The sequence below is a fragment of the Cupressus sempervirens genome, chromosome 1, assembly GCF_028749045.1.
Source record: "Cupressus sempervirens isolate cs-2001-9-10 chromosome 1, ASM2874904v1, whole genome shotgun sequence".
Lineage (NCBI taxonomy): Eukaryota > Viridiplantae > Streptophyta > Pinopsida > Cupressales > Cupressaceae > Cupressus > Cupressus sempervirens.
Genome location: NC_143118.1, coordinates 849795450 through 849939628, shown reverse-complemented (window position 1 = coordinate 849939628; position 144179 = coordinate 849795450). Strand labels below are relative to the sequence as shown.

The window sequence follows — 144179 nt, the reverse complement described above, 5'->3', positions numbered from 1 at the left end:
CGAGCTCCGAGATATGCCCTATCAAAGATCGCAACCCTATGGCATTTAGTGACCCTTGGGGACATTCTGGATTGGCGTGCCTGAGAATGTTCGAGCACTGAAGGGGATAGGACAAGGTTGGGGATAGGGTTTACCCGACCACTCGGAGCTAACGAAGCAGACAGTTTGATCCCATGATGAAAGGTGAGAGAGATTTGGCAGTTGGCAACTTTGTACTAGCCCACACTGCAAGTTTCAACATCACCCGAGATGGCATTGTAAAATAAAAATGGAGTTTTATCTCCAAAAAGTGAGAGAGGTTATTGTAGGTCTCCACAACATGGTCCTATAGGAATTGGAATTGTATCCATACCTTGCACGAGCTCCGAGATATGCCCCATCAAAGATCATAGCCCTATGGCATTTAGTGACCCTTGGGGACATTCTGGATTGGCATGCCTGAGAACGTTTGAGCACTGAAGGGGATAGGAAGAGGTTGGGGATAGGGTTTACCCAGCCATGTAGAGCTAATGGAGCAAACAGTTTGATCCCACGAGGAAAGGTGAGAGAGATTTGGCAGTTGGCAACTTTGTACTAGCCGACATCGCAAGTTTCATCATCACCCGAGATGGCGTCATAAAATGAAAACGGAGTGTGATCTCAAAAAAGTGAGAGAGTTTATTGTAGGTCTCCAAAAAGAGTGTCTAAAAATGTAAAAATAGTAGGGGGTCCTTTGTATGGTTTGGGAGTTTGACCGTTAAAACTAGAAATTGTCCTAGTAGTAAGTGCTGGTAACAGTTTTGAAATTTGATTGTTGAGTGTTGAGAAACCTCAAGTTTGGGATTTTTCTTGTTGGTTTGAGTCTATAATAACAATTTCCATCTGAAAAGTTGAGTGTTGAAACCATTTAAGAAGTATTTGTATAGTTTTCCCTAAAATTTGAGTGCATAAAAAGGGGTATGTGATTGCTCCCAAGGTGGATTTAGTGTTTTCTCCAAACAAGAGTTGCATTTTATGTTTGAAGTCATCTAATATAACCAAAGTGAAGGCGTTTGAACCATTTTGGGGTTCTGGAGATGTTGCAAAGTAAGAGTTCTAGAAAGCCCTAGGGTAAAGGGGCTAGAAAGGAGGGTTTTGTAAAAACCATTGTAAAGTTGATCATGAGACCAAAAAAATAGAAGAATCCTTGCATTTGAGTCGTGTCTTAATACTTTTTTGGGTCATGGGAGTTCCAAAAGTCAAGGGATTGTGAGTTGCTTTGTAAATGGCCTCAAACTAGGCCTAGTTGGCAGACTGAAATAGCCAGTTTTGAGTGATATTTTACAAAACAAGTGTAGTTGGTTTTGGAGTATATTTTAGAGTGAGGAAAAGGGTATTTTAATTACCCAATATTTTAGGAAGTTCTGTGGAAAATTTTGGAGAAAACAAAAAATTAGTGACTGGCAAGGGCTAGTTGGAACAAGCCTAGAAGAGGCAAAATTGAGAAAGTGTAAGAGATGAGTTGCTGAGAGTGTGCAAGGAGTTGGAACATGTTAGATGAGATGTTTTGAGATGATCAAAGGTGTTGAGGCCATGATATGATGCCAAGGATGAGTTTTGGTACTTGCATAGGGTGTTCCAACCAAGCTACAAATGCATAGGATTGGACATTGTAATGTACTTGCAAATTATGGTTCTAATGCCGACAAAATAGAACTCACACCAAACTTGGAAATTTAACTTATCTTTAATGTCAATGACTAAGTTCAATATAGAGGGCCTACATTCATAGAAGGACAAACAAAATAAAAGGTTGAAGAAGTCATTATCCCATTATAATCTCAGCCAAAAGCTGAAAAGGTTATGGATTCAAGAATCAAGAAGAAGACTTGTCATGGCACCTATGTGGAGCATCTTATCAAATGGAAGGATCAACCAAAATCTGAAGTAACATGGATAGATGAGAGTGATTTTGGAAAGAAAGGTATTCCTACAAAATTCCTTCAGATTTATCCACCATGAGTTCTTTGTCACATGGGGAGAATGGTGCAAGAGCACCTAGTGAGTTTGAAAAGTTTGGCCTAATTGGGGCTCTAGACCTAGTAGGTCAAGTAAGAAAGAAAAGGACATCTATGATTTGGGTTGGTTAGTGGAGTCTTGTGATGATTAGGAGAGTTTGGAAATATCAAGTTGAGGACCATATAATAACCCTAGATATTGCATTGGGGTTTGTGCTCAATTTTTCCTAGTAGAGAGAAAATGCCTTCATTTGAATATTGGGGTGATTGAAGTTGACATAGTCAATTGGTGTTCATAGATCCTAGGGAAGTTGACATAGTCAATTATGATCTCAAGGCTTGCATGGCAGTCCAAGTACATGGATGGATGATGAAATAATTATTCTTGAATTGGCTAGACCACTTTGTAAGAACAATTCCATGTGGGGTGTTTCTCTCAAAAAGGTGTCTTCTAGTATTTGATGATCATGGAATCCATATGACATGGAAAATAATTGATAAAGAAAAGAAGTTGAGCATAGATTGTGTGTCACTTGTAGCATATACCATCTATAGGTGTCAATCATTGGATGTTAGTTTTTGCTCACCATTAAAATCTTACTTAAAACATATTTGGAATGTGTGGTTGGTTAGGAACCCTCAAATCAATATTGGTCGTGAGGAGTTAGGAATGTTATCCAGCAAAGCCTCCAATTTGGCACTTACACCCGATAATATAATGAGTGGTTTCCATAGGATAGGGATATGGTCTTTGAATAGGGAGGTTTTAGTGAATGATATAGGCCCAAGAAAGTGCTTCATTGTTGATGAGGATGGAAAATAGGGATCTAAACCACAACCCACAAGTAGTGGATCAGAAGAAACAACTACTGTAGATGATGCAAATATTGATGAGTTGTAAAGTGAGGGGGAGGAAATCACTATTGAATTCTTCCTAAAAATCAATGGCTTATTAGATGAACCAATTAACACTTTGTTGAGGAGTTATAGACAAAATATGAAGGGACTAGGTACAATTGCACCTAAAAATACCCAACTAGAAAACCTAAACCAGCCAGTGGACTATTATAGGAGATAAAACCTTGAGCATACAACAAACATTGATATTAGATTAAGCTTGCTAATGCAAGATTCACAACCAGATTTGTTGTAGGGGGTTGTCACAAACCTTGGGTAACCAAATACTTGTGGGGATGAAAATGTTTCCCTTTTAATTCCATCCCCACCACATGTTGACCCCAAGGACGTCATCTAATGCTTTGCAAATGGTGGCAACCATGATGAAATAAATAGTTAACAATTTTTTGATACCCAAGCCCAAAATGACTATGATGGAGATGTTGATTTTATACGTTACATGCCACTAGACAGAAAACAACATAGCGGTTTACCCAGTAGATTCCTATAGCTACCAAAGAAAAGGATACAAAATTCTAAGGAACAAGAGAGACTAAGAAGTTATTTGAGGCTAATGCACTTTACATGAAGGAGAAGATCAGGGATAGGAAAGATGGGAGAGAGGAAAAGATTGCAAGAAATGAGATCTTAGATGCTATAGAGAGGGGAAAATGAGTTGCGGAGAAGGTTGCACTAAAGGAATAGAAGAGGAAAGAAAGAGAGGATAATCTAAATGTTTGAAAGAGATATAGACCAAATATTGGAGGTGCACCTTCAACAACTATAGAAATTATATTTACAACACTAGTGGAAGGAGATGTAATTGCACTAGCCCTAGAATCAATTAGTATGCCCAACATACCTCTTCTCCCATAGCATAAATCACATTCTGATATGTTCAATGCTCTAATCCCTATATTAGGAAATATTCTTACTTAATAAGTGTAACCCCGAGCATTGTCACCATAGTTGGCAACAAATGGTGAGAGTCCCAATCAACTAGTGAAAAAAATGAATAAGTTGATGGAGTTGAATCCTACATTACACACATCTCCTAGTAGTGGACAGGAGGGTGTTGGGATTGGGAGCATAGCACCTATTCCCTTTCCCAGTTTTATGGACAATTGATGGGAACTCAAGTAGATGGGTGAAATTCCAATTTTTTTGAAGCGATAAAGTTTTGTGATGTATTTAGAATATCTAAGGTAGACTTATTTTTTATGTGAACTAAACCATTCTTACATTACTATTTAAATGTATTTGTATTGTTATAATAGTTTGATTGTTGGTCATGGTGTACTACTAGCATACCTAAAATTTTAATTAATTTTTTTGGTAAATTAAGTCGAGAGATATCTAATTTAAAATATGTAAAGTTTAGAAATATAAATAGTTCATCATAGAGATATTATAGAATTAATTTATTTTAAATAATAGAAATAATCATAACAAATAGATAGAAATAAAAAATAATAATTTTATATAAAAAGTTTTAATTTATTTTAAATAATTAAATAATAGAAACATCGTAGAATTAATAATTCAGTATACTCATAACAAATAGAAACTAAACAATCCCAAATTCAAACATACGAAGGTCCAACTAGAATAATGACTTTAAATAACCAAATACCAAAGCCAAACAAAGGAAATGGGACTTTTACCTTAAATGAATAAATTACATGAAGAAGGGTGGCTGGCTGTTTGGAAATCTACTTATTTTTCTTCTCTCCCTCCTGTCATCCAAGAGAACATGCAATGAAAGAAAAATATCATCACAATAAGAAAATATGAAAAATATTGTTCTAGCTTTAAAAAAATTGGAGACATCAAAACATAAAATCTAGATTCTAAACAAATCAAAACATAAAATCTATGATTTAAACTAAATCTCATCACTTACGCATCATAACAATACGGTCCACCTTAGTCATGTGGACAGTCTTTGGGAAGAGGTTGCAACAATGTATTTGGATCCAGTTGATCACTCTTTCCCTCTCTCCCTCTCTCTATATTCAATCTAATGAGCCAACTAGATCTGCTCGACATTTTAATGTCTCAAGTATTGCCTCATGGTCTGACTCATGAACTTTCCAAAGATTCTTATTATGTGGTTTTCCACCATATTTTATCAAGTGGACATTTGATGCGACAACAAGATTTGAATAATGAAGAATCTTCCTCTCTGTTTGCCAATCCTCAAATAACCACAAGTTAGGGTTCTTCATAGAATATCGTCTAAGCCATGTGCCGGTTACAACCACTGCACCGACATGGTACTCTAAACCTTCACCATCTATAACCGAGTGATCCAATTTTTGTTTGGCTTGAACACAACGACACAAATAATAATATGTCCCTTCTTCATTGTCTTCAGGTGCAATAACAGCAAAAACATGGCCTGTTGTGACAAATGTACAAAATGCGGTCATTAATTTAGAAAATACTTGCGTAAAAGTTATAAAGTTACATATTGAAATTACAAAGATATATAAATATATATATTACCAGGTTGCACTAGATCAGACAAGCGGTCAAAGTCAATAGACGATTCCATCTGTACCATTTCTAGTGCTTGTGGGGGACGATAGGTGTCAATTGGGTCCAAAACCCGTATATCCCATTTTTCCACCCATTCAGTCGACTCACAGTCATCCCAATTTTCCTCTGCACATGATGGACAATAGAATGCCATTTTTCGTGTGTGGATACTCCATGAACCTGCATCAGAGCTTCTAAAAGAGTGCAACTCATTGGATCCTGTTAGTGTGCAACAATCCTAATATGGTGCAATGTTAGTATTATCTATCAACCAAAAAAATCTACGAACCGTAGACTCACCTTCCTTACCCGGACCCATTGTAGTGTTACACCACTGGATGATGGATTTTGCATCTGTCAATATTGCTCCATCTTTTTACTTTAGTTCTTCACAAGCTAAGGCTCTTTTGATGCATGCACCTACACCATCGTGCTCTCTCTTTCCATGACCAGCCTCTCTGAAATTCCACATGTATTGAATTCTACACAACTTGTGCATCCTGTTCAACCAATAGAACATCTGTGCATTCTTGAATTGAGATGCACAATTGTCTGACCAAATAATGTGATGACGATATGTGATGCCCCTGTTAGCCAAATCTCCATAAAATAGTTGAAAACAACCATGTACAAACTCCGTAGAATGTGATCGATCATCGGTGATGTAAAAATGGTACTCCCTCAAAATCTTCTTGTCATCCTCTGTACTTGTAAGTGAATGCATGAATGTTATGTGAACAAATATGGAAACCTGTTGAGAAGTATAATACTTTTCTTGCACCTCATTGTGTGGTTGTAGTGTGTAGTTCTCTACGAAATCTATAACCAAAACAATGGTATCCAGTGGAAACGTATCCTTGCACAACTTGAATTGCAAATCCAGCCATCGAGCTCTATGGATATGCCTTGCATACTCGTAAATAATGTTTTCACGAAAAATCTTCATGAACTCATACACTGGAATCTTTTCAATGACTAAATCACATCTTTTACCATGTTTCCCATCTTTTAGAGCATATGTCACTGTCTTAAATTTTTCGTAATCTACTATTTCATTTCCAATTGCATGTGTACTATCCATATGTTGACAAGTTGATAAAAGTTGCAAAGAACCACAAAATAAGCACGTACCATCCAAGCATGATGTCTTGTAAAATTGTTGGTCGTCCCTTATTTCACATAAAATGTTGGATATGAATTCTCTTGAAGATCTTGGTGGCTCATTTATGTCACAATCCTGCAAAACAAACTGAGAATGCAAAATTACGCATATATGCCTAAAAAAATCAAAATGGTTAGAAAATTCAATATGTATCCTACAACAACAAGTTGTGCATGTGTGATTTATCTTCACATAAAAAGGTTTACCCATCTCAAAAAATCTTTGACTTATTCGAATTTGAGGATACATACCAATAAATTTTGCAAAAAATTGTGTCTGAGTTGTGTCCAAAAAATGTTTCCCATGTGGCTCGCGATTTTGGCTACCAATCCTCCTTCTTACAACATCTCTTTGATTAGGGGAAACACGTGTGTTATTTTTCCAAAAATCTTCGATCAATGATTTCAAGGCTTCACTAATTTCTTTATCCTTTCGTGGTAGTCTACCGCTAAATGTCCATAACTCATTTTTTGTTGGATCTTCCAATCTCTCATGCCTTAGCATGGCTCTCCTTAGAGTACCTCTACCAATCAATCAAATATTTTGGTCTTCTAAAATGAATTCTAGAAGGTGTTATAATCTCTTCAATTCTCTCAACATTTTGAACATCAACATAAGGTTTAGTGTATTGCGTACCTTGAACCGAAGATGATGTGCCTTGGCAATAAGATGCAAAAGATGGAATATCACCTACTTGATGTGTTGATGTTGTGCCTTCAACATGACATGATGGAGTGTGTATATCGTCAGATCTACAAATCGGTGTCTCTTCTACATGAGAGGACGATATGACTTCAACATTGGAAGATGGTTTAGCGGATGATATGACTCCAAAATTAGAAGATGGTGTAGCTTCACAATTCAATTGTCTTCTTGAGCATAACAGTCTCATTCGTTCTTTTTGTCTTTCCAATTCTTCCTCTTTGTTTCTTGGTATCGGTGGTTCTTGATCCTCTTCGAAAGTCAATTCTTCATTATTGCTTTGCAATTTTCTTTGCTCATGTAGTAATTTCATTTTATCTCTTTTAATTGCCAAATCTCTCTCCCTATCTTAATTTATTTGATTTTTTGGCTTCTTCCTTGGCATGATGATGATTTCTACATGTCAAATTATTCAAACATTTGAATTACTTAAAATTTGTAAATTACAAATTATTCAAATACATATAAAAATTATGATTATTTGAATGAATACACAATATATATATATAATGACTTGTCAAATTTCTAACCATTTCGAAATAACATTTCATTGAAACATACAAATTTCAATGAATTCACTATATATTAAATAACATGTCAAATTATAATCAAATTTGTATCTATATATCAACAAACAATATTTAAAATAGATTGCACTAACCTTTTCTATACAAGGAATATTCAAAAAGTCTTCAAATCGTGTATCCAATGATTGAATTTGGTGTTCGCTAGCTTCCAAAAGTGTTTGCCACCTTGAAATAGTGTTTGGTAGCTTGAAATAGTGTTTGCCACCTTGAAAGAGTGTTTTCTATGTTGAAACCCACGATTTTTGTCAAGATAACAGAGTGTAGAACAGAACAAAAGCAGAGAATGAATGAAACGGGCCCCAAAGTTGCTTTTTGACCATTTTTAGGTGATTTCACATAATGTGTACACGCTATAGTGCATACACACTATAGTGTGTACGCACTATGTGAGAACACATCAATCTCCACCCTCCCTACTCTCTCTCTCTCCCTACTCTCTCTCTTCCTACTCTCTCTCCCCTCTCCCATCCCCTACACACACTCTCTCTCCCCTCTCCCATCCTTTACTCTCTCTCGTTCTCCCTCTCCCACTGCCTACTCTCTCTATCTCTCTCACCCTCTCTCCTCTCCCATCCCCTACTCTTTAGATCTCTCACACACACTCCCATCCTCCCTCTCCCACTTCTTACTCTCTCTCTCTCTCTCTCCCATCCCCTAAACTCTCTCTTTTATAGATACACACTCCCATCCCCCTCTCTCTCTCCTCTCCCATCCCCTACTCTCTAGTCTCTCTCTCCCATCCCCTACTCTCTCTCACACACTCTCTCCCATCCCCTACTCTCACTCTCTCTCTCTCTCCCATCCCATTCTCTCTCTCTGCCACCTCCTACTCTCTCTCACACTCTCTCCCATCCCCTACTCTCTCTTACACAAACTCCCATCTGCCCCTCTCTCCCATCCGCTACTCTCTCTCTCTCTCTCTCTCCCCTCTCCCACCACCTACTATCTCTCTCTCTCCCCCTCTCTACTCTCTCTCCCATCCCCTACTCTTACTCTCTCTCTCTCCAATCCCCAACTCTCTCTCACACTCTCTCTCCCATCCCCAACTCTCTCTCACACTCTCTCTCATCCTTTCACTCTGTCTCTCTCATCTCGTACTCTCTCTCTTTGCCACCTCCTACTCTCTCACACACTCTTTCCCATCCTTTCACTCTATGTCTCCCATCTCGTGCTCTCTCTTTGCCACCCCCTACTCTCTCTCACACTCTCACACTCTCTCCCATCCCCTACTCTCTCTCTTTCATAGACACACACACACACACACACACACACTCCCATCCCCCCTCTCTCTTCTCTCCCATCCCCTACTCTCTATATTTGTCACATGCACTCCTATCCCCCTCTCTCTATCTCCCTCTCCCTACTCTCTCACACTCTCTCCCATCCCCTACTCTCTCTCTCTCACTCTCTCTCATCCCCTACTCTCACTCTCTCTCTCCCCCATCCCATTCTCTCTCTCTACCACCTCCTACTCTCTCTCACACTCTCCCATCCCCTACTCTCTCTTACACACACTGCCATCCGCCCCTCTCTCCCATCCGCTACTCTCTCTCTCTCTCTTGGGCTACTCTCTCTCCCCTCTCCCATCCCCTAAACTCTCTCTTTTGCAGATACACACTCCCATCCTCCTCTCTCTCTCCCCTCTCCCATCCCTTACTCTCTAGATCGATCACACACACTCCCATCCCTCTCTCTCCTCCTCTCCCACTCCCTCTCCCACCACCTACTATCTCTCTCTCTCTCAAGTTCTCTCTCTCCTTCTCTACTCTCTCTCTCTCTCCCATCCCCTACTCTTACTCTCTCTCTCTCCATTCCCCAACTCTCTCTCACACTCTCTCCCATCCCCTACTCTCTCTGACACTCTCTCTCATCCTTTCACTCTATCTCTCTCATCTCATATTCTCTCTCTCTGCCACCTCCTACTCTCTCTCACACTCTTTCCCATCCTTTCACTCTATCTCTCCCATCTTGTACTCTCTATTTGCCACCCCCTACTCTCTCTCACACTCTCACACTCTCTCCTATCCCCTACTCTCTCTCTTTCATAGACACACACACACACACACACACACACACACACACACAATCACTCACACTCCCATCCCCCCTCTCTCTTCTCTCCCATCCCCTACTCTCTAGATTTGTCACATGCACTCCCATCCCTCTCTCTCCTCCTCTCCCACTCCCTCTCTCAGGTCACCTACTATCTCTCTCTCTTAAGTTCTCTCTCTCTCCCTCTCTACTCTCTCTATCCCATCCCCTACTCTTACTCTCTCTTTCTCTCTCCCATTCCCAACTCTCTCTCACACTCTCTCCCATCCCCTACTCTCTCTCACACTCTCTCCCATCCTTTCACTCTATCTCTCCCATCCCATACTCTCTCTCTCTCTGGTGCCCCCTACTCTCTCTCTCTCACTCTCTCCCATCCTTTCACTCTATCTCTCCCATCCTTTCACTCTGTCTCTCCCATCCCGTACTCTGTCTCTGCCACCCCCTACTCTCTCTCACACTCTCACACTCTCTCCCATCCCCTACTCTCTCTCTTTCATAGACACACACACTCTTATCCCCCCACTCTCTTCTATCCCATCCCCTACTCTCTACATCTGTCATGCACACTCCCATCCCCGCTATCTCACTCCCTCTCCCTCTCCTACCGCCTACTAGATCTCTCTCTCTCAAGTTCTCTCTCTCCCTCTCTACTCTCTCTCTCTCTCTCTCCCATCCCATCCCTTACTCTCACTCTCTCTCTCTCCCATCCCCTACTCTCTCTCACACTCCCATCCCCTAATCTCACTCTCTCTCCCATCCCGTACGAGCTCTCTCCGCCACCACCTACTCTCTCTCACACTCTCACACTCTCTCCCATCCCCTACTCTATCTCTCTTACACACATTCCCATTCCCCCTCTCTCTCTCTCCCTCTCCCACTCCCTCTCCCACTTCCTACTTTCTCTCCCCCATCCCCTACTCTCTCTCTCCCCTCTCCCATCCCCTACTCTCTCTCTTTCATAGACACACACTCCCATCCCCCCCCCTCTCTCTCCTCTCCCATCCCCTACTCTCTAGATTTGTCACACACACTCCCATCTCCCCTCTCTCTCCCTCTCCCACTCCCTCTTACACCACCTACTATCTCTCTCTCTCTCAAGTACTCTCTTTCCCTCTTTACTTTCTCTCTCCCATCCCCTACTCTCACTCCCTCTCTTCCATCCCCTACTCTCTCTCACACTCTCTCACATCCCCTACTCTCTCTCTCTCTCTCACCCCCATCCTATACAAGATATCTCTACCACCCCCTACTCTCTCTCAAACACTCACACTCTCTCCCATCCCCTACTCTATCTCTCTTATACACATTCCCATTCCCCCCCCTCTCTCTCTCTCTCACTCCCTCTCCCATTGCCTACTCTCTCCCATCCCCAACTCTATCTCTCTTACACACTTCCATTCCCCCTCTCTCTCCCTCCCACTCCCTCTCCCATCACCTACTATCTCTCTCTCTCTCACTCTCTCCCTCTCTCTCCCATCCCCTAATCTCTCTCTCTCACACTCTCACACTCTCTCCCATGCCCTACTTTCTCTCTTACACACACTTCCATCCCCCCTCTCTCTCTCTCTCCCACTCCCTCTGCCATTGCCTAATCTCTTTCTCTTCCGTCCACCCTCTCTCTCCCTATCCCACTCCCTCTGCCATTGCCTACTCTCTTTCTATCCCATCCCCTACTCTCTCTATCTCTCTCTCCCCTCTCTCATTCCCTGCTCTCTCTCTTTCACACACACCCATCCCCCCTCTCTCCTCTCCCATCCTCTACTTTTTCTCTCACTCGCTCTCCCTCTCCCACTGCCTACTCTCACTCTCTCTCACTCTCTCTCTAACTCTCACTCTCTCCCTCTCTACTCTCTCTCTGCTACCCCCTACCCTCTCTCACATTTTCACTCTTTCTCTCTTACACACATTTCCATCCCCCCTCTCTCTCTCCCTCTCCCACTCCCTCTCCCATCGCCTACTCTCTCTTCCATCCCCTACTCTCTCTTCCATCCCCTACTCTCTCTCAAGCTACTCTATCTTCCCCCTCTCCCATTACTTACTCTCTCTCTTTCACACACATGCACTCCCATCCTCCTCTCTCTTTCTCTTCCTCTCCCACCACCTACTCTCTCTCCCCCATCCCCTACTCTCAATCTCTCTCTCCCAACTTGTACTCTCTCTCACACTTCCTCTCTCTCCCATCCCGTAATTTTAATCTCTCTCCCCCATCCCGTACTCTCTCTTTGCCACCTCTACTCTCTCTCTCACACTTCCTCTCTCTTGCATCTTGTACTCTCTTTGCCACCCCTACTCTCTCACATTTCCTCTATCTCCCATCCTATACTCTCTTTGCCACCCCTACTCTTTCTCACTTCCTCTCTCCCCTCTCCCATCCCCTACTTTCTCTCTATCTCTCTCACACACACAAATAGCCATTCCCTCGCTCCACCCCCCTAGCTCTCTCTTGGTTTTGGTTTGCAATTTAGGTCTCAATAGTGCGTGCGCACTACCTCGAATTCAATAGCGTTTTAATAGCACGTGCGCGCTATAGGGCGCATGCGCTATTCAAAGCTTTGCATTAAAACCAAGCATAAGGCTTGGTTTTTCCTTGGAGATCCAACCCAAAGGTTTGGATTTTATAAACAGGTCTGAGATGTGTTTTCCAACAAACATACAAAAAATGATTAATTTTTCTTGTGTGCTCCCCTTCAAGATTCCTCGTGGTTGGGTATCGATAAGATCAGGTTACATAACATTATAGATCTTTGTGTTAGCTATCTAACCATATAATTTATTTTAAATTTGAACTATTTTAAGTCTTTCATCTATAATTTCTTTTGAATGTATGTTCATTTTTTGTCAAAAACCACCATGTACTAATTGGGCTGTAGATTTTAGCTCATTCATCGAATTTTGTAACAACTTAGTTTTTTAGAAACTAGACTCCATTCTACACACTTTGAAAAAAAGAAGTTTTGATTTTAGATTAGTTTTCAATCATTTCTAGGGGGAGCACACAAATGTTTCATGTTTTTTGGATGGGTCTAATTAAAAAATTCATTAAAAAAAAATAAACATTATAAAATTACCCAAAAAATCTGGGATAAACTAAATAGTGTTAGGTAACTTTTGACTAGAGCGATTAAAGAATTTCAAAAAAAAAGTTAAAATTTTAGGGGGCCCACACTTTGTACTATGTTATGTTTTTTTGGAATAAATAGTACCACTTTCTGTGGGCCCCTTTTTTGAGGACCTAAAACTAAACCATTTTGAAAAAAAATTAGTAGTTTAGAAACTAGATTCAAAGGACTATGACTTTTGTTTTTGTCATATCTTAAAATTTTGAGCTTAACCATCTTTAAATTCTTGTTGAAGTCTAGAATTTTTTGATTTCAGGAAAAAGGTGTCCACTTATACCCCCCTTTTGGCACCACAACTTTGTGCACTTACCCATATATATAATGTGTAAAGTATATTGAATATATATGTATGGGGGAGCATCATATTGTATACATATACAAATATTCAAATAAACATCCCTTACAAAAGAAATTTTGAAAAATCTCAAAAAAAGAGTATGTGACTAAGTTGAAGACACAAGATGAAGACTTAAGATTGTTTGGAACATTTTGAGAATCCAGTTTTGATTGATAAGTGTTTTTGTCACTAATGCCAAATGGGGAGATTGTTGAAATTTTATTCAAGTTTTTTTATTAGTGACACACACACTTATTCATATGGTTAATATCTACCAAGCATATTGTATAGTTAAAAGTGCTTACCAAGTAATTTAGACCCTACCAAGTTCTACAGTTGCTATCGAGTACCAAGAACAGTATTCAGTTTATGCTGAGCAGTTTCTACTAGGTTGGTGATTATCAGTGTAAACCAAGCTTCATAGTGTTTACTGAGTTTCTCAGGGAAAATTCAATTCTTTAGTACTTACCAAGTTCACAAATTCAGCAATGTGAATCCAATGTTGACCGACACATATAGTATCAACCAAGTGATTCAGTTTATACCAAGCTCATAGTGATAGCATTGACCAAGATATGCATTGTGAATCAAGTGATTCACTTTATATGCCAAGTTTCATAGTGTTCATTGAGTCACCAGTGCAGACTGAGTTTAGACTACTTGGAAGTGATTAGTATGAATTGAGCTTCTAGGTGATGTAATCAGATTTAGGTGTCTATATTTTGCCCCTCTTTGAAATAGTCTTGGGACAACACTTTTTACAAGAAGTTCAAATATAAATGATGCAAAGAAGATTTTTAAAGCAACATATTTTCCCTAGTCTTTTGTAGAAGAAGAGAGAATGGGCTATGTGATGCCCTCAAGAAGGCAGTAGGGAGAGAAAACAAGGCTTGGTGAATTTTTTAAAAGTTACAATAAGCCAATGTGAGCAAGAGGATGCAGAAGGATGAAAAAGGACTAAAATAATGTTAAAATGAAAATAAAATTGCAAAAATAACAAAGCTGGAGGAAAAGGGGGTCACTAGAGGGGTCATAGAGAGAAATAGGGCACCATAGGGGGTCTATAAGTGGGTCTAGGAGGGCTAAAAATTGTTATTTTCTCTCATACCTACATCAAGATATTGCTTTTTTGAGCTCTGATTTAGATGACATGATCATTGCATAGGGATGATGAAAGCATCAAGTGGATGTAATACAACAAGTACGGGCATGGGGGACGATGGACCTCTAAAAGGCCATTGTTTTAAGATCTTTTAATCATTTTTTTAAGTAGTTATCTTGTAGAAATAGTTGACTTTATGGTTTTAAGCATACAAACTTATGTTTTTATGTATATGTTATATAAATGTTAAGACATGAAGTAGAAGGATGGAAAGTTCAAATATGTTATAATTTCTTGAATCTATGGACAAAAATGCTATGATGAAGTAATGTTACATGATGATAAATGTTTCCTCACTCATGCTATGTCTTGGATAGTTTTCCTCCTATACCCATAGGATTTGCAAGAGTGGTAATTTGAACTTTACATGTTTTCTAATATTGATGGTGAAATAAATATATGTATGTGTAAGGTGTGTCTGCATTGAATGTTTCTCAAGTGCTTTCCATGGATATTCAACGGTTGACACCTCAACATTAAATTTAGAGCCAATCAGATTGCTAAATCATCACGAGTGGACCAAGTTATTATATGCTTTCTGTTGGAACAACACACAAACGTAGATTCCACAACTTGTTACATTCTTGAAGGATTTAATCTTAATTAATATTGATTATGTTTCAAACTTTATAAGTCTGAAATTGATCCTCACTAATGGAGTGATTGCAGTGTAAGGAAGTAGTTGTAGTTTTCTTTAAATAACAAAAGTTGTAGCTTTAAGCACAATTTTTAGAAAAGAAAAAGAATAGGAAGTTGATTTTCATAGTATTAGAGTGTGATATTATTTTTAAGTATAATCTTTCACCATGAATGAATAGAATGAGTAGTTCAAGCTCATTTCTTTTATCTTGATATGGTTTTCTAGTTCACTCATCCAAGGGGGCCTACTTGGTGAGTGAACTGTTCCATTAGAATAAATTTCATTTCCTTGTTTGTTTCCTTGCAAGATAGAATTATGTTGCTTCTACAACCATTGATAATAGAATCAATGAACTATTCTTGCAACATAGGTGAATAGATAAGTTTACTATTGCAACATTACTTTAAAGATTTAAGTTAAGTTGTTGTTTTAGTTGCTAGCATAGAATTCCTTCAACATTTCCTTCACTTTAGTTGTAATGACTTGAAGGACAATTAGAACATAGACTTTGCAGTCATCCTCTCAAGTTTACGCTCTTGAGTTGACATATTAAATGAAGCCATTGTATTATTTTAAGTAAAACACATGATGATGGCTCTGTTAGAATTATTTAGAATAACCGAGAGAGGGGGGGGTGAATTAGTTATCCAAGGTCCAATGATGTCCAATAAAACTTTTTCTTCTAATCCTTAATGACACATAACTGAAATTATCATGCATGCAATTGAACATTAAACAATCATGAAAAGTAAACATGCATCACACCATAACACTAAGGATTTTGATGACCCAGAAACCCTCCAAGAATAAGAAGGTAAAACTGGGGTGGGGATGATTCCCACTAAATAACTGCGCAATTGATTTCAACCACTTTTGATGGTCTGCCCTATTAAAGGCTTTACATATTGTAAGATATGACCCTATTAAAGGATTTAAGAACATTCAACTTAGAATGTCACCCTATTAATGGATTTACATAGAGCTGTTAGACTCACCCAAGTCCATGTGATTTTTAGTCACCTTCTCAAAAGAATCTTTCATCCCTCTCTAAGGATCTCCTATCCTCCTATGAAGGATCTCTTATCCTTCTCCTAAGGATCTCTTTATCTTTCTCCTGAGGATCTGTTTGTCCTTCTCCTAGGGATCTCTTTATCCTTTTCCTGAGGCTTATCAACCTAGCTATTAAGCTAACCTAGCAATGTAGGGTTTCAATATCTAATACAATGGTAAGAAAGTATTAGAAGGGTTTTTGACCTGATACAGATTGCAACCCTAACTATTTAGATTTCAAATCACTCTTCAGTTCTCTTCTTTGATTGGCTTTCCTCTTTTGCAGTGCTGACAGCTTGTTCACCCTTCAAGATCTATCACCTTGAGTTCTTTCACTCATATATGCCAATGCATTCTATGGTCACTTGATCAACTCAGAGTCTTGATACTCTGTTCTTACTCCTCTTGGCTTCTTCGCATGATCACACTTATGACTAATTCCCTCTCATGCATGCACATTTGATCTCTGACATGTAACTCCTTATATAGAAGTTCTGTTCTGTATTTCCTACTCAAATATTTTGAGAAAAAGACATTGTTTTCCCTCCAATTTTCTTCTTTTAGAAACTTCATTAGCATTCACCTTGAATTGATTTTCATTGTTTACATAAAATTCTCTAACATCTACTCATCATCCTTATCATCCAACTAATTCACAAATTTTGATGTAACAACCTTACCGCTACTGATTTGGTGAATCTTTGACTTTAACAAATAATGTAGCAATTTGACATCATTGATTTACCAATGCTCGGCTCCTTCTGTGTTTCTCGACTTCTATTGTTATTTTATTGGCACTCGACACCTATAGTATTTCTACTTTCCTCAGCACTTGAATATTACTCAGTACTGAAATATCACTCAGCTCCTATATCTTGCTCAGCACTTGAAGTCACTCAGTACTTGATCTTCACTCGACACCTGAAGGCTACTCTGCACCTTAAGATCACTCGACACATACTAAAATTGAACTTTCTTAGCTTCAACTGAGAATCTGCTCAGCTCTAACTAGCTAGCTCGACTCTCTCCAATGAACTTAGTTAATTCTTAAATCTTTGATGTGTCTTAGTGTGTCCATCCTCTGTGAGTATGTCATCAATACACTATTTCATCAATGGCTTAGCTGATCCTTATACTCCATTACAACATTATAACTTCAACCTTTCTCTAGGTACTCCAGATACATCTTATTGATTGCCACCTCCTTATCAATCAACCAATTGATAGTAATTGGATTACTAAAGAAATTATCATTCCTACAAGTAGCAAGTTTGACATCAATGACAAAACAATGATTGAAACATTCTTTACCAATTCTATTTCTCTTCATTCATGATCTTTTCAATCATTTCCAACAATCTCCCTCTTTGGCATTGATGGCAAACCAAACTGATCAAATAATTAAGCTAATCAACTTAGTTACCACCAAAATTACATACGTTTTCTACTTGGTATATAACTCCTTCTTTTCCTGATACAAACTAAATCCTTTGTTCTCCTTCTCCCTTTGGACTGCTACATCCTTACTTTGTATTCCTGATCCTTCATAGTTGTTTGCTGATTCTTATCTCTTCTGAATCTCCCTCTTTCATATACATCTCTCATATATATATCTCCCTCTTACTTTGTATTGATCAATTTCTCATATACCTCCCTCTTTGACATAAATGTCAAAGATGTAGCATCTTCAACATGCTAAATATAAGCTTTGCATCTTATTTTTTCTCCCTCTATCACCATGCTTGTCACTGATTTAGAAGTTTTGTACCTATTGTCATCCTCTAGATTATTCTTCTAATATTTCAATGAGCTACTTCTGTTGATGCAGGGCAGTTTCTCTATTGCTTTAGATGGCTTGAGTTAGGGGCATTACCCCTAACTTGCCTCTAAGATATTCATAAGCATCTTTGGGCAATTGTTTGGTGAAGATATCTGCAGTTTGTTCCATTGTGTGAATGTACTCCATCTTCACTTGTTTGTCTTCCACCAATTCTCTAAAATAGTGATACTTGATTGCAATATGCTTAGGTTTTGCATGCATTACTGGTTTCTTGGATATGTTTATAGCACTTGTATTGTCACAATACAGTATCACAGGTTTGGGTACCTCTTCTTTCATTCCTTTCAATAGATGTTTAATTCACACAATGTTTGTGCAATTGACTACTAGTGCTACATATTCTACTTCTGCAGTGGACTGAGATGTGCATGTTTGTTTCTTGCTAGTCCAAGTAACTAACCTCTTACCTAAGAATAATGCTCCTCCACTTGTTCTTTTCCTGTCATCAATATTGCCTCCCCAATCTACATCTGTGTATGCATTGAGCTCAAACTTTTCATTCTTTCTGTAATATAGGCCAAAATCATCAGTTCCTTTGAGATACCTCATTATCCTTTTTACTTCCATGAGATGATTTTCTATGGGATTAGTAGAGAATCTAGCCACTATTTCGACTGCTAGTCCTATATTGGGTCTGCTATGTACAACATATTGTAGTTTTCCAATCATGGATTTGTACAATGTTTGATTGACTTCAGCTGATTCATCATTTTTGGATAGCTTATGTCCTATTTCCATTGGTGTGTTGACAAGTTTGGAATCTTCTAATCCAAACTTCTTGAGTATTTCCTTGATGTATTTTGATTGAGTCGCAAATATACCATGTTTTAGTTGATGTACTTGCAATCCTACAAAGAACTTGATCTCTCCAAACATAGACATCTCAAACTCATGTTTCATTTTGTCAGCAAAACTTTTGCAAAGTACTTCCTTTCCTCCAAAAACTATGTCATCCGCAAATATTTTATATACAAGAATATCCTTACCTTCTTCTGATTTGATGTACATGTTGATGTTATCATCAGTTCTTTCAAATCCTATTTGCACTAGATACTTGTGAAGTCTCTCATACCAAGCTCTAGGGGCTTGCTTTAATCCATATAGAGCCTTGTGTAATTTGCATACCTTATTTTTGTTCTTTTCATCAATAAAGCCTTTCGGTTTCTCTATGTAACTTCCTCTTCAAGTATACCATTCAAAAATGTGGACTTAACACCCATTTGATAGACTTTAAGTCCTTTGAAGGCTACATATGCTAGTAAGGTCCTTACTCCTTCCATTCTGGCAACTGGAGCAAAAGTTTCTCCATAGTCTAGTCCTTCTTCTTGTGCATACCCTTTACAAACTCGTCTTGCCTTGTTTCTCGTGATTTCACCATTCTCATCTAACTTGTTTCTAAACACTCACTTGGTTCCAATTACATTCTTGTCAGCTAGTCTTTAGACTAAGGTGCATGTCTTATTCTTCTTAATTTGTTCTATTTCTTCTTTCATGGCATTGTACCAGTCATATTCTATTATGGCTTCACTTACTGTTCTAGGTTCCATTTTGTTGAGCAAACATGTTTCACTTCTGAGTCTATTCCTTGTCATTGGTCCTGCTTCTTTGTTTCTAATAATTTGATCTGCAAGATGATGTCTTTTCACATACTTTTCCAGTACTGGTTCTTTTCTTGTTTGCATGTTGTCTCTTTCAGAATCTGATCTCTCATGCATATTTTTATCAAGTATTTGTTAATTTTCTTCTTTTTGGCAGTATTCAGAATCTAAATGAACATTTTTTGCATTCTGCAACTCAACTTCTGAATGTGTTTTCTATTCGGCATTCATTGTCTGGGACTTGGCAGATGCTAGATTTTGTTGTTGATTGTCATTCTGAGTTGCAATTTCACCATTATTAGGTATACCTTCATAAAAGTAGACAAAGGTTTTGTATTCTTCTGGTTTCTTGATGTCTTCAATACTTTGAACTTCTGCAACCTCATGAAACTTCATATTTGTGCTTTCCACTACTTTGTTAATGTTCACATTCAAACACTTATAAGCTTTACTTCTAGTAGAATAACCAAGAAATGTGCCTTCCTCACTTTTTGCATCAAACTTTCCATTTCTAGATTCTTTATATATATAGCATTTGCATCCAAATATTTTGAAATGTTTTACATTAGATGAATGCCCATTCCATAATTCAAAAGGTGTTGCATTTGTACCTTTCTTAACTTGAACTTTGTTGAGTGTGTAGACTGCAGTACTTACAGCTTCTCTCCAGTACCTGAGTGCAACATTTTTCTCCATCATTAAGGTCATAGCATAGTCAAAAAGTGATCTATTCCTTCTCTCTACTATACCATTCTGAGGTGGAGTCCTAGGTGCTGATGTCTACCTTTTGATTCCTCTTTCATTGCAAAACTCTTCAAAGTCTCTTGATGTGAATTCTCCTCCTCTATTAGATCTAAGACATTTTAGGCTCTTTCTAGTCTCTTTCTCTACTCTAGCCAAGTACCATTTGAACATTTGAAATGCATCTAATTTTAGTTTCAAGAATATGACTGTCATCATCCTTGAATAGCCATCTACAAATAGCATTATGTGTCTGTCACCTTTGTAGCTTTGTACTTCAATAGGACCACACAAGTCAGTATGAACTAACTCTAATACTTCATTAGAGGTATAAACCTTGCTCTTGAAAGTTGACTTGGTCATCTTCCCTAGTTGGAATTGTTTGCACATGGTGTTATCAGGTTTCTTCAACTTTGGTAGACCTCTGACTTTCTTCATCTTGCTGATGCTTATCAAATTGTCAAAATTTACATGGCATAGCCTCTTGTACCATAACCATACATCATCAGTTTGAAAAATGAGACGAGAAGCATCTTCCATGTCAAGGTAAAAAAAATTACTCCTAGTCTGATCACCTTTTCCTATTAGACTTCCTTGAGAATCATAAATTTTGGCAATTCCATTTCCAAATTCAACCTTGTATCCTATGTTGCTTAACTGTGAGACACTTAAGAAGTTATAATTGAAGCCTTAAACATAGTATGCATTATCACATGATATCTTTTCAGTATGCTTAATACTACCTTTCCCTTTGATCTGACATGGTGCATTGTTACCAAATCTAACACTATTTCCTTCATATTGAGTAAAGGTAATGAACTTACTTTTGTCTCCAGTCATGTGATGAGAGCATCCACTATCTATGATCCATCTATCATTCTTGTTCATGTAGGTTACTAGGGCAGTTGCTTCATCTTCATCTGATTCATCTTTCATAGCCACATAGATTACTTCATCGTCATTCTCGTCTGAGTCTTCTTCAACAATGTAGCATCTTTTGCCTTTACCTTTGTAGTCCTTGTTGTCCTCTTTCTTGTTCTTGATGTTGCCTCCATCCTTGTAATTCTTCTTTTGTGTGCATCTAGTTGCAATGTGACCAACTTCATTACAATTAAAATAAATGATTGGTAGCTTACCTTTGAATTTGCCTTTTCCTCTATGAAATCTTCTTGCTAGTAATGCCTCCAATTGATCTAAACCATCTTCATCAGTGCTACTGTCACTGGATACATAGTTTCCTTTTCCATTCTTTTTCTTTGTTTGCACCTCATCATTGTCATTTATTGTCATCTTGGCTTTGAATGCAGATTCAAAGTTTGCTGGCTTGTAGTTTTCAAAGTTGGATAGCTCAAAGGCAGTAAGTCTTCCAATTATTCCTTCAAATGACAATGCATTTCCTGGTACACATCTTAGCTCCTGGATGGTTGATACTCTTATAGCATAGATAGGAAGCAAAGTTCTCAAGTATTTGCTACATATTGTTTCTTCTCCTAACTATCCTCCTAGACTTCTTATGGCACTTACTACTTCCTTCATCCTTGCACCATATTTAGCAGCATTCTCTCCTTCTTCCATTTTCATATCATTAAACTTCCCTCTTAGGCTCTCTCTTGTGGCTCTCTTGGCATTGTCATATCCTCCATAGATTCTTGATAATATTTCCCACATCTAATGTGTAGTACCACATCATTTGATGTCATAATACTCAGCATAGCTTAGTGCTAAAGCAATATCTAACATTGCTTGATTGTGCTCCTTCTTCTTGCTCATGTCATCTACAATGAGGGGTCCTACAGGATCTACATGATCAACTGTGATTGAGGTCTGTGCATAGTCTCTTATTGATCTGAGGTGTACCTTCATAAGACTTTTCCATGTAACAAAGTTGTCTTTGTTTAGCTTGGTAAGTTCTCTCTTGGACATCTTGATCTTTCTGCTACTAGTACCTTGAAATAAATCAGCAGTGATGTCCAAGGTCCAATGATGTCCAATAAAACTTTTTCTTCTAATCCTTAATGAAACATAACTGAAATTATCATGCATGCAATTGAACATTAAACAATCATGAAAAGTAAACATGCATCACACCATAACACTAAGGATTTTGATGACCCAAAAACCCTCCAAGAATAAGAAGGTAAAACTGGGGTGGGGATGATGCCCACTGAATAACACTGCAATTGATTTCAACCACTTCTAATGGCCTACCCTGTTAAAAGCTTTACACATTGTAAGATGTGACCCTGTTAAAGGATTTAAGAACATTCAACTTAGAATGTCACCTTATTAAATGATTTACATAGAGCTATTAGGCTCACCCAAGTCCATGGGATTTTCAGTCACCTTCTCAAAAGAATCTTGTATCCCTCTCTAAGGATCTCCTATCCTCCTATGAAGGATCTCTTATCCTTCTCCTAAGCATCTCTTTATCTTTCTCCTAAGGATCTCTTTGTCCTTCTCCTAGGGATCTCTTTATCCTTTTCCTAAGGCTTATCAACCTAGCTGTTAAGCTAACCTAGCAATGTAGGGTTTCAATATCTAATACAATGGTAAGAAAGTATTAGAAGGGTTTTTGACCTGATACAGATTGCAACCCTAACTATGCAGATTTCAAATCACTTTTCAATTCTCTTCTTTGCTTGGCTTTCCTCCTTTGTAGTGCTGACAGCATGTTCACCCTTCAAGATCTGTCACCTTGAGTTCTTTCACTCATTATGCCAATGCATTCTATGGTCACTTGATCAACTCAGAGTCTTGATACTCTATTCTTACTCCTCTTGGCTTCTTTGCATGATCATACTTATGACTAATTCCCTCTCATGCATGTGCATTTGATCTCTGACCTATAACTCCTTATATAGAAGTTATGTTCTTGATTTCCTACTCAAATCTTTTGAGAAAATGACATTTTTTTTCCCTCCAATTTGCTTCTTCTAGAAATTTCATTAGCATTCTCCTTGTATAGGTTTGCATGGTTTACATTAAATTCTGTGACATCTACTCATCATCCTTATCATCCAACTAATTCACAAATTTTGACGTAACAACCTTATCGTTGTTGATCTGGCAAATCTTTAAATTCAACAAATAATGCAACAACTCGACATCATTGATTTACTGATGCTTGGCTCCTTCTGTGTTACTCAGCTTCTATTGTTATTTTATTAGTGCTCAACACTTGAATATTACTTGGTACTAAAATATCAGTCATCTCCTGTATCTTGCTTAGCACTTGAAGTGACTTGGAACTTGATCTTCACTCAGCACCTGAAGCCTACTTAGCACCTGAAGATCACTCGACACATACTAAAATTTAACTTGCTTGGCTTTAACTGACAATTTGCTCATCTCTAACTAGCTAGCTTGGCTCTCTCCAATGAACTTACTTAATCGTTACATCTTTGATTTGTCTCAGTGTGTCCATCCTCTATGAGTATGTCATCAATACATTATTTCATCAATGACTTAGCTGATCCTTATACTCCATTACAACATCATAGGTTTCCATTTCTCTTCATTCATGATCTTTTAAATCATTTCAAACAGGCTCACCATTGAATCACTATGAAAGGATGTCCAATAATTTGTTATTTAGGTATCAAGCTAACCAACCATTTTTTGCACTGTTGTTAGGGAGGTGTCAATCTAGTTCAACCCTAAAGTCATTTTCTTAGTTTAAATTTTGCATTATTTTGCATGCATAAAAGAATAAACCTCCTTGGCAGATTTCTTCCCCATAATATTTAGGAAGACATTTTTATTCCTAAGCCTAAAGAACCTCTAAGAGAGAACAAAGAAGAAGAACCTTTCAAAAATCCATTTGCTCTTACTCAAGAATGAATACCCTCATCCTATGAAAAATCCTTGCATTTGAATGATCTCTTTGCTAAACCTGGATACTAAGATAATTCACTTGCCCTTGTTATGTATCAACCACCACTACCAGATCCTCCTCCAAGAAAGGCTTATCCCTAGCCTACATTTCCTTTTCCTATCCCTCCTTAGCAAGGTAACCAAAACTTGTATTACATGCGTTCTGCTACACTCCCCAAGTTCTATTGCCTAATTACTCAAAACCCTAAAATCTTCCTCATTGAGTTTGATATCCTTTGCAAAATTTGATTGTAAAATTGATGCTCACAAGCTAAATTCATTCCCATCAACCTTAAAGGAAGTTTCTCTAAGATGGTTCAGGGGGTTGGGTGCCAACACTGTAGTAGATTGGCCTGCAATGAGCAACTTGTTTCTCACAAAGTACAAAGAATATTGTCGGGGCTAAGATTTGAAAGGGGATGACATTTTACTCCTTTTGAGCTCATCTATGGTAGGTCAGTTCTAATGCCTATATATTTTGAATATAAAACATTGAGGACCACTTTGGAGCCTGGTATGGAACTCACTATTACACAACACAACTAAATCTTGAGTTTAAATGGTCTTGATGAATGGTACAAATCTGCATTAAACAATACCAAACTCATCCAGCATCAATAGAAACAATAAAATGATAAGTTTATCAAAGATAAAATGTTTGTTGTAGGATATTGGGCCCTTCTTTATGATTCCAAGTATTAGTAGAATCTAAGAAAGTTTCAAACTCACTAGTTAGGATCGTATGAAATTGTTGCGGTATTTCCAAGTGGAGCGGTCTAGTTGTATACTATTGATCTTGTTCAATTCAAGTTTCTTTTCAATGTGAATTTCCTCAAGATCTAAAACAACCAATAAGTCATGAGAAGTTCCTATAGTAGTTTTAGCACAGTGAAGATATACTCATTCTTGTAGCCAAGCAATCTAGATCTTCTACCTTAACTGTTGCCAACTCTTGATTCCATTCAATATTTTCATAATAAACATTTTATTCTTGAAAGTACTTTCTAGACCTTGCATTTCATCTCACCATCTCTATTTACCATCCTTCCATCCCATCCCATCACTCCATCACTTCTAATAATACTTTTTGAAACACTTTCCTACAATGCCTCCTAGGTACGTGCCACATACTCTTCCATATATTTTATTTTACTCACACTTTATTAGAAATTTGTGTTTTTTAAACTTGTTACTCTTGCATACCTTGGCCTAGTGGGACCCATGCCTATACTTAGTTGGGGGGCTGGAATATTCATTTTTCAAAAATTTCAAATCACATGTTAACTTTAAAAGCTATTATCTTATGAGATGACTACTGTCACATATTAATGACTTTTCCTTCTATGATTGTGTCATTAAGGGAGTTAAGCACATTAAAGTTGAGATTAATTTTCAATGATAATTGGCATTGTGTTTGAGGTGTGAGAAATTATGAGACCAGATGTAAGGAAGGATAACATGAAGATTGTGTGCATTAAAAATCTTTATGGATCACAAAGTGATAGTACACCATTTTCTCTGTCCAATTCCATAATATTGAAAATTTTATTAACTTTCCATTATTGAAATCTAAAAATCACATGATTTTTCCAAAATTATATTGTGAATAAAAATGGGTGGAGGTCTCTAGAGGTATGAACCAATCGATCATAGGGTTTTGTTAGGTGATGCAACCAGTTGTGAGATGTTTCAGATAAGAGGATAGTTAGATTACTGCCTCAGTCTTAAGTGATTTGATGAGGAGGTTTCTCTTCAATTTCTAAGCACCTTGAAGGATGGCTTTACAATGGTTAAGGGCCTCAGAATTGAATTTATAGAAGTTGTGGTAGCCAAAGTCATTGGGTTACCCTAGGAAGGATAAAATTGGGCAAAAGATTTTGACCTACGTCTACCTAGGGCATAGTTTAGTGTGCATCTTAACCCCCCATTAGACATTGACAAGAAGCAGCGTATCTCCAAATTATCATTTCCTTTAGAGTTTATCCACCTAGCAACATTTATCATCTAATACTTCACTTGAGAAGGTCATTAAAAATACCTACATGCCCAACATTTCAAGATTTTGGCTCATCTGTGACATGATTATCAACAGTTAAATCTTCCTAATTTTCTGTTTAGCATTGTTAAGAAATAAGATTATTTAGTACAATCATAAAAGGATTAGTTTGTCTCCCATCATTTCTATATAAAATTAGTTATGGAAAGAGAATTGAACAAATAATCAATTGGGACATGGGAAGAGTTTTTGCAGTTAAAAGAGGTAGAGCCTAGATTGGTTGCCCTAGAGGCCAAGGGGTTAGATAAAGGGAAAGGACATCTACTGGTTTTTACAAGGTTATTTCAAGGACTAAAAATGTTCCTTAAGCATCTTCCTCCAGTTTTAGACCAAATAAAAAGAGAATTTATAAAGTTGATGCCTCCATTTCTAGCAAAAAGAAAAGCAAAAATAAAGAAGTTGATAGTGCCCCTAAGACCCCATCGTCTGTTAAGACTAGCTCTACTATTATAGAAGACAAAGATAAAGTTGTGGGACCTAAAGAAGAGAAATTAAAACAAAAACCTAATGAGGAAAGTAATGTTATTGAAACCTTGCACTCGCAAGAAGAGGAAGCTTCAGAAAAATATCCTAAAAAACCTACTATAGAAATGTTTGCAAGCAAGAGGAAATGAAATAATTCTCCATGCTTGTCTACACCCCCTATGAGATGAAGTGTGAGGCTTTCTACAAGAAATAATATTACTAAAGCCTATATCACAATGGTTAACCTAGAATCTTCTGAGGTTGAGAAGGACTCCTCTTTGGAGGGAAAATCGCAACAAAACATAACCAATGATAATTAGTGCAATAACTAGAAATTGCAACCCAAAGTTGACCTTAGTGTTAACTATGTGCTTGTTGATAATGATAAGGAGTCTAATGATCCTAAAGCATTTGAGGAATTTGAAGAAAGCCTCATTATGTAGGATATTGGTGAGAATCTAGAAGACCTTCCTTCTGGGGTCTATCTAGAATTTAGGCAAGAAATTGTTGAGGAAGTAATGGAAAATCTCAATCAAGATGGACTAGATACATTGGCCACAACAACAGCTAAATCTAGTAAGGAAGAGAATGCAGTGACAACAATTTTCATAAGTGAAGGAGAATTCTCCACACCACAAAGTGTCAACAAAATTCCTAATTTGATCTCTAAATGGATGGACATTTTTAACTAGGAACCATTGCCACCACCCAATCTATCTAAACCTTTGTCTGTAGAAATCAATTTGTTTCAATAATTGTTAGGGGAAAGAGATCAATGGAAGCTTGAAAAAGAAAAATTGAAACATGTTATTAATGAATAGAGCTATCAATTGGAACATAGCTTAGACAATAATAGTGTTTTAAAAAGGAGGATTGAACAAGTTATAGGATTGATTCTTGAACTAATGGAATGTAGATCACCATCACCAGTGTATGCATTGTTCCTCAAAGAGTAGCTTGTGAATTTCAAATTGACTAGAATTATGGAAGGGCTTAATCCCTCCATTTAAAATGCACACGAGTTTTATGATGCATTCCAATCTATTGTAATGGATTTAAAGAATTTATTGTGTGAATTATATCTCCATAATTTGGCAGTGCCTAATGAGACAGAGTGGATGTAGAATGAGATAAGTAGGGAACATCAAGTTTTACCTTACAAGAAAAATGAAATGATAGTTCCTTTTCTCATGAGATTGGATTTCTATTCTAGGTAACCCTATTGGAGCAGGTAAAGTATGCACAATTAGAGAACAAGCTTTTACAGATTGGGAACAACATTCCTCTTGAGATGTTGAGATATATAATGTTGCTTCAAGACAAAGGTAGACACAAATGCCACATGACATAAAGATAAGAGAAGCCCACTCTCCTCAAAATTTAACTATTTCTACTAATATAATTCCATGGTATATTAATTTGGGAAGGAATTGGTGCAAATATTGGCTTCCGTGTAAGTATCAGCCCCCTAGTCTCCTATGGCCATTGCTAGTAGTAGATGACAATGCAGAGGATCATGATATGAAAGTAGAAGTTTGGTGATGGAGAAGGCTCAAGGAAAATTATGGGTACTTTGACTATGTTAAGAATGAGCCAGGGGAGACGATAACCAGTGATTGGAGAGTTAGGGCTATAGTAAAAAATGTCATGGTTGTTGGGGACCAACAATAGCTTAGTTGGGGGGATTGATGGGTCTCTAAAACACCATTTTTTTAAGATCCTTTTATCTTATTTTTAAGTAGCTATCTTGCAAAAATAATTTTTGCTTTATGGTTTTAAGCAGATGAGCTTGTGTTTTTTTATGTATATGTTATATATATATATAAAGACATGAAGTAGAAGGATGGATAGTTCAAATATGCTATAATGAAGTAATGTTGCATACTAATAAATGTTTCCTCATTTATGCTATGTTGGGTAGTTTTCCTCTTGTAGCCACAGGATTTGCAAGAGTGGTAATTTGAATTTTACAACTATTCTAATATTGATGATGAAATAAATATATATATATGTGGAAGTTGTGTGCACATTGAATGTTTTTCAAGTACTTTCCATGGATATTTAGGGGTCAACACCTTAGCATTAAAGTTAGAGCCAACCAGATTGTTGAACCATCACGAGTGGAGAAAGTTATTATATGCTCTTTGTTGGAACAATGCATGAATGTAGCTTCCACAACTTGCTACATTCCTAGAGGATTTAATCTTGATTAATGTTGATTATATTTCAAACTTTATGAGTCTGTAATTGATCATCATTAATGGAATGATTGTAGAGTTAGGAAGTAGTTGCACTTTCCTTTAAATAACAATTGTTGTAGCTTTAAGCACAGTTTTTGGAAAAAAAACAATAAAAATTTGATTTTCATAGCAGTACGGTGTGATACTATTTTTAAGTGCAATCTTTTGCCATAAATGAATAGAATGAGCAGTTCAAGTTTATTTCTTTTATCTTGATTTTCTTTTTTGTTCACTCATCGAAGGGCACCCACTTGCTAAGTGAAATGTTCCATTAGAATAGATTTCATGTCCTTGTTTTTTTGCTTGCAAGATAGAATTTTGTTGCTTCTATAGCCATTGATAACAAACTCAATAAACTATTCCTCCAACATACATGAATAGATAGGTTTATTGTTGTAACATTACTTTAAAGCTTTGATTTAAGTTTAGCATAGAATTCCTTCAGTATTTTCTTCACTTTAGTTGTAATGACTTGAAGGAGAATTAGAGCATAGACTTTGTACTTATCCTCTCAATTGTACACTTCTGCGTTGACAAATCAAATGAAGTTAGTGTACAATTTTAAGTAAAATAGATGATGTTTTCTAACCATGTAATCACTGTGAAAGGATGTCCAATCCTTTGTTACTAAGGTAATAAACTGACTAACTATGGGAAACCAGACTGATCGGTAGGTGCTAAAAAAATTACTTTGTAATTTTTGAATTTTATTTAGTAAAGTTCTTGAATTTTAGAAAACACATTCCCATAGGCATGGATCTAATGGGATTGCAGTCAAGATCAATAAGACAATGATCTCGCAAAAAGGTCTAGAGGGAAGGGTTAAAAAAGGGGTCAAAAACCATTTTTGCAAGAATGCAAATTTGGTTGGCAGTTATGGCAAGAACATGATTTTGGGTAGAATATTCTACAAGATGACAATCTAGAATGTGGGAATGTAGTCTCGCAAGATAGGGAGATTTAGGAAAGAGTCAACATGGGAATGAGGAAAAATTCATTAGCATAGGGAAAGGATAGGATGCATTTCCGCAATAATTTGTAGCTACAAAAATGTGAGGATTTAGGTTGGGAAGAAAGAACATGGGTGAGGGTTGGGTGGGATTAGAAAATTTCAAGGAGTGATCCCACTAAAAACTATAGTAGTAGGAATGGAAGGAGAAAGATAGGTTGCGAGAACACAACAAAAAACTAAGGTACTAAGTGGATGAGAAAAGAAAGGGTGATGAAACATAGATAGATAGTTTTGGTAAGAGGAATAAAGTATTGACATGAGTATCAATTTTCTTGATGTAGTAGTCACTGGATGTCTTGGTGTCACGAGAGTGATGTGTTGTAGTGTTTTGCATTGGGGATCAATTTACACTAGTAGATTGGGGATCAATGCCATTGGGTTGGGATATCTGGCTAGATTAAGCTATACACAGACCTATATGGTGATGGTGGTAGCATTATGCGAGTGCTGGCTCAGTGAGATTGAGACATTTCATCCATTAACAAATAAGATGGTGGTGACTTTGGAGGATGTATAAAAGATCTTTTGTTTACTAGTGCAATGTATGTCAGTGATGGTGACTAGGGATATCATAAGAGAGGTGGCTTTGTGGTGACTAGTTGGGCTTAGAGTTGAGTTCCATAATTGGATGGGCCAGTTTGTTTTAGACAAGCATTTGGATCTGGTGGCTATCGATCAGAGGACCTATTTCTATGTATGTGGGCTAGTGTCAAGGTATATTTCCCTAGGCATAGGTGGTACATGTGTTACTTTGGTTTTGATATCAACAATCATGCAGATCATGGATGATGGAGTCCTAGTAGCATGGGTCTCACTGATGTTGGTCAACTTATATTAGGATCTTCATTGAATAGTAAACCAAGGTGTAGGGCACCATGAGAGGAGGAGTGTAGGCTTCCCTACTTTATTATAGGTGTGGGTGTGGGAGCAATTTGTGGCTTTCAAGATGATTGAACATAGGGATAGGTAGCCAGAGAAGCCTATGATTTATAGCTAGGGTGATCCTCTCACCTATCACCATATAGAAGAGGTTGACTACTAGCGAGTCTAGTTGGACAAAATTCAAGCAATCATATGGTGGCCATATATGGGTCTCAAGTTGTGGACTAAGGAAAGGTAGTAGCTACCTTATACCATTTCTCCTTACTTCATTTTTGGTTGATGGGAGTATATGGCAAAGTAGTATGGGCCGTAAGGGTGCTACAATAGTTTGGTTGGTCGTAGGTTGCACTAGGAGAGGCTGTTTGGCATCAAAGGGTTACAAGTGACTTTGTGACCCTATATGGGCTAGCTCTAAAGAGGGAGGGATTGCTACAAGCATAGAGAGACCTAGCACTACAGGATTGGGATTTTTTTGGCATGGAAATAGATGTGGGCTTCACATAGGAGTACATGAATGGTTTTGACCATGCGAGGCTAGTAAGCTGAGTATAAGTGACGAGAGAAATATTAGTGGTAGGGGAGATCACCCAAGTAGTGAGGTGGGATAGATATGAAGCAAGGGTCTTGAGATAGTGCTAATATTCTATGGTACAGTGGGAGGCACCACAGAGGTAGAGGCAGTGGGAGGTAGAGGAGGAGGGGAGATAGGATGATGCAAGGTTACAACTAGAGAGAGGAGAGAGTAGATAGGGGGAGAGCAGAAGACCATAGGGAGAGATAGGAGAGGGGGCCCAAGGGCTAGTGGGTGGAGGGGGAGGATCATCATCAAGGGTAGGGGATGATGGATTAGCGAGGAGATACACATCCCTACAATAGGCACATAAGGCCACTAGCCAACTATTATAGGATATACAGTATGAGAAAGACCAACTTATAGTGGGGTGGGATCAGTTCTGACATGAGCATAATATACCTGAGGGATAGGTAGACTGAGTAGAGGTTAGGCTAGCGACATTAATGATGGAGGCAAGATAGTTAGAGTGGAGACTGGATGTGATGGAGAGGGAGAGGAAGAGGCTATAGGGGAGATTTGACATGGGATAGGAAGAGAGAGATTGGTTGGTGATGGAGGTGGTGACCATGCAAGCATAGATTGTGGTTGGGAGAGGGGTGGAGGTGGAAAATTTGAGAGCTTAGGTGGCTATGGGGAGTGGTTTAGAGGTGCTAAGATTGTTGAGGAGGGAGGAAAATGACTTTCAGTAGAGAGCAGGATTTTATAGAGGGAGGTATCATGCAATGGTGCCAATAGATCAAACTAAGCACTATGAGAAACTGGCATGGTTAGGTATAGCAATCATGCATACATGCATGCAATGTGGGGGAGAGAGTGGATGGAGTATTGGGGACTCACAGAGGACTAGTGGGTCTCAATGCATAGGATAGAGCTAGAGGCAAGATAGCAGTTTAGGTGAGAGCAGGGATGAGGTGGAGAGCTCAGGTATGGGAGGAGGATAGATGAGGCTAGTAGTAGTAGTGAAGGGTGCATAGAGGGACCCTTATGAGTTTTATGGTGAGGATGTGATGGATGAGGATGAGGAGGAGTAGTGATATGCTACATTTTCTGATGATGTACAATATTTTGGATATATCAAGTCCTTATTTTCTCCCAAGATCCTACATAGCCAAGTTTTTCTTCATCATTTTCCACCATGTTTCGATCTTCCTTGGATTCGGTCCTTCCTCCAAAATTGAGCTCAGTTTTTATCCCAATCTGAGCCTAAGCATTCATTCATATTCATCCTTTAACCCTACCCAAATCATCATCAACACATGATGTCACAACTCTATTATGATGAGTTTCATCACCCAACCTATTCTTTCACTCCATCCTATTCCAATAATGATAAAGTTCTTATTGACTGTGAGGGGAATATTGAAAGCGTTTGAGATATTCCTTGAAACATCTTCAAAAATCATCATGATTCCATGCATAACCACTAGTACTCCTTATCATACCTTTGACAAGGGAAATCTATTATTGTTTGTATCCACAAATCCTTCCTATATTGTGCTCAAATGTTCTCTGCATATGCCAGTCATGGATCCATCTTCCTCCACCTTCATATTCCAATCTCCACCCTTCTAGAGATATGATACTAGCTACATCCCTAGTCCAAACCCACCATCTCAATATGCTCCAAACCACTTTGCAAATCCTCCAACCAATCCTACTTGTACAATACATCACCTTAATCCCCTTACTCTTCCCAATCCAACACACATGTCTCCAAGGAGTTTTACAAGGAAATCAAAAGAAAATTCATCTCCCACACCCATCATTCCTCTTCCATCATTCCATTGCTACCATCCCTATTTCATAAACCTCACATATCAATCCCCTTCCATCTCCTACCTTCCATCCATCGAATCCCTCCAAATCCCATCCACATCTCCTCTTCCTAGCATTACCAAAATCCCATGAAATGACCCTAATGAGTCCATCCCCCATCAACTCATCCCCATTGAAGAACCTCCCACCCATCCATCTATTTCACTAAAATAAACCATTCATGCATCTCCTATCACACCGCCCACTCCAATCCAATCCTATCAAGATCTTGTCTAAAATTATGTTGAAATATCCCATGACACAAAAGAAGATTCCACCATCCTACTTATTCCCCTACATGATCTCCTTTTACCAATCACTCCATCCAAAGAGTAGTCACTATCCCCTCCATATCCAAATCCTACAATTATACATACTCCATTTTGAGAGCTATTATCCTCCCTGCATACAAATTAAGATTCTCTCCTCTCATCCCTCTGCTTCATGATCCTACATACCCTATAATCTGTGGTAATATATCTATAGAAGGAGACCTCACTACCATATTTAAAGTTCCCATCCATCTTATTCCACATCTATTTTTGGTCCTTATCCTACTACTTCTTTCCATCCCTCCATTTTGGGTTGCTATATCCCTTATCTAAATCATCCACCCTTTCCATCCATTTTGGGTCCTTATATACCTAATACAAATCATTTATCTCCTCCATCTATTTTGGGACCTACTCCTTCCTACCTTCCATCTATTTTATGTCCTCATCCTTCATTCCCTCCATCTATTTTGAACCATTATATACATTCATATCCTACTTTCCAATCCATCACTCCATACCTTCATATTCACAAGCTAGATTATTAAAGTAACTCATCCTTGAATTCCTTGCAACCTTTGACCTCTATCTTTCCATCCACAATCATGCCACATCCTCCATGCTCTTGTTCCCATACATTGTCTAATAAACGAAAATTGGATGCCAAAATTAAAAGGTATAAATCCAAAAATCCACAAAAATCCAAGCATCAACATGTCCCCCTCTAAGTTATGTGTTCAAGAAGAGAAGCATTTGATCCAAACAAAAGAAAAATACAAAAGGCCATAAAGGCCCAAGATTAAAAAAGTCAAAAATCATGTGGATACCTAGGATGCTCATAAAATAAATGTATCTCAAAAAAAAATATCAATTGGCATCTATTCCCACTACTCAAGAATCCTCATCCATTCATAATTTATCCAAATCTCCATATATGCATCCTTCATCCACCCAATCCACTTTTAGTCCCTATGCTTCTTATCCTACATTTCTAATCCTCCATCTTCCAACTTTACTTTTTGTCGTTATATTTCTCCTACACCATTTTCTCTATAATCTTGTTCAAAACCATCTTTCCTGCTACTTCATCACCTTTCAAGGTGTGTGCCAATGATGATCTTTTCATTTTCCTCATCCTTTTACCTACAAGTCTTATGTCTTCCCATCCATTATTTGTCAACTCCCACCCTTCCTACCAAAATCTCTTAGTAAAAATCCACCAAAAAATAAAAAGAAAAATATGCAAAGAAAAATAAAGCATCGATTGGTGAAAACTCAACAATTCAAGTGCCTTGGACAAGTGATGAGCCTCTAAAAGGCCATTATTTTGAGATCCTTTTTATCTTGTTTTTAGACAATTATCATGTTGAAACTTTTATGACTCTATGGTTTTAAGTAAATGAACTTATGTTATTTATAAATATGTTATCTATATGTTAAGACATGAAGTTGAAGAATAGATAGCTCAGATATGCTATAATTGCTTAAATCTATGGACTTTATGGTATAATCAAGGAATGTTGCATGTTGATAAATGTTTCCTCATCTATGTTATGTTTGGCTAGATTCCTTCCTGTAGCCATAGGATTTGCAAAGAATGATCATTTGAACATAATATCTTTTCTAACATTGATGATGAAATGAATATATGTATGTGGAATTTATATACATTCAATGTTTTGTAGGTACTTGCCGCACGTATTCAAAATCAACACTTTAGTGCTTAGTCAAAGTCAAATAGATTATTGAATCACCACAGCAACCATATTATTGTGTGATATCTATTATGATAGCACACAAATATAGCTCCCTCAACTTATTATATTCTTGGAGGAGTTAATATCTGTTAATGATATTTCTATTGCGAACTTTATGAATTTTTAATTGGTCCTCATTGATGGAATGATCGTAGAAGTAGGAAGTTGTTGTAGTTTTCCTTTAATTAATGCCCATTGTAGATTTGAAAGAAGTTTTTGGAAAGAAAGAGATAGAATAGATTGATCTTCATAATAGCAAAGTCTGATCTTATTTTTAATCAGATGTAATCTCTTACCATGAATGAATAGAATACAAAGTTCAAGTTTACATCTTTTGTCTTGATTGTATTTTCTGTTCATTCATCCAAGGGGCCCCACTTGGTGAGTGAACTACTCTATTAGAATAGATTTCATTTCCTTTGGTTTTTTCTTTGCAAATTAGAATTTAGTTGTTCCTACAGTCATTGATAACAAAATCAATGAACTATTCCTATAGTGTATGTGCATAGATAGATTTACTATTTGTAGCATTACTTTAAGCTCTAAGATAAGATGTCATTTTAGTTCCAAGCTTAAGTCTCCTTCAGCATTTTCTTTTGTTTTAATTATAATGACTTAAAGAGGAATTAGATCATATACTTTGTAGCCACTCTCTCAAGCTTATGCTGCTCCCAAGTTGACAAAATAAAATGAAATCAATATGTTGTTCTTAGGAAAACACATGATTCTATCTAAATCAAGGATTCACTTTGAAAGGATGTCCAATCCTTTGTTACTAAGGTATTAGTTTGACTGACCATTTTTTGTGCTTTTTCTAGGGAAGGTGTCAATCTAATTCAACCTTGAACTCATTATGTTAGTTTAGATTTTGCATGCATAGAGGAAGAGACGTCCTAGGGATATTTCTTCCCCATAATATTCAGGAAGACATTTTTAATTTGGAACCCAAAGAACTTCACAATGAGAATGAAAAAGAACCTTTTGAAAATCCATTCATGGCTGCTCAAGAATGAATACCCTCATCCTTTGATGAATCCTTGCATTTGAATGATTTCTATGTTGAACCTAAATACCAAGATAATCCACTTGCCCTTGTTATCTATTGACCACCACTACTAATACCTCCTCTAGAAATGTCTCAGCCTTAACTGACATTTCCTTTTCCTATCCCTCCTTAGTAGGGTAACCAAAATTTGAAGAACATACCTACTGCCACACTTCCCAAGTTTTATGGCCTTATCACTGAAGACCCTAAAAACTTTCTCTTTGAGTTCGACATACTTTGTAGAAGCTATGACTATATAAATGATGCCCACAAACTAAATTTGTTTCATTCTACCCTAAAAGAAGCTACTCTAAGATTGTTCATGGGGTTGGGTGTGAATGTCGTAATAGATTGGCCTGCAATGAGCAACTTGTTTCTCAAAAAATAAAGAATACTATAGGGGTCAAGATTTGAACGGGGAAGGAATTTTCAAAATGTCCCAAAAGGATGATGAAACCTTGAAAGATTATGTCTCTTGATTCATGTTCAACCTACATTATAATATACAACATCAATTGAATGAGGAATCAAAGAAGCATCTTTTGCTAATAGGTGTAAATGATGGAAGCATTGAAGCTTTAGATCTTATGACAGGAGGAGATATCACTCAAAAGACTTGGACTGATATACGAAATATATGCTTGAATTATTCTAGAGCAATTGTAAAGAAAGGTAGGGGACTTAGAGATCTACCACATAAGTCCAATGGCAATTCAGGAGTATCCAAGATGGAATTATCCAATTTTCTATTAAATTTGAAGAAAGACATAATTAATGATGTAGCCACTCAGCTAGACACTATACAAGCTATAAGGAAGAAAGATAAAGTTGATGCCATGTTGACTGAATAATGTCCACATCGCAAGAAAAAGAAGAGGCATTGTAGATGCAAGTCTATTGTAAAGGTGGAGACATAACCAATGCCTACAAAGTTCAAAGCCACTGATGAAAATGGAGAGGTGCTTTGTGTTGCTCATTGAAGGCCATGGTCTTAAAGCCAAGGTAGCCATGAGATCATATTCAAAATAATAGTAATAATAATAGTTGGCAACAACCTTAGCAGGGTTGGCAACAACCTCAACAAGGTTGGCAACAACCTAAGTAGAGTTGGCAACAATCTCAGTAGGGTTGGCAACAACCTCAACAAGGTTGGCAACAACCTAAGTAGGATTGGAAACAACCTCAACAAGGTTGGTAGCAACCTTCGTAGGCTTGGAAACAACCACAACAAGGTTGGCAGAAATCTTACCAGGGTTGGCAACAAACTTAGAATTGGAATACCCAACCTAGTTCGCAAAACTTATTACCATCACCTCAAAAACAAGCTTTAATGTCTCCTATACCCAGTAATACTCCTCCCAAGTACACCCAACTACCAATTCATCCTAATCCTAATATAAACAATACTAAATAGAAGGATCAACAATAAAGTTGTGCCATCTCATTGAATGATATTCACTTTAGGTTAGGCACCACACTTCCTACACCGTAAAAGCCTATAATAAATGAAGTTGAATATCCTCCAACTAATCATAGAGATGAGTAAAATTAGCAAATATCTCATGTAGCCAAAGAAACTCCATTTCCCCATAGGTTTATGGAACAAAGTCAACCCATCAAGAACCATGAAATCATTGATTTTCTTAATCAGCTAAAGTAGATGATAGTAAAAATACTATTACTGGATGCTATTAAGGAAATCTTGTCTCTACTAAAGCTATTAAGGAATCATGCATTAAGAAGCCAAGAAGGAAGAAGAAATATATAAAAAATATTCATCTCTTAGGATAGTTGTCTAACTTAATGCTAGAAAAATTAATTGTACCTAAATACTTTGACCATGGGAATCTAGTAGTTACAGTCACTATCCATGGGATCCACATTCAAAATGCTTTAGTTGACCTAGGAGCATCTATAAATGTCATGAAAAAGGAGGTATTGTCTTGACTGCATATCATTGGTCTTAGAGAGACACTCACCATACTTTAGCTTGTTGAGAACTCTACCATTGAGCCAGATGGGATGATAGAAGATGTCATAGTCACCTTAAACTCTTGGGAGTATCTAGTTGATTTTGTTGTTCTCTCCCCAAAGGCTAATATGGGAGGATATACTTTTATTTTAGGAAGACTATGGTTGGCCACTAGAGATGCCTATATAGCTTGAAAATTTGGAAAGATGACAATATCCAATGGTATTCATACCAAAAACCTGACTTTATAGTCCCCTGCTCAACCATTGTTACTTGATGACCAAGTAATCTGGCTAGACTTGCGTGATGATGATCTAGAAGTCAATTCCATCCATCAGTTCAGGATGATAGGTAGAGAATCATTTATAATTACTTGAGAAGAAGATGAAATAATTTCATTTATTATTCTTAATGAATATGGAATAGAATATCAAGTTTGTCCTCAAGCTGAATGTATCTTAGAGACCATATTATCATCCTTGACTTCACCACATCATTTAGAAGCTTCATAGTTTTTCCACTCATTATTACCTCATGAGATATATTATTCTCCTATTGCCCAGTTATTCATCACAAATAAGGTTATTAAGATATAAGTTGGTCTAGGCAAAGAATTGAATATAAGCAATGCTTTATCACCCTCCCAACAAAAGATCATGTTGCAATTATTGTAGGAGAATCAAAGAGCATTTGCTTGTGATTACATGGACATGAAAGGACTCTACATATCTTATGCTATGCACTGACAATATTTACATCAATCCTAACTTCAAACCTATTCAATAGCCTCAAAGGAGAGTTAACCTTATTTTAAAAGATATAGTTAAGAATGGATTGTAGAAACTACTAGTTTTGGTTTTATATACCCTATCTTTGATAGCCAATGGGTCTCATCCCTAGTTATAATACCTACCAAGGGAGAAAAATAGCAAGTTTGTGTAGATTATATGGAGCTCAATTCAGCCACTAAGAAAGACCACTTCCCCTTGCCATTCATAGACCAAATCCTTGGCAACATAGCTAACAAAAAGTATTTTTTTTTCCTAGATGGTTTCAATGGTTACATTCAGATATAAATAGCCCTCAAAGATCAAGAAAAAATAAATTTTACTTGCTCATAGGAAATGTTTGCCTACTCAGTTTTTCCTTTTGGCTTGTGCAATACCCCAGTCACATTTCAATGAGTTGTCATCGGTATCTTTTCAAATATCTTTGCTGACTATATGGAGATCTACATGAATGAATTTACTATTTATGGTGCTACTTTTGAGGAAGAAAAAGAAAATTTAGAAATGGTACTCAAAAAATGTCAAGATTATAACCTTTCCTTAAATAGTGAAAAATGTTTCATGATGATGGAGGAAGGTGTAGTGTTAGGCTATTTCATCTCATCTAAGGGAATCAAAGTAGATCCAACAAAGATTGAAGTCATTAGTACCTTGCCTATGCTAGAGAAGCATGAGGATGTATGTATTTTTTTGGGACATGCTAGATATTATAAAAGATTCATTAAAAACTTCAGTCGGCTTGCAATACCCTTCTATAACTTGCTCAAAAAGGATTCTAAATTTCCTTGGGATTATGATTGTGTTACATCTTTCCTAAAGCTTGAGAAAGTTATTACCACAATGCTTTTTCTAAGAGGACCCAATTGGGCATTGCCTTTTCACATTCATATAGATACCTCAAACTATGACATTATTGTCATGCTAGGACAAAAGATAGGCTTAGTTGAACATGTTATTTATTTCATCCGTAATTAGTTGCAAGGTGTAGAGTTTAACTCAACAATCATTGAAAAGGAATTACTCATAGTCATCTATGCCCTCAATAAATTTAGGCACTATATTACTGACTATGAAATATTTGTCCATACTGACCATTCTACTATAAAATATTTGGTGAACAAGCCTATAATATTAGGAAGGTTGGCACGATGGTTGTTAGTTATGCAAGAATTTGATATCACTATAGTAGATAAACCTAGAAAGGTCAATGTGGTAGCTAACTTTCTCTCTCAATTACATGTCCTTGATGATCCTACAACCATTAATGACAGTTTTCCAATGAGTATTTTTTTCTATTGTTAGCACAAAATCCATGGTATACAGACATTACTAAGTACCTCACCATAGGTAAAATGTCATTTCACTTCTCTATGAAAGAAAGAAATCTACTAGAAGAAAAGAGCTTTAACTACTCATGGATTGTTGGATTTATCTTCTACACTAGACCTGATCAAGTCATGCATCAGTGTCTAAGAGAAGATGAGACATATAATAACTTAAAGGCATGTCATGATGAACCATGTGAAGGTCACCTTTCAGCCAATAGAAAAGCTTTCAACATCTTAACAACTGGGTATTATTGGCCAAGTTTGCACAAGGATGCAACCAGATATACAAAGAAATGTGACCAGTGTCAATGAATGGGAAGACCCAATAAATTAGATGAAATGGATCTATAGCTTCAAGTAGTTATGACTATACTATTGATTGTGTGCTTATTGATAATGATAAGGAGTCTAGTGAGTTTGAAGTATCTGAGGAGTTTGAGCAAAATCCTAATATGCAAGATATTGGTGAAAATTCTACAAAGTTCCCTTCAGAGGACTATTTAGAATTTAGACCCAAAATTGTTAAGTAAAAGAAAAACTCAATCAAGATGGGTTAAACAAATTAGCTATAGTAGCTACTAAATCCAATAGGGAAAAAAATGTGGTGACCATAGTTGTCATAAGGATAAGAGAACACTCTGCACCATAGAGTGTCAACAAAACTCCCCATTTGGCAGCTAAATGGATAGACCTCTTTGATCAAGAACCATTTCCACAACCCAATTTGTCCACACCTTCGTTCAAAGGTATTAATTTGTTTCAATGATTTTTATAGGAGAGAGCTCAATGGAAATTGGAGAAATAAAAATTAAAACATGTTATTAATGAGCAGAGCTACTAGTTGAAATAGAGTTTAGCTCGTAATGAAGTTTTGAAAACAAGAATTGAATAGATTACAGGATTGATTCCTAAATTAATGGAATGTAGATCACCATCAGTAGTATATGCCTTGTTTCTTAAAGAGAAATTTGAAAATTTAAAATTGATTAGAATTGTGGAAGGTTTTAATCCCTCTATTTCTACCCCGCATGAGTTTTTGATGCATTTCAATATATTCCCATGGCTTTGAAAAATTTATTGTGTGAGTTGTATATCCATAATCTGGTAGTACCTAATGACATAGAGTGGAATTCACTCTTGTATGTAGGGGATGTGCAGTTGAGAGTAGTAATGTCATGGATACAAAATGAGATAACCAGAGAACATCAAGTTGCACCTTATAAGGAAAGTGAAATGATAGCACCATTGTTCATGAGACCAGAGGTTCAACATTCTACACAGACATATCTAGATTGGATTTTCATTCTAGGCAATCCTACAGGATCTAGTAAGATGTGTTTAGTTAGAGAATGAGTGTTTATAGACTAGGAACAACACTTATCTCAAGATGTTGAGACAACAATTGTTGCCTCAAGGAAATGATGGATTAGGATGCCACAAGATTTTAAAATAAGAGAAACCCATTCTCCACAACACTTGAATCTTGCCACAATTAAAATTCTATGGTATATTGACTTTAGGAGAAATTAGTACAAACATTGGTTGCCATTAAGGTATCAACCCCCTATTCTCTTGCAACCACTACTAGCAGCAAATGATAATGCAAAAGGTCATCATATGATAACCAAACTATAGCACTGGAAAAGGCTCAAGGGGAATTATGGATACTTTGACTATGTGTAGAACGAACCAAGGGAAAGGACACCTAGTGACTGGAGAGTGCAAGCCCAGATTAGGAACTTCCTAATTGCTGGGGACTAGTAATAGATCATCTAGGGGGAATAATGAGCCTCTAAAAGGCCATTACTTTGATATCCTTTTTATCTTGTTTTTAGAAAACTATCATGCAGAAACTTTTATGACTCTATGGTTTTAAGTAAATGAACTTGTGTTTTTATAAATATGTTATCTATATGTTAAGACATGAAGTTAAAGAATAGATGGTTTAGATATGCTATATTTTCTTGAATCTATGGACTTCTATGTTATAATAAAGGAATGGTGCATGGTGATAAATGTTTCCTCATTGATGTTATGTTTGGGTAGATTTCTTACTATAGCCAGAGGATTTGCAAAGAGTGCTAGTTTGAAAATTATACTGTTTCTAACATTGATGATGAAATAAATATATGTATGTGGAAGTTGTATGAATTCAATGTTTTTTAGGTACCTGCCATGCATATTCAAAGTCAACACTTTAGTGCTAAGTCAAAGTTGACTAGATTATTGAATCACCACAATAAGAAAATTATTGTACAATTTCTATTATGGTAACACATGAATATAGCTCCCTAATCCTACTATATTCTTGGAGGATTTAATCATGGTGAATGATATTTCTATTGCAAACTTTATGAATTTGTAACTGGTCTTCATTGATGGAGTGATTGTAGAAGTAGGAAGTTGTTTTAGATTTCCTTTAAATAATTCCCACTGTAGCTTTGAAAAAAGTTTTTGGGAAGGAAGAGATAAAAAAGATTGATTTTCATAATAGTAGCATGTGATCTTATTTTTTATCAGATGTAATCTCTCACCATGAATGAATAGAGTACAAAGTTCAAGTTTACATCTTCTGTATTGATTGTATTTTCTATTCACTCATCTAAGGGGGCACACTTGGTGATTGAACTACTCTATTAGAATAAATTTCATTTCCTTGTTTTTTTCTTTGCAATATAGAATCTTTTTGTTCCTATAGTCATTGATAACAAAATTAGAGAACTATTCCTATAGTGTATGTGCATAGATAGATTTACTATTTGTAGGATTACTTTAAGCTCTAAGATAAGATGTCATTTTAGTTCCTAGCTTAAGTCTCCTTTCGCATTTTATTTCACTTTAATTGTAATGACTTAAAGAGGAATTAGAGCATATACTTTGCAACCACCTTCTCAAGCTTAAGCTCCTGAGTTGACAAAATAAAATAAAGTCAATATGTTGTTCTTATGAAAATACATGATTCTTTCTAAATCATGGAGTCACTATGAAAGAATATCCAATCCTTTGTTACTAAGGTATTAAGCTGACTGGCCAATAATTACTATGATATAAACTTCATAAAAAAGTGTCATGTGGAATCCCTATATCCAAATTCACTACTCACTTGTGGGCATGTTTCAGTACTCACCATACCCATCTCATCCCACCATACCAACCACATCTTATCTATTTCACCCACCATTGCCCTTTCGATCTTGATAAAAATAATGTCCACCACTAGATACATCCTTTTGGTCATCATTTTGACATCCATTTCCGATCAAATTTTGTATCCACCTATCCTTTATACACCCACTCTTTCATCCATATAATCCATCCACCTCCTCTTTTTCAATCCTCAATCACCAACCATAATTATCCCCTATCTTCACTGCTCATTCACCTTTCCTATCCTAGCTTCCTCCTACCTTTTTATCCTCTTATAGTCCAACCTTCTATCCTATCACACCCTTCATAAAACCTCCTCTTAGCTTCCATCTATCTCCCTCATCCCCTTGTTGATCAATCTTTCATCCTATCACGTCCCTCATAAAACCTCCTCTTGAATAACAAATGATATCTGGGGGCACTATATTCCTTGGACACCATGTCATGTCCATCTTTCCATCTCCTCATTCCAATCCTATTTTCATCTTTTCATCCTTAAAACCATGCATCTTCTAATCCCTATCTTTTAATATTCCTCTACCCAAACCTTCTAGCTTCCATACCCATTTCTTCTATCCTTGCACTTCCCCACATCACCTCCATCTTTCTATCACCTAGTACATCCCTTTTCATTGGTAACTAGCTCTAGGTTATCTCCATGTACCCAAATTCCATCAATCATATCCTAAATGCTCTTAGGAAATTACCATCAGCTGCATCATCCCATTATGTATCTTTCAACTCATCATTAATTCTCTGCCCATTCTTGTTGTAAGCCTTGGTCATAATAAAATCATCATTATTGGGATGCATCCTTCCCACTCCTTTTCTTAAGGTATATCATTCCCCTATCCACCATCAATCCATGTTCTTTCACTGTCTCCTTATCCTAAGCTTTTCTCATTTTATCACCTCATCTCAATCTATTCATCCACTATTTCCTCATCCCAAGCTTTTCTCCTACTATCACCTCATCTTGGTATTTTTATCAGTTATCTCCTCATCCCAATATTTTCATCCATTATCTCCTCATCCTAAGGTTTACATCATTTTCTATATCCTAATCCTAATCTTTTCTCCCTCTATCTCCTCATCTTGATCTTTTCATCTACTATCTCCTCTATAAGAATTTTCCTTAGGGAAAAATTCACCCAAGATCAAAGAACTTAAGCACAAGTACAATAGTAGACCAAAAGAGTATGATCAAAATATTGGTATGTATTTTATTTAATGTGAAAGTATACTAGGAGTGCCTATATATAAAGACCTCTAGAATGCTTCTAGAATGCATAGGAATCAATAACATGATAAGTCATACAACCAAGCACATGTCCACCAGGTGTGGGTTATCCTCCATTAAGCACAGAAGTAAGTGGGATCATGAGAGGATAAGCCTAAAAAGGTGTAGAATGAAAAATAATTTTGTAGAACCATGTGCTGAATTAGATTTGCTTACTTCTATGTTGACAACATGAAAACTCATAAAAGTATGCAAACTCCTAAGTGTCTCACCAAATAAATAATAAAATAATGCATTAAACTAAGTAAACTTAAGTAAAGTGTAAATAGTAAATACATATTTACACCAACATCCTCAACCCAAGCTTTTCTCCTACTATTGGATGACTTAAGAAAATTTTCAGAGCTATTCTTCCGAATGCATTAATTTAGTGATTGCATGATGAGATAATTCCTATGTCATTAACTTCATCAACCCTAGAAGAGGAATGTCAGAAATGTTATTAATGATTGTCAAAGAATGAAAAAAAATATTGTTCCCGTGTTGTAGTGTTTTGTTGAGTGGTTGTCAATTGGAGCATTATGACATATAGGCGATCAAACAAGCCCTCAAGTTTATAAGCGGCACACTTATACTTCCCCTGCAGGCCATTCAAAACATTTGGTGATTCCTTCTAGCTTGAACCTCCACTTCCTCGCAATTTGACATGTTACTTGGATGGTCTAGCCTTTTAATCAGGCTTCAAATTATTACAAAAATTGTGTTATGTCAAGCCCTAGGCTCATAGCATTGTCTCTATCCATACCTTAATCAATCTGCAAGCTCAATTTAGGATGCAATTTTCTAAAGTCTACCCAACTAAACTTCCCAAGAAGACCACCCCACCGAAAGGGATGATACTCTTCTAACAAATGTGTGTACCATATGCCTAAGGAAGAATAAGGTTTTACCAATGGAAGCCCTCTCGACACATACAACAATATTTTGCTCCTCCCCACCAATCACAGCAATGAATGGATCCATTCTTGTGGTCTAAGATCTATAAGCCAGGGTGTAATTTATTTTTGGCTGGTATGCCCACATTCTTTGGCAGCTTCTCAAATTAAACAACAATTGTTTTCAACATCATCAATGGCTACTTCCACATCAGTTTGGTCCCATCTCCTGGAAATAAGAACTATTTCATCAAAACCCCAAATCTTACATGGACATTGTATTTTTATTCTGCCATATTTTGTGCAGCTTAATCCTCAATTCCTTCACTTGCCACAAAAATTGTGCTAGTAAGGGCCTGGTTTTCTTTGGCTGTTCCTACATTGATATTGGTTGGTTTCTATGACATGTTAGAATAAATGTGGGCAACCAATACGCTATTGATTTTGGGAGGATGTAAGATGCTACATGCCTATCAACCCCAAATACTACAAAACACATTTAATTTATAAATAACAATGTGCATGGTTGGGGTTAACGAGTAGTTCATCCATGTGCTTGGTTCTGATTTGATGAAAACTAAATCTATTAATAACTTGCCTCAAAAAACAATTTGGCAATTGAGATTGGATATTAAAAACCACATATCTGGCTGTTTGGATGGTTTGCTTGTAACTATGTAATTAATGCATTGGATTCTGGTTGGATCAGAATTTTGCTAATACCCATTTTGTTTGAATTGTTAAGGTAGCTCTTCCACAAGAATTTTTTTCTGCTTTAGATAACTTGCATTTCATTGCAGGTTTCTGCGATGTATTGATTGGAAAGTAATAGTGGCTCATTTCAAAAAATTATCAAATTTGTGGGATACTTAGCTTCAGAACTTGCACAAACATACTCATGTTAAATATTTTTATGGATCTGTCCAAAGAGTTCTCTTAGAGATTGCAAGTTCTTGCAATCTATACTACTAAATGGAATTTCTTCTGCGAAGATTGTGCAACAAGTGGATTTAAAGAACTAATAAAATTTAGAATAGATAAGTGTGATTGCTGTCGTTTGGAAAGAATGAATGTTTTCTGCTTCTCAATAACTTTGCTTACATCGTTCTTTGTTACCTCTTACATGAACTAGAACGACGGTAGGAGAGGTGGACAATAGTGTTTGGAGTTCTCTTCGGTGATTTAGGTAAAATGCCATTATGTGATTCCATGCTCTATGGTGCTCTGATTTGGTTTGATAGCTTCTTCTATTGTGAAATTTGGATTTTTAGCCTTCATCCCTGTTTAATACTGGTGTACAAATTTGTTATAGATTTGGAGTCTCGATTTTACTATTGAGTTTGTGTTCCTTATCTCTTCTGTGCTCTTTAACCTTGTGCAGTCAAATGATGAAAACATTGACAATATCCAGTTAGGGCTGTGTAATATTGTTCCATGCCTTCACTGGCCTAAATTTAGTTGTTGTAGGTATTGGTCTCTTGGATTTTTTAGTTCTACCAATCCACCCTTCTACATCGTTATTGTGCAGGATCCTTGAGGTTGTCAGCCTCTGAAAACTTATACCAAAACCATTCTGCCCTAAAATCCTCACGCTGCTGCTTGTGATGGCCAAGAAATTTAGTTTTCTTGTCTTTACTGGTGGCTGTGTCAGATTGCGTGACCTCCAAGCGAGCTGTTGTTTCACACTGCGGTCTTTCTAATGGGATCCATTAAAGTTCAGATAAATTACATCTACATAGGCGGGTGTATGAGCCACTTCATTGAACTTCATATTTTGCATTGCAAAATTTGCCTTAGGTGTTTTGTAATTAATTAGCATCTCATCATCTTATTCATATTCCATTTTTATTCTTTAATTGTAACAAGCTCGATTTTACATATAATGATGTGTGTGTTTTGTTCTTCTGTTTAAGATAGTATGGTCCTGTAATTCACTAACTTCAATGTCTAATTCCTGTTACTATGATTTAATTTGACACTTGGTTATTGATATAAATTAAAGCAAGCTTGTATATATCTCTATTGGCACAACCCATGGAGCTTCATCCTCATACCAGTGATTCTTTAGCAAGCTACACCTTATGAGAATTACAATGTTATAGTAAAAAGTATAAATTCTAGAAGCATGGGTAGCAAAAAGGCGAGAATATATATTTCATTTAGCCGCGTAATGGAGTCAAAAGATCGAGAGGATGTCGTTACCATCTCCAACACCAGTCGAGGGAGCAACAAAAAGGCACCGGCAAACAATATGTGTACAACCAACCTCCATGATAAGAAGAGAAAATGGAATGGAAGTTTCTCAGCACACCATCCAATTGCTTGATATGACTCATAGGCCCATTGATCTGATGCTTTGGGGCTCAGCAGCCAAGCAAGTGGGTAGTGAATTGCAACAAAGCTACTACTTGCAAGACACTATAGTTCTAGTGGTTAAGGGAGGCCGTGTTACTGAGTTCAATGGAAGAGCACTCAACACCACAGGTAATACACAACTAATGATCAATCTCCAAATTCCAGAGACAGCGGAGTTAAAGTCATGGTTTGATGACAATGTTAAGGACAACGATGAGCCATTGATTAGCTACACCCCACAACCTCCTGCAGTATTGAGAATGAAAATTCATGACATACATGATCAAACTGTGCGTTCTACTTGTGCTATAAAGTGCATCGTGAAAGCAACCATTATAGAGGTCAACACAGACAAGCTATCCTACCCCGCTTGCCCCAACCAAGTGCCAGGAAAGCAATGCAAGAAAAAGTTGTCTGAAAATGCAAATGAAGAATGGTACGGTAAAAAATACAACAAGCAATTTACGGAATGTAATTATAGCTACATGGTTCGCCTATAATTGCAAGACCACACTGGGGAGCTATGGGCAACCACATTTGATGAAGGAGCAATACAACTGCTCGACATGACTGTGAACGCATTGCTAGAGCTAGCAGCTAAAGATGATGCTTGTGGCAGGGCCGCTGTGGTGGCGACGGTAGTTGGCGTCGCTGCCATAGTGGCCTCACCATATTGCTAACCACAGATGTCGCAATTGCGATGTTCGCACGCGCATTGTGACAAAATAAGCGTCACGTGCATAGTGATGCCGTCATAATTGATGATTGTGCGTCACAATTGTGACACATTCACAAACATTGCAACGGCCAACGGCGTCGACTGCAGCACTACCGCGCCGCTAGCACCATCGCAAGTTTCCACGGACGTCGCAAGTGTGATGCGCATGAAAGAACTGTAAAGGATCCTGCCTCAGTGAACCCGTGGGCAGATGTTGACGCCACCCCGTCGCAATGCATGGTAAAGACGTCAAAATTATGACGGGAACCACATCCATTGCAATGGGAGCAATGATGGGTTAGATGTTGAGCTTGCAATGGATAGGCATCAAAATTGCGACGTCCAAGAATAGACGTCATAATTTGTGACTAAAAAACAACGACATCTGCTGTCGTTGCAGTGGCGACACATTTGCGTCGCAATTTCGACACTTGACCATCGCAAATCGATGCCAAATGTATTAGTTGTACCTTCTGACATATCTTTCCAACACAAGTACTTTGGATTTAGAACTTGTTCCACTAGCCTCACCATGATCTTCTATATGGGTATGTGCAGGATCATGGTGTACCAAACTATGGCCTTAAGTGGCAGTGAAAAATCAGAAAAGCAGGGTTATGTCAACTTAACACATAATTTTAAAGTGGTTATGGGCTTTATATCAAAAAGTTGTAAGAAAATAATCTGTAGGAAATTGAATGTAGTTTCTAAACTACTAGGCCTTATCAGGAGAAAAAAATAATTGATTGGTCAAAAGTTTGAATTTTAATGCAGTACTACAAAAATTTCAGGGCAAAAATAAAAAGTAGGTGTATGTCTGACCACCTTAATCAAAATCAAATGATAATATTTTTTTAATATAATTATAGATATGAAAAGTAGACTCATGCGCGGATGTGACACATATTTTTCGGTATTTTTATTCCAAATAAATAGTTAAATATGAATTTTCTACCAAAACTTTTTCAAAAAAAAAAGAGTCCCATGTCTGACCACCTTAACTAATAGAAATTTTTACCAAATTTAATTTTATTTAATTTTTTCTTATACTAAGCAAAGCATAGAATGTGACGCAACTTTTAGATTTAAAAAATGTTATACCATTTGAAAATTATAGCTGTTTTTCAATCACTATGTTAATCAACACTTTACAATAATCTTCATTGATAATTAACTAATAAATACTTATCAATCTCAGAATTTGACAGAAATTATATTGATGGAATCTTGAGAGCGATATTAAAAAACTCTTTTCGTTTCATTCAATTTTAATCAAAATAACATTGTCAGACGACTACCCGAAGTCTGAGTATCACTAAAACCCTCTTCAAACACGTCTTTTGGGTTGACCGGGTAGGCTTGGTAAATACCAAGCCTAATCGGATATCGGATTTCAAATCGGATATCCGATATGGCTAGGTGAACTTTGGTGGGAAATTTGAAATCCCAACCCATTTTGGAGGGAAAACCGGATTTAAGACTTATAGCTTATGATTTACAAATTATTTTTGTTATATTACTATGTAAATATGTATTATAATATATTATATATATATTATAACGTAATGTAAAGATATAACATATAATATATTAATATATAATAATATATTATGTTATTCTCATTATAATTTATATTATTATTATTTTTACTAAATATAATAACGTAATATATATAAGTAATATATATAAGTATGTTATTAATATAATTTTTTTACTTATATATAATTTATATAAGTATGTTATTAATATATATATATAATAACGTAATATTTTTATTAAATATAATAAAGTAATATATATATATATATATTTATTATAACGTAATATTTTTATTAAATATAATAACCTTATATATATATATATATATATATATATATATGTTATTAATATATATATATAATAACGTAATATTTTTATTAAATATAATAAAGTTATATATATATATATATATGTATGTTATTAATATATATAATAACGTAATATATATTATAACATAATATTTTATAGCTTATGATTTATAAATTATTTTTGTTATATTACTATGTAAATATGTATTATAATAAATTATATATATATATATATATATATATATATATATATATATATATATATATATATATATATATATATATATATATATATATATCTATACATAATAACGTAATGTAAAGATATAACATATAATATATTAATATATAATAATATATTATGTTATTCTCATTATAATCTATAAATATAATTTATATTATTATTATTTTTACTAAATATAATAACATAATATTTTTATTAAATATAACAACCATATATATATATGTATATATATATATATGTATATATATATATATATATGTTATTAATATATATTATTATATTAATATGTATGTTATTAATATATATGTATATTATTAATATATATGAGTCAAAGGGGGTCATAGGTTGACCTATGACCCCTTATATATATATATGTGTGTGTGTGTGTGTGTGTGTGTGTGTGTGTGTGTGTGTTATTAATATATATATAATAACATAATATTTTTATTAAATATAATAATCATATATATATATATATATATATGTTATTAATATATATGTATATTATTAATATATATGAGTCAAAGGGGGTCATAGGTTGACCTATGACCCCCTTCGACCCATTACATAACAACATATGTCCCTAAGGGTCCTAGGACCCCTAGTGACATATTAGAATCGTTCTTATGGGTCGAAGGAGGTCATAGGTTGACCTATGACCCCCTTCGACGCATTACATCCCTAGGGGTCCTAGGACCCCTATGGACATATTAGAATCGTTCTTATGGGTCAAAGGGGGTCATAGGTTGACCTATGACCCCATTCAACCCATTAAATGATGACATATGTCCCTAGGGGTCTAGGACCCATAGGGACATATTAGAATCATTCTTATGGGTCAAAGGGGGTCATAGGTTGACCTATGACCCCCTTCGACCCATTAAATGATGACATATGTCCCTAGGGGTCCAAGGACCCCTAGGGACATATTAGAATCATCCATATGGGTCAAAGGGCGTCATAGGTTGACCTATGACCCCCTTTGACCAATTACATGATGACATATGTCCCTAGGGGTCCTAGCACTACTAGGGACATATTATAATCATTCATATGGATCGAAGGGGCTCATAGGTTGACTTATGATCCCCTTCGACCCATTACATAATGACATATGTCCCTAAAGGTCCTAGGACCCCTAGGGACATATTAGAATCATTCTTATGGGTCTAAGGGGGTCATAGGTTGACCTATGACCCCCTTCGACACATTACATGATGAAATATGTCCCTAGGGGTCTTGAGACCCCTAGGGACATACTAGAATTGTTCATATGGGTCAAACGGGGTCATAGGTTGACCAATGACACCCTTCGACCCATTACATGAAGACATTTGTCCTTAGGGGCCTAGGACCCCTAGGGACATATTAAAATCGTTCATATGGGTCAAAGGGGGTCATAGGGTGACCTAGGACCCCCTTCGACCCATTAAACGATGACATATATCCCTAGGGGTCCTAGGACCCATAGGGACATATTAGAATTGTTCATATGGATCAAAGCAGATCATAGGTTGACCTATGAAACCCTTCGACCCATTAAATGCCGACATATGTCCCTAGGGGTCCTAGGACCCCTAGGGACTTATTAGAATTGTTCATATGGATCAAAGGGAGTCATAGATTGACCTATGACCCCCTTTGACCCATTAAATGATGACATATGTCCCTAGAGGTCCTAGGACACCTAGGGACATATTATAATTGTTCATATGGGTCAAAGGGGGTCATAGGTTGACATATGGCCCCCTTTGACCCATTACATGATGACATATGTCCTGAGGACCCCTAGGGACATATGAGAATCATTCTTATGGGTCAAAGGGGGTCATAGGTTGACCTATAACCCCATTCGACACATTACATGACGAATATGTCCCTAGGGGTCCTAGGTCCCCTAGGGACATATTAGAATCGTTCATAAGGATCGAAGGGGGTCATAGGTTGACCTATGATCCCCTTCGACCCATTAAATGACAACATATGTCCCTAGGGGTCCTAGGACCACTAGGGACATATTAGAATTGTTCATATGGGTCAAAGGGGGTCATAGGTTGACCTATGACCCCCTTTGACCCATTACATGACGACATATGTCCCTACGACCCTTAGGGACATATGAGAATCGTTCTTATGGGTCAAAGGGGATCATAGGTTGGCCTATGACCCCCTTCAATGCATTACATGATGACATATGTCCCTACAGGTCCTAGGACCCCTAGGAAAATATTAGAATCGTTCTTATAGGTCAAAGGTGGTCATAGGGTGACCTATGACACCCTTCAACCCATTACATGATGACATATGTCTCTAGGGGTCCTAGGACCCCTAGAGACATATTAGAATCATTCTTATGGGTCAAACGGGGTCATAGGTCAACCTATGACCCCCTTTGACCCATTACATGATGACATATATTCCTACGAGTCATAGGACACCTAGGGACATATTAGAATTGTTCATATGGGTCAAAGGGGGTCATAGGTTGACCTATGACCCCCTTTGACCCATTACATGATGACATATGTCTGTAGGGGTCCTAGGACCCCTAGGGACATATCAGAATGCTTCTTATGGGTCAAAAGGGGTCATAGGTTGACCTATGACCCCCTTCGACAAATTACATAATGACATATGTCGTCATGTAATGGGTCGAAGGGGGTCATAGGTCAAACTATAACCCCATTTGACCCATATGAAAAATTCTAATATGTCCCTAGGGGTCCTAAGACACCTAGGGACATATGTCATCATGTAATCTATCGAAGGGGGTCATAGGGGTCATAGTTCAAGCTATGACCCCCTTGAACTCATAAGAATAATTTTAATATGTCTCTAGGGGTCCTAGGACTGCTAGGGACATATGTCATCATTTAAAGGGTCAAAAAGGGTCATATGAAAACCTATGACCCCCTTTGACCCATAAGAACGATTCTAATATGTCCCTAGGGGTCCTAGGACCGCTAGGTACATATGTCATCATTTAATGGGTTGAAGGGGGTCATAGGTCAACATATGACAACTTTTGACCCATATGAAACATTCTAATATGTCCCTAAGGGTCTTAGGACTCCTAAGGACACATGTCATTATGTAATGTGTCAAAGTGGGTCATATGTCAACCTATGACCCCTTTACACCCATAAGAACGATTCTAATATATCCCTAGGACATATCTCATCATCTAATGGGTCGAAGGGGGTCATAGGTCACCCTATTAGCCCCTTTAACCCATAAGAACTATTCTAATATGTCTCTAGGGGTTCTAAGACCCCTAGGGACATATGTCATCATGTAATGTGTCCAAGGGGGTCATAGGTCAAGCTATGACCCCTTTTGACCCATAAGAATGATTCTAATAAGTCCCTAGGACCCCTAGGACCCATATATACGATTCTAATATGTCCCTACAGATCGTAGGACCCCTGGGGACATATGTCATCATGTAATAGGTCAAATGGGGTCATAGGTCAACCTATGATCCCTTTTAACCCATATGAATGATTCTAATATGTCCCGAGAGATCCTAGAACCCCTGGGGACATATGTCGTCATCTAATGGGTCGAAGATTCTAATATGTCCCTAAGGGTGCTAGGACCCCTAGGGATATATGTTGTCATTTAATGGGTCGAAGGGGGTCATAGGTCAACCTATGACCCCCTTTGACCCATATGAAGCATTCTGATATGTCCCTAGGGGTCTTAGGACCCCTAGGGACATATGTCATCATGTAACGGATCAGAGGGGGTTATAGGTCAACCTATGACCCCCTTTGACCCATAAGAATGATTTTAATATGTCCTTAGGGGTCTTAGGACCCCTAGCTATATATGTCATCATTTAATGGGTTGAAGGGGGTCATAGGTCAACCTATGACACCCTTTGACCCATATGAAGCATTCTAATATGTCCCTAGGTGTCCTAGGACCCCTAGGGACATATGTCATCATGTAATGTGTCGAAGTGGGTCATAAGTCAACCTATGACCTCCTTTGACCCATAAGAATGATTCTAATATGTCCCTAGGGGTCCTAGGACCCCTAGGGACATATGTAATCATGTAATGGGTCGAAGGGGGTCATAGGTCAACCTATGACCCCCTTTGACCCATATGAATGAATCTAATATATTCCTAGGGGTCCTAGGACCCCTATGGACATATTTCATCATGTAATATGTCGAAGGGTGTCATAGGTTAACATATGACCCCCTTTGAGCCATAAGAATTATTCTAATATGTCCCTAGGGGTCCTAGGACCCTAGGGAGATATGTCATCATTTAATGGGTCGAAGGAGGTCATAGATCAACCTATGACCCCCTTTGACCCATATAAAGCATTCTAATATGTCCCTAGGGGTCCTAGGACCCCTATGGACATATGTCGTTACGTAATGGGTCGAAGGAGGTCATAGGTCACCCTTTGACCCCTTTTAACCTATTAAAAAGATTCTAATATGTCCCTTGGGGTCTTAGGACCCCTAGGGACATATGTCATCATGTAATGGGTCGAAGGGGATCATAGGTCAACCTATGACCCCCTTTGACCCATAAGAACGATTCTAATATGTCCTTAGGGGTCCTATAACCCCTAGGGATATATGTCATCATTTAATGGATCGAAGGGGGTCATAGGTCAACCTATGACCCTCTTTGACCCATAAGAACGATTCTAATATGTCCCTAGGGGTCCTAGGACACCTAGAGACATATGTCATCATTTAATGAGTCAAATGGGGTCATACGTCACTCTGTAACCCCCTTTGATCCATAAGAATGATTCTAATATGTCCCTAGGGGTCTTAGGACCCCTAGGGACATATATCATCATGTAATAGGTCGAAGGAGGTCATAGGTCAACCTATGACCCCCTTTGACCCATAAGAATGATTCTAATATGTCCCTAGGGGTCCTAGGACCCCTAGGGATATATGTCATCATTTAATGGGTCGAAGGGGGTCATAGGTCAACCTATGACACCCTTTGACCCATATGAAGCATTCTAATATGTCTCTAGGTGTCCTAGGATCCCTAAGGACATATGTCATCATGTAATAGTTCGAAGGGGGTCATAGGTCACCCTATGACCCCCTTTGACCCATAAGAACAATTCTAATATGTCCCTAGGGGTCCTAGGAGCCCTAGGGACATATCTTGTCATTTAATGGGTAAAAGGGGGTCATAGGTCATCATATGACCCTGTTTGACCCATATGAAGTATTCTAATATGTCCCTAAGGGTTTTAGGACCCCTAGGGACATATGTCATCATGTAATGTGTCGAAGGTGGTCATAGGTCAACCTATGACTCCCTTTGACCCATATGAACGATTCTAATATATCCCTAGGGGTCCTAAGACCCCTAAGAACATATGTCATCATTTAATGGGTCTAAGGGGGTCATAGGTCAACTTATGACCCCCTTTGATCCATATGAAAGATTCTAATATGTCCCTACGGGTCCTAGGACCCCTAGGGACATATGTCATCATATAATGTGTCGAAGGGGGTCATAGGTCAACCTATGACTCCCTTTGACCCATATGAAAGATTCTAATATGTCCCTAGGGGTCCTAGGACCCCTAGGGACTATGTCATCATGTAATGGGTCATGAAAAATTCTAAGACATTCCTAGGGGTCCTAGGACCCCTAGGGAAATATGTCATCATGTAATTGGTCAAAAGGGTTCATAGGTCAACCTATGACCCCCTTTGACTCATAAGAATGATTCTAATATGTCCCTAGGGCTCCTAGGACCCCTAGGGACATATGTCGTCATTTAATTGTTCAAAGGGGGTCATAGGTCAACCTATGACCCACTTTGACCCATATGAACGAATCTAATATGTTCCTAGGGGTCCTAGGACCCCTAGGGACATACGTTGTCATGTAATATGTCAAAGGGGGTCAAAGGTTAACCTGTGACCCCCTTTGAGCCATAAAAATGATTCTAATATGTCCTTAGGGGTCCTAGGACCCCTGGGGAGATATGTCATCATTTGATGGGTTGAAGGGTGTCATATGTCAACCTATGACTCGCTTTGACCCATATGAAGAATTCTAATATGTCCCTAGGGGTCCTAGGACCCCTATGGACATATGTCATCAGGTAATGGGTCGAAGGGGGTCATAGGTCAGCCTATGACCCCCTTTGATCGATTAGAAGGATTCTAATATGTCCCTAGGGGTCTTAGGACCCCTAGGGACATATGTAGTCATGTAATGGATCGAAGGGGGTGATAGGTCAACCTATGACCCCCTTTGACCCATAAGAATGATTATAATATGTCCTTAGGGGTCCTAGCACCCCTAGGGGAAAATGTCATCATTTAATGGGTTGAAGGGGGTCATAGATCAACCTATGACCCCCGTTGATCCATAAAAATAGTTCTAATATGTCCCTAGGGGTCCTAGGATCGGTAGGGACATATGTTTTTATTTAATGGGTCAAAGGGGGTCATTGGTAAACCTATGACCCCCTTTGACCGATATGAATGATTTTAATATGTCCCGAGGGATCCTAGGACCCCTGGAGACATATGTCATCATGTAATGGGTCGAACGGGGTCATACGTCAATCTATGACCCCCTTTAACCCATATGAATGATTCTAATATGTCCCTAGGGATCCTAGGACCCCTGGGGACATATGTCGTCATGTAATAGGTTGAAGATTCTAATATGTCCCTAGGGGTCCTAGGACCCCTAGGGATATATGTTGTCATTTAATGGGTCGAAGGGGGTCATAGGTCAACCTATGATGCCCTTTGACCCATATGAAACATTCTAATATGTCCCTAGGGGTCTTAGGACCCCTAGGGACATATGTCGTCATGTAATGGGTCAGAGGGGGTTATAGGTCAACCTATGACCCCCTTTGACCCATAAGAACAATTGTAATATGTCCCTAGGGGTCCTAGGACCCCTAGCTATATATGTCATCATTTGATGGGTCGAAGAGGGTCATAGGTTAACCTATGACACCGTTTGACCCATATGAAGCATTCTAATATGTCCCTAGGTGTCTTAGGACCCCTAGGGACATATGTCGTCATGTAATGTGTCGAAGAGGATCATATATCAACCTATGACCCCCTTTGACCCATAAGAACGATTCTAATATGTCCCTAGGGGTCCTAGGACCCCTAGGGACATATGTCGTCATCTAATGGGTCGAAGGGTGTCATAGGTCACCCTATGAGCCCCTTTGACCCATAAGAATGATTCTAATATGTCCCTAGGGGTCCTAGGACCCCTAGAGACATATGTCATCATTTAATGGGTCAAAGAGGGTCATAGGTCAACCTATGACCCACTTTGACCCATATGAAGCATTCTAATATGTCCCTAGGTGTTGTAGGACCCCTAGGGACATATGTCATCATGTAATGTGTCGAAGGGGGTCATAGTTCACCCTATGACCCCCTTCAAACCATATGAAAGATTCTAATATGTCCCTAGGGGTCTTAGGACCCTTAGGGACATATGTCATCGTGGAATGTGTCGAAGGGGGTCATATGTCACCCTATGATCCCCTTCGACCCATATGAATGATTCTAATATGTCCCTAGGGATCTTAGGACCCCTAAGGACATATGTCATCTTGGAATGTGTTGAAGGTGGTCATGGGTCACCCTATGACCCCCTTCGACCCATATGAATGATTCTAATATGTCCCTAAGGGTCCTAGGAGCCCTAGGGACAAATGTCATCTTGTAATATGTCGAAAGGGTTCATAGGTCATCCTGTGACCCCCTACGACCCATATAAACTATTCCAATATGTCTCTAGGGGTCGTAGGATCCCTTAAGGACATATGTCGTCATGGAATGTGTCGAAAGGGGTCATAGGTCATCCTGTGAGCCCTTTTGACCCATATAAATGACTCCACTAGAAATAATATAGTAAAAATAATAATAATATAGTATAACAATCATATATATATATAATTTATAGATTATAATTTATATATGATAATAATAATAATATGTATTAATAACATATATATAATATATTATGTTATTATATTTAATAAAAATATAGTAAAAATAATAATAATATATTATAATAATATATATTATATTTATAGATAATAATAATAATAATAACATAATATATTATTATATATTAATAGATTATATATTATATCTTTACATTAGGTTATATATATATATAATATTATATTATATTATTATATAATATTATATTATATTATTATATAATATATAGATTATATATTATTTTATATATAATAGTTATGTTATTATATTATATATTTATAGATTATATATTATATCTTTACATATTTCATAACTCAAATTAGTTATATCACTTACAAATTTGTTTTTCCCTCTAATTTTTGTGCCTTTTCCCTCCAATTTTTATGTCGCCGATATCATATATCGGATCTCATATCGGATATCCGATATGAGATCCGATATCCGATATGAGATCTGATATCCGATCTCAAATCGTATATCCGATAAGGCTTGGGCCTTACTTTCCAGGTTTGGTACCCGGATAGGTGAAAAAAAGTCAGAGCAGATTTTGAAGCGCTTTTAGACATGTTCAAACTCTATTTTTTTCACATTGCCACTTTTTGGTACACCATGATCTTGCACATACCCATATCAAGCTTGGGTCCCATTATCTATGACTTGGGTCTTTCAGACTTCTTTTCTAAGGGTATGGAGCTAGAAACAACTAGGAATGGAGAGAGGAATCTAGTACAGTTGTGGAGTGTGGATATGATCTCAAAAGCCAAAAATGCCAGTTATGTGAGGCTTGACAAATATTTTGCATCAAAGTTTAGATTGCTTTTGAGAGGAGACAGCCCTAGAATTCCACAAGCACTATTAGAATTGATCAGACCCAAGGACCATGCAAAAGGGCTACTGGTTAGTCATAATTGGGGGGATATAATTATCTATAATGTTTCAACAGTAATAAGGCTATATGGATTTTTGGGAAAGCCTCATGTTCTGCCATTTCATGTGCCCTTGAAGATAGGAATAGCTGAGCTATTATGGAAAATAGGCACTATAGATGAGTGGGAGTTTCCTAAGAAGGGTACATTTTTTCCAATTGTTACTGTAGCACATGGTTTTGTCTTTGTAAGGAAAGTCAAGAAGCATTTGAATTTTTTCTTAGATAGATATAACATGGTAGAATCTCATGCTAGGTTTATTGATCTAGAAGGATTCTATGACCTCTTAAGAGAAAGAATAAAAGCTTCCTGAATGGTGCAACAAGTTTACTACCCAGAGGATGTGATTAGAAATGCTTTTACTTTGCAAGAACAAGAATTGATAAAGGAGAAATGGATAGTATTTAGCAAAACCCTAGAATTCATTAATGCTTTTGACCCCCATTATGATCCATTGAAAGATAAGAAATATTGGGGAGCCAAGATGCAGGCATTGATGAATAATTTTGTTGTGATAATACAAACCATGAATGAGAAGAAGGATGCATATGTCAAGGCTTATCCAGACAAGGCTGCAAAGGTGTAGAGGAGAATAAATAGTAGAAATATGGTGTCTCCTAGTTAGTATACTTTGCAGAAAAGAGCAGGTTATGTGATGGTTAAAAATGTGCAACATGTTCCCCTACAGAAACGGCCAAGGCCAAATAGCCCACCTGCAGCTAGTGCTCCAAAAAGACAAAAATTAGAGCAAGGGTCTTCTTCTCAAATGGAGCAATATTCCCCAAGCTAGTCTCCATTTAGAATTGATGATGAAACATCTCTAAGAGAGAAGCTTAGAAAAATTGGTGGAGAGGGAGATGTAATTGTTACCTCCATAGTTTTGAAGATTGGAGAGCCACGAGAACCACCTACACTTTCCTTGGATTTAACTTTTTCTGATTACCAAGGTAAGTAAATTGATCCAATAGTTTCCCAAGCCTCAGAAAGGTTTATTAATGATGAAAATTTTGTGAAATCTAGGGCATTTGCTCAATTTTTGTGGAGGCTAAATATAGGAAATTTTGAGAAGACTTATAAAAAGATAAAGGTAGAATAACCTAATAAATTGGATTATGCTATTAAGGAGGAGGTAAAGTCTAAAATTTTTAATAATTTTTCTCAATTTAACCCTAAGACTGGTAGGAAAGTAATTAGACAGTCAGTTTTCCTTATATTGCTAGAATGGGATATAGTGAACGCCATGGTTTTTGATTCAGTAAGGAAGCAAAAGGATGTCCAATTTGAAAATGAAGAAGAGGTATTATAGGCTCATAGAGGAGTCAAATTTAGTGATGACCATCAAGCTCTATTTATCTAGTCCATTGAAAAAAGGGATAAGACCAGGATGCAGGAAATTTCCAGTGCAGAGCATACTAGTGCGTTGACAATGTTCCAAGTTGGTGAGGTAGGCAGTAAACAAATAATTGGAATGGCCTCAAAAATGTTAAAATTTGGTAGTGTTGTATCTAGTCAGGAAGAAGATAGATTTTCTCAACTCAATGCTAGGTTTGAAGAAGTTTTGAAAGCATATGAGGAGAGGGGTATGTAGATACAATCATTAGAGAACAAAATATCTCAAATGGAGAAGGTACTTGGGAAGAGAAAAGTACAAGAAACCATTAAACCAAGGATTATGTACCCTCCACAACCACCTATTAAACCTTTTAAATCAACTCCAATTGTTGAAATACCAGACACCCTAGAAAGGCCACCGTTCTACACTACAGAGGAACTCGAGGAAGAAAAGAATAAATTATATGCACTGCATATGGAACTAAATGATGAGTATGAAGAAAAATTAAGCCAGGGTGTCATGTATTTGGTAGATAGAATTGAATGGCCATCATTTTTTGATTTTTTATCAGGGATGAATTGAAGAAAAATGAAGCTACATTCAGACCCATTATGTAGGAATGGACAAAAAGAAATAAAGATATCACTACTATGTGTACATCTGTCATTCAACTATCATGTCATCAAATAGAATAGATCTTTGATTTGCTAAATAAATTGCAAGGTTTTGATGATAAACAAGATTATTTTCAAAAAAGATTAATTATTTTCTTTTCCAAATATGTTGTAGAGAAATTTGATTTATTTCCTTGTGCTATTAAAAGTGTTGATAAAGTGAAAGAAAAAGAGGAGTGGAAAAGAGAATTAGATGAAATTCTTTTTGAAAGGATGAATAAATTTATTAATGAAATTGGTCATTTTTTATGGGCAAGGACAAATGAGGAGCTGGTAAAAGTACAATTATTTTATAATGATGTCAGAAAAACCTTGGTGATATAGAAGCAGTTGCAAATTCTTTAATAACTATACAAAGGGAGGTTCTAAATTTTGATTGGCCAGATGACATTGCTTATAATGAGTGGAAAGATAAATTCATGTCTATAGAGTAGATGTTGGAAGATGACAAGGTAGAAGATGATGAAAGTGTAACTATTACTCTAACAGTTGATGATGAAGACAAAGAAAATCCCCAAGTTAAAGTAAACTTGCAGGTAACTGAAGAGGACACATCACTTTTGAGCCTCATCACCATGTATTCTGAGGAATCAAATTGATAGAAGAATCAAATCATTGTACTTTATCAATTCTAAGGGATGTAACAAAAAGGAACCCACAAAAGGAATGTTTGATGTATAAGTCTTTCTATTAGTCACATTTTGTCATTTTGTGATAGGTGTATATAAATGTCTCTTGTAAAGGACACCTATCAATTTCTCTTAGCCTGAAGCTTGTTGCATCTCACATTATTTAAGTGAGATTCTAGGGCCAGAGAAGGGTCTGAGTTTCTAATGCTTAAGTGATATACTTAGTTTTTTTTTGGTCCAATGTTGGATCAAGTATTATGATGTATTTTCTCTGTTAATTCCTGAGAATACATTAATACAAAATGATCTTTGTGTTTCTTTCTTCCTAAGGTCATTCTGAGTTTACTGCAAGTGTATACAATTTTCAAAGAAATTGAATACAAATTATGAGTTGTCCCCATCTTAGTTCTTTCTAAATTTTATCTCCTTTTGGTTACTTGATTATCTTGATATTGTATGAGTAAAAGCTTGTACAATTGAATGCAATCCATTTAGGTTGTATATCTGTTCACCACTGCTATTAGTTCAATGGATTAAGTAAAAGCTTTGATGAATTTGATAAGGTCACTACAATATTAGGAAGGATGTTCTGAATGATGAATTTTGATAAGAATTGTTGATAATCTTTGTTGTAAGGCAACAAATTGGATCTATGGATTTGTAGTAGACTCTGAACCCTAATGGATTAGGCACTGGTCAAAATTGATTTAGTTGGAAGAGAAGTATAGCATAAATAGTTTACAAATGAAAAATTATAATCAAATTTACTTTTATTTCCTGAAGATCTTCAAATTTGGCCGATACTTGTTTGCATGAAATGTCTTAGCTTCAGTTAGCCACTATTTTTGAAAACACGTGCAAATCTATAGAAGAATTTTGGCCAAATCTGTTATATGGGATGTGTTCATCAAAATGTTAGAATTATGCATGTATTTGAGGATTTTATATTAGAATCATAATTAAAGTAAAGTAATTCTCATACAGTGTTTTCTTATCTTAAATCATCCCTGGGTATATCCACCTTGGTTTTGTAGAGCCTAAAGAGTAGAAAACCACTCGTGGTTTTGTTGAAGTTGGGTCCAAATGAGTGGCACATATAATTGTTAATAGGAATTGGCTAATCCTTAGGTTGTGTGAGTAATATCATTTTGGTATTGAGAATTTTTTTTTTAGTAGTTTTTAAAACACCAACAAAATGGCGACTCTACTGGGGAGTTGTCCAACATTTTTGTGAAAAGAACTACAATTTTCTTTGGTCCTATTGTGTACATGTGTATCATACTATTTATTATTGTTTATGGGTTTCAAGAGGGTGTCTTAGTGACAAACCTTGAGAATTTATAAAAGAAAGGAAGAAAAATCCAAAAGCCACAAAGATGCACTGACATATCTAGTCTTTCCAAGTGTCTTATCTAACAAGCAAGAGTTGCAGTCTTATAATCTCAATGATTGGTCCATTTGTGTTAGATACTTTCATTTTAGTTTGTGTTTTTCCTTAAAGCTAGGAATAATTTTCATTGTATATTTTGCCAAGAATAGGGTGGCAACTCAGTCAAGGTTTTGAAGCTAGTGCTTATTTTAAAGAGGTGAATATGGCTAACAAGAGAAAGAACACAAGAGCTTACACGAGAGCCAATCCTAATGTACCAATGTATACTAATTTACCCCAAGGTGGTAGGAAGAACCTAAATAAGAAAAGGATAGACCCAAACCCTACCTAGAAACTAAGGAGTAATGCATCAGTCAATTCCCAATACCAACTAGTGGTAGGGAGAGAGTTTTCTTCACTTAGCTTTGAATCAGAAACTACAAGACTCTTAGGAGGAGTATTTAGTACCCCATTACCAGATGAATGATGAGAGAGTCTTTCAAGACAAGGACATGTCACCAGTAGGAAATGCTTCACCAAGGCCAGATCTCATAGCAGATATGAACTATAGGCTAGGATTTAGGAGTTCATTTGATGATCCTTTTAATCCTAGAGTAGCCCCATACATGGAGCCCAATCTTATAGATCTGGATGATCCCGCTGATTCAAAAGCTACTTCTGCAGACCCTAAAGAAGTGCAATCTAAGATAGGAGTTCTGAAGAAATGGGTTACTAAGGAAGAAGATAAGCATATTGATTTGGAAAAAGAAAGAGAGCAATCCACCTTGAATGCTATAGTAGAAAGAGATACTCTGCTTAGAAGGATGGCTTTTTTAAAAGAACAAAATAAGAAATTAGAAGAGAGGACTATAGTCCTTCATGCTGATGTGTTTGGAGATGTAGATACTTTGAGATCTAAGGTTCAAGAATAAGAAAAGCTCCTAAGTTAGAGACAAGAACCTATTATTACTCAATTTCAAGCTTATAAACCTATTCAAGTAGACCTTGTAGAACCCACTATGAAAGCTACAAACAAAGGAAAAGGCAAAGCCATAGGAATCCAAATAAATGAACCTCAAGCTCTACCAATCAAATTTGTAAACATTTCCATGTCAAAGCTGGATCTAGATCTGGAAAAGGCTAGAAAGGAGAAGGAAGATCTTGTGAAAGAACTTGAGAAAGTGTAGAATAAAGCTCAAGCTGTAGAAACTAGGACAAAAATCTAGTTCATAAAATCTAATTCTGTAGTGGCTTCATGGCCAAATTTGTCTATCCCATCTCCAACTTCTACACTTGCTAGTGGTCCAATAATCTCAACTTAAGGAATATCTCAATCTGCCCCTGCCTCATCATCAACCATTAGCACCCAAGTCCCCTTTACCCAACATCAACAAACTCAAAATGTAGTCCCTAACCAAGCCAATATAGCAAGTACCTCAAATTTTGTTGGTTTTTAGAAGAAACCTATATACATGGAAAAATATAGAAAAATCTCATTTGTAGGTATCCCTTGTGCTCCACATCCCATATCTTTTGATTTGAGAGATAAGGTTGTCAAGTTCTCTGGAAATAACATGATTACTGGTGAAGAACATTTGAGAATTTTCATAGATATGCTAAATGACTATGAAGTTGAACATGAAGACATGATAATGAAGTTATTTTTTCATTCACTAACTGAGGATGCAAGGGATTGGTTTAGAAGGCTACTTGATGATAGTATCACCTCATGGAGTGACTTGGAGAAATTATTTAAAGAGCAGTATGTAGATAATACCAATGCTAGGTTCATGTTGAATAAATTCAATAACATCAAGAAAAACCCTAATGAATCTACATTTGATTTCAATGTAAGATTCCAGAAAGGTATGTATAAATTGTTCTAGGTCATGAGATTGAATGAGGATGTTTGTCTTGCAACATATTTTAATGCATTTGATAGCAAAATGGCTTATCAATTGAGAGATAAAGATCCTAAAACTTTGAGGGATGCTTATAAGGTTGCAATAAATATTGAGAATAATAGGAAAGCTTCAGGCAAGCTTGGGAGAAGGGATGATCCAAAATTATTTAATCCAAAAAATAATAATAGAAAAGAAGCTGATAAAACTCCTACAGGAAAGAAACCTGAAGAACCTACAATAGGTCAAGTGCTAGAGTTGCTGAAAAAGATGAACCCAACTAATTTCAATGCACATAAGCCTAATGTTGGAAAAAAGGCCCCTATGAATAACAACATTTTCAATAGGCAACCTAGAATGCAAAATTACCCTTACACCATCCAGTGGAAAGATGGTAAGCAAGTCCCTAACTAGACACAAAATGTGAAGGATAAGGGTACCTGAGACCCCCTACAAAAGAACACTGTAAATATGAATGATGATGTACCATGGTGCATTATATGTCAATCACCTCATTCTTTTGATTATTGTGTTGTTGCTCAATCATTTTCCCCAGATAAAGGTGTGCAACTTGAAGAAGAAAATGAAGAGAAAATCCATGATGATATAAGTTAAAATATGGTAAGCATGTATGATGATTTTATAGATTTTGATTTTGAAGAACCTAAAAATGATATTACTAGTTAGAGAATTGCTTATCATTTACATCATCAGCAAGTTCTTTTAGATGATGAGGGTTATGATGAAGATAAGGTATGTGTTACATCTTCTGATGTAGGTCATATAAGCTTAAGAATGCCCTCTAAAGAGGAGATTGATAGAATCACAACAAAAATGATTTCCCAAGTTCATAGTAACTACAATTTGAGGAATAGAATAGTAAATAGTGATACAGGAAAGCCATCCAATGTATTCATTAAAGATATTACCCATAAGATGAATGATGAAAGTAAGAAGGTCAATATAGATGTGCCTAAGATCAAAGATAACAAGACTAAGAAGTGGGAACCAAAAAAGAAGGTCCAATTTCAAACAAATGAAACAACAAAAGTGGTTGTGCAAGGAAAGAAATCAGGACCTAATACTATCAAGAAAACAATGGTGCCTGTTGTTCAAAAGACTTCAACTCTAGGTATTCTTGTAAAAACCACTATTGTTGAACTTGTTGATATGATATCAATGTTGTCCCAAATAACTATAAAAATGCCTTTGTCTGAACTTCTTAGAATTGAAGAGCATAAAAGCAAGGCTTTATCATGGTTGGGAGGGTTAGGAAACAACAATAGTGTCGTAGAAAAAAGTGTTATCTAGCAAACCCCATTGGTAGTTGAAGATAATTGTATCATATCTCAGATTCGCCAAATGCTTTAAGATGATTCCTCAATGGCATATATAGAAGATATTGACCCATTTTTCCTCAATTTGATCATAAATGGAAAGAACCTAAAAAATTGCATGATAGATTCAGAAGCCTTCAATACCATTATGCCTTTCAAGATAATTGAAGCATAAGGTTTGAAAGTAGACACAAGCAAGGCAGATGTAGAGGTATGGATGCTAGGGAAGTTCTAGTTATAGAAACTATCACTGCTTTACCATTTAGACTAGTTTCATACCCTGAGGTGGAACTGACTATGTCAGTCCTTGTAGTTGATATTCCTCCACATTATGAAATGTTGCTCTCTAGAAAATGGAGTACTGCTACAGGAGGAAGCCTACAATGTGATTTGACTTATGCAACTTTTCATATAGGAGATAAGGCTGTCAAAGTGGACAGAGAGCCAAGGGCCAGTCACCTTTTAGGGGATGAAATTGATAGAGACTCAACTTGTTTCTTAGACACTGGTATGAATGCATTCAAAGTAGAATTGATTATACAAGAAATTGAGAAATTGCCTACTATAATTGAACATGAAGTTGAGTGTTGTATGGACTCACCGATATTATGGACAATGTTTTTTGATGGAACCAGTTCAAAAGAAGGTTCGGGGGTAGGGGTAGTTTTGGTAATACTTTTAGATACTCATTCACTTTAAAGTTTTCTTGCACAAATAACATAGTAGAGTATGAGGCCTTGGTACTAGGATTGAAAGTTGCTACCCACCATGGAATCAAGAAACTGCATGTTATAGGTGATTTTGAACTGGTCATTTCATAGATAAGGGAAACTTATGCCTCTGAAAAAAAAGGTTGAAACAATAGAGAAATGTAGTTTGCGATTAGATATAATTTTTTGATGCATTTGGTATCTCATGGAGAGACAGAAGTCAAAATAAGATAGCAGAATTATTAGAAAATGTAGCAATCAAACCTAAGGAGATATTATTTGCAAGAATCTCTCAAATTGAGGTACAGAGTAGACCTTCAATACCTGATAATATTGAAAATTACCAAGTCTTTGAAGATGACAAAGACATTATAATTTTTTTGTTAAATGAAGACAAATACCATGGTCAAGAAATGGATTGCAGTGATTTAATTGAAACTATAGATGGTAAGGAAACCATTTTTGGCTAGGAGATTGTGCAGTTGAAAACCAACAAGGTGCCTAAGGGGTTAGTGGTTTTGGAAAGTATTTTTGATAATCAGGATAGAGTCAAACTAGGAGTTAAGGACCCTAAGCCTTAGGAATTAGAAGAGATCAACCTTGGTACTGATGAAGCTCCCAAAAAAGTTTATATTGGCCAAAATCTGCCTGCTGAAATAAAAAAAGCATTAATTGACTTGCTTAGGAAGTATAGACATGTTTTTGCATGCTCATATGATGACCTTAAGACTTATAGGGAATATTTGTTCCAAAATGTCATACCACTAAAGGATAATGTAAAACCTTTTAGGCAGAAACAAAGACCAGTAAATCCTACCCTAGCTCCCAAAATGCAAGAAGAATTGATGAAGTTAAGGGATGGTGGGATAATCAAACCAATTAGACATTCCACCTTTGTTTCAAATTTGGTACCTGTTAGAAAAAAAATTGGAGACATAATATTATGTGTGGATTTTAGAAATTTGAACATTTCATCCTTGAAGGATAATTATGGATTACCAAATATGGAAGTCATGTTGTAGCAAGTAACTGGTTCTGAGCTAATGTCCATGATGGATGGTTTCTTTGGGTACAATCAAGTTCTAGTAAAGGAAAATGAACAATTTAAGATAGCCTTCACAACCCCATGGAGAACCTATGTATATGTAAGGATACCATTTGGCCTGATTAATGCAGGAGCTACTTTCCAAAGAGCTATGGATGTGGCATTTCATGATTATATCAAAAAATTTATGGTTGTATACCAAGATGACCTTACAGCCTATTCTAAGAAGGCTGAGGATCACTGTAAGCATTTGGAGAAATTTTTTATCAAAGCTTTGGAATATGGAGTATCATTAAACCCAAAGAAATGCACTTTTGGGGTGACAGAAGGCAGATTATTGGGACATATAGTGTCAAAAGATGGTGTAAAGATAGATCCTGAGAGATTGGTAGCCATTAATAAGGTTTCAAAGCCAAAAAAATGCGAAAGGGGTACAATCTTTCTTTGGACAAGTCAATTTTCTGAGGAGGTTTGTTACAAACTTTACTGAAATTAGTAGGTCTATTTCAAAAATGCTTAAGAAAGGAGCCATAATCAGCTGGGATGGTGAACCTTCAAAGGAATTTTAGGATAGTAAAACTTCCATAAAAAATGCTCCAGTCCTTAGAACTCTAGATTACACAAAACCCATGCATATATTCTCTTTTGCATCTTTTCACACTATAGTCGTAGTCTTGTTACAGAAAAATGAAGAAGGATATGAACAACCCATTACTTTTTTTAGTAAGTCACTATAGCCTACTAAATTGAAATATGAGATAAATGAAAAACAAGCATATACTTTAGTAAAGTTTTTTAAGGCTTTCAAATGCTACTTGATAGGTGCTATTGTCATTGCATTTGTGCCTAGTGCTATTGTCAAAGACATATTTTCTCAGCAAGAAGTGTCAAGGAAAAGATGTAGATGGATAAATAGGATCAAAGAATTTAATATTGAAATACAGATAACTAAGCTAGTAAGAGGTCAAGGTTTGGCTAAACTTATGGCTGAATCTAATTTGGATGCTAATCAGATAAATGTGGGAGTTGATAACCTCAGATCTAACTTCTGTGACATGGATCATTGTGATTGGTATGTAAATTTTATCTATTATCTTCAACACATGGAAGCTCCTTCCCAATTGATAAAAAATGAAAGGAGGAATACTAAATTGCAAGCTATCAGATACATAATTGTCAAAGGTGGTCTATGGTGGAGAAATTTTGAGGGAGTGTTACTGAAGTGTATTGATCAAGAGAAGGAAAAAGAAGTTTTAAATGAAATGCATGCTGGAGTTTGTGGAGGACACTATATGGCTAAGACTACTACACATAAGATGATGAGAGTAGGATTTTGATGGTCCTCTCTTTTCAAGGATGCCCAAATCATGATTAGAAAATGTGATGCATGCCAAAGATTTGTTGGAAATTTGAAATTCTTAGGTAATACTCCATTAAATCTAGTTGAATTCCAAGCAGCTTTCCAACAATGGGGTATGGATTTCATAGGTGAAATCTCTCCCAAAACTAGTACTAGCTATTCCTGGGTTCTAGTTGCTACAGACTATTTCACAAAGTGGGTAGAAGCCATCCCTGCAAGAAATGCCACTAGTAAAGTCGTTAACAATTTCTTGCTAAATAACATTATTTCCAAATTTGGTTGTCCTTAGAAAATTGTAACAGATAATGCAATGTGCTTTAGGTCTAAAGAATTCAAGAAATTCTGTGAAAAATATGGAATCACTAGATCAACATATTCCCCATATCATCCACAAGGAAATGGACAAGCTAAATCTACAAATAAGAGTTTGTTGAACATAATAAAAAGGATGTTGGATGATAATAAGAAAGCCTGGGATTCCAAGTTATAGTTAGCAATATGGGTTGATAGGGTAACTATGAAGAAAGCCATTGGTGTAGCTCCATTTGATATGGTATATGGAATTCAAGCAAGAATGCCTTAGAAAAACCTAGTAGGTTTGTATAACTACATTCAAATGTATGATGAGGATATCATTGATGATATGCAAGAAAGATTGGATGAACTAGTTGGGCTAACTGAGAGTAGGAAATAAGCATCAATCAGAAACCAAAAGTTGCAACTACAGGTTAAAGCACTCTATGATAAAAGGATAGTGAGCAAGAAATTTGAAGATGGAGATTTAGTCCTTATGTGGAATGCTAGGATAGAGGATAAAGGAAAACATGGTAAGTTTGATCCCATATGGTTAGGTCCCTATTTGATTGAAAACACATGGGGAGAAGATTATTCTACTCTCAAAGATCTATCAGGCAACATTCTTGAACTGCCAGTTCATGGACTGTTCTTGAAGAGGTATTTTTCTTGAAAAATACTTATTTTCTCCATGAAAAGTAGTCTAGGTTTCCATGTACATTTTGTATAATCTTTTTTTCTTCTATACAGTCCTTGTATTTTCTTTTCTTTTGTGTTTTTTCTCTCTCTAAGTTGTCATAATTATGAGGTCAAGCTTGTTGTCTACTTCTCCTAGGGATTCTGAGCCCTCATATGAATCTTTCTTATTGATTGTCCCTAGACAGAGCCACTATTGGCCTAGTTTTTCACCACCCTTGTTTTGTTGTATTCAATAGTGAAAAAACCCTAATTGTGTACCCCAAATAATTTGAAATTTGATCAAAACCACAGGCAAAATTTACCAAGTAACCTTGTACCTTGCCCTATTTGGCCCTAGCTTTTGAAAGGCTTAGAAAGTATCATTTCAAATAAATTTTGGCGAGATATTTTTAACCTAAAGGTTTATTTACGTAAGAATGACCTTTTCATCTTTTTGATAAACCTTATAAAACTTGTCTTAATTGCAATACCTTTCAAGCATCGTAGATCCTTTTGAGATCGAGAGTTGGGGCTTGCCTACAAGATGGAGCTGCAAGGTTTTTAAATATTGTGGACAAGCACCTTTTCAACACATAGCCCTTGCTGACATTCAAACCTCGGTGCATCACAAAAGTTCTTTGTTGTTAGAATTAGTCAAACCTTTTGCAGAGTTGTCAGTGTTCCCCATGCACATTTCAAAATTCCTATGATGTCATTGGTTGGTATTTTAGTGAATTTAATACTTTGAAATCTAGATTTTGTGATCATTGATTTAGAAAGAATCAAGGGCTAGCTCTTGCTCGCAATATGAAAGTACATGAGTTTTAAGCAATGCGAGCAAGCCCATCCATGATGCGTGGCATAGTGTGACATCGCAAGCCCACCTTTCTCAGAAGATAATAACAACTTTTCTTCCATGGTAGTTGTCAAGTGAGTTGGAATACCAAGGAAGTGTCTCATTTGTCTGTCCAACTAACTAGGTATACAGTCATGAAAGATTTTTAATCACCATATATTTAAGAACGATCGATGGAGAGCACATGCCCGCAATAAGAAGTTGCAAGAATTTTAAATAATGCGAGCATACACCCTTTTGACACATGGCCAGGTGCTCTAAAATTTTAAAACTTTTTTGTGTTTTCAAATAAAGCCATCCGATCATCATAGGATCAACGGGTGAAATTCAAAGTTGAAGTACAAACATGAAAATAATGACTATAGGAGTTAATATGATTCAGATTTCTTTCATGCGAACTTAATGCATAGGTATAACATGAAAATTTTCCATTACTGAGTCACAAAATTGCAAATTTTCTCAGTGTGAAAAAAACTTCCAGAGCTAGGGCATAGAATTTCATAGTGATTTCAACAAATTTGCAGAGAAAGTTACGAGAGAAGAAGGGAAAATTTTAGCGGGTAAGTAATCTATAACCAGTAAAAATCAAGAACTTGGTGTTTGGGAAGTTTTAAAATTTTAAAAGATGCCTCCATAGAAGGAATTTTTTGGGCAAATTGATTACTTAAAAAGGGTTGTGCATGATGATTTCTTGGAACAATTTCCCTTATCAGTAAATGAAATAACTAAAGGAAGGGAGCTCATTCCTAAGAACCCTAGGGTAGTTTTCAATGAGGGTTTCTATGATAGGGAAAAATGGGTAAGAGACGGCCAAGTGTCTATCAGGGGTTTGCAATTGTTTAAAAAATGATTTTTAGAAAGGAATTTAGATACCCCCATGAGCAATATCTAGCAATTTGACATTGGAAGATTAATAGTCTCTATAATTTTCTTTGATAGTGATCTATTGATGGACCTGGCTAAGAAATATGATCCTATTATAGGGTGGGTGAAGAATCATTCTGGAATGAATCTTTTTAGAGTTTTCCCTGAGCTGATAAGTGAGGTTTTTAACCTCAACCCTAACCATGTTGTGCATGAAATCATTGACATGGATGATTTGCAAGCAAGATATGATGCACAAAGAATATATTTGAGGATAGGGCTATTATAGGAGCATGCTGCTAAAGTTGGAACTTTGTCTGTGATTATTGCTAGCACACCCAAGCCATTACTGAGAAGAAATTTTAACCCTAGGGCTTAGACATTATATATTTCTCTTTGTAAAATTTTTGGAATGGATGAAGCCGAGAAAATCCCAGGTTCAATTGTCCCCATAATGGCTCAAACTCTTCAATTTGGAATGAGCACTATACTAGATTTTGCTACTTTTCTTGCAAAGGAAATTCACAACAGTTTGGTGGGGATAGCAAGGGAAAAAGTGGATAAACCTTTCTGTTGGTATTCATTGCTCATGTATGTATGTTTGTATAAGGGACTTACCTTATTTTCTAAGGGTATGGAGCTAGAAACAACTAGGAATGGAGAGAGGAATCTAGTATAGTTGTGGAGTGTGGATATGACCTCAGAAGCCATAGATGCCAGTTATGTGAGGTTTGACAGATATTTTGCATCAAATCTTAGATTTCTTTTGAGAGGAGACAACCCTATAATTCCACAAGCACTGTTAGAATTGGTCAAACCCAAGGACCATGTAAAAGGGCTACTGGTTAGTCATAATTGGGAAGATATAATTCTCTATAATGTTTCAATAGTAATAAGGGTATATGGCTTTTTGGGAAAGCCTCATGTGTTGCCATTTCAAGTGCCCTTGAAGATAGCAATAGCTAGGTTGTTAAGGCCAATAGGCACTATAGATTATAGGGAGTTCCCTAAGAAGGGTAGATTTTTTCCAATTGTTATTGTGGCACATGATTTTGTCTTTGTAAGGAAAGGGTGGAAGCATTTGAATTTGTTCTTAGATAGATATAACATGGAAAAATCTCATTCTAAGTTTATTGATCCAAAAGGATTCTATAACCTTTTAAGAGAAAGAATAAAAGCTTCTCGAATGGTGCAACAAGTTTACTACCTAGAGGATGTGATTAGAAATGTTTTTACTTTGCAAGAAAAAGAATTGAGAAAGGAGAAATGGATAGTATTTAGCAAAACCCTAGATTCATTAATGCTTTTGACCTCCATTATGATCCATTGAAAGATAAGAAATAGTGGGGAGCCAAGATGCAGGCATTGATGAATAATTTTGTTGTGATAATCCAAGCCATGAATGAGAAGAAGGATGCATATGTCAAGGCTTATCTAGACAAGGCTACACAGGTGTAGAGGAGAATAAATAGTAAAAATATGGTGTCTCCTAGTTAGTATACTTTGCAAAAAAGAGCAAGTTATGTGATGGCTAAAAATGTGCAATAGGTTCCCCTACAGTAAAGGCCAATACCAGAAAGCCCACCTGTAGCCAATGCTCCAAAAAGACAAAAATTAGAGAAAGGGTCTTCTTCTCAAATGGAGCAATATTCCCCAAGCCAGTTCCTAATTAGAATTGATGATGAAACATCTCTAAGAGAGTAGCTTAGACAAAATTGTGGAGAGGGAGATGTAATTGTTACATCCACAAACTTGGAGATTGGAGAGCCACAAGAACCACCTACACCTTCCTTGGATTTAACTATTGCTGATTACCAAGGTAAGGAAATTGATCCTATAGTTGCCCAAGCCTTAGAAAGGTTTATTAATAATAAAAATTTCATGCAATCTAGGGCATTTGCTCAATTTTTATGGAGGCTAAATATAGGAAAATTTGAGAAGACTTATGAAAAGATAAACGTAAAACAACTTAATAAATTAGATTCTACTATTAAGGAGGAGGTAAAGTCTAAATTTTTTAATGATTTTGCTTAATTTACCCTTGAGGCTAGTAGGCAAGTAATTAGATAGTCAAGAGTCCTTGTTTTGCCAGAATGGGATATAGTGAATGTCATGGTTTTTGATTTAGTAAGGAAGCAAAAGGATGTCCAATTTAAAACTGAAAAATAGGTATTACAGGCTCATAGAGGAGTCAAATTTAGTGATGATCATTAGGCTCTTGTTATCTGGTCCATTGAAAAAAGGGATAAGACTAGGATGCAGGAAATTTCCACTGCAGAGCATACTGGTGCATTGATAGTGTTTCGAGCTGGTGAGGAAGGCAATAAACAAGTAATTGGAATGGCCTCAAAAATGTTAAAATTTGGTAGTTTTGTATCTGGTCATTAAGAAGATAGATTTTCTCAACTCAATGCTAGGTTTGAAGAAGTTTTGAAAGCATATGAGGAGAGGGGTATGTAGATACAATCATTAGAGAACAAAATATCTCAAATGGAGAAGGTACCTGGGAAGAGAAAAGTACAAGAAACCAATAAACCAAGGATTATGTACCCTCCATGACCACTTGCTAAGCCTTTTAAATCAACTGCAATTGTTGAAATACTAGACACCCTAGAAAGGCCACCATTCTACATTACGTGGAACTAAATGATCAGTATGAAGAAAAAATGAGGTAGGGTGTCACGTATTTGGTAGATAGAATTGAATGGCCATCATTTTTTAATTTTTTATTAGGTATTGCAACAATCAAGGATCAATTGAAGAAAAATGAAGCTACATTCAGACCCCTTATGTAGAAATGGACAAAAAGAAATAAAGATATCACTACTATGTGTATATCTATCATTCAACTACCATGTCATCAAATAGAATATATCTTTGATTTGCTAAATAAATTGCAAGGTTTTGATGACAAAAAAGATTAATTATTTTCTTTTCTAAATATATTTCAAAAAAATTTCATTTATTTCCCTGTGCTCTAAAAAGTGTTGATAAAGTGAAAGAAAAAGAGGAGTGGAAAAGAGAATTAGATGAAATTCTTTTTGAAAGGATGAATAAAATTATTAGTAAAACTGGTCATTTCTTATGGGCAAGGACAAATGAGGAGCTGGTAAAAGTACAGTTATTTTATAATGATGTTAGGAAAAATCTTGTTAATATAGAAGCAGTTGCAAATTCTTTAATAACTGTACAAAGGGAGGTTCTAAATTTTGATTGGCTAGATGACACTGCTTATAATGATTGGAAATATAAATTCATGTCTATAGAGTAGATGTTGGAAGATGATGAGGCAGAAGATGATGCAAGTGTAACTATTACTCTAACAGTTGATGATGAAGACAAAGAAAATCCCTAGGTTAAAGTAAACTTGTAGGTAACTGAAGAGGACACATCACTTTTGAGCCTCATAGCCACATATTCTGAGGCATTAGATTGATAGAAGAATAAAATCATTGTACTTTTTCAATTCCAAGGGATGTAACAAAAAGGGACCCACAAAAGGAATGCTTGATGTATGAATCTTTTTGTTACTCACATTTTGTCATTTTGTGATAGGTGTATATAAATGTCTCTTGTAAAAGACACCTATCAATTTCTCTTAGCCTGAAGCTTGTTGCGTCTCACATTATTTAAGTGAGATTCCAGAGCTAGAGAAGGGGTTGAGTTTCTAATGCTTAAGTGATATACTTAGTTTGTTTTTGGTCCAATGTTGGAGCAAGTATTATGATGTATTTTCTCTATTAATTCCTGAGAATACATTAATGCAGAATGATCTCTATGTTTCTTTCTTCCTAAGGTCATTCTAAGTTTACTACAAGTGTATACAATTTTTAAAGAAAATGAATAAAAATTATGAGCTGTCCCCATATTATTTCTTTCTAAATTTTATCTCCTTTTGGTTACTTGGTTATCTTGATATTGTATGAATAAAAGCTTGTGCAATTGAATGCAATCCATTTAGGTTGTATATCTGTTCACCATTGCTATTAGTTCAATGGATTAAGTAAAAGCTTTGATGAATTTGATAAGGTTGGTACAATAGGAGGAAGGATGTTTTGAATGATGAATTTTGATAAGAATTGCTGATAATCTTTGATGTAAGGCAACAAATTAGATCTATGGATTTGTAGTAGACTCTAAACCCTAATGGATTAGGCATTGGTAAAAATTAATTCAACTAGAAGAGAAGTATATCATAAATAGTTTGCAAATACATAATTATAATCAAATTTACTTTTATTTCCTGAAGATCTTCAAAGTTGGCCGATACTTGTTTGCATGGAATGTCTTAGCTTTAGTTAGCCACTATTGCTAAACACGTGCAAATCTATAGAAGAATTTTGGCCAAATCTATTATATGGTATGTGTTCATCAAGATGTTAGAATTATGCATGTATTTGAGGATTTGAGATGAGAATCAGAATGAAACTAAAGTAATTCTCATACAGTTTTTTCCAGTCTTAAATCATCCCTAGGTATACCCACAATGGTTTTGTAGAGCCTAAGAGTAGAAAGCCACCCATGGTTTTGTTGAAGTTGGATCCAAATGAGTGGCACATATAATTTTTAATAGGAATTGGCTAATCCTTAGGTTGTGTGAGTAATATCATTTTGGTATTGAGCATTTTGTTGTTCAGTAGTTTTTAAAACACCAACACACCTAAAGACGGTTAACCTACAATTTTGTGCCACTAGCTCAACATTCTTATCTTCCATCTGGTTCACAAACTTCAAGGTAAGAAACTTGTTGGCTTAGATCTAGCAAATCCTTGACTTTTCAAATAATGTAGTAGCTTGGAATTATTGACTTTCTAATGCTTGAAACATATTGTTTTACTTGACACCTACTATGGATTCACTTAGCATCAACTAAGTTTTATTGATGCTCGACACGTATTATATTCTATCTAGCTGGGCACCTAAACTTGCTCGGCACCTTCTGTTTCACTTAGAATACACTAGATTTTTCATTTTCTTGACACTAATAATCTACTCGGCATGAACTAATTTTCTTGGCACCTACTAATAAATTTAGTCAAGCTTTACAAACAACTTTGTTACAACTTATTCTTCTAGATTTTCTAAGTGTAACCAACCCCTGTATCTTCAAGTGTATTATCAATACATCATTTTACCATTGTCTTAACTAATTCTTGTACTTCATTACAAAATCATAACTCTACATTTCCCTTACATGCTTTTGTTACATCTTATTGATTAAATCCTCTTCATCAATCAATTAAGTGATAGTACTTGGATCTTATAAGCAATTACCATTCCAACAAATAGCGAGTTTGACATTAGTGACAAAATAATGATTGAAACAATTCTTTATCAACAATCTCCCTTCTTCAATAATGATCTTTTCAATTAAATTTGAACAAATACAATATTTTCCTTTTATGAAACATGGTTCATTATTTCCAAATCTCACATTTCTACCATCACAATGTTCTACATGTTCAAATTTTGTTTTGTCACTAGTCATATGATGTGAGAAACCACTATCAATAGTCCATGTATCATTTTTTCTAACATGAGAGACAAGTGCCATTTTATCTCCTTCATCATTAGATTCATCTTTTACAACAATATATACCATTTCATCATCTTCACTACTATCTAAATCTTTAGCCATAAAACAAGATTCCTTACCTTTATCCTTGTAGTCTTTGAATTTTTTCAAATCCTTCTTGACTCTATACTTGTTGTGCTTCTTTTCATCTTTGTCTTCTCTATTTGGACATCTTGCAGTAATGTGTCCAACTTATTCACAAGAAAAGTAGATTAAAGGGATTTTACCTTTATACTTTCCTTTACCTTTGGGATACCTTCTTGAAAGAAATACTTCAATGGCTTCAAGATCACTATCAAAACTATCTTCCTCTTCTCTTTCAGATTGTTTTCTTTTTATATTTTTTTATCTTTCTTCTTGAGTGATAACTTGGCTTCAAATGCAGACTCAAGATTGCTAGAACTAGGAGTATAATTACCATAGTTATCTAGTTCAAATGTTTTCAATCTTCCAACTAGAGAATCCCAAGTTATTTTTTCATTTGGATCACATCGCATCTCTTAAATAGTAGAACTTTGATTTCATAGATAGGAAGAAGGGTTATGAGTACCTTGCTTACCACTATCACATCTTCAATTTTTCCTCCAGAGGCTTTGACAGCACTGACACTAGCTTTGATTCTCTCAACATATTTTGGAATGTTTTCATCCTCTCTCATCTTCATTTGATCAAACTGACCTCTTAAGCTTTCTTCCTTAGCTCTTTTTACATTATCATCACCTTCAAATATATCCTTTAGTTTGGTCTAGATGTCATGAGTAGTAGTACATTCTTTGACCTCATCAAATTTAGCATAGTTAAGAGCTGATGTTATATCAATCATCATAATGTTATGATTTTTCTTTTCAACAATCTCTTCTATAGCCAATGTTACAGTGGAAGCCTTGTATGCATTTTCCAAATATTTTGAACCTAAATCACTAATGGTTTCCAAGTACAAATTCATAAGTTCTTGCCATGCCCCAATGTTATCTCTATTCAACTTGGGAATCTCTTTTTTGTAAGACATCCTAATCTTCCGTGAAACCTTTTCTACAAGCACCAAGAAGATCTGATATCAATTGTTGAAAATATGAGAGGAGTAAGTGAGAGGGGACGGGTGAATGAGATACCACTAAAATAAATCCTAGGTCCCTTAGATATCAACATAGGATATAAACTTAATTGAAAATATTGATGCTTGGCAGACACATTGGCACTCAATTTACACTAATAAATTTTGTAACTTGCCAATAATTGAAATAACAATTGTAACTCAATAAATGAACATCTTAAGATATTATCTATGATTATCCTTACTTAACTTATTTGCATACACATAAAAGTAGTAACATGAATAGAAGTGACACCAAGATTTAATGTGGAAACCCAATTTGGGAAAAACCACCAATTGCAACTAGATACTAATTTTTACTCTTCTAAAGTGGGCCCTATTAGGAGCCAACACTATTAAAGGTTACAAAACACACTATTAGGTGTGGCCCTATTAGAGGATTTAATCATCCTATAAGCTGTGGCCTTGTTAGAGGTCTTTAGACACTTCAATCTAGAAATTCCACCTTGATAGAGGATTTACAAATGGTTGTTAAACCAACTATGTTAAGAGATTTAAATCATTGCAACAATGAGATGACGCGATTTATGATGCAACTAAATTGTTGATTATAGATCTTTGTTCTGGCTTGAATACTTTATCCTTCCTAATTGAATGTATCTTTGTAGCTCCAAAAGGATATTCAACTTATCCTTGTAATTCACTTCCTCTTGGTATCTTCTATTCTTCCATACACTTCCACACATTTAATCCTCAACTTGACCTTATACTTATAACTTATGCATTGTCAAGTCATCTTCAATACATCTTAGAATAATTAATATTCATTACCTTAGTCTACTAGAACCAACAAAAAAATCCATTAAGCTTAATATGCCAAAACAAGAAAATCCTTCATTGGTAGAAACTAACTCAAAAATGATTTTCCTATGTTAACCAAGTAAACTCGCTTAAGACTACATCTTTGCAAAAATTCTTTGGTAACTAAGTGAGCTCAATTAACATTGGCTCCATCCAAATTTTCCTTCATTAACCTAGAGAGCTCAATTAACATTCAACTTCTATGAACTTCTCTTTATCTCCTAAGTGAACTTAGTTGGCACTATATTTTGAACTACTTGGAAAACATTAGAATGCTCGATAGACATAGGAAACTATCATCAATGCCTCGGTGAGCTCGTTATACACTAACTAGTAAAGGTATGCCATTTTGAGTAACATCAAAGACAATACACAATTAATAAAAAAATTCAACACATCAATATTGATTGAACCTATTAAGGAGATTAATATTGGGATGGAGGAAGAACCAAAAGTCATTCACCTAATAGTACCACTGACACCTAATGAAAAAGAAGAATTTATAAAAAATTCAAAGCTAGATAAGTAAATTTTTCATGGTCATATGTAGACATGTTACTTATAGATCCAAAGCTCATTCTACATCACTTGAATACTCTACTATGGACTAAACCCATTGAACAAAAACTCAAAAAGATGTGTCCCCACATAGCACTTTTAGTCAATGAAGAACTAGAAAAATTGCTCAAGATTGGTTTCATTAGGCTCTTAGCATATGCCTCCCAGATATCCAACATAGTACCTATCTTGAAGAAAGAAAAGACCATCATAATCTTTATTTATTTTTGAGATGTGAACAAAGCATTCCCCAAAGATGACTTACTTCTCCTAAGTATCAATGTCATTATCAATCTCATGGCTAGAAATTCCATGTTCTTATTTATGGATGAATTTTTAGGGTATAATAAGATCCAAATAACACCACAAGATCAAAAGAAGACAACCTTTACTTGTTCTTGGAGAATATTATCCTTCTTTGGCTTGAAAAATGTGGGAGCCACCTATTAGAGAGTCATGGAAGCCATCTTCCATGACATGCTCCACACCTTCATAGAAGACTATGTCGATGATATATTGGCTAAGTCCCATACATTACAGGAACATCTTCCTATCCTTGACATGATTTTTACTCAACTTTAATCTTGTAAACCTTGACTTAACCCAAAGACGTGTGGCTTTGGGGTTCAATTAGGAAAAGTGTTTGTAATGTGGAGCCTAATCACACTTAGAGGTTTATTTGGCACAATTTTCTCCCCATATTATTTCTACAGGGGTTTGGGGGTGACACCCCCAAGAAAGGGTCTTGGGTTAGTGCCCCAAGTATGCTCCCTATCATAATATAAGGTGGGGTCAAGGGGAAATGCCCCCGACATGGGTTTTGGGGGTAGTGCACTCGAAGCCAAAACTAACCTTATATTATAAAAGGCATCAATTGTTATTTTCATATTGGATGACTTATTCTATCCTTAATTGTGTAAGCAGAAAAAAGCTTGTATAAAAAGGGTTATGGTTAGGGATTTCATAATGTAATGGTGATATTATGACTTCTTGTGCTAGTATTGAGCTATAAGGGGTTGCAGATTGTAATTACTAGATATTAATAATATTGGAGTTGTTGTTGGTGGATGTAGCCCAAGGATTGGGTGAACCACATTAAATCTTTGTGTCTTGTGTTCTCTTCTATGTGACCTATTATTTTTTGATATTGGTTATATTTGCATGTGACCATTATTTTTGTCTAAGGTTAATCCTAACAAAAACTACTAGACTATAGTATTCTCATAAATGAGATAGAGGTGGATCCCAAAAAGGTGCAAGCCATTTTAGATATGAAAGCACCTAAAAATTTAAATCAACTATGGTCATTATAAGGAAATTTGCAGTCAATGAGACCTTTTAACTCTTATCTAGTTGAAAAGTGTAGTCCCTTCACCCACCTCTTACACTAAGATGTCATTTTCAAATGGAATGACAAGTGTGAAGCTGCCTTCAACTTTCTTATAATGTATTTGATGAATCCTTCCATTCTGATGATGCATATGCCAAACAAGCCACCCCTAATGTATGATTCAGTAACTAAGAGATCACTAGGGGAACTATTAGCCTAGGAAGATGATAGGGGAAAAGAAAAGGCCATTTACTACATCAGAAAGACTCTAGTGAGTTATAAAATCAACTACACATTCATAGAGAAATGTTACCTCTTACTAGTTTTTTCTTACCAAAAACTACATCACCAACTTCTTGTACATAAAGTAAAACTTTTGGAAAAAATAAACCCTTTGAAGTATATCCTCACTAAAATATCTTTGAATGGAAGACTTACCAAGTCGGTCATGATCTTGAGTAAATTTGACATAGAATATGTTGACCATAAAGCCATCAAAGTACAAGACATAACAAACTAATTGGTCGATTCACCGCTAGAGGATTCAAAACCTATTGTTATTGATTTTTCAAGTGCATGCATACTCCATATTGATCCTATTACATCAAATCCTTATTTTGATGGCTCTTAAACTCACTATGGATTGACGGTAGAAATTCTTTTTATTACACCACATGGAGTTACCATTCCCAAGTCATGCAATATTTTATTCCCCTATACAAACAAGATTGTAGAATATGAGATATTAGTTATCAACATTAACATAGCTTTAGAATGGAAGTTGACTACATTGGATATCTATGGAGATTCTCAATTATTCATCATTTAGGTCATAGGTGTATATCAAATCAAGGATGGAAATTTGATTCCCTACATACAAATGGATGATGCTCTCAAAAAATTCTTTGTACAAATCAATTTTGAGTAGATCGCCAAAGATAAGAATAAGGCCATCAATGCCATGGCTACTTTGGCATCTCTTCTTCAACAACTTGATCACAATAAAAACTATGAGTTTATAGTTAAAGAGATGCTATAACCCATATTTTCCCAACCTAAATTTGGCGTTGTATGTTTACTTGTTGACCAGTTATCTCCTTGGTATGGTCCCATATACACCTATCTTAAAGACAACCAATTGTCCACTAACCAAACATGTGACAAAAAAAGAACCTTTATCCACCAAGCCTTGCATTATACTTTACTAGCTGAAACATTGTATTGGAGAGGTCTTGACAAGACTTTTTTTAGGTATCTAGATAGTGAGGAGGCTAATATGACTATGCATGAGGTCCACAAAGGTATCTGTGGGTCTCATTCAAGTGGTTTAACCCTTGCTAAGAAAATTTTGCAAATGGTTTATTTTTGGCCCATGATGGAGTGTGACTTCATTGAATTTGTTAAGACTTACAAGAAGTGTCAGTTTCATGAGAACTTGATCCATGCACCAACTCAGTAGCTCCACTTGTTGACCATTTTAGTCAATGGGGTTTTGACTTGATAGGTATGACTTACCCCCATTCTTCCAATGGATACAAAAATATTATCATAGAAACAAAATATTTCACAAAGTGGGTAGAAGCTGCACCATTAACCAATGCTATAGGAAAAAACATCTCCTCATTCATCCTCAACCATATTATATGTAGATTTGGTATACTTCATGTTGTATAAATTGACAATGCTCTATACTTCAGGAACTAGATCATTGATGAAATCTATGAAAATTTCCATATCATATATCACTCATGGCCTATTTATTTTCCTCAAGGGAATGGGTAAACAAAGGAAACCAACAAGATCATTATTAATATCCTTAAAAAACTATTGATAAATTAGACAAAAATCCACATGCACAACTAAACCAAACACTTTGGGCCTACATAGCCAGTGTCTAAACACCTATGGGGTAAACCCCTCTTTGGTCTACAATAATAAAATAGTATTAATATTAGAGGTTGAAATACAATCTTTAAGAGTTACTCTACATGATGCCATGATAGATCAGAACTATAGGGTAGCCCACCTTGAACAACTACAATTTATGGAGGAACACTTGAGTGGGGCATATGAAAATTGTATAAGAATTAACTCTTTAGACACTACAAGAAAAAGGTTAAGCCACAAGTTTTTGAGATAGAAGATCTAGTCCTCTACAAAAACGCCAAGAATCAGTCTAATAGGGAAAAGAAGGGAAAGTGGAAAGCTAATTAGATAGGTCCCTATATCATCACATAATCTTTCAGGACTTGAACCTAAAAACTTGTCAATTGTGATGGGGAAGAAAAAATAGAACCCCTTAATATTATCCACCTCAAAATATTTTATTTCTAGAGTCTTAAATGAGAACTCTACATATCTCAAAACATACCAAAAAATCATAAAATACCCAAAAACCTAAGAAAATGGCTATATCTTTTCAAAAATTCCTTTGTGGCATATATCTTTCCAAGAATTCTTTTAACTTCATGTACCTAAAAAGGATGATATTATAGTAGAAAAGGAGTTAGAAATAACACCTTTGGGCTTTCAAAAATCCTTGAAACATGATAAAGGACTACAAATGAATGGTTGATTTTGTGTCTCAAACAAAGTTTTCTATTAATAATGTAAAAACAACAAATAGAGAGAAAAGGGAGAAATTTTATGAAGTTGAATTATTTGGAACTATTGGGTAGAAAATAGTTGTATTATCTTGGGTTGAGAGACATACCAAATTGAGAAATAATTGTAGGCCTACATTCTACATTAAAAATTATAGGGAGGGAAGAAACAACCAGTAGAGAGAGAAATTTATAGCCTAAAAGAAATATGGAGTCAAATTATGTGTTAAGATACCACAAATATGAATTGCAGGAAAATTAGTGCACATCTCAACTTTTAAAACATAACAAGGCTCCCAAAATTTTATTTTTTCATCCAAAAATCCCAAAATAATTCAAAAAATCTATTTGTTGATCTGAAAACTTCTGATGGCCATGCACAAATTTATGATGATCTCAAATATCCATTTTTCCTATCTAATAGTCTCCAAATATTACCCACCTAATCTAGTGAATAAGCATATAATTTTGATTCACAAGGACATTTGCTACAAAAATTATCCTAAATAGTGGGTGTATTGTTTTATCCCCAAATTACTATCCAATAGTCTCCAAATATTACCCACCTAATCTAGTGAATAAGCATATAATTTTGATTCACAGGGACATTTGCTACAACAATTATCCTACCTAGTGGGTGTATTGTTTTATCCCCAAATTGTTTGATCTAACACAAAGTGTGAATGGAGTCTTGGTTCATGTTAGCTTTGGTTTGTTGAGTTTCCCAACAGTTCAATAATGATACCCATTTGATAAAAGATCCCAAATCCAATTTGTATTAATGCATCTAAGCACTTAAATATCCTTTAAAAATCTTTAAAAAAGAAGTTAAATATTGCAAAAATCCAAAACAAAGCAATCAAAACATTTGTATAAATTATTTAAATATATATTTTAATCCGATGATCTATCAATTTCATGTCAAGCTAGTGTCTATTTGTAATTGTCATTCCTTCAGAAGGAGTTTGCGTACTTGGACTGATTTTATATGAAATTAATGGTGAGGTCCTATATTTAATATATTTAAATATTTATCAAGATCATGGTACCTTTCAAAAAATATATCAATACTATCCCAAAAGTCCTTGTGATCCAATTGTACATCTCCAAAAATTCCTATCCTAGTATCTCTCAAAAAAGATGTCAATAGCATCCCTATAGACCTAGAGATTAAGAAGTAGTGTTGTTTTGTCTCAAAACATGCTTCTAGGCTTAGAAAAATTTGGCACAACATGGATAGTGGAAATGAAGTTTCCTAATCCCATTATCACCCCTTTCTCTTTAATTAATGTGAATCAAGATGGATTTTAGGACTTATTTGTGTTGTAGAGGCCGCAATTAACCAATGTTATCCTAAAAATATACAAATGTTATCCTAAAAGGCCTTGTGACCCTCAAACCCATCTCTTATGCCTTGAACATAATTCCAGGCTTTGGAGAATTAGGAACCACTTGGATTTCTGCAAAGATATGTTGCACTCTTTCATTGCCATCCAGATAGGAAAATATTTTGCATACACCACAATAATGTTGCTAGTAACCTAAAAAGCTAGATTAACATCTAATCACAAGATCCAAGCCTTTAAAGTTCCCTTTTCAAGGTGCAATCACCCTTTCATCCTCACTAGCACCTTTTCCAAGCCCCAATCACCTTTTTAGGGCCATTCACGCATTTTAAAACTCACTAGCACCTTTTTCAAGGCCCAAATCACCTTATTCAAGGCTTGATCACCTCTTAGAACCTCAAATTCCTTTTTGGTCCCATTTTTTTTTTTCTAAGCCCATAAGAATTTTTGCAGGCCTAAATATGCCTTTTCAAGGCCAAGACCACCTTTTTACCAACCTAAAAATATCCATCTCTACCTAGACCTAAAGAAAAAGTACTCTTTGCAACACTCAACAAAGGGGAGGATAGCTCATCTTGATTTTGGTTCTAACTTTATCTTAAAGGCTATTAATATATAAAAAATTTCTCAATCAAGGGATAGTCACCACAACTAGACCCCAATCAACCAAGTCAAGTAGTGGACTGAATTCTCCTCCAAACTAAGCTTGCAATTTCTAAGTTAACACTTTCTGATTTTCCAACTCAGCACACCCACCATCTCGGTCCAACATCACCTCATCACAAAATTTATGATCATTACCAAAGTTTCTCTACCATAACTTCTAAATGTTACACAATTTTTCATAGATATTTCATTAAAATCCCACTTTAGACCCATTTTTTGGTATTAATTTCAAATAGTTGAAACACTGGGTTACAATGCATAAGTGAAGATCATTCCTCTTCTATCAAAGATACACAAGTACATGATGTTGGCAATATTTGAACAATATCAATTGACTAGCTTCTTGGCAATTTTAAGTCTAGTTTCTTGTTCAATTCAAAACCTTGTTGAATGTGATGTGAAATGCACAAACTTTTTACATATTTTAATTTCCACACATCTATCTAAAAAAATTTAAAAAATAAATATTCCAAAAATCACGAAAAAATGCATATATCATCACAAAAATCAAAGCAATCTTGTGAATTAATTTTTATTTGCATCTTTCAAAATTATTTTAATATGATGATTTATCAATTTCATATTAAGTTGGTGTCCTTATATAATTGTCGCACTTTTGGCTAGGTTTGGTGTACCTTGACCACTTTTATATGGACTTGATGGCGAGGTCCTTATTCATAATGTTGTAAATAAATGCACAAAACACACAAGATTTTTTTACAAATCAAAATAAGGACTTTTCATTCATCATTGAGCCTTGGTGCAACTACAACCACACACAAATTAACATGAAGCTCACTATGGCCATCCTTATGAGGGTGGCATATTTGGATTCTTGATTGAGGGCATTACCCCCGGTACTATCCTAGAGGATGAAAATCTATGTGTAGATCCTTGCTTCACCTAGACAACACCCATTAGTATCAGAAACTTACCATTGTGCAACTAAGTATTCAACAAATGGGTATATTGTATATCCAAAAATTGAGTCCCTTGTTGCTAATCCATAGAGACCACTTGATGATATAGCCCTATGTAATGTGTAACTTCCTAATGAACTTTGGTAGTCCTTTACATTTCCATGAACACATTCTCCACCATTTTGTTTATACCAGGCATGGTAATTGAACCATTAAACCACATCATGCTCAAGCTGCATATGTTTTGCCACCATCTTCTATCACTCTATTAACCTTAGTCTCACCAAACCACTACTGATACTACTTCACCTTCATATAGCTCACCACAAGTTTCTCATGAACCTTCATAGGCATCATGTCCTCAAATAACTCTAAGTATAGTTGTAGTAGCCATAACTCATTCTGTGTGCTATACAACCCACTTGTGCCATCCTTAATGCATCCTAAAATCTCCACACCTATGCTCACTCAACTCATGCTACAATATCATTTCATTCTACCTATAATCTTTTCACCCATAATGTAGCTTGCACATAGACCCATTCATCATTTTAAAAAAATTTAGGTGCCTCCATTCTACCTATTCCCCATGCTCATGAACCTTCATAGGCATCATTTCCTTCTACCTGTGATCTTTTCACCTACAATGTAGCTTGCACATAGACCCATTCATCATTTAAAAAAACTTTTAGGTGCCTCCATTCTACCTATTCCCTATCCTCATGTGCCTTGTCTTCCAAGCCCAGTAAAATTGTGACTTCTCATTCTACATTATCAATCTTGGCACTCTCTGTTACAAGTTATTTTCGTAGTTCCTCCAATTTATGCCCTAATTGTGCCACATAGTTGAGCTTAGGCTCTTGCTCTGGCCAGCCCAAATACATCCCTTCCTCACTCACTAGCCATAGGTATATCAAGGTTAATTAGATGGTTCACCATGTTCTCCACCTTACATACACTGATATTGTCAGTCTCCTAAAAGATTTGAGTAATACAAATCCACAAAACCCGAAGAACACCTGCATGCAAGAACTTGTTATAGAGAAGAAAAGACAAAGAAGAGGCAAGGGTTTTACTTTGAGAATATGGAAATTATTATATCAAACTAAAAGAATGAGAGATATTTAAAAAAAGATCAATCCTTATAAAAGGAGTTTGAAAAACCTAAAAGGGAAACCTTAAGAGGTAAATGACACTGAATAATTACAAATTAATTATTAAATAGAAATGAAAAGTGCATAAAGTGAAATTTTAAGAAGGGAGCAAAGGTAATTTAATAAATTAAATTAAATTAATGCTTTACTCTAACAATCCCCTTAAGATGAGCAACAATTGAGCTACAAAGAAAAGAAACTACAATGCTAAAAGAAAACTTGGGTCCTAGCAACAAGGCCTGATTCGGTACCCAATAACAACCAAATCTATATGAAATGGAGAAACAAGGAAAACCACATGTGAAAAAACCTACTCCAAAAAGAGATAGCAAGAAAAGAAGGAAGGAAGGACTCATCAGTAAGACCCCCTAAGGACAACTTTATTCACCCTAAGCATATAACACAACTAAAGATATTGCGAGGATGCAAAAGGTTTAGTAAAGATGTTTGCAATCTACTTAGTAGTGGGAATGTACTCCAAGCTTAAAGAGTCATTCAAAATCATATGCATGATGAAGTGCATGTAAACCTGAATTTACTTGGTTTTTTGATGCTCAATTGGGTTACACAAGATGTGTATAGAACTTTGATTATCAGACAAAAGAAATTTGGGACTATTAGGAGGAAATCTAAACTCTGTCATCAACCATCAAAGCCACAAAACATCTTGACTAGGTAGCATAGCAACCCTTTACTCTACCTTTGTAGATGATAATGCATGATCATGTTGTTTCTTGAAAGACCATGTGATAGGACAAGAACCAAGATAGAAAACAAATCTAAAAGTAGGCTTGTGATCATCAACAATCTCAGTCTGTATAACCAAAAATGTGAGTATCTGCTAACGTGTGGTGAATTCCATAACATGTAGTACCCTGAATGTACCTCAAGATATGTTTGGAAGATTTCTAAAGACTCTCATGTGGATCATGGGAGAATTGAGAGACAAGTCTTGCCACAAAGGAAATATCATGATGTGTATCTATTAGGTACAACAAACTACCCACAAGCTATCTATATAAAGTAGTAGATGAAAAAAACACCTAACTAAAAAGGTGTGGGAGAAGGCTTGCAATAAATAATCTTGAATCTCTGAAGCATATCAAGAGCATACTTCTATTAGAGTATGGCTATCCAATTTGAAGACCAAAAAAACTATAGACCCAAAAAATAGTGCAAAAGTCCAAGGTTTTGTCATCTTAAACTACTATGTCAAGGCTCACTGAAAACTCTGTATCATGGGGGATAACCTAACTATAATGACGAGATCATATAAATAAAGCACAAGTATCAATAATTCAACCTCATGGTGCTAAATGTAAAATATAGGATCAAAATGACACTAAGGGAATTGTGAAGCAAGCAAGAAGGAATCTATCTTCTTATACCAAGCCTAAGGGGCTTGTTTGAGACCATATAAAGACCTCCAAAGATTGCATACCAATGAAGAGTCTTGCACAAAAATAAGAGGTTTCTCCATATAGATCTCCTCATGAAGGTCTCCATGTAAAAAGATACTCTTCACATCCATCTAATAAATTTCCCATCCCTTTGAAGTTGTAAGAGAGAGTACAAGACAAATATAATTCATCTTGGAAATAGGAGAAAAGGTCTCAGAGTAATCAATACCCTCAACTTGTTAAAATCTCTTTTCAACAAGATACGCCTTGTATCTATGAATCAAACCATCTGCAACATACTTAGTATAGTACACCCATTGGAACTAAACCAAATTTCTTTCTTTCAAAAGAGGAAAAAGACCCCATGTGTGATTCTTCATCAAAGAAGAGTACTCCTCACCCATAGGTCTATACCACTCTAAGTTTCCTATCACCTATGAAAAAAATATTTGGATCATCTAAAATGGAATGACTCAAGAGTCTAGTACTAGAAGTTTGAGCACAAGTGCGATGAGAATTTGAAGGATTTCCTACCATAGGCCCTATTGCATCAATAGTAGCATGAGCTCACCTAGGCACTTACTAAATAATTGGTGTTGGTGGTGAAAGGGGATCAATATAAAGATGTTCCTTAGAGGATACATAATTCTATGGGGAGTAGAGGAAGTATTGGGTAGTGAGGGAGAAGCTAGTGATGGAGCCTCCATCAGAGGATAACAATCATCAAACTAAACATTTGCCAAAACAAGATATCTCTAGAATTAGCATCAAAGAACTTGTACACCTTCATATCCTTATAGTATCCAAAAAAGATGATTTTTTGACTTTTCCTCTCCATGATTTTTCCCTAAGAATCTAGAATAAATGCCTAAGTCTCACTAATAAAAATGTGGAATGTAGAAATATCAAGCTTGACACGAGTCCAAGCCTCCTCAAGAGTCAAGTATCATAATTCCTTGTGAGACATCTAATTCTGAATATAGTTGGCACAATTGATAGCCTCAGCCCAAAATGAAGAACTCATAACTTGAGATTGAATCATACAATTGGCCATCTCTTGTAATGTCCAAATCTTTCTCTCTACAACCGCATTCTACTGAGGGGTTTTTGGAAATATAAATGAAGTAAGTCAGAGGCAGGGTGAATCAGTTACCACAAAACAAATCCAGATCCCTTATATGTCTTAAATATCTAGTTACTACTGTCACTCATTAAACACATCACAAAAATGTTGTAACTCAGTAGATTAACTTGTTATTGATATTTAAGCATTTAAATTTATTAGCATGCATGCAAAAGTAAATAACATGAACACAAGAGACACCAAATTTAATGTGAAAACCCAATATAGGAAAAATCACCAAGTAACTACCAACAATATTCACATGTCTGGTGTCAGTGACGCCATCTGTTGCAACGTGCTTGTTTTTGTTCCAATACCTAGACTTGTCATTTGAATGTGATTGATTTTGGTTGGCTTCCTTGTAAAGCTTGACCACACCATCTTTAATGAGTCCTTGCTCAAGGATCATTCCTTTCTCTTTGATATCTTTGTAGGTTTGCAAACAGTTCATGGTCATGTGGTGAGCCAAGCTAGGATGGGAATTATCAATAAACATTTTCACAACATGGCGTTCTGGCAAGGTGCAGGATATGTGGGTGGTAAGGGTTTGCCATCTTTGCAGGTATTCGGCAAGGCTTTCTCCACCTTTTTGCTTGGTGTGGACAAGATCAACTATTGATAGCTCTGTTTCAACAAGATGGGCATATTGGGCTACAAATGCCTCAGATAATTCAGCAAATTTTTTAATTGTACCATAGGGGATTCTATAAAACCATTCAAGAGCTGGTCCAGCTAAGCTTTTGGGAAAAAGGCGCAAGAGGAAGACATCATTGTATGCTACATCCTGGCAGTGCATGTAAAATTCTTTGATGTGTGTGACAGGGTCTCCTTTTCCTCTGAATTTGTCAAATTTGGGTACCTCAAAGTGTTTGGGAAATGGTGTCATGGTAATGGCTCTGTCAAATGGGTAAGGACACACATTCTCAAACTTGAATGTCTTCGGATCATTCCCTTCTTGGATGGCTTTCAGAGCTATCTTCATTTGCTCCCATTCTGAATTGATAGGTGATGGCTGGGGTGCCCCCAATGTAGGAGTGCCTTGAGGTAGGTATGTACTGGATGGGGCCACTGAATATGGATGGCTATGAGGGATTTACTGATAGGGATTGTACATTGTTTGGGCAGCTGCATGGTGGATGACAGGTTGCTGAGGGAGAGGTGGCGCATATTGCTACATGTGCTGCGAGGCTTGTTGTTGATATGGGATTTGAGGTTGGGATTGAGGAACATAAGCTAGCTGTGGGATAAATGGATTGCTTTGTGGAGGTAAGGTATAAGATGGTTGAGAGGCTTGGGGAAAGGATCGGGGGGCTTGTGGGGTTTGACCAATATATGTGGGTTGTGCCCCCATTTGGGATGGTATCTGCAAATAATTGGTGGTTGGCTGGGGTGGTGGATTACCTCCTAGAAGTGGCATTGAAAAGTAGTTGGTAATTGGAGGTAATGGATTAGTTGGTGGTGGAGGTGGTGGGAATTGAAAGCTTGGGAATGGAACTGATGGGGTTTGATAGCTTTGTGGTTGGATTTGGAAGCTTGGTAGAGTGGTGGAAGGGGCTGGGGTCACTTGGGAGCTTGGTAGAAAATTGGTAGTAGCTTGTGGGATTTGATAGCTTTGTGGAGTGAGGGTAGTAGCTTGTAGATTTGTGGCTAATGGTATTGAGCTCCCAAGACCTAATGGAAATGATGGGATTGTGTGTTGGGCTGCAGTGAACAAGCTGGGGGTGATGAAAGGTTGATTACTTGGACCCATGGGTGGCATCCCTGTTGTATATTGCTGAGGTTGGCCAAAGATGCTAGCACTGATTTGGGAGATGGGTGGATTTGGAAGGCTGGGTTGGGGAGCAGCAGCAGCAATAGTGAAGGGGGTGAATGGTGAGCTGTTTTGGGTAAAGGGGGTTTGGAGCGGAGAGGTATGAACCAAGGATGGAGTGGTGGTTGCTGGGTTGGCTTGCGGCATGGAGATTTCAACTTGGGTGGATGATGGTATGTTTGGGTCTGTTGGATCATATGGATTGGCTGGAGGCTCTTCTTTTGGCATATATTGAGGATAATTTGGATCATAAGAGCCTATGGGTGGTGGTAGCTGCCCAAACAATGGGTGAGATGGATCTGATAATGGAGGGGGTCTTCCAAAGTCAAAGGTTCCTACATTTTCCCTTCGAAAATTAGCCATGATTGTCTCTTTGTTCTTGTCTATAATGGCATTTACCAATACTGCATTTCCTGGTTGGTTCATGAAAGCTTCAATGTCAGTACGTGATGGCATAGCTTTCTCTGTGCTGAAGGATGGCTGAGTGCTCAAGGGGGGTGAGGCTATTCGATCCAAATGATAGGGCTCCATTGTTTCTTTCTTCTTGGCTAAGCGAGTGAAGGGTGGCATGAAAAATACTCTTAGGGATGAGATGCAATAATGCTGATGGATGCAAAAGGGGGAAGGCTTCTCTATGCAAATGATTTCCTAGGTTAAGGCAAAGCTATACGACAAAACCTAAGGAGGATTGGGTTGGAGATTCTAACTTCAAAGATATGTTGCCAAAGCATGAAAGGTCTGCTTTCCTATGTGTAAGCTTGGTGGTGATTGTGTCAACTTAAGGATAGACTGATGATCCTTTAGGAAGAACACGAGATTGACCACTTGTGGATCCCAACCTTTAGCTCAAGGTGATCAGGGATAACAAGTGACAAAGCTGGATCACCCTAGAAAAAGCTCTGTCAAAGGGATAACCTTGGTGAGATTGATGGATTTGGAAGATTTTAGGAGTGGCAAACTTTTGGCAAAAGTGACAACAATTGTGAAGGCTTGGATGTGAGGTTTTGATTGCTGGCTAGATGGTTTGATTCTAAATGAGATGGATGAGCTAATAATGCTTAAGGGGATAACCTAAGATGGCTGGATTTTCTACAAAAATGACTCTAAAGTGAAGCTTATCCAAGAAGATGTGGAGAAACAAGGGTGTCTAATCATAGAAATCATGCCTAGTTGGTAAGGCATAAGCAGGATTAACTCCTGGATGTTGGCTAAATTTGATGGTGCGCTCTAACCAGGCCTCTTGAAGTGCTTCGTCGGTAGCTTTTGCCTCTACTTTGTGGAGTTTGGAAATTCATGGGCTTGGTGTTATTTCTTTTCTCTTGGCTGAAAGTTCTTGGTATGCTAGAGATGGTTTGAGTTTAACTTTGTGGAACTTCTGTTTGGGTTTGGGTTGCTCTGACATCAATTTCTGAATTTGCTTGGCTTTGAGAGATCTTGGTTATTTTGCTTCAACTCATTCAACTTCTGGAATAGGCAGTGACTACGCTAAGTATGCCCTAAGCTAGGATTGACCAAGTTTGGCAAACATTCATTCAACAAATAAAAGATCAAGCAATAGATAGAAACAACCAGATAGAAGTTTTTGATTCTCAGAAAGTGATATTTGCGCCAAGGAGTGTGTAGGTTCTACAAATGTTTCGATCAGTCACCTCAAACACATTAACATCCTAGATGGTTGTCTACAAGGCTGACAGTTAGTTTAGCTAAGGAGTCCTTGATATACCCAAGGTACGTGAGGCCCAAATCCGTAGATGAGACCAAAAAGATTTCACACAGCCGAGAGGAGCGGTAACCCACTTCTCCTCTTTCACTTCTCAAGGGTATAAAGTTCCTTGAGGCTTAGCCCGAGTGACAAAATTTAAATGGTGCCAAAATGTATATGAGCAATGTTAGTATGCTAATAGAAACCAAATTTAAATAAAGCTTCTACAAACTAAGCAAAATTCATAAACTTCAAGATAGACTAAGATGAGCTCTCAATTGAGAATATGAGCCATTAATGGACTCTCTCAATAAGAAGCTCTCTTGTTGAGTAGCTTTATCTAAATGGATAGGATGTATGCTCAATATGCTTCCAAAGGCTTCAATGGATGATTGTGGATTTTTGGTGTGGATAGATGGCTTTAGTATGGATTTGGCTCTCAAAATAGCATTATAGCTTTACTTCATGGATTGTGTTATTTTGTAAAGGGGAAGGATCCAATTTATAGGCAAGAGGCTTGAGAGATTGAGGGCTAAGATGCAAGGATGGGAAAAAGCTTATGGAAGGCTCAGATTGCATGAGAGGAGAGCACATGGATTGTGCTTCCTTATAGCCAATCAAGGAGTGACACATGTCACATGGTGAGAGGATGGAGGAAAGGGCAAGGATGAGTCAACAAAGGAGGCTCAAGAGATAAAATCTTCATAAAGACCCTCATAATGACTTGTAAGAGCAATAAAAGGGCTTGTAAGAGTCATTTATGACCTAGTGGACTTCATAAAGTTTTATGGTTGAGATATTTTGAGGGTGATGAGAGCAAATTCGACTTGGACTTGATTAGGAAGGTTTTAAGCTTGCTTAGGCTTGTGCAAATTATTAGAGGATGGATTAGGATGGTTTAGGATTAGCTTAGGGATAGGCAAGTGGATGGCATTTAATGAGGGTGGGTGAAGGAGGAGATATTTGTTAACTTTGGCTTGGGTTAGTAAGTTTTAACCCATGTTTAGGGAATGTGACAAGGTTAGGAGGGGATTAGGATTAGGTTTAAAGACATCTTCTAGAAGAGTCTAGATTTTGGATGAGGATAAAGACTTTCTAGAATAGTCTAGAATTTCCTAAGATGAGGATGAAGACTTTCTAGAAGAGTCTAGAACTTCTTAGGATGAGGATAAATTAGATTTTTAGGAAATAAATAAAGTTTTATTTATTTCAAGGGTTTGGGTTGAGGAGATATTTATTAAAACTTTTTTAATAAACATGAGGATTAATATTTAATCTTGATTAAATATTTTGAGTTGGGATTAGGGGCAGGAAATGATGGGATTAGCCTTTAATCAAAATTAAAGAAGGATTAGAAGATTTTGGAAGAGGTTATTGGTCATAAGGAAATTGGCCAACTTTTGGGAAAAAAATAAATTTTTTATTTATTTTAGGATTTTTGGTCAATTTATTAATTAAATAATTAATAAATAAGGAAATAATGTTTAAATAAGATTTAAACATTTTTGGGAGGGATTCCTTAATTAAATATTTTTAATTAAGATAAAAGGATTTAATGGCATAAAAATTAATTAATTAATTAATTAAATAATTAATTAATTAATAAATGATGATGTCATCGGGAATTTTTCAGAAAATAAAAATACTTTATTTTCTAAAGGATTTTTAGGTGTCTACATTTTGCCCCTCTTTGATGTGATGCCGCAAGTGGCATGCCATCAAAGATAGGAAAATAAGATGCCCAAGGCTAGAGCAGAAGAGGAGAGAATGGACTATGAGATGCCCCCTCAAGAAGGCAGCGGGGAGAGAAAGCGAGGCTTCGTGGCTTCTTGAAAAATACAAGAATATGGGATGAGCAAGGAGACTCAAATTAGATTAAGAGAAGAGGTTTAGTTAGCTCAAACTCTTACTATGGGAGAATGATAAAGGGAGAATCAGAGGCACAAGAGGAAGCAAGCTTAAGATCTCAGGGATTGCAGAGGATGAAGGAGCGGAGTGCTATAAAAAAGAATCCAGGATAGGGAGATGGATGAGGGGATTATAAGGATGATGCAACAGGATTTCAAAGAGTTAGATTGGCGGAAGATGGGTTTCAGAGATCCCTAGGACTAGGATTGTGGATCTCGAAAGATGAGGCTTGGTGGGTTGATTTGGATTGGTGGATCCCTAAGACTAGGATTGTGGATCAATAAAGCTAAGAGTGATGAGTGATTCAAAGAGATACTGATGCATCAGCTGGGGTAGGAGAGACGGATGCTGGATATGGATGGGGGATAATGGAGATGAAGGAAAACCATTGAAGCTTTTTGAGCGGGGGGATACTTCAAAGAGAAGTACCACCATGTAGTTGAGCACTAGATTTGCTATAGGACTATTGGTTAATTGCCAAGGTTACCAAGAACATCAAGGCCTTTTCACCAACCGTCCAAAGGACTGACAAACTAACTCAAAACAAACACACAAGGATTGCCCCAGCATCACACATGAATCCTAGAGGAAGCAGCGTGGAAACGACACTGGAGAACCCACAAGCAGAAAAGAAAAACAAATGAAAGACCTAATCAAGACCTTACGCTCTAATTGCCCCATTCACAGCATACCATGATATGGAAGATCGTGGCAACCTTGAGGAGGGAACAAGGAGATTGCTTGGAAAAGATACTTCAAGACCCAAAAGGGAAGATCCCAAATCAAAAGAAAGTGAAAATACAAAAGAGAGACGTTTGCCAATGAGATGGGTAGGACAAGGCACTAACGGACCAAGATCAGACATGAGGAAAGCTATATCCTGCAAGGACCTATTGGAGAGCACCGAAGCTGGTTGATTTGGATGAGTGATGCATCTGGCAAGCTGAACTAAGAAAGATAACACTTTGGTGACAGGAAATCTAGCTAAAGGATGCGTTGGAATAGCTAACCAAGATGTGTGATGGGTGCAAGATGCTGATCAAGGACGAACTGACATGAACGCTGGATAGATACAATGGTACTAAGTTAAAGAGGATGTACAAGCTGATGGACCAAGATATTTTACAAATGTACAAGTTTGTTCATGTTTTGGTTTTTGTGAGATGGAAATGTTTGTGAAGGATGGGATGTCTATAATAGGTGATAGGTGGATAGGTAGATGGTTTGTGAAAAGCTTAAGGAAAATGGAATTCTTTGGGTGCATGTGATAGGATACAAGCTAGGATACAAGATTATCTACAATTTGGAGTATGGTACAAGCTTTGGACAAGATTTGGATATACAAGGTATGGTACAAGACTTACAAGGTATAATACAAGCTTTGGTACAAGATTTACAAGATGTACAGGAGGTATTTACAAGCTTCATCAGATTTTGGATATTTGGTTGGAACACCAAGGGAACAAGCAAGTGTGTCTTATGGGATGGTGGTTAAATGGATGAGGGATAGGATAGTGATAGATAATGGATTAGTCTTTAGTACACAAGGCGCCTGAATTACCAAGTTTTCACCAAGGTACCTATCCAAGGTGCTTGAATTGCCAAGTTTTCACCATTGGACGCTTGTTTCTCTTTACTATTTTTTTTTTTTTTTGTATTTTTCAAAAGCCTGGGATACCAAGGATCTTCAAGCATAGAACTTCTTGAGATGAATGATGTTAGTAGGATCATTCAAGAGTTCTCCTTCTGGTGTAGATAGCTGATAAGCTCCAGAGCCAAAGGAAGCAGTGACAACATAAGGACCAAGCCATGTAGGCTCAAACTTGCCTTTCTTTTCTCGATCTGCTTGGACTTTCATGTTTTCTTTAAGGACCATGTCACCTGGCTGAAAGTGTCGTGGAAGCACCTTCTTGTTGAAATTCCTTTTGAGACGAGTTTGATAGACTGTGAGATGATCATAGGCTTGTTGTCGCTTCTCGTCTAAGAGATCTAGCTGGGTGAGCCGAGCTACTCTATATTCTTCATCTGATATTTGCCCTTGCAAAGATATGCGCAAGGAGGGAAGTTCAACCTCTATAGGTAGTACTGCTTCGGCACCATAGACTAGGGAGTATGGAGTTGTTCCTGTGGATGTACAGAACGAAGTTCGATAGGCCCATAGGGCTGGATTTATTTGTAGGTGCCAATCACGGCCAGAATCATTGACAAATTTCTTTAGAATTTTGAGGAGGGTTTTGTTAGTTGCCTCTGCCTGGCCGTTACCTTGTGGGAAATATGGGCTAGAAAAGCGGTGATGGATGCGGAGGGAAGTGCATAATTCTTCCATGTTGAGATTTTCAAAGTTACCTCCGTGGTCAGTGAAGATGGTGGATGGGATGTCGAAGCGGCAAACAATGTGGTACAAGATGAACTTGGAGACCTGAACTCCTGTAGCTGAGACTAGGGGGACTGCTTCCACCCATTTAGTGAAATAGTCTGTAGCTGTTATTATCCATTTATGTCCATCAGATGAGAGGGGTGTGATAGTTCCAACTAGATCAAGGCCCCAACAAGCGAAAGGCCAAGGTGGTGCAATAGGTTGTAGATCTTGTGCTAGAGCGTGCACAAGATTTGCATGTTGCTGACATGGGAGACACTTTCTGAAAAAGTCACAGGAGTCTTCTTCAATGGTAGGCCAATAGTAGCCTGCTCTAAGGATTTTTTGCGCTAGGACAATACCACTCGTGTGGGCACCGCAAAGTCTAGAGTGTACTTCCTTTAACACCATCGCGGCCTCATTTTGGTCTAAACATCGAGAGAGAGTATCGTGATAACCCCGACGATATAGGGTATTGGCTATGATAACATAGCGGGATGATTTTTAGATGAGGTTCTGGCGTTGGGTACGTGTGAGGTGAGGGATATGATACCATCGTTAAGGTAAGCGTGAATCTCATGGTACCAAGGGGATTGGGAACCAACCAAGATACAAACATGGTTTGAATCCTCATTCGCATAGGCGGGTGTGAGGAGCTGCTCCACTAAAAACTCATACTGTGTAGCTGCTTGGGGAATTTCCAAGAGCGAGCCTATAGTAGCCATAGCATCTGCTACTTTGTTCTGTATTCGAGGCACTTGTGTAAACTGAAGCTTTGTAAAATGTTGGGTTAGCTGATCAACTAGCTCTTTGTAGGGTAATAGCTTTTCATCTTTGGTTTGATATTCATTTAGGGCTTGCTTGATGATGAGCTGAGAATCGCCAAAGATTTGTAGCTCAACAATGTTCCATTCTATAGCTATCTTTAATCTTGCTATGAGGGCCTCATATTCAGCTATATTGTTGGTGCTAGGGAATTGTAGCTTGAAGGCTTTTGGAATGTAATCTCCTTGAGGTGTGACCAACAATATTCCTGCCCCTGATCCATGAGATGTGTATGAGCCATCAAAATAAAGTTTCCATGGGGGTTGTTCTTCAATTAGACAGATATGCTCATCTGGAAATTCTGTGATCAACGGATAAGCATCTATTAGAGGTGCATCAGCTAGGTGATCTGCTATAGCTTTCCCTTTGATTGCCTTTCTATCCACATACTGGATGTCAAATTCACTAAGGAGCATAACCCATTTGGCCAAACGGCCTGTAAGTGCTGTTCTAGAGAGCATATACTTGAGAGGGTCAATCTTGGAGACTAGTTGGATGGTATGACTTAGCATGTAATGGCGAAGCTTTTGAGTTGAGAAGACAACGGCCAAACAAGCTTTTTCCATAGGAGTGTAATTGAGTTCATAACCAACTAGGGTTCTACTAATGTAGTAGATGGCTCTTTCTCTTTTGTAGTCATCAAGCTGTGCTAGAAGTGCCCCTAGAGCAGTAGGTGTTGCTGATATGTACAAAATTAGGGGACGACCAGGAATTGGTGGAACCAAGATAGGGGGATTGATGAGATACTGCTTGAGATGGTCGAAGCTGCGCTGACATAAAGGATCCCACTTGAAGTTCTCATCCTTCTTTAGTAAATGTGAAAATGGTGTACACTTATCTGCAAGCTGGGAGATGAAGCGTCGAACAGATTGGAGCTTTCCTTGAAGAGAGCGAAGTTGTCACAGTGTCTGGGGAGGAGGCATGTCTAAGATAGCCTTGACCTTCTTGGGGTCGATCTCTATACCTCGTTTAGAAACTATGAAGCCTAGAAGCTTGCCAGATGTGACCCCAAAGACACATTTCTTGGGATTCAGCATGAGATGATATTTGGCTAACCTATCAAAGACTTTCTCCAAGTCAGCAAGATGATCCATGAAGGTATGAGACTTGACCAAGATATCATCCACATAATCCTCCAAAATGCTATGGATGAGATCATGAAAAATGGCTGTCATAGCTCTTTGATAGGTAGCCCCAGCATTCTTTAGGCCAAAAGGCATCATGTTGTAGCAAAAGGTTCCCCAAGGGGTAGTGAATGCTGTCTTATGCTGATCCTCTTCTGCAATCTTGATTTGATTATACCCAGAAAATCCATCCATGAGGGACAAAGTTTCATGTCCAGCTGTAAGATCTACAATCATATCTATGTTGGGCAAGGGAAAATCATCTTTTGGACAAGCTTTGTTAAGATCTCTAAAATCAGTGCAGATTCTGATGTCACCGGAAGGTTTAGTGACAGGGACCATGTTGGAGATCCACTCTGAGTAGTCGATAGGTCAGATAACCTTAGCAGCTAACATTCTTTCTAATTCAGCTTTGACCAATAATGCCACCTTGGGGTGCATTTTTCTAAGCTTTTGTCTGACAGGCTTGATCTTTGGATCAACTGCAAGATGATGAACTACAAGCTTTGGATCAAGTCCTGGCATGTCCTGATATGACCATGCAAATTGGCCAATATTCTCTCTTAAGACCTCAAAGAGGAGGTCAGCTTGGTCTTGTGATAGGGATGCAGCAATGTGAACAAGTTTGGGGATCTTTGAAGAACCAATGTTGACTTCTCGAGTATCCTCAATTAGAATAGAAGACACCTCTGGTCAATTATCTTGAGGAGGCAATGCTAAATCCTCATGTTCTTCTTGTGGCTCTGGATTTTCTTGCTGAGGGGTTCTCTTCGTTGCCTTAGCTAGTCTCAGATTCACCTTAGTTCCAGTTTTGGGTGTATCGGAACTAGTTGGGGATTTTCTCCAAAATACCCCTTGGGACCTAGCTTGTAGATATAGGCAGAATCTGGCTTTGTTTTCTTGTGAGGAGTTTCAACTCCCATGAATCTTAGAAGTGCCTCCTCTGATGTGAACTCATCGATGTGTATGACACTTGGTTGGTCCCAATCTATGAGTTGTGGATGGTCGAGTGGTAGGTCAATGAGGTGGATGGATAGTTCTTGGAGAACAGAGTCTCCGAGGGAGATTTGGTCTAGGATATCATCGTAGGCTCTCTTTTCAACTTCCTCAGGAATGTCTTCAATTTCAACAAGGTCACAGTGAATGTTTGAAAAAGCGTGACTGTTCTCATTGGTGCCCCCAGTTGTGGGTATGCCAAAGCCAAGACCTGACTTCGATTCCCACTTGTGTGCGTCGATGGGGCACTACATGCCTCTTTCTTCTGGTCCTAGACCACCACCTTGATAGTTCCATTTGTCAGTGATGAGCTTATGTTCTTGGGGATACTTTTGGCTGAAGTGATCAAGGCATGCTTGATTTCTTTGAGGTGCATCCTTATGTAACCATTTGTTGATATCTGGAGTGAGCTCCTCATGAAGAGGGATTTTCGAGGATACAAAGGTTGTTGGGCCAAACTGTTTGTATTGAGGAGGTGGAATTTCCTTAGCTTTGTGATATGTCGGTCGTCCATGGGCATGTGGATCAAGTGGGAGTGCCCCGACAGCAAATGCATCTGACAGACTATACTATCCACAACCTTTGTTATTGATCTTCACGATAGACAGGGTAGAGGCAAGGATGGTTTCTGGGTCATTATAAGTGTGGGATGAGCTGGCGATGGATGTGCCGATATCAATTCCAGGGCAATGGTTTGTATATGAAGCTTCAACCGCATTGCAGTAAGCAAAGGGTTCTGGATCGGAATGGATGGTTACCTTAGTTCCTTGATGCGGAAATTTGATGCACTGATGGTAAGTGGATGGAACGGCTTTCATGGCATGAATCCATGGGCGACCGAGGAGGATGTTAAATGGTAGGTTTAGATCAATAACATGGCAGAGTGTCTCTTGGATGACTGGCCCAACCTTGATTGGTAGCAAAATAGTTCCTTCTGTGGTTCTTTCCAAGTTGTCATAAGCTTTGATAGTGATAACCTCACTGATGATATCTGCCTCAGTATACCCAGCTTGTTTTATGAATTTTAGGGTGCAAATATTCAAGGCTGATCCATTATCTATCATTACTCTTTTTACAGCAAAGTTGGATACCATGATGGCTATGCGAAGCGGAAGGGTGTGATCTGGGTCGACCACGGGTATCTCGGTGGATTTGAACGATAGGGCACATGAGGATGAGAGGTGTCCAACAAGATTACGAAAATCAGTAGCATTGATATCAGAAGGGACATGAGATTCTATGAGAGCACTGTCAAGGATGTTCTTGTACACAGGACTAGTGCGAAGAAGGTCTAAAATGGAGATTTGGGCTGGCATGTTCCCAAGGTGTTCCAAGATATTGTACTGGCTTTTTGATGGAGCTGATGGTGTTGGTGTAACAGGTGGGCCTGCGATGTTAAATTGCGCTCTTCGAGTGGTGAGTGCACACTCATTGTTTGGTCCTTGGATATTGATAACATTGACGGAAGGCTCTTTCTCGGATATACAACCTATAAGGCTACCATAGTCTATATAGGATGAAGTGTGGTCATTGTTCTTCCCATGCTGTTGGTTTGGCTGACGGTTGTTGGTGTTGTTGTTGTTGGTTTGGATAGGTGCTTTTCCAGGATTTTGGTTGTGGTGTGGAGGAAAAGCATTTTGATAGATCTGTAAGCCTGCATTGGGAGAGGTTTGGGCACCAACAGTGATTTCCTTCCGATCAATGAGGTCCTGCACATAGTCTTTCAGTTTCATGCATCTGAGGGTAGTGTGACCTTTTACCCTATGAAATTTGCAGTACTCATTATCTTTGTACCATGCAGCTTTGGATTGGCTTGGGTCAATTTGCTGGGTAGGAGGAAATTTGATGAGGTTTTCTTTGACTAATTTCTCAAAAATGACATCCAATGGCTCACCAAGGGGTGTATAGTTTCTAGGTGTAGGTTGGAATCTAGGCTTTTGTCCTGTAGCTACATTGATGGCATTAGCTTGATTGCTAGACCCTTGAAAGTTGGGTCTTGGAGTGTGGTTTTGATAGCTTTGGTTATTCTGTTGTTGGTAGTTGATAGCTTGTTGATTTTTTGGTTGATATGGTGGGTTGGACTGGTTGTGAGAAGGACCAACAATATTCACATGTCTGGTGTCAGTGACGCCATCTGTTGCAACGTGCTTGTTTTTGTTCCAATACCTAGACTTGTCATTGGAATGTGATTGATTTTGGTTGGCTTCCTTGTAAAGCTTGACCACACCATCTTTAATGAGTCCTTGCTCAAGGATCATTCCTTTCTCTTTGATATCTTTGTAGGTTTGCAAACAGTTCATGGTCATGTGGTGAGCCAAGCTAGGATGGGAATTATCAATAAACATTTTCACAACATGGCGTTCTAGCAAGGTGCAGGATATGTGGGTGGTAAGGGTTTTCCATCTTTGCAGGTATTCGGCAAGGCTTTCTCCACCTTTTTGCTTGGTGTGGACAAGATCAACTATTGATAGCTCTGTTTCAACAAGATGGGCATATTGGGCTACAAATGCCTCAGATAATTCAGCAAATTTTTTAATTGTACCATAGGGGATTCTATAAAACCATTCAAGAGCTGGTCCAGCTAAGCTTTTGGGAAAAAGGCGCAAGAGGAAGACATCATTGTATGCTACATCCTGGCAGTGCATGTAAAATTCTTTGATGTGTGTGACAGGGTCTCCTTTTCCTCTGAATTTGTCAAATTTGGGTACCTCAAAGTGTTTGGGAAATGGTGTCATGGTAATGGCTCTGTCAAATGGGTAAGGACACACATTCTCAAACTTGAATGTCTTCGGATCATTCCCTTCTTGGATGGCTTTCAGAGCTATCTTCATTTGCTCCCATTCTGAATTGATAGGTGATGGCTGGGGTGCCCCCAATGTAGGAGTGCCTTGAGGTAGGTATGTACTGGATGGGGCCACTGAATATGGATGGCTATGAGGGATTTGCTGATAGGGATTGTACATTGTTTGGGCAGCTGCATGGTGGATGACAGGTTGCTGAGGGAGAGGTGGCGCATATTGCTACATGTGCTGCGAGGCTTGTTGTTGATATGGGATTTGAGGTTGGGATTGAGGAACATAAGCTAGCTATGGGATAAATGGATTGCTTTGTGGAGGTAAGGTATAAGATGGTTGAGAGGCTTGGGGAAAGGATCGGGGGGCTTGTGGGGTTTGACCAATATATGTGGGTTGTGCCCCCATTTGGGATGGTATCTGCAAATAATTGGTGGTTGGCTGGGGTGGTGGATTACCTCCTAGAAGTGGCATTGAAAAGTAGTTGGTAATTGGAGGTAATGGATTAGTTGGTGGTGGAGGTGGTGGGAATTGAAAGCTTGGGAATGGAACTGATGGGGTTTGATAGCTTTGTGGTTGGATTTGGAAGCTTGGTAGAGTGGTGGAAGGGGCTGGGGTCACTTGGGAGCTTGGTAGAAAATTGGTAGTAGCTTGTGGGATTTGATAGCTTTGTGGAGTGAGGGTAGTAGCTTGTAGATTTGTGGCTAATGGTATTGAGCTCCCAAGACCTAATGGAAATGATGGGATTGTGTGTTGGGCTGCAGTGAGCAAGCTGGGGGTGATGAAAGGTTGATTACTTGGCCCCATGGGTGGCATCCCTGTTGTATATTGCTGAGGTTGGCCAAAGATGCTAGCACTGATTTGGGAGATGGGTGGATTTGGAAGGCTGGGTTGGGGAGCAGCAGCAGCAATAGTGAAGGGGGTGAATGGTGAGCTGTTTTGGGTAAAGGGGGTTTGGAGCGGAGAGGTATGAACCAAGGATGGAGTGGTGGTTGCTGGGTTGGCTTGCGGCATGGAGATTTCAACTTGGGTGGATGATGGTATGTTTGGGTCTGTTGGATCATATGGATTGGCTGGAGGCTCTTCTTTTGGCATATATTGAGGATAATTTGGATCATAAGAGCCTATGGGTGGTGGTAGCTGCCCAAACAATGGGTGAGATGGATCTGATAATGGAGGGGGTCTTCCAAAGTCAAAGGTTCCTACATTTTCCCTTCGAAAATTAGCCATGATTGTCTCTTTGTTCTTGTCTATAATGGCATTTACCAATACTGCATTTCCTGGTTGGTTCATGAAAGCTTCAATGTCAGTACGTGATGGCATAGCTTTCTCTGTGCTGAAGGATAGCTGAGTGCTCAAGGGGGGTGAGGCTATTCGATCCAAATGATAGGGCTCCATTGTTTGTTTCTTCTTGGCTAAGCGAGTGACGGGTGGCATGAAAAATGCTCTTAGGGATGAGATGCAATAATGCTGATGGATGCAAAAGGGGGAAGGCTTCTCTATGCAAATGATTTCCTAGGTTAAGGCAAAGCTATACGACAAAACCTAAGGAGGATTGGGTTGGAGATTCTAACTTCAAAGATATGTTGCCAAAGCACGAAAGGTCTGCTTTCCTATGTGTAAGCTTGGTGGTGATTGTGTCAACTTAAGGATAGACTGATGATCCTTTAGGAAGAACACGAGATTGACCACTTGTGGATCCCAACCTTTAGCTCAAGGTGATCAGGGATAACAAGTGACAAAGCTGGATCACCCTAGACAAAGCTCTGTCAAAGGGATAACCTTGGTGAGATTGATGGATTTGGAAGATTTTAGGAGTGGCAAACTTTTGGCAAAAGTGACAACAATTGTGAAGGCTTGGATGTGAGGTTTTGATTGCTGGCTAGATGGTTTGATTCTAAATGAGATGGATGAGCTAATAATGCTTAAGGGGATAACCTAAGATGGCTGGATTTTCTACAAAAATGACTCTAAAGTGAAGCTTATCCAAGAAGATGTGGAGAAACAAGGGTGTCTAATCATAGAAATCATGCCTAGTTGGTAAGGCATAAGCAGGATTAACTCCTGGATGTTGGCTAAATTTGATGGTGCGCTCTAACCAGGCCTCTTGAAGTGCTTCGTCGGTAGCTTTTGCCTCTACTTTGTGGAGTTTGGAAATTCATGGGCTTGGTGTTATTTCTTTTCTCTTGGCTGAAAGTTCTTGGTATGCTAGAGATGGTTTGAGTTTAACTTTGTGGAACTTCTGTTTGGGTTTGGGTTGCTCTGACATCAATTTCTGAATTTGCTTGGCTTTGAGAGATCTTGGTTATTTTGCTTCAACTCATTCAACTTCTGGAATAGGCAGTGACTACGCTAAGTATGCCCTAAGCTAGGATTAACCAAGTTTGGCAAACATTCATTCAACAAATAAAAGATCAAGCAATAGATAGAAACAACCAGATAGAAGTTTTTGATTCTCAGAAAGTGATACTTGCGCCAAGGAGTGTGTAGGTTCTACAAATGTTTCGATCAGTCACCTCAAACACATTAACATCCTAGATGGTTGTCTACAAGGCTGACAGTTAGTTTAGCTAAGGAGTCCTTGATATACCCAAGGTACGTGAGGCCCAAATCCGTAGATGAGACCAAAAAGATTTCACACAGCCGAGAGGAGCGGTAACCCACTTCTCCTCTTTCACTTCTCAAGGGTATAAAGTTCCTTGAGGCTTAGCCTGAGTGACAAAATTTAAATGGTGCCAAAATGTATATGAGCAATGTTAGTATGCTAATAGAAACCAAATTTAAATAAAGCTTCTACAAACTAAGCAAAATTCATAAACTTCAAGATAGACTAAGATGAGCTCTCAATTGAGAATATGAGCCATTAATGGACTCTCTCAATAAGAAGCTCTCTTGTTGAGTAGCTTTATCTAAATGGATAGGATGTATGCTCAATATGCTTCCAAAGGCTTCAATGGATGATTGTGGATTTTTGGTGTGGATAGATGGCTTTAGTATGGATTTGGCTCTCAAAATAGCATTATAGCTTTACTTCATGGATTGTGTTATTTTGTAAAGGGGAAGGATCCAATTTATAGGCAAGAGGCTTGAGAGATTGAGGGCTAAGATGCAAGGATGGGAAAAATTTTATGGAAGGCTCAGATTGCATGAGAGGAGAGCACATGGATTGTGCTTCCTTATAGCCAATCAAGGAGTGACACATGTCACATGGTGAGAGGATGGAGGAAAGGGCAAGGATGAGTCAACAAAGGAGGCTCAAGAGATAAAATCTTCATAAAGACCCTCATAATGACTTGTAAGAGCAATAAAAGGGCTTGTAAGAGTCATTTATGACCTAGTGGACTTCATAAAGTTTTATGGTTGAGATATTTTGAGGGTGATGAGAGCAAATTCGACTTGGACTTGATTAGGAAGGTTTTAAGCTTGCTTAGGCTTGTGCAAATGATTAGAGGATGGATTAGGATGGTTTAGGATTAGCTTAGGGATAGGCAAGTGGATGGCATTTAATGAGGGTGGGTGAAGGAGGAGATATTTGTTAACTTTGGCTTGGGTTAGTAAGTTTTAACCCATGTTTAGGGAATGTGACAAGGTTAGGAGGGGATTAGGATTAGGTTTAAAGACATCTTCTAGAAGAGTCTAGATTTTGGATGAGGATAAAGACTTTCTAGAATAGTCTAGAATTTCCTAGGATGAGGATGAAGACTTTCTAGAAGAGTCTAGAACTTCTTAGGATGAGGATAAATTAGATTTTTAGGAAATAAATAAAGTTTTATTTATTTCAAGGGTTTGGGTTGAGGAGATATTTATTAAAACTTTTTTAATAAACATGAGGATTAATATTTAATCTTGATTAAATATTTTGAGTTGGGATTAGGGGTAGGAAATGATGGGATTAGCCTTTAATCAAAATTAAAGAAGGATTAGAAGATTTTGGAAGAGGTTATTGGTCATAAGGAAATTGGCCAACTTTTGGGAAAAAAATAAATTTTTTATTTATTTTAGGATTTTTGGTCAATTTATTAATTAAATAATTAATAAATAAGGAAATAATGTTTAAATAAGATTTAAACATTTTTGGGAGGGATTCCTTAATTAAATATTTTAAATTAAGATAAAAGGATTTAATGGCATAAAAATTAATTAATTAATTAATTAAATAATTAATTAATTAATTAATGATGATGTCATCAGGAATTTTTCAGAAAATAAAAATACTTTATTTTCTAAAGAATTTTTAGGTGTCTACATTTTGCCCCTCTTTGATGTGATGCCGCAAGTGGCATGACATCAAAGATAGGAAAATAAGATGCCCAAGGCTAGAGCAGAAGAGGAGAGAATGGACTATGAGATGCCCCCTCAAGAAGGCAGCGGGGAGAGAAAGCGAGGCTTCGTGGCTTCTTGAAAAATACAAGAATATGGGATGAGCAAGGAGACTCAAATTAGATTAAGAGAAGAGGTTTAGTTAGCTCAAACTCTTACTATGGGAGAATGATAAAAGGAGAATCAGAGGCACAAGAGGAAGCAAGCTTAAGATCTCAGGGATTGCAGAGGATGAAGGAGCGGAGCGCTATAAAAAAGAATCCAGGATAGGGAGATGGATGAGGGGATTATAAGGATGATGCAACAGGATTTCAAAGAGTTAGATTGGCGGAAGATGGGTTTCAGAGATCCCTAGGACTAGGATTGTGGATCTCGAAAGATGAGGCTTGGTGGGTTGATTTGGATTGGTGGATCCCTAAGACTAGGATTGTGGATCAATAAAGCTAAGAGTGATGAGTGATTCAAAGAGATACTGATGCATCAGCTGGGGTAGGAGAGACGGATGCTGGATATGGATGGGGGATAATGGAGATGAAGGAAAACCATTGAAGCTTTTTGAGCGGGGGGATACTTCAAAGAGAAGTACCACCATGTAGTTGAGCACTAGATTTGCTATAGGACTATTGGTTAATTGCCAAGGTTACCAAGAACATCAAGGCCTTTTCACCAACCGTCCAAAGGACTGACAAACTAACTCAAAACAAACACACAAGGATTGCCCCAGCATCACACATGAATCCTAGAGGAAGCAGCGTGGAAACGACACTGGAGAACCCACAAGCAGAAAAGAAAAACAAATGAAAGACCTAATCAAGACCTTACGCTCTAATTGCCCCATTCATAGCATACCATGATATGGAAGATCATGGCAACCTTGAGGAGGGAACAAGGAGATTGCTTGGAAAAGATACTTCAAGACCCAAAAGGGAAGATCCCAAATCAAAAGAAAGTGAAAATACAAAAGAGAGACGTTTGCCAATGAGATGGGTAGGACAAGGCACTAACGGACCAAGATCAGACATGAGGAAAGCTATATCCTGCAAGGACCTATTGGAGAGCACTGAAGCTGGTGGATTTGGATGAGTGATGCATCTGGCAAGCTGAACTAAGAAAGATAACACTTTGGTGACAGGAAATCTAGCTAAAGGATGCGTTGGAATAGCTAACCAAGATGTGTGATGGGTGCAAGATGCTGATCAAGGACGAACTGACATGAACGCTGGATAGATACAATGGTACTAAGTTAAAGAGGATGTACAAGCTGATGGACCAAGATATTTTACAAATGTACAAGTTTGTTCATGTTTTGGTTTTTGTGAGATGGAAATGTTTGTGAAGGATGGGATGTCTATAATAGGTGATAGGTGGATAGGTAGATGGTTTGTGAAAAGCTTAAGGAAAATGGAATTCTTTGGGTGCATGTGATAGGATACAAGCTAGGATACAAGATTATCTACAATTTGGAGTATGGTACAAGCTTTGGACAAGATTTGGATATACAAGGTATGGTACAAGACTTACAAGGTATAATACAAGCTTTGGTACAAGATTTACAAGATGTACAGGAGGTATTTACAAGCTTCATCAGATTTTGGATATTTGGTTGGAACACCAAGGGAACAAGCAAGTGTGTCTTATGGGATGGTGGGTAAATGGATGAGGGATAGGATAGTGATAGATAATGGATTAGTCTTTAGTACACAAGGCGCCTGAATTACCAAGTTTTCACCAAGGTACCTATCCAAGGTGCTTGAATTGCCAAGTTTTCACCATTGGACGCTTGTTTCTCTTTACTATTTTTTTTTTTTTTTGTATTTTTCAAAAGCCTGGTATACCAAGGATCTTCAAGCATAGAACTTCTTGAGATGAATGATGTTAGTAGGATCATTCAAGAGTTCTCCTTCTGGTGTAGATAGCTGATAAGCTCCAGAGCCAAAGGAAGCAGTGACAACATAAGGACCAAGCCATGTAGGCTCAAACTTGCCTTTCTTTTCTCGATCTGCTTGGACTTTCATGTTTTCTTTAAGGACCATGTCACCTGGCTGAAAGTGTCGTGGAAGCACCTTCTTGTTGAAATTCCTTTTGAGACGAGTTTGATAGACTGTGAGATGATCATAGGCTTGTTGTCGCTTCTCGTCTAAGAGATCTAGCTGGGTGAGCCGAGCTACTCTATATTCTTCATCTGATATTTGCCCTTGCAAAGATATGCGCATGGAGGGAAGTTCAACCTCTATAGGTAGTACTACTTCGGCACCATAGACTGGGGAGTATGGAGTTGTTCCTGTGGATGTACGGAAGGAAGTTCGATAGGCCCATAGGGCTGGATTTATTTGTAGGTGCCAATCACGGCCAGAATCATTGACAACTTTCTTTAGAATTTTGAGGAGGGTTTTGTTAGTTGCCTCTGCCTGGCCGTTACCTTGTGGGAAATATGGGCTAGAAAAGCGGTGATGGATGCGGAGGGAAGTGCATAATTCTTCCATGTTGAGATTTTCAAAGTTACCTCCATGGTCAGTGAAGATGGTGGATGGGATGTCGAAGCGGCAAACAATGTGGTACAAGATGAACTTGGAGACCTGAACTCCTGTAGCTGAGACTAGGGGGACTGCTTCCACCCATTTAGTGAAATAGTCTGTAGCTGTTATTATCCATTTATGTCCATCAGATGAGAGGGGTGTGATAGTTCCAACTAGATCAAGGCTCCAACAAGCGAAAGGCCAAGGTGGTGCAATAGGTTGTAGATCTTGTGCTAGAGCGTGCACAAGATTTGCATGTTGCTGACATGGGAGACACTTTCTGAAAAAGTCACAGGAGTCTTCTTCAATGGTAGGCCAATAGTAGCCTGCTCTAAGGATTTTTTGCGCTAGGACAATACCACTCGTGTGGGCACCGCAAAGTCCAGAGTGTACTTCCTTTAACACCATCGCGGCCTCATTTTGGTCTAAACATCGAGAGAGAGTATCGTGATAACCTCGACGATATAGGGTATTGGCTATGATAACATAGCGGGATGATTTTCAGATGAGGTTCTGGCATTGGGTACGTGTGAGGTGAGGGATATGATACCATCGTTAAGGTAAGCGTGAATCTCATGGTACCAAGGGGATTGGGAACCAACCAAGATACAAACATGGTTTGAATCCTCATTCGCATAGGCGGGTGTGAGGAGCTGCTCCACTAAAAACTCATACTGTGTAGCTGCTTGGGGAATTTCCAAGAGCGAGCCTATAGTAGCCATAGCATCTGCTGCTTTGTTCTGTATTCGAGGCACTTGTGTAAACTGAAGCTTTGTAAAATGTTGGGTTAGCTGATCAACTAGCTCTTTGTAGGGTAATAGCTTTTCATCTTTGGTTTGATATTCATTTAGGGCTTGCTTGATGATGAGCTGAGAATCGCCAAAGATTTGTAGCTCAACAATGTTCCATTCTATAGCTATCTTTAATCTTGCTATGAGGGCCTCATATTCAGCTATATTGTTGGTGCTAGGGAATTGTAGCTTGAAGGCTTTTGGAATGTAATCTCCTTGAGGTGTGACCAACAATATTCCTGCCCCTGATCCATGAGATGTGTATGAGCCATCAAAATAAAGTTTCCATGGGGGTTGTTCTTCAATTAGACAGATATGCTCATCTGGAAATTCTGTGATCAACGGATAAGCATCTATTAGAGGTGCATCAGCTAGGTGATCTGCTATAGCTTTCCCTTTGATTGCCTTTCTATCCACATACTGGATGTCAAATTCACTAAGGAGCATAACCCATTTGGCCAAACGGCCTGTAAGTGCTGTTCTAGAGAGCATATACTTGAGAGGGTCAATCTTGGAGACTAGTTGGATGGTATGACTTAGCATGTAATGGCGAAGCTTTTGAGTTGAGAAGACAACGGCCAAACAAGCTTTTTTCATAGGAGTGTAATTGAGTTCATAACCAACTAGGGTTCTACTAATGTAGTAGATGGCTCTTTCTCTTTTGTAGTCATCAAGCTGTGCTAGAAGTGCCCCTAGAGCAGTAGGTGTTGCTGATATGTACAAAATTAGGGGACGACCAGGAATTGGTGGAACCAAGATAGGGGGATTGATGAGATACTGCTTGAGATGGTCGAAGCTGCGCTGACATAAAGGATCCCACTTGAAGTTCTCATCCTTCTTTAGTAAATGTGAAAATGGTGTACACTTATCTGCAAGCTGGGAGATGAAGCGTCAAACAGATTGGAGCTTTCCTTGAAGAGAGCGAAGTTGTCACAGTGTCTGGGGAGGAGGCATGTCTAAGATAGCCTTGACCTTCTTGGGGTCGATCTCTATACCTCGTTTAGAAACTATGAAGCCTAGAAGCTTGCCAGATGTGACCCCAAAGACACATTTCTTGGGATTCAGCATGAGATGATATTTGGCTAACCTATCAAAGACTTTCTCCAAGTCAGCAAGATGATCCATGAAGGTATGAGACTTGACCAAGATATCATCCACATAATCCTCCAAAATGCTATGGATGAGATCATGAAAAATGGCTGTCATAGCTCTTTGATAGGTAGCCCCAGCATTCTTTAGGCCAAAAGGCATCATGTTGTAGCAAAAGGTTCCCCAAGGGGTAGTGAATGCTGTCTTATGCTGATCCTCTTCTGCAATCTTGATTTGATTATACCCAGAAAATCCATCCATGAGGGACAAAGTTTCATATCCAACTGTAAGATCTACAATCATATCTATGTTGGGCAAGGGAAAATCATCTTTTGGACAAGCTTTGTTAAGATCTCTAAAATCAGTGCAGATTCTGATGTCACCGGAAGGTTTAGTGAAAGGGATCATGTTGGAGATCCACTCTGAGTAGTCGATAGGTCAGATAACCTTAGCAGCTAACATTCTTTCTAATTCAGCTTTGACCAATAATGCCACCTTGGGGTGCATTTTTCTAAGCTTTTGTCTGACAGGCTTGATCTTTGGATCAACTGCAAGATGATGAACTACAAGCTTTGGATCAAGTCCTGGCATGTCCTGATATGACCATGCAAATTGGCCAATATTCTCTCTTAAGACCTCAAAGAGGAGGTCAGCTTGGTCTTGTGATAGGGATGTAGCAATGTGAACAAGTTTGGGGATCTTTGAAGAACCAATGTTGACTTCTCGAGTATCCTCAATTAGAATAGAAGACACCTCTGGTCGATTATCTTGAGGAGGCAATGCTAAATCCTCATGTTCTTCTTGTGGCTCTGGATTTTCTTGCTGAGGGGTTCTCTTCGTTGCCTTAGCTAGTCTCAGATTCACCTTAGTTCCAGTTTTGGGTGTATCGGAACTAGGTTGGGGATTTTCTCCAAAATACCCCTTGGGATCTAGCTTGTAGATATAGGCAGAATCTGGCTTTGTTTTCTTGTGAGGAGTTTCAGCTCCCATGAATCTTAGAAGTGCCTCCTCTGATGTGAACTCATCGATGTGTATGACACTTGGTTGGTCCCAATCTATGAGTTGTGGATGGTCGAGTGGTAGGTCAATGAGGTGGATGGATAGTTCTTGGAGAATAGAGTCTCCAAGGGAGATTTGGTCTAGGATATCGTCGTAGGCTCTCTTTTCAACTTCCTCAGGAATGTCTTCAATTTCAACAAGGTCGCGGTGAATGTTTGAAAAAGCGTGACTGTTCTCATTGGTGCCCCCAGTTGTGGGTATGCCAAAGCCAAGACCTGACTTCGATTCCCACTTGTGTGCGTCGATGGGGCACTACATGCCTCTTTCTTCTGGTCCTAGACCACCACCTTGATAGTTCCATTTGTCAGTGATGAGCTTATGTTCTTGGGGATACTTTTGGCTGAAGTGATCAAGGCATGCTTGATTTCTTTGAAGTGACTTTATTTTCTAAAGGATTTTTAGGTGTCTACAGTTTGCAGTCTTCCATACCAAACTTTTTTAGTATCTCCTTGATGTATTTAGATTGAGTGATGTAGATGCCATTCTTATTCTAATGAATTTGAAGACCAACAAAGAATTTGATCTCACCAAACATTGACATTTCAAATTTCTTGTTCATTTGTTTTGAAAATTATTTACAAAGATCATCATTTCCTATGAACAAAGTATCATCTACGAATATTTCTGCCAAAACAATCTTATTATTTGGTCCTTCCTTGATTTACAAGCTACTATTATCATTAGTTCTTTGAAAACTAATCTGAATAAGATAGTTATGCAATCTTTCATACAATGCTCATGAGGCTTGTTTTAGACCATATAATGCTTTATGTAATTTGTAGACCATGTCCTTCTTGTCTGGATCATCAAAACTTTCAGGCTGTTCAATATAAACTTCTTCATCCAGTATACCATTGAGAAATGCTAACTTGACATCCATTTGATAAAATTTGAATCCTTTGTATGTAGCATATGCAAGTAAGGTTTTAACACTTTCCAATCTTGCAATAAGAGCAAAAGTCTCTCCATAGTCTACACTTTCTTCTTGAGAGTATCCTTTGCATACTAGTCTAGCTTTGTTCCTTGACACCTTACCATCTTCGTTTAACTTGTTTCTAAATACCCACTTAGTTTCAATCATATTTTTTTCTTTAGACCTAGGTACAAGAGTCCATGTTTTGTTTTTCTCTATCTATTCTATCTCTTCATTCATAGCTTCAATCCAACTTTCATTTTCTAATGCATCTTTGACAAATTTAGGTTCAAAATCAGCAAGTAAACAAGTGCCTTTCAACTTACTTCTTGTCATTGTTCCTTCAGATTTATCTCCAATGATCTAATCTAGTGCATGATGCTTCCTGACATACTTGGCTAACATAGGCTCCTTTCCTTTTGAATGACTTGTATTGTTGTCCTTCTATGCTTCAACTTCTGGTTTTGGTTGTTCGAGCTCAGTAGCTATTGATTCGGTAGCTTATGTTTGCAACTCAGTAGGCATTAGCTCAGTTTGAACTTCCTGTAACTCAGTTATAGAAGACTCTAGAGTAGAAGATTTTGATTGACAGATGTACCTGGCACTGTATTAGGTTCAATGAAAATGAATCTCCTATGGTCTTCAAGTTCTATTTTTCTCACTTCTTCAGTTCTTTCCGCAAACTCATCAACTTTTACATGTGCCCTGTCTATGAATTTGTGAGTAGACAAATTCAAATATCTATATGCTTTACTTTTGTAAGAGTATCCCAAAAAATTCCTTCATCACCCTTTACATCAAATTAACCTTTTCTAAATTCTTTCAAAATGTAACATTTGCTTCCAAATACTTTTAGGTAACTTACATTGGGCTTGTAGCCATACCACAACTCATAGGGGGTTTTGAATGAGTCCTTCTTTAGTTGTACTTGTTCAAGGTATGAACTACAGTACTAATAGCTTCCTTCCAATATTTGATAGCAATGCTCTTTTAAATCATTAAGGTTCTTGCATAGTCCATGATAGATCTATTCCTTCTTTCAACTATTCCATTTTGTTTAGGAGTTCCAGGTGCTAAAACCTATCTTTTGATTCCCCTTTCAAGGAAAAAGTTATTGAACTCATGTGAAATGAATTTACCACCTCTATTTGACCTCAAACATTTCATTTTTTTTCTTGTTTCCTTCTCTACTCTAGCCAAATACCATTTTAATTTTTCAAATGCTTTTGATTTCTCTCTTAGGTACATGACAGTCATCATTCTTGAGTAATCATCAACAAAAAGAATGAATAAATTTTCATCAGTATAACTTTCAATGCCAATAGCTCCACACAAGTCAGTATGCACAATTTCTAAAATTTCTTCAGACTAATAGTTCTTGCTTTTAAAGCTAGTCTTTCCCATCTTACCAATTTGACAATTCTTGCATAGACCAACCTCAGGTTTCTTTATGTTAGGAATGCCTCTTACTTTCCTGAATTTACTTATTTTTACCAAGTTATCAAAGTTCACATGACACAACCTTCTATTTGATAACCAACTTTCTTCAACTTGAGCAATAAAACATGAACATTCACCAAGTTTAAGATAAAATAAGTTACCTTTTGTTTGAGTGCCTGATCCAATCAACTTTCCTTTGCCATCTAGCAGTCTTGCTTTTCCATGCATGAATTCCACTTTGAATCCATTATTGAGTAGCTAGGCCACACTCAATAGATTGTGTTTTAGTCCTTCTACCTAATATGCATTATCACATACAAGTTCTTTGGTTAGAGAGATTCTTCCTTTTCCTTTTATGCAACAAGGTTCATTATTACCAAATCTCACACTGCCACCATCATAGTCTTCAAAATGTTCAAACTTAGTTTTATCACTAGTCATGTGATGAGAACAACCACTATCTATAATCCATGTATCATTTTTTCTTACATGAGAAATGAGTGTCATTTCTTCATCATTATCAGATTCATCCTTTACAAAAATGTAAACAATTTCATCTTCTTCTTCATCATCAAAATTGTTAGAATCTTTAGCCATGAAACATGTTTCCTTACCTTTATCCTTGAATGATTTGAAGTCTTTCTTGCCATTGCACTTGTGACCTTTCTTCTCATCCTTGTTCTACTTATTTGGGCACCTAGTAGCAATATGTCCAATTTCTTCACAAGAAAAATAGATTAGAGAAACCTTACCTTTGTATTTCCCTTTGCCTCTTGAATATTTCCTTGCTAGTAGAGCTTCAACCACCTCAAGATCACTATCTAAACTTTGTTTTGATTCTTCATCACTATTTGATTGAGGATCCTTTATCTTTTTTTCTTTTCCTTGAGTGAAATCTTAGCTTCAAATGTTGATTCAATGTTCTTGGTAGCTTGAACATAATTATCATAGTTGTCTACCTCGAATGTAGTCAATCTTCCAACTATGGCCTCTAAATTTATCTTATGATTTTTTTCACATCTTCTTTCTTGAATTGCAAAATCTCTATAATCTAATGTTGCAGAATAGAGATCGATAATCAAAAAATTTAGTTGCATCATATTCAGGTCAATTCATTGTTACTTTCTAACCATTGTAGCAGTGATTCTAAAATCTCTTAACAGAGTTGGTTTAACAACCATTTTGTAAATCCTCTAACAAGGTGATAGTTCAGTTATGTTATGTTTTCATCCTCTCTCATCCTCATTTGATCAAATTGTCCTCTCAAAATTTTTTCCTTGGCTCTTCTTACATTATCATCACCTCCATAGATCTCTTTTAGCTTGTTCCATATTTCAAAAGTAGTTTGGTAATCCTTGATGTCATCAAATTCTTCATAACTTAGAGCAGATGCAATATCTATCATCATGTTGTTGTGAGTCTTATTTTCAGCAATATTATTGATAGATAATGTACCAGCAGGTTCTGCATATTTTTCATCAAGGTATTTTAGCCGTAAATTGCCAATAGAAGCCAAATGAAGTCTCATCAATCCCTACCATGCTGAGAAGTTGTCCTCGTTAAGTCTTAGAGTTTCCCTCTTGTAAGACATCATGATCTTTAGCTTAGATCCTTGAAATATTTTCTTGCAAGCACCAAGAGCTCTAATACCAATTGTTGTAAATATAGATGAAGTAACTGAGAGGGGGGTTAAATTAGTTACCACAAATCCAAATCCCTTAGATGTCTTGAATAACTAGTTATTGTTGTCACTCATTAAACACATCGCAAAAATGTTGTAACTCAGTAGATTAACTTATTACTGATCTTTAAGAATTTATAATTATTAGTATGCATGAAAAAGTAAATAACATGAACACAAGAGACACCAAATTTAATGTGGAAACCCAATATGGGAAAAACCACCAAGTAACTAGCTACCAATTTTCACTCTTCTGAAGTGAGCCCTGTCAGGAGCCAACCTTGTTAAAGGTTACAATACACACTATTAGGTGTTACCTTGTTAGAGGATTTAATCACCCTATTAGGAGTGGCCTTGCTAGAGTTCTTTAGAAAAATTCAACTAAATTATCACCTTGTTAGAGGATTTACAAAGTAGCTGTTAAACCAACTCTGTTAAGAGATTTTGGAATCACTACTACAATGGTTAGAAAGTAACAATGAATTGACCTGAATATGATGCAACTGAATTTGCTGATTACAAATCTCTATTCTGCAACATTAGATCCTCCTCAATCAAATATAGCTTTGTTGCTCCTCAATGATCTTTGATCATCCTTCAAAATTCACTTTCACAATAATCAGTCCTGCTTCTCATTCACATTACATCAAATCCATCACTTACACTTAGAATTTGCAACTTGACCTCTTTTATATACCATTTAGATTATCAAGTTGGCTCATTCACAAGTTACATTTACTAATAATCCATACATCAGTCAGCTACACATATTACATTAAGAAAATAAACTTTATTCCTCAAAATAATGAAATCTTTCATTGGCCAACCCTACTCGGTAAGCACTACTTCTAGAAATAATTTCTTGAGTTGACCATCTTAGCTCGATAAGAACTATTTTCTGCACTATTTTCCTTTGATGACTGAGTGAGCTTGGTAACAACTGTTTGCACAAGGTAAAGCTTGAGAATGCTCAGTAGACATTGTAAACCTTCTTTGCTAACCTTTTGAGCTTGGTAGACTCTATCTTTTGCCTTACTGACCAACTGAGCTTAGTAGGCTCCATCTTTTTCCTTATTGACTAACTAAGCTCAGTAGACTCTATCTTTTTCCTTACTAACCAACTAAGCTCTTTAGACTATGTCTGATGACTGATATGACATTTGTGTAACATCAAAGACAACACACAATTGAACAATTTATCCAACATGGGTATAAGGAACTATGAAATGATGCTATAAACGATGCTCAATGCAAAAACATGTGAAAGAATAATTCACATATTCCCCTCATCATCAGTGTGTGTTGTTGAGTTGTCATTTTACATGATGCTTAATAGTAGGAATCCTTTCAAACTCCTCTCTTGAAAAGCTAATTTGGGATTAACTCCAAGGTTTTGGGTGATCTTGTGACCTACTAGAATCTGCTCAATTGAGGATAAATGTATTTGTTCACATGGATGCCTTTGCTAGTTTGAACAATTCAGATAAGATGTAGAATTTTCTTTCTATCCCAAAAGAATAAAACACACAAAAAGAAATATATTTTTGTATTTTTTTTTTTAATGTATGCAATTTAACAATGTTACTACATAAATTCCTAAATTAAACAAGTGTTTGTAAAAGAAAATAATGAAGATAGGGTTACAAGAAGTTTAAGAAAATAACCTAAAAGGTAAATTTCCAACAAGCATAAACTACAAAAACATCACATCTAAAAATTAAGCCTTTGAAAAGATCGATAGGTAACTAATGAAAGTAGGAGCAGTGCTTCCTTAAATCCACCGATGCAATCATTAATGAGAATTTAGTAACTGTAAGATGTTTCACTTTTCATCAAATTTTAAGGGCCACAGAAAGTGTGCTCATGTGAGACAAAAAGCTATACATGAAAAATATGGTGATCTTTTCTTGAACTAAGTACATCAGCAAAATTTGTAGACCTGTAGTGAACACCAAAATTAAAAGATCACACAATCAAAATAATACAATAAAATTGTTGGAGCAATTGCACTTTATGAACACACATTCACAAAATATAATAAATGTAGGCAAGAATTACTACACTCCAAATGTAAGCACCAAAATCATATATTATTGTATCAAAATAATGGCCTGGAATACATATTACATTCCTAAATTTATAAGAAATCTTCTCCTTAATTTTTTTTGAGAGTGAGAGATATCTTTATGTAAACATATGCTTCTAAACTAATAAAACAAATCTATTTATGTAAAAACTAACTATCTAACTGGTGATTAGTAGGACTCCAAAATCTAAGGATTCATACTTGTCTTTCACTTTCTACCTATAGTTGCCCATCTTGATGCAATTCTCTGCAAAATCTCTAAATTTCACATCTAAATCTAATAATGTTTCTTTAGTCCTGAATGCGTGTCTAATATCATCATCATTAGAAGCTTCTTCAAAAGTATTTTAGAACTATTCAATAACTACTTCCACAGGCATCAACTTGTCCCTTGAATCATCTTCAAAAATGTCTAAGCTTGCATCACTATAATGTTTCTTTGCCTCCAAAATTTGTTCTTGGGTTTGATCCTTGAGTTTATGAATCTCCACATGTAATGTTTCCATTACTTTATTGCTATCCACAATCTTCTCTATCCAGTCACCAATTTTATCTAACTCCTCTACTATATATACCTCCATTAGCATCCGATACCTTTGACCTTTGATTGATCATAGTGCTTTTAGGTCCTTGCCCTAGGTATGTACTTCATCCATCAAACCAAAATCTTGATTCAAAATGGCTACCAACTTATCCACATTATCCTACATATGGTGTAGCAGCTTAAGATTTCCTTGTATAATTTGCATACCTTTTTCTTCAAAACTTTCTTGCCATTGTTGATAAGCTTTCAAAAATGGATCAAGTTGCATCATCTCCTTATCCCTTTTCTCCAATGTTACATTCAAAGTTTCCTCAAGATTTTCAAGATCTAAACTACCAAAAACTTCATTTAGATATCCTTTTAGGATTTTATTCTATTTTTGAAGTGTTACCAATTTTGTGCCACCCTGTTCTAAGTTTCTAAACATTTCTTTAATTCTAGTTGTCACCATCAACTTAGCAATGTCCAATGTGGGTTTCCTAAGTACAACTTCCGTAATTTGATAATGCTCTAAACTCAATTCTTCAACATCTACATGTGGAGGAAGGATAGCAACATGAGAAAATAAATCCTGATTTTGATCACTCATGATGAAGGCCAATGCTTGGGCATCTTTTGGTGGTGACTCAAGTTTCCTGAGAACTTTAATCAATTCTCTCATATCCTCTTCGTTAGTGGAGTGTTACCTTTTATTTCTAATCACATCTTTTCTTAGCCATCTTGGAACATGTTTCATTGGAGATTTTCCTTTTAATGACAAAGGAGTCTATTCTATTGTGCTCTTCCCCTTATCTCCCCTCTATGGAGTCTTCTCCTTTTGTGAGAGATCCATGCTAGGAGTCTCTATATCTCTCAATTCCACAATGCTCACTTCTGTGTCTTGGAAATTCTACTAAGGATACTCACATATTTTCCCTTCCTCTGACACATTATTAGTGGGTATTTCTTAGAGGAAGAGGAGTAGCCAAACCTTTATCCACACAAAATTTAACTTGAATTGGTGATGGTGGAGCTACTTTGGGTCCTTGTGGCTATGATGGCAATTGAATCCAATCCTCCTATTGAGGTTGATTAGTTGGAGTATCCCTTATTTTATCTCCCACCAATTTAATGCTAATTGACATAAAATCAAAATTTAATGTCTCAAAGACATCATTGCCTTCACCATCCTACTCATCAATCCATTGTTGCAGTTCATCTTTTGATGTAGTAGACTAAATAGAATACTTAGGATTAGATGGTGGCATAATTTTTGAGCTTCTTCTCCATTCCAACTTTTTAGCTCTGGCAAGATGAGTCCTCAAATTCAAAGGAAGGTTATCTTCTACATCCTCATCATCCTCTTCTTCCTCTCCTTTTGATAACTTCCAGGACTGATGGGAAATGAATAACTTTCCTAATCACCTTTTGTCTCCTCTTGAATAGAGTCTTGGTCTTTCTTCTCTTAAGAGTAGATGGGGAGGCTTGTACCTCTTGTTGTGGTGGAGACACTTCTTGTAATTCTTTTTGAGCTTCTCCTTTCCCTTGTTTAGTTGGTTGATCTGGTAGATAATTTCAGTGAAAATTGAAGTGTCTTCAAATCTTCGAATTTTTGCACCATCAAAAAGATCTCAGCATCCTAATTCCAATGCAACTTGAACGGAGCAAAAAGGAGTTTGTTCATGCAAGTTATGCTTGGTCAAAGTTTTGGTCAATAGGTAGACTAGAGGGCTAGATAAGGGGTGAAATTAGACCATCTCAAAAGTGGTCAACAATGGATTTCAAAATGAAGATCTTGTCACAAGCTTTCCAACAACATTCATTTCATAAAAAATGGACTTCATATGTGAAAGTTATGGCCGTTTGAATTTTTGAGGCAAAATTTAATAGTGATGATGTCATCATAATATTAGCAGCTCAGGTGATGACACATGTCAAAAATATGAGCAAATAAAATAGTGCCACATGGCACCTCAAGCTCAAATTTGGTGGTTTAAAAATTTGTTGAGGAGGTTTGAACCTCCAACCTCCCATTTACCACTTTCCCTCCTTGCCACTAGACCACATGGAGCTTTTAACAACTTTAGAATGGATTTGTCATTTAACCTATGAATGCCACCAAAGACTTTTTAAATGGCCGTCCGTGGGGTTTGAAACCCTGACCCTGCAGATTCTAAAATAAGCATGTGCCAACATGCCACTAATGTAGGTTAAGATATTAATAGTGAATGTTTTATTTAACCTATAACCAAATGTCGTACCCACCTTAAAATAGCCTTTTGAGGTTATTTGGTTAATTATTTAACCACCAAAATTGTATAAATGCCAAAATGTAAAAATGGCAAAGGAGATTTTCGAGGGGGGGGTGTTTTGTTTTATTCCCTATTATTAAATTAATTAGTTTTGAGCCAATTTAAGAAAATTATTTTGTATAAAAATGGGGGTACGATCTCATTTGGAGGCAACAAAAATTAAGGGATACTTGAGAGAAATTTCTCTTGGTGAAGTTTTTTTTAAAGGAATAGGGAGATTTTTCTAGGAGATTATGAGATCCATTTTCATACTTCAGAGAATTTCTATGTTGTCGAAGTGCTAGAAGAAATGGCTTTGGTGCATATTTGTAATTGATTTCTAGAGATTAATTGGATCAGTCATACTCTATTGGAACCAAGCCAGAGATGTAGTCATGTTTGTGGTGAACTCCAAAATTGAACTTTGTTTGCACTTTCTATCTTCTTCTCTCTCTCAATTCTGTGTATTTCACCTCAAGCTTTTGAGTTTGTGATGCTTAATTTCATTTATGTTAAATGTATTAAGACTTCTGCTAATTTGATTTTATTTAAGTATTCAATACTGCAATTAGTCTAGATTCGTCCATCAGATCAAGTGGTATTAGAGCTCAGTTAACTATTATTGCAATTGTTTTCTTGAATGCTAACAAGATCCAAGATTCAAAAGGGTGAAGGCAAGCTTAAAGAATATAATCCTAAGATTGAGAAGTGAAGAATATTTTTGAAGAGGTCTATTTTTGGAATGGATGTTCCTAATGAGATTAGTGAGCAAGAATTTCAAAGAGCGTTCCTCAAGATGAAGGCTAAGGTGGACATTCTTCTCCAAGAGAGACACAAACAATAATTGAGAAAGGTAAATAAGGCTAAGAAGAAGGGGGAAGAAAAATCCTCATTAAAGGATGACAAAGCCAAAGGAGTAGGAGGTGGTAGTGACCCTCCTGAACCTCCATCCCCGTCTTCATCATCTTCTTCATCTTCTCCTTCTTCTCCATCTTCTCCTCATTCTACTTCTTTTAATCCTTTCAAGAGTGGTTATAAGCCTAAGATCAAATTGGATGTAAAATTTGACTTGCCTAAGTATTATGGTGAACTTAACGTTGAAAAATTGGATATTGGATTCAACAAGTAGAAGTCTATTGTAGAGTCCAGAACCTATTAGATGATGTTGATAGGATTCAATTAGCTACTCTTCGGTTAGGAGGTACAACTTTAACCTGGTGGGAGAGTAAGACTAAGGTAGATGTTTCACAACATGGTAGAGTTAGTTTAACTTGGGCAAAGTTTGTGAATACTCTTAAGAAGCAATTTTATCCCCTAGGACATATGCAACAGTTAATGATGGACTGACAAATATTTAGGCAAGGGAAAGATCAAAATGTCCAAGAGTACACCCATGAATTTAGGAAAAGGGCTATTGCTTTGAATGTTCCTTTGTACACCCAGGATACTTTGTTGAAGTACATAGACGGTCTTCATTCCTACCTTAGACATTCTATGTTGGTATCAAACCCTTGTGATTTGGATGAAGTGTCGATTCAAGCTACACACTTAGAGTCAAGGGGTAAAGGATCTTTTACTGATAAGTTTGATAATGATGTAAGGAAATCTTCCAAGAATATAGAGATAGAGAAAGGAAAGAAGGCAACTACAGTCAAGAAGGATGAGAAGCTTTCTTGCACTCATTGTGACAAGAAGGGTATGATGAAGAACATTATTGTAAGTTGCATCCCGAATTGAAGCTTAAGTGGGCTCAAAAATTTGATCAGAAACACAAAGGTAAGGAGAAAGCAACAAATGTTGTTATGGATCTTGGTTCAGATTCAGATGATGAGACTAAGACAACAGCTATGGGTTTGAAAGGTAAAGCTCCTATTTCTAGTGTTTTTGTTGCTAGTTGTGCTTCTGCTTCTACAGTAAATGATTTTTTTGAAGATAAAAAAAGGAATGAGTAGTTTCATTTAAGGGTTGTTGCTAAGAACACTAAAATTGATGCACTCATAGATAGTGGTTCTCAAGTGAACTTGATTTCTAAAAGTGTGTTGCATAAAAATGTAATAAAGAAATAATACTAAGCAACTAATGCACATTCCTACATTATCATACAAAACCTCAAAATATGAAAGAAGACATGTAAATGAACAACATGAAACAAACAAGAGTATTAATGAAATCAAAATAACACATAGGCAAACCTCATGAAACCATCAAGTGGAGATGATTTCATCACTCATGGGATGTGGTTGCTCACAAATCCAGCAGCATAACAATGAGGTAGATAATGGTTGTGATAATGAGAGGGCTCTCCATTTATAGGAAAATGGATGCAATGGATAGCTAAGATTGAAGGCAAGATGAAGGGCTAGGATCTCTCAGGATTGATGAGGTGTCCATGAGGTGGTGGCCAAGTAGACTCCACATGGATTAGGGTTTTGACCATTCAAAGGGGGCAATATGCTCACTCATGTGTGAGCAACCTATGATGGTGACATGATCAATGAGGTGTGAGAAGCATGGCTTCTCACACATGTGTAAGACAACTTGATTCTTATGCAAGAGGACATGTGTGCAAGAGGTGTGAGAAGGAATGGCTTCTCATACATGTGTGAGACACCTTGACTTTCATGCAAGAGGACAAGTGTGCAAGAGGTGTGAGACACCTTGACTCTCATGCAAGAGGACAAGTGTGCAAGAGACATGTAAGACATGAGGGATGAGGAAAGTGTGAACATCTCTCACACATGTGTGAGGATTCCTCACATATGTGTGAGAACACACTTAGTATTAAGAGGTGATTAGCTAGGATGATTATGCAAAGCAAGCATGATTAGGAAGTGGGTAGGTTTAGCATGATGGGTTAGGTAGGCTAGTGAGGTTAGGTGAGGGTTTAATGTAGGAGCCATGTGCTCAAATAGGATTAAATATAATATTTAATTCCAAGTGAGATTAGGTAAAGAATTAATTAAGTAAATGAAGTACTTAATTAAAAGGAATGGGTTAGGATGCAAGTGGGAAAGCTAGGATTTAAATAAAACCTTAGTTTATTTAAATCAAGGAAAGGAAAACATAATTGAATACATGTAAAATTTATTTAATTAAGGTAGGGGAATTAAATAAATAATGAATATTTATTTAATTGGCTAGGAACGGGTTTTGGACAAATTTAGGTGTCTACATTTTGCCCCTCTTTGATATAGCATTAGTAATGTTATATCAAAGAAGAATAAAATATAGTGGCTAAAAGGATATGACTAGTAGCATGATGCCCCAGTCATGGAAGGATGATGAAGGATGAAAAAAGTGGAAGGGTATGCCCCCTTGAGAGGACATGCGGGTTAGGAGAACATGAATGTTCTCTCAAAATGGAAAGGAAAAGAGAAAACGTTATGCTGTAATGGTGTGAACAACCTAAGTTTGATATTGTAATCAACACTATGCACCAAGGTATGAGGAACCAAGATGAAAATGTGTCAAGTACATAAAAATTGGGGTCTAATAAAACCACATGCCTTGTGAAACCATGATATGGAAGACCATGATTCCTGGGTCAATAGGATGCAAGGACCATGATAAATGAAAAAAATGCTAAGGCATACAAGTAATCAAGCAACCATGCACAAAATACCAAAAGCAAACCACCATTTTGCCCCTAGTCAAGCCGAAAACCCATGAATGGACTGATTGATGATGATTGATTAAGGATGGCAAAGCTAATGCTAAGCGTGATGCACATCTAAGGATTGGGAAGGATTCATCCCATGTAATGATGTTTGAATTTAATAAATGGATTATCAGCTGATTGGGTCAAATTGATCAATCGATTAGGGATTGATGTACAAGATTACAAGATTAGATTGATTGGATTAGTATTGATTGCATAGTGAGACTTTTTTGATTTTTTGATTTTATGGCGGATAGAAGAATGAATGTGGATGAGATTGGAAGAATAAATGTTGATAGGATGAAGAATGATGAGAGTAGAATTGAAATTGATTTGATGTGAAAGGATTAGAAGAAGGGAAATTTGATTGAAGTAGAGGATGAATGAATTTGAGTGGAAGAACTAGATTGAATGTGATATGCATGAATGTGGAATGGATAGAAATGAATTGATTAGACAAATGTGTGAGAGAATGGATAAAATGAATGGATTGAATGAATGTGAGAGAGAATTAATAGAATGGAACCAATGACAAGGGAGGGTGAAGGTATGGTAAATGGAGGAAAAGCAATGTGATGTTGGTGGACACAAGGAATAGTGAAAGGATATGAGGGGCCAAATGATATGGTGGCAAAAAAATGTAGGGCCAAGGATCATGTTTCAAAGGACTCCAAATGCCCCATACCAAGGATAGGAAAATGGAAGAAAATGTGGTGGGAAAGGATGCATGAAAATGGAAGGATAGAATGAAGTCTAGCGTGTGGAGGAAGAGGAGGCATGCGCTCTTCCAAAGCATGTACGAACATTTATGGTATTGTGCCTCTAATAGTGATCATGAGCATGGTCATGAAAGGGGAATGGATAAGGGATAGGAGAGGAAGGGTATGAATATGAGATGGGTAATGATATGAAGGGTATGGATGCAATGTCGGATATGAAGTGGATGAAATAGAAGTGATAACCAAGATCAAGGACATATGAAAGAAGGATGGAAGTATGTAGGAGTATGGATGGAAAATGGATGAACATGAGAAGAACTATGGAATGAAAGATATGGATAGCATGTCAAGATCAAATATGTAAAAGGATGATGGGAGTATGTAGGATGGTGTGTGGATAACGCACAAAGGATATGGAAAGTGCATATGGATGGATGAAAGGAAAGTGAAAGTCAAGATCAAAGATGGAAAAGGATAAGGAATGGTAAATGGAAGAATGGAAGAGTGGTATGGATGGAGCTTGCCCCCAGTATAGAGTGCAAGTGAAAGAAGAAAAATAAAGGGATGGACAAGCAGAATTGGAAGGCAATGGATACATGATAGGGAAATGAAGAGAGGACTCAAGCATCTAGTTATGTGGATGGTATCCCTTGATATTTTTGTCTCTTTTATTTTTTATTTTCAAGGAAATTTTGCTATTTGCTCATAGATGTTGGTATGATAGTGAAAAAGAAGGATGAAGTGGATTGGGAAATGGAGGGTAATGACCTATGAAAAAGTTTGGATTAAGGGGGTGGAGTGGGTGGGAGGAAGATATGGTTTATGGATGCTAGGTTGGAAAACTTGTGGATGGATGGATGAAGAAGGTGGAAAGGTCATCATTGGCACACACCTTGAAGGGTGGTGGAAAGGAGGAAATTGTGGGGGATATGTAGGAGAAAGTTTGAATTTTGGGATATAAGGACCCAAAATGGATGAAGGAGACGATGGAGTTGGAATGGTGGATTTGGGTATATAAGGACCCAAAGTGGACATGGAAGCCTTTGGATTAGCCAAATTGGATGACATTTTGAATCTTTATTTGAGATTCATTGCTACATTAAGTAGCTTTGGCATCCACAAAATTTTTTCTTTTTTGATTTTGCTTTGGATCAATTTTTATTTTCTTGGACATGTCTTTTAGAGGTGACATGTTGATAGGAAGCTATAGGTTTGGAAGGAGGAATTTTGGATTGTGTACCAACATCTTGAGATATTATTGCTTCAAGGGCATGCTTATAATTTTTAACACAAGATGTGAGTCCATGTATATGTGGTTCATGAGAGGATTGGATAGGTGTGATAGGATCATGTGGAAGATTATGAAGGCTAATGGTATCTTGAGATGGGGTGGGATCATGAAAGGGAAATGAAGGGGTGCTTTGATCTTGACTTAGAAGAGGATCATGAAGTGGAATGTGTGGATCATGAGATGGAATAGGATCATTGAATGGAACCATGAGATGGGGTTATTTGATCTTGAAATGGAGGAATATCAGTGGATAGAGTGGAAGGAATATCTTCATGAAGCGGAGGAGCTATGGAGGCTAACTCTTGAGATGGAGTGGAATCAATAATGTGCATGTTACATGGAATGTCTCGATCTTGGTTAGGAAGGGAATCATGAGATGGACTAGGGGGGATAAATGGATCTTGAGGGATAGGGGAATGAGGGGATGAAGAAATGCTCAGATCTATAGGAGAAGAGGAATCCATAGTGTCATGCTTTGGAGGAAGGTCATGAGATGGAATTGGGGGTATCATTTTGGGTGATTGGTTCTCTTCATTTTGTATTTTACACTTAGCCAAGAATGATGAGAAATACCCCTTACGAGATGGGGATGATGTGGATTTTGGAGGATGAGGATCATGTGAAGGTTGAACTATGGGGAGGGGATTACATGGAGGGTTGGGGTTGGATGGGACATGAGGACTAGGATCTTCAAAACATGGGGGAAGAGGACACATGGCATGGAAGGTGGCCTCTTGCTGTTGGCTTGCCAAGAGATAATTCTTTAATTGTTCCATTTCCATGGCAAGGGCATTTTTGTTGGAGGAATTGTGTGGGCTATGAATGGAATCATATGTAGTGGAAGGGTAATGAAGTGGATTTGCCTTGTCAAAGGTAGAAGAATAATGAACATGAGATGGATGAGAGTTGGATATGAAATGTTAAGGATGAATTTGATATACAGGTTGAATGGGAGGTATAACTGCATATTGTCTTTGAAGATTGTCAACCATTTGATTAAGCAAATTCAAATCCATAGATGTTAGAAGAAGAGTGATGAAAGATTTGATATGAACTTAGGACTAGGAGCTTTGGACTTTGACTTGATTTGATTTGAAATGGATTTGACTTGATATGGATTTGATTGAATTTGATTTGATATTAGATTTGATTTGATTGGATATGATTTGATTTGATTGGATTAGGGTTTGATTTGATTTGATTTGATATGATATGATAAAAAACTTATGATATTTCCAACAAGTGAATGTGGGATTTGAATGAAAGTCCAATATTCATGAAAATGCTCCTATGTCCAAAGTAGAAGATTTAATACAAAGTTGAATTAGAAGAAGATGTAAATGAAATTAGAAAGATTGATTATGGAGGAAGATGTAAATGGATTGAATTAATAATTGATTAGAAAGGAATGAATTTTACAAGGGATTGGAGTAGAAGAATGATGATGTGAAGGATTGAATTAAGAATGCATTATGAGATTGGCAGAGGAAATTGAATCTAGATGTTGATTAAGCATGACTAGGATGAAGATTATGAATTAGATTGAATGATGAGGAATATGAAGAAATGATGTGGATGAAGAGTGATGATCAAGGAATGGTTTGAATGATGAAGACTAGATGTGTATGAGGGTGATGACTGTGATGGAAAGAAGAAGTGACATGGAAGTGATGTGGACAACTTGACTAAGAGGTCTTAAACCAAAACTTGTTTTTGTTATTTTTGAAAATTTTTGGATTTTTTTATTTTTGAACTTTTATGATTTTTTGGATTTTTAAAGTTTTACAATTTTTTTTTTTTTTTGGTTTTTATGTTTTATGATTTTTTTGGTTTTTTGTGTTTAAGATGCAAAATCAAACAAGGAAATATGTACAAGGCAAGTGTGTTTCAAACAATCAAGAACATAAAACACACCAAAAATCCTATAAGGTTTTGGCTAGGATGTACAAGGATCAACTAGAGGGCATCCTTGATATACGCAAGGTACATGAGGCCCAAATCTGTAGATGAAAGAAAATACTGCCACACAGCCGGGGGGAGATGGTAACCCAAATATCCTCCTTCACTTCCCAAAGGTATAAAGTTCTTTGGGGCTTAGCCAAGAGTGACAATATTTTACTTCTAAGAAAGGTGTCTTTTGATTCACCTCCTGATTTTTATACTCCACCAGAACACTGGAGTTGAGGTCATCCCAAGGGGTGATGAAATCCCCAAGCAGGCCTCCTAAAAAAAAGAAAAACAAGACCACTTATTTCTTGGGCACCCAAGATCACTCAAAGGCATGAAGGGAGAGAATACATAAGTGGCCTTGGGGTTCAAAAGACACGTTCTTTCCCAATGAAACTTTAGGTTTTCTATCTACTTGAAGACACTCGTGATTATAGCATACAATGTTCTTTCCAACTTGAAATCGTGGTCAACATAAATGAAAACATGAATTTGTCAACAAGAAAGTAAATTGAGCATGTGCATAAACAAAATGATAAAAATAAAATTAATTTCCCTTAAGGCATTCAAGATTGTGTGAGTTTGTTTTAAGCACCAATTTGAAATTTTTACTAGCCTGAGCATACATGTCAATTTTAAGCACCAATTCCAAATGTGTGTTAGCCTAAACATTCATATCAATTTTAAACACCAAGTCCAAATTTTTTCTATGCTAAGATTCATCCATTCAAATGAAAGTCATTAAGCCATACAAGTTCATTAACTTTTGAGTCCAAGTGATAAAAATCACTACAAATTCTCTTAGTGATGAAAATCACTATTCTTTGTTTTAAGTCTTTCAAACTTAATTTTCAAGAGTAATAAACATTAAGAAAAATCTATAATAAAATATGGTTAGGTGTTTAAAATGTTCCCATCTGCAATACTACAATAAAAAAGTTAATTAGCTTCAACAAAATCTCAAAAATGAAGGCTAACTATGGGAAAATTTCATTTTAACTTTTTTTTTAATTTTTTCTATACATGAATAGGCTCAGAATGACCTCAATTCCATGGAACCACCAAAAGTCAAAATTTGATTTATACAACCAAAAAAAAAAAAAAAACAACAACAACAACGTAGACAAAAAATGCGCAGACAACAAACCGCGCTGACGACAGAACAACAAATATGATAGAATAACGTAGAAGACAGAATACATGTGCAGATGCTAAAATGTGCAGACACCGAAATACAGAGACGACAGAATGCACAGGCACCAAAATGCGGAGATGACAATACAAACTTTGGAGATGCGCCGCCACAACGTAGATGACAATATAGACCATTGGAGACGCACCACCAAAATAGAAATGCAAGTTTTAGGTTTTTGACAACAGCGGAGACACAGGTCTGCAAAGATGCTAGTCTGCATAGATGACAAACTCAAATGGTGTTGCGGCCCTCAGAAATGACAATGCAATGTTTTACGACTGAACTTGAGTTATTTGCAAATTTTTGAAATAAAATCAGGGATGTGGGTCCCACCGGGCGTGCCAAAATGTGTTGCATAAAAATGTAATAAAGGAATAATACTAAGCGACTAATGCACATTTCTACATTATCATGCAAAACCTCAAAATATGAAAGAAGACATGTAAATGAACAACATGAAACAAACAAGAGTATTGATGAAATCAAAATAACACATAGGAATACCTCATGAAACCATCAAGTGGAGATGATTTCATCACTCATGGGATGTGGTTGCTCACAAATCTAGCAACATAATAATGAGGTAGATAATGCTTATGAAAATGAGGAGAGGGCTCTCCATTTATAGGAAAATGGATGCAACAGACGACTGAGATTGAAGGCAAGATGAAGGGCTAGGATCTCTCAAGATTGATGAGGTGTCCATGAGGTGGCAGCCAAGTAAACTCCACATGGATTAAAGTTTTGACCATTCAAAGGGGGCAATATTCTCACACATGTGTGAGCAAACTCTAATGGTGACATGATCAATGAGGTGTGAGAAGCATGGCTTCTCACACATGTGTGAGACAACTTGATTCTCATGCAAGAGGACAAGTGTACAAGAGGTGTGAGAAGGCATGGCTTCTCACACATGTGTGAGACACCTTGACTCTCATGTAAGAGGAAAAGTGTGCAATAGGTGTGAGAAGGCATGGCTTCTCACATGTGTGAGACACCTTGACTCTCATGCAAGAGGACAAGTGTGCAAGAGACATGCAAGACATGAGGGATGAGGAAAGTGTGAACATCTCTCACACATGTGTGAGGATTTCTCACACATGTGTGAGAACAAACTTAGGATTAAGAGGTGATTAGCTAGGATGATTATGCAAAGCAAGCATGATTAGGAAGTGGGTAGGTTTAGCATGATGGGTTAGGTAGGCTAGTGAGGTTAGGTGAGGGTTAAATGTAGGAGCCATGTGCTCAAATAGGATTAAATGTAATATTTAATTCCAAGTGAGATTAGGCAAAGAATTAATTAAGTAAACGAAGTACTTAATTAAAAGGAATGAGTTAGGATGCAAGTGGGAAAGCTAGGATTTAAATAAAACTTTAGTTTATTTAAATCAAGGAAAGGCAAACATAATTAAATAAATGTAAAATTTATTTAATTAAGGTAGGGGAATTAAATAAATAATGAATATTTATTGAACTAGCTAGGAACGGGTTTTGGACAAATTTAGGTGTCTACAGAAAGTATTTTGAGAAACTTGGGATTGAAAACCACATTACATAAGAAACCTTATCCACTAGGCTGGATTTGTGAAAATGATAAGTTGCAAGTAACAAGACAATGCACCTTAAGATTCAAAATCACTAGTAAGTTTGTGGATAAAGTACAATTTGATGTGGTTCCATTGGATATCTGTGGGATAGTGCTTGGTAACCCTTATCTTTATGATAGAAAAGCAATTTTTTACAAGGAGAAGAATCATTATCACTTGTTTAAAGATGGTATTTAGTATGTTGTACATTCTCACAGGATTAAGACTGATCATTCTTTTGCAAACACAGGGCAGTTAAAGAGGGTAGCTAATGCAAGTAAAGAGTTAACTCTTATGTCTGTCAGTATAGGTGGTTCTACACTTGAACTTGGAGTAGCTAACCAGGGTTAGATGTTGCAGGATGCACCCCGAGTACAACATGAGGGAATGATGAATGAAAGCACTGATGGTTCCTTGGGTAAAAATGTTCCTGTTGTGAAGGATCAATATGTTGTTGATTTATTCTCTTTCATTTTTGCATTATTGTTTAGCTTGATGCTAGTCAATGTTTGTTGGTTAGTGGCTACGACAATTGATGTAGATGCTTATGGAAGTGATAGAATAATGTTTATGATCAACAATGTTGTTGCAGTCTTCATTGTGCTTGTGAGTCAGGTATTCAGATGTATAGATGATACAGGACAAGTGGGGAGGCCAAGTCCTCACTTAATGTTAGAGTAAATGTCACTTTGGAGGTCCAAAATGTCTTCAGTGGGGAGGCCTGATCTGGTGGATAATTTTAGTGAAAATTGAAGTGTCTTAAAATCTCCAAATTTTTGCACCATCAAAAAGATCTTAGCATCCTGATTCCAATGCAACTTGAATAGAGCAAAAAGAAGTTTGTTCATGCAAGTTACGCTTGGTCAAAATTTTGGTCAATAGGTAGACCAGAGGGCTAGATAAGGGGTGAAATTAGACCATCTCAAAAGTGGTCAACAATGTATTTCAAAATGAAGATCTCATCACAAGCTTTCCAATGACATTTGTTTCGTCAAAAATGGACTTTATATGTCAAAGTTATGGATATTTGAATTTTGGAGGCAAAATGTAATAGTGATGGTGTCATCATGATATCAGCAGCTCAGGTGATGACACATGTCAAAAATATGAGCAACCTCAAGCTCAAATTTGGTGGTTTAAAAATTTGTTGAGGAGGTTTGAAACTCCAACCTCCCATTTACCAATTTCCCTCCTTGCCACTAGACCACGTGGAGCTTTTAACAACTTTAGAACGGATTTGTCATTTAACCTATGAATGCCACCAAAGACTTTTTAAATGGCTGCCCATGGGGTTTGAAACCCCAACCCCACAAATTCTAAAATAAGCATGTGCTAACATGCCACTTATGCAAGTTAAGATATTAATAGCAAATGTTTTATTTAACCTATAACCAAATGTCGTACCCACCTTAAAATAGCCTTTTGAGGTTATTTGGTTAACTATTTAACCACGAAAATTGTATAAATGCCAAAATGTAAAAATGGCAAAGGAGATTTTAGAGGGGGGTTGTTTTGTTTTATTCCCTATTATTAAATTAATTGGTTTTGAGCCAATTTAAGAAAATTATTTTGTATAAAAAGGGGGGCAGGATGTCATTTGGAGGTAATGGAAATTAAGGGAGACTTGAGAGAAATTTCTCTTGGTGATTTTTTTTAAAAGGAATAGGGAGATTTTTCTAGGAGATTATGAGATCCATTTTCATACTTTGAAGAATTGCTATGTTGTCGAAGTGCTAGAAGAAATGGCTTTGGTGCATATTTGTAATTGATTTTTGGAGATTAATCAGATCGATCGTACTCTATTGGAGCTGACCCGGAGACATAGTCACGTTTGTGGCGAACTCTGAAATCAAACTTTGTTTGCACTTTCTATCTTCTTCTCTCTCTCAATTCTATTTATTTCACCTCAAGCTTTTGAGTTTGTGATGCTTAATTTCATTTATGTTAAATGTATTAAGACTTCTATTAATTTGATTTTATTTAAGTATTCAATACTGCAATTAGTCTAGATCCATCCATCAGATCATTGGTGGCACTTGAGGATTGTCTTGCGTCTATTTAGGTTTAACATTTTCTAGAAGCTTGTACATTTTTTGCCCCAATATATGGCAATGCTTTAGTTGGTTCCTCTTTTGGCTCAGCTTGTTGGGGAGAAGTTCTCTTTCTCTCACCTTTACCTTTTTGAGCCCAATAATTTCCAATTTCTCTATCAAGTTGGTGCACTATTTCTGGCCTTGCTGGAGACTGATTTGTAAAAGTGGGCACTATTACCTTAGCTTCTCAACCTTTTTTTGGGTGGGTTTTAGTGTGGAAGACTACCACCTGAGGAATTAGATCCAATTTGAAAGGTCTCTTAATCCAATCCTTGGTCAGTTTGATGACATGTTTGGCCTTGTGATTAATATATAAGTTTTCTTCCTTATCAATCTCAACATTCATAATGGGTCGATTACCAATCTCATCCCTCTTGAATAATGGATCAAGGACATCCTCAATATCCTATTGTCTAATCTTCAAAGGAATCTTTATCTTTAAGGCACTTCTAGCTAGATAGAGAGTCATCCTTTAATAATCCCTTATATAGATATAATAGTCATCTACTACATTCATAATGGTCCTCAATTGCACCATCATGTTGGAATGTCTTGCTAGCCAAATACTGAACTCTTCCAATGTTATCAAAATAAGGGTAAGGAGAGCTTTATTCCTCCAAAGGATACCAACCCCACTTAGGCTCAAAAGATGGAATATCCCATCTTTGGACCACACTGAATGGTCCTATAGTAATCGACCACACCCAAGTTATTTTATGTTGCTTTCTTACTCTATCATAGGTAGACAAGAGTTTTTGAGCAATCTCCAACAATATAAGTTTGTCACTTGGATATCTAGGGAGCTTCTTAGGATTGATAGTCATACCCACTACCCTCAAATACTAGTAAATTTGGACCCAAGTTTCAACCAATTTTGGTTAAAATTTTGACCCAGGTTTGTTGCTATTTTTCAAATCAAAATTTTGACCAACTTGCAATTTGGTCAAAATTTTAATGAGAAAAATAACAACAAACCTAGGTCAAAATTTTGACCCAAATTGGTTGAAACATGGGCCCAAATTTACTAGTGAAATAAGGGAATGTTTGATACTAGATGTAGTAGGAATCAACCTCTAAAATATTTGTCACTACCTCCTTTTACATCCTCTTTGCATAATCCCCTTCAATGAACTAGATAATTAAAAATATAAAAGCATCATTCACTATTGTGCATTCCTTGTTGTGCTTAGGAAGCTTTTTCTTCACCAGCTAGGGATATACTATATATGGCCATGTGTTTGCATCATGCATACTACCATTTTTGAAGAGTCTCGGATAATTTTTTTCCCTTGCAACTAATAGGTACACCAAATATGATGTCATGTAAAACTTGTGGTTATTCTTAACCATCACCAGCTATTCATCCAAGTTCTCATTAAGAATGGAAGCCCAATCAATTGGCATCTTCATTTTCTTGATAGTCTCAATAAAGTACACCATCCATATATTCAAGTGTCCCAATGCTTGCAACCCCATAACTCTACTCAAGAGTGCTATAGAACATCTGATATCCTCTTTCATGTAACCTCTTGTCATGTCCACTTTGCCTACTTTACACCCTCAAGGAGTCTTGTCAATGAGGTATGAGGACTAGATAATTTCGGATGCTTCCTCTACATGTTCTTTGTACCATCTTTCTACCTAGTGATATGTTAGTCTAATAAATTGATCTGCCCTTAGAAGATGGACCACCTTCTCTATGTTCTTAGGTCAAAGATTTAGGACTATCTCTCTAGTTATATTCTTTATGACCCTTTCTTCACAAACATAGTTTTCTACTAGTATCATGATCAATTTTGAAGATTGTATTAATACTGGATGTGATGCTACATTAACTAGTCCTGATCAGATAAGAGTGGGTATCAATGGGGACCTTTTTGTGGGCTTGTTTCATAATACTAGGAACACATTCCAATCTGTATGATCAAGTTTGGTGTCCTGGATCTCTGAAGAATCATCTTGGAAGCGTGACTTTGCCAGAACACTTTGAAACTTGAACACCACTAGTTTCAAAAGAAGCCATTGAATGTACATAAAAACAATTTTTATTAGTCCAGAGTCAAAGAAAAATAAATTAATACAAACCCTAATGATGACATGAAAAAACCTAGAAAACCCTAATTGATGAAAACATCTAAAAAACTCAATTTTATCAACAAAATACAAAAAAGAGTTCACCTAGTGCACCTCAGAGGTGTGCTAGGTGTGCTTAATCCCATGTTAAGCTTTCATGATATGAGAGTGTGCACCAATGTGCCTCATGGGGTGTATGTCTTTTAAATGCATAAGTACTTAGTTATATAAAGGTGCATAGCTATGCACCTAAATAGATGTGCAACAAGGCACACCTTTACGTATGTTTTAGTTTTTTAAGTTTTAAATGTTTTATGGTTTTTGAAATGAAAAAGGTTTGTAGCTGTGCACCTAGATAGGTGCACAACTATGCACATTTTTTGGTGTTTATAGTTGTTTTTTTTACGTGGAGGTGGGGCAGAGGCATAGTACTATACCTAACAAAGCTACATTGTTGTGGGAGACTGGAGTGACAAGGAGAAAATGACAAGTGAAGAGGGGTAGTGGGGGTCTTAGGTTTTATAGACCTAGTACCTAGTGCACCTATTTGAGGTGTACAACTATGCTAACATGCACTTCAAAGAGGCAAAGCTTTCTAATGGGACTTAGTGCACTAGTGCACCTATTGAGGTGCACTAAAACATACTTTTATGCACAAAAATAAACTTATCCCCCAGAATTCTAACTTCTAGAATCTAGCTTTTCAAGCTGGGACCCAAATTTGACCAAAGACATGATGTAAAACCCTAGAAAAGACTTAGACCCCAGACTAGGAAACCAAAAAGTTGAAAAAATATAGTAGGGCATGGAATGAGAAACCACAACATGTATATGCCTAACAGAAAGATCAAACTGCTTCTCCACAAATGCCTTAAAGATTTGAAATCAATCAAAGACATTAGACTTGTACTTCAAAATGTATACCCATGTGTGTCTAGAGAAGTCATCTATAAAGGTAAGAATATATCAAGAACCTAAAAATGGAGTGGGGAATGACAAAGATCACTATGTATCAACTCCAATGGTGCCTTAGCATGTGTAGATATACCTAATAGAAATGGATCTCTATGATGTTTTCCAAGTACACAACCTTGACAAACATTGGCAATATAAGAGATCTAAGGTAGGCCAATCACTAGCTCCTGTGTACTCATTTATTGTAGATATTTGTAGTTTACATGGATAGAATGTTCATTCCAAAGCTTTCTCATTATGTTTTCATGAGCAATAAGAGAAACACTTGTAGAATTAGAGCTCTTAAAGCTATCAAATTGATATAAATGAGATTAAAGATCAACACTCCTAGTAGCAACAACCAAGTTATGATCATGGAGGTCTCAAATAACCACATAATATAGTGATAACTCAAATTTCTTACCAAATACATAATGAAAAATATTAAAGATAGATAAGAGGCTTGTAGAAATATCTAGAATCAAAAGAACATGATGTAGTGAAATGCTCTATAAAGAGATAGTTCTTTAACCTGTAACTAAAATTTGTGTAGAGTCACCAACTACAATCTATGTAGTAACACTCTGAGCAAGTGAGGTAACCAAATTAGGTGAGTTTTCCATATGGTATGAAGCACTTGAATTAAGAATCTAGGTACCTATAGAAGATAATGCTTGTGCAGAAAGAGCGCATCCATTTCCTAAAGGTAGAGGTGGTGGCTTCAAAGAAGCAATACTATGTTTTTGCATGGCCTCTGCTAAAGCCTCAAGAGGTTTCTAACACCTAGAAATGAGATTTCCTTTCTTGACACAAAAATTGCAAGGACCACCTATGTACTTATTAGGCTTGGAGGAAGACTCACCAAACTTAGAAGATTTATCCTTTAGAGTGAGTTTTTGAGCATCTAATCTAGGAGTAGATTTTGAGGAACTCTCACTACCTATTTAATCTGTATTGGCTTCGGTCTATGCTTCAACTTCCCTACATATGTCTGAGAAACCAATGCCTATTTCTTTGAATCTATTATAGTATCCTACTATGTAGGCTTTGACTATTCTCTAGTCAATCAATCACAAAAGACCTCAAAAGTGGGCAAGATAAATATGAAACCCAAGGCATCTATAGTGGAATGGAAGGTAGAAGAGAAAATCTAAAAATTTCCTCAAGGCTTTGATAGAATCATATAGATGCACTCCTTATCTATCTTCTCTTTCTTGCATCCTTATAAGAAAGTTCTCTATTTTTTAACCTCATGAGAAAGTCATCAATAGAGGAAAAAACATCTAGTACAAGAGAAGCAAGTTATGCCTCAATCTAAAGTTCTCTAAACTCATTGATGGTACTAAACAAGTAATTAAACTTGCCCCACATTTCTTGAGGAGTGGAACACTCATCAAGATGAAATTTTAAACTATTTGAAACACTCAAAAAAATTAGACCCATGGTTTCATCCATCTTATTTTTGTGTTGCAAACTCTAATATTGGCTCAAACATACTCATTGTACTATATCTAAACAAGACCACAAACCCTTTAAGTGGAGAAGTCATTGTGTATGAAATCTCCATGTGTGATAGTTGTGTGTATTTAGAAGTACTAGAAGAGAAGAGATCTTGAACATTTTTTTAAGAAAGTGTCTTGCATTTTTTTGATATATTGATATTGTAATAGAAAATAATTTGAAAATACCCCCATAATGCAAAAAACCAAAGCTTGGCTTGTAGAAGAAATGGATATACAAGAATAGAGAAATAATACTTCAGTTGAGTATCAAAAATACTTGGTAAAAAATACTATTGAAATGAAAGATAATCTGGAAATTTCTCAAGAAAAGCTTTCCAATGCTTCTTTCAGATCAAAAAATGGTGCAATAATTAGAAAGTTATGCCCCCCAAAAGATAGAAGACATCACCTAACTTAGAGAAACTAAATTGATACTAAACTAGAAAAAAATCTTAAAAATACCTTCACCATCATCTCTCTGAATCATATTTTTAGTGTTTCTTTCATATTGAAAAAATACTTTTGTATGGTCAAGTTAGAATGAAAAGACTTGCAGGGCCTCCTAGGAAAGAAAAAAAAAGTGCAAACCCTTTCAAAAGTGAAAAAGGGGGCTAAAAATTTAGCCTCCTTCCCCTCATATAATTGTGGGCTAGGTAGATGAGGTAAAAATGGCCTAGTGGAAATGCTTAGGTGGAGCTCTGGTGGTAGTGTAGCACAAGAGAGGCAGTAGCCAAGTGGTGGTGGTGGTTGGAGGGGAGCAATGGTTAGTGGTTTCAAAATTGCATGCAATTTAATTGCATGCGGTTTAACTTTTTTTTGCAAGTTTTTTGAAATTGTCTTGATTTGTGTGTTAGAGCTCATATGACCCTAGTATGAAATTATTTTTTCCTCCCTAGTCAATATTGTACAAAATTGACAAATTTTATATGAAAATGGGGGTTTTGATGCTTTCCAAATCCAATTGTGAGGTCTATTTGGCTTCAAAGTGCTCCAAAAATTAGAAACCCCCTACTTTCATCGAAAATACCAAAAAAAGAGTTATATTTGTTATTTCAAATCCTTTCTCTTCTTTTTCTCAAAATAAGAACAAGCTATAGTAAGTCAAGCTTTGATACCATGAAGGATTTGATCAATACAAATCCACAAAATCTAAAGAACACTTGCATGCAAGAACTTGTTATAGAGAAGAAAAGACAAAGAAAAGACAAGGGTTTTGCTCTTAGAATATGCAAATTATATTATTAGACTAAAAGAATGAGAGATGTTTACAAAATATCAATCCTCCCATCTCCTATTTATAGATAGATTTTAGAGCATTTCCTCTAGAGCATTGTATTATCTTGATATTATCTGCCTGTTGCACCACCCTATAATCTAGAATACACACTATAGCCATGGTGGTATATGATCATTTGCATCCCAATTCTAACATTTCTTCGAATTGACATCCATGCATTGACTCTTATGCTTTCACATAATGATGTACAAATAGCATTTTGTTGACACCAACTACAACCCAAACCTAAATAAATAGTACAATACACATGTTAGAAAGTTTAGCATAACTAATAGAGGGGATGAATCATTTATCCAAGGTCTAGATGTACCAATTGAATAAACAAAAACTTAAAAAAAATTAGCTCTTAACATCTATTAGCTCAACCTTTATTGTATGCTTTTAGTAACATAAACTAGTAGTCCATTTTCCTAAATATAACAAACTTACAAAATGTAAAAATTAAGTATATATCTATTAGAAATATAACTACAGTAACTAAGAGGGGAGGTTTGAATTAGTTACCAAAAAAAAATCCTAGATCTTTTAGATGTCAATACAAATTGAAACCAAAACTCTATTGAAACTAAAATATTGTTGTAACTCAGTTAGCATTGGAATCACTTGGTTAACATAGTAATTCGGTAAATACTGAATATATGCATTTTTAATTAGTTAAAAATGAACATGAAAATATTAAATGTCACCTTGTTAAAGCATTTAATTACCCTATCATGAGTGGCCTTGTTAGAGGACTTTAGAACATTCCATTAGAATGCCACCTCAATTAAAGGATTTACATATGACTATTAGGTCAACCTTGATTAAAGGATTTCAATACTAATATAAGAGTTAGAAAGTAACAACAACTTTTGATATTGTAAATACAACTCACTTTGCAAATAAAGATCTTAGTTCAACTCAAATATTGATCCACTGACTGGCCTTAGTTGTTATCTCAGTCTCTGATTCACTTGGAAGTCCTTCAAGAGATCAATCTTCACCTCTTCTCAACTCTTCTCAACCTTCAACTTAAGTTCAACAATCAATAGCATCAAAAACTACTCCAACCTTGTTAGGTTAGCCCTTTTACCTCTTTAAATAAGTAATTCTAATATTTTTCCACATAAAAACCACTATAGATCTTAGCATTGGGTAAGATTCATTGAATCCTTCCAATATTTCATCTCTTCTTTTTTGGTCTAGAAACTTCTAAAAACTTCTCCTTTAATCCTTGCATAGAAATGAAAATATAATTTCCCTTGATTTAAATGTTCTAGGTCATCCACCCTTATCTTCAACATGCTTTACATATTCCACAAAACCAACTTTGTCTGCTGGAAATCATGATTTCCTCATAAACTGTCAAAATGGTGTCCCTTGGCCAATACTATGTTTTGACAATCGATCATCATTAGATTACTCTTTTGATAATAACACTTTTTTTTGCACATATACTAACACTCAGTCAATATTGATTCTTGTTCAATACTATTTCTAATTGGCACATGGTCAATACTATTTCTACTTGGCATATACTATGGCTCAATTGACACTAGCATCACTCAGCACCAACTTCAAGTTTCTTAATCTTTTGTTCTATTGCTTGGTCAAGCCTATGCATTTGGTCAATCTTTGATATCTTCTTCAAAGCTTTAGTACAATTGTCTTCTTCACTTGTAACATTATTTAAAAAATCACTTTATCTTCTTAAAGTCTAACTAATCAAGTGTTAATTGTAATTTCTTCTCATAACTCAACCTTTCCTCCAGGTGCTTTTGTTATGAGAAACTTTTGAAATCCTCTTCATCAATCATCTAGATATGACACTAAAATGTGATAGAAAAATGTCTCACCAATAAGGTTTAACATCAATGATGAAATAAGATTTGTTCCAATTGTAGTTTCCAACAATCTCACTCTTTGGCATTGATGGCAACACCTCTAGTTACCATGCAATCCAAAACATGTACTACATCGAAAAAAATCCTTTTGTATATAGTATCAAATTTTCATTAATATCCTCGGTTTCATTCTGATTATATTCTCTTTGTCCAACATTCTATCTCTTTTAGTTTCATTCTAATTCTCATCCATGTAGCATTATGCAACTTATAAGCTCCCTCTAT

At 36.8% G+C, this 144179-nt stretch overlaps 1 protein-coding gene across 1 annotated transcript; it reads left to right on the top strand.

Moving 5' to 3' along the window:
• Positions 1-47997: 47997 nt before the first annotated feature.
• Positions 47998-132687, top strand: LOC149580513 (replication protein A 70 kDa DNA-binding subunit A-like). Its single transcript, XM_089804821.1, has 5 exons — positions 47998-48601; positions 48668-48798; positions 48987-49118; positions 49279-49335; positions 132580-132687. Exons 1-5 carry the CDS (start codon positions 47998-48000, stop codon positions 132685-132687), a joined length of 1032 nt encoding a protein of 343 aa, XP_089660947.1.
• Positions 132688-144179: the final 11492 nt, after the last annotated feature.

Coding starts and splice junctions, on each gene's coding strand:
- LOC149580513 (XM_089804821.1), top strand. CDS start 47,998: ATGTCGTTACCATCTCCAACACCAGTCGAGGGAGCAACAAAAAGGCAC. Junction 49,119..49,278: donor CCACCCCGTCGCAATGCATG/GTAAAGACGTCA, acceptor CTGTCGTTGCAG/TGGCGACACATTTGCGTCGC. Junction 49,336..132,579: donor ATCGCAAATCGATGCCAAAT/GTATTAGTTGTA, acceptor ATACATGTGCAG/ATGCTAAAATGTGCAGACAC.